General features: G+C 36.2%; 1 long non-coding RNA gene across 4 annotated transcripts; it reads left to right on the plus strand.

Moving 5' to 3' along the window:
• The first annotated feature begins 18,445 nt into the window (after positions 1 to 18,445).
• Positions 18,446 to 110,915, plus strand: LOC102959117. 4 transcript variants are annotated; one of them, XR_006222065.1, is made up of 6 exons: positions 18,446 to 18,752; positions 56,602 to 56,694; positions 56,797 to 56,912; positions 57,238 to 57,287; positions 78,104 to 78,291; positions 110,584 to 110,915. It is a non-coding gene; the product is annotated as an uncharacterized LOC102959117 (long non-coding RNA). The 4 variants fall into 4 exon arrangements; XR_006222064.1 differs by lacking the exon at positions 110,584 to 110,915 and having other exon boundaries at positions 18,453 to 18,752; positions 78,104 to 78,534; XR_001510772.2 differs by lacking the exons at positions 78,104 to 78,291; positions 110,584 to 110,915 and adding an exon at positions 61,503 to 66,001 and having other exon boundaries at positions 18,455 to 18,752.
• Positions 110,916 to 144,179: the final 33,264 nt, after the last annotated feature.

The raw sequence follows: 144,179 nt of genomic DNA on the forward strand, positions 1-144,179 counted from the left end.
CATAGACTGTTATATGTAATAGGAGATTTACCATATAGAAAGCCCCAGGCATAGTACCCAGCAAGAGGGCCTTTCAATTCTAGAAAATCCATTCCCTGACTAGCTTTTCCTCCCTCGGTTTTTACTTAACCCTGAGTTTTGCAGAGTTTTTAATACTGTAATTTCCCAAACTGTACTGAAATAGGTAGGACTCAGGATAGAGGACAGTAAGGCAGATAGCCTAGGGAGGTTGAGTAGGGAGGATTTAGCTATCTGTAGAGAAATATGGCTTTATGGAGTTTTTGAAAAGCGAATTACAGCATGTTGTTAACAATCATGAACACTTCTAAGAATACTGGTGATTTTATGTGTCAACGTGAACTTGAATGCGCTAAGGGATGCCCATATAGCTGGTAAACATTATTTCTGGGTGTGTCTGGGAGCGTGTTTCGTGAAAAGTTTAACATTTGAATCAGTAGACTTGGTGAAGATTACTCTTACCAATGTGGGTGGGCATCATCCAATCTATTTAGGGCCTGAATAGAACAAAAAGGCTGAGGAAGGATGATGTTCTCTCTCTGACCTGAAACATCCATCTTCTGCCCTTGAACATTGGAGTTCCTGGTTCCTGGGTCTTCTGTCTTACGCTGGATCTTATAACATTGGTTTCCCCTATTCTCAGGCCTTCAGACAATAACTGAATTATACCACTGGCTTTCAAGGTTTTCCAGCTTGCAAAAGGCAGATCAAGGAGTCCCTAGGGCTCCATCATCATAGATAATTCTTTTTTTAAGTCATTCAATCAACCTCTTACTATGGAAATAAATTTCAGCGACTTGGACTCTCGACCTTGATTCCTCTAAACAAAAGGCCCCATGACTTGATAGTATGATTTAACCATAGGAAGTGTATTGCACAAAAAGCTTTATGCAGTACAACATAGAGAACAAGCTCTAGTTAAGGCAATAATATAGGGAAGGATGGTGTGCATATACATTTGTCCAGAGAAGCTCCTTAACTTTAAAATTATGCGTTGGAACTAGAACATTTAAAAACTTCAAATAGACTCCAAATGAAAAATAATGACAGAAATTAATTAGAGCTGGAGAAAAACTAATATCGCTTACTCAAAAAGCATGTACTAAGAATGCAAGGGAACAGATAGTTTACACATTCAGACTATGTTTAATGAGGTTTCAAGAAAGCACTCTATTTAAAAATTGGTAGCCTGTTTTGGTTACATTGGCAGAGTGTCACTCTGGTGTCTTCTTTTTTAATCTGACTGCAGATCTAATTTTTGCTATGTCAAAGAGACCCTCAAGTGCTTTTTAAATCCTCTTCTAAAAATATTTCTTCATTTGGCTCTAAATGTACAGTTGACCCTTGAACAATGGGGTTTGAACAGCGCAGGTGCACTTACACCTGGATCTGTGTGTGTGTGTCTGTGTGTGTGTGTGTGTGTGTGTGTGTGTGTGTGTGTTTTATAAGTATGGCACTATCAGTGTGTTTTCCTTATAATTTTCTTAACATATTTTCTTTTTCATAGCTTACTTTATTGTAAGAATACACTCTACAATACATAGAATATACAAAGTTCGTGTTAATCAAGTGTAATGTTATTGGTAAGACTTCCAGTCAACAATAGTCTATTAGTAAAGTGTTTGGGGAGTCTGATTTAAACTCAGATTTTCAACTGTGTGGGCAGCTGGTGCTTGTAAGCCTCATGTTATTTAAGGGTCAACTGTATATACAATCAATCCAAAGTACACTGCATTTTAGTAAGAGATAAATTATAGTATGAGTATCTATTATTTTAAATCTACTATATTTACCAAATATTTTTGACTCATGTTTTCAGGCATCAATATTTATTAATACGAAATTTTATGTGTATACTACTGTTAAACTTTTACATTATGTTGTAATATGTTTGAGTATAATTTTAAGAACATAAGAAAAGATTAAGACAGGTGATGTACTCTGAGAAAGTTTTCTCATTTCATATAAAGGGGAACTTACGGAGGTCAAGCTTTTCCAACAACTTCCTCCTCTACATAGATAATGGCTTTGGGGCATCTGGGTGGCTCAGTCAGTTAAGCTTCCAACTCTTGGTTGCAGCTCAGGTCATGATTTCAAGGGTTCGTGAGTTTGAGCCCTGCATCAAGCTGTGTGCTGATAGCATGGAGCCTGTTCGGGATTCTCTCTCTCCCTCCCTCTGTGCCCCTCTCCTGATTGCTGTCTCTCTCTCTTTCAAAATAAATAAACTTAAATTTTTTTTAAATAAATAGATAATAGCTTTTCTGAAGTATAAGCTGAAGTATCAATTTTTTAAAATAGTTCAAAGCTGGTGAAAAGTAAGTTGTTATTTTCACAACCTCACCACACAGAATTTTATATTATACTCCATTACTTACCCATAATCATATAACATTAAAGAAGAGAAGAAAATGGACTAGCATCTTTTAAATATTTTAATTAAAACTTAGGAGGCTGGGGGCCTGGGTGGCTCAGTTGGTTGAGCGTCTGACTTCAGCTCAGGTCATGATCTCACAGTTTGTGAGTTTGAGCCCTGTGTTGGGCTCTTTGCTGTCAGTTCGGAGCCTGGAGCCTGTTTCAGATTCTGTGTCTCCCTCTCTCTCTGCCCCTTTCCAGCTCATGCTCTGTCTCTCAGGAATAAATAAATGTTAAAAAAAAATTAAAAAAAAAACCTTAGCAGGCTGATTTCTCATCAGAAGAATGAAGAATGTGAGTCAACGAGAGACTCTTAAAGACTTGCTGTTACTTCCTCCTCTATGTTCCCAGAGAATTATCTGTACTTTGTATCTAAACATCATGTACATCATACTAAAATTGTTTGTATACCTACCAATTTCTCTTAAGAGAATGCTAGGCCCTCAAAGAGAGAGACAATGTTATTATTTTTTAATACTTCTGGTGTACTTAACATGTTGAATGAATGAATGAATAACTCTACTTATGAAGGAGTATAAACATGATTTTGATAAATTACAGAAAAACTTATGACTATGATCCACAGTAAAAAAAAAACACAATTTTACATTAGGATGCAAAATAAAAATGTTTATCTTGCTATCTTTCTCTGGTTATCTATCTAAAACAAAAGAGTTGCCAATAAATACTCCTCCTTACTCTGGGCACCATTCTCCTATTTTCTATTCTAATCTATTTTATTTTTTAATAAAGTTTATTTATTTATCTTTGAAAGAGAGAGAGCATGCATGAGCATGGGAGGGGCAGAGAGGGACAGAGAGAATTCCAAGCAGGCTCTACATTATCAGTTCAGAAACTGACACAGGACTCAAACCCATAAACTGTGAGATCATGACCTGAGCTGAAACCAAGTGTGGGACGCTCAACCAACTGAGCCACCCATGCACACCTCATCTATTTCATTTTTTAAAGAGGATTGTCAATGAACTAAGTTGATTTTATAAACCAAGTGAGTCATGACCTGTAGTTTAAACAACAGATTTGTGGGGGAAGAGAAAAATAAAAGTATCAATTTATCCCTAATTTAACTTACATACAGGAAACTAATGGAAAACAGGTATATAGATGTTGGGCGTTTCATAAAATGTTCTGGAAATTCTGACAGAACATACAAGATACTTGAGCGTAAATTTCTGGAGAAGGCTTCAGAGAAGTTTAATTCCACTTGAGCCTTAGTATTTTAGAATTTACATGTAAAGAGAGAAGCTGAACATTCTAAGGTGTATAGTAGATGAGAACAAGAGCAGAGAAAGGAAGCAGAGAGCAAACAACTATAACCTGAGGAGATGTGACCACAACCATAAGGATCTTGACAGATGGTCTAAGAGAGATAAAATGGATTGAACACAGGACTGAGGACTCCATTAAGATTTCAAGCCATATACTTTCTATATTTACATATGTAAATTTAGTTTACATTTACAATGTAGCATCATTAAGCAACATATTTTTCCCTTTGGTGAAAAAGAATATATGCAGGGAACACAATTAGCCTTTTGAAAAAAAATTTTAAATACTTTTAAAAAGTTTATTTATTTAGAGAGAGAGAGTGCATGTGCATGAGTGGGAGAGAGGCAGAGAGAGACGGAGAAAGAAAATCTCAAGCAGGCTCCAAGCCGTCAGCCCAGAGCTTGATGCACGGCTCGATCCCATGAACAATAAGATCATGACCTGAACTGAAATCAAGAGTCAGACGCTTACCTGACTCAACCACCAGGTGCCCCTAGCCTATTTTTTTAATGTTTATTTGTTTTTTAGAGGGGGGTTGGGGCAGAGAGAGGGAGGGACAGAGGATCTGAGGCAGGCTCTGTGCTGACAGCAGGGACCCAATGTGGGGCTCAAACTCAGGAACCGTGAGGTCATGACCTGAGCTGAAGTTGGATGCTTAACCACCTGAGCCACCCAGGCGCCCCAGAATTAGCCAACTAAAGTGCCATGAGGAAGGTGATAAATATCAGGCTAGTTCAGAAACAGTTGTAAAAAAGGTGCTTGATGATTTCTGAAGCTGAACAATGAATGGAATTAACCCTTACTGGTGTGAGCCTGGCTCACTGGAGAAATGTTAGCAGCAATGACAGGCATGGAGACATTGGGAATAATAGTCTGTTTTAGTGGGCTGATTGGAGTGTTTTTGAGGTTCCCTCATAATTGTATATTTCAATATCCAATCTTCTTCTACACTGGAATGATTAATAGTTATTTTTAGCTAAAAGTTTTTAATCTCTTTGACAACTGGCAGTTTGTTCACCTCTGGCATGACATAACATCAAGATGTAATTTTAAAGCTAAGAATGATTTCTATTTGCATCCTTGGAACAAGGCTAAACTTCAGTGTCTAGGTAGTCTGTTAGCAAATAGGCAAATTAGATAAAAACCAGATTGCTCTGGATATGGCTCTCCCAATCTCATGGTTGACCATCATGGAGATTCAGCATATAATCCTAGGCTCAAACAAACAAACACCTTAGCTCCCCCAAAATAAAAGAACAAAATAATTCCAACAAAACCAACTATATCATGGAAATATTTAGAAAACTATACAAAACTGGACTGAAGTTACTTCTTTCCTTCACAGTAAAAAAAAATTACTGGCCTTGAGCATGATTTTCAAAGACCATTATTTTTCTATCCATTAGGTTTCAAGCTTCCTCTACAATACTGTCCTCGTCTCCCACCACTTCCACTTCTTTCTTTATTTAAGTCACTAAACCAAGAAAACACAAGAATTGCCTCTGATAGATACATTTGGCAAAAACTAAATCCAACAGATACAGAAATGTAACAGAGAGCACTGTTTTATTTTAATTCTTTAAACACTCAAGTCACACTCTTGTTGAGCCACAGAATATTCATTGGGTGCTATTTGCATGACTAGTTTTATAATTTGGGATCCATCCATTTGAACAAATCAGAAGTTTTATAAATAATACCTTTCTATGCTTGAGTCACTTTAAAACCGTGATTTTATGTGAAATGGCAATATCTATTTGGCTAATTTGGTTTTTTTTCTCAGAGTGAGAAGACAACCATGATGAAGGTAACAGTCAATACAATAGAATAAACATTAATATTTACAGGATTACTGTTATAGTGTGAATGGCAGTATCCTACACAGAGAAGAAATGCACATCTTACAACCTTAGAATGTGTTCAGGTGTTTGGGGTGTAGGACATATTATAACACTGCATAATTACAAAGTACCTTTCTTGATAGAATCTATTTCATATGTTCTCCTAGTTTCTTCGGTGTTGGTACAAAGATACATAACTCTATTTGTGAGGTGATGTATAACTCGGCAAATTCCTGCTAAGTCCATGTGAGTTGAAGAAAGGAGAACAAAAACTAAGTTAGCTGAGCAGATGTTTGCGTGTGAGAGGCCTCTGCTGTTCGTGACCTGCAGGACTAGTATAAAGAAGGATTTCAGACACCAGTGTATAGCGTTACAATAGGTTCTGTCCCATTGCAGGAGTTAATATTTCAAAATATCCTTATTGAACGTCAGCTGATGTTCTGTTAAGAGCCACCTTTTTTTTTTTCTAGGTCCTCTGAATATAATTGGGAATAATGACAATTATTAGGAATGCAGGAAAAACTGAGACACCAGTTATGGATGCTTAAAACATTGCAAGAACACATTTACTCCCTTCAGGTAAAACAAAATTGGAACTCAGAAGTGTTGTTACTTCCGTAATCCCATGTAGATTACGTAAGATTCCCATGTGGGGAATTTACGAATCCCATGTGGATTCATAAGAACATCTAACATAGTATTCTTCCCAGATGACAATAAATCCTATAAAGAACTAATTATTCCCAATCTAGTCACTCTCTCTGCAAGTTCTTTCCAGTAAGTTTAAAGGATAGAAAGGGAAAAGGTAGTGCTAACTATGACAGATTCCAAGACCATAACATCATGAAAGTGGTTTAATTTTAGATAAGAGTCTGAAAAATGCATTCGAATCATGACAAGAGAAATAATTCCAAGGCGCTCGAAATGTGATACTACCACTGATTGCTGAGAATGTAATTATTATAAAGACTCAACAGTGAGTCTGCACTAAAATGTGATTTAGATGATCTTCCCGCATGAGTAACACAAAAAGGAGAATAAAAAAACAACTTTGCTAAGACTCCTGGAGAAAATATTCAAATGAAGCAACAACAGCAGTGAAAAACCAAATAGCAAACAGGACAAATCACAAGAGGACATTTTTGAGTCCTTAGACATTTGGGAATTGAAAGCATATGAAAACAACAAAGTTAGCAGGGTTTGGGAAAGCCAGCAGTGATGAAATCCACATAAATCAGAGTTCAGTAGCACTCACAGCACTGGCTCTACATAAATTTGGGAAGTAGGTGGATTTTTGCTTTGGTAGCACCCAGTCATCTTTCAGTTCAACGTTTGGTGGTTGGCGTGTGTGGTAGGATTGAATTGGGTAAAGGAAGAAGGAGGATAGGGTGTGTTTTCTCAAATTCCTTCAAAATTTCCTGCTTTAGGCACCTCTTTTTTTTCTCTTTAATGCTTATTTATTCTTGAGAAAGAGAGAGAGACAGAGTGTGAGCAGGGAAGGGGCAGAGAGAGAGAGAGAGAGAGAGAGAGAATCTGAAGCCGGCTCCAGGCTCCAAGCTGTCAGCATGGAGCCTGAGGTGGGGCTCGAACTCACAAACCACAAGATCATGACCTGAGCTGAACGTTAGACGTTAGCTGACTGAACCACCCAGGTGTCCCAGGCACATTTCTTAACTACTGCTATCATTTTAAGTATCCATTTTATGTGCCTCAACCCAGAAGGCTGCCATCAGTTCAGCTTTTACTTCCAAGGACTTTTCACCATTCATCTCAACTAAATGCTCCTCCATATTTCTGTCTGAAATATGTCTGATACGCCCTGTGAGCAATAGGAACACATGCTAAAGCCTTCTTTTTGACTTAGCTGGAAGATCCTATCTTACACTATCTCTCTGAGTTTTAGTAAAATGGAACCGATATACCAACATTATAGTGATTGTGGTAAAGATTTAATAGAACTGCTTCTATAGCTGCTGGCACCCAGGAGTTTGGCACAAAGTTTGGGCTCGGGTGCCCTTCATCTTTCACATCATGCTCCTAAAGACTTGAAAGATAGTGTGTAGTAGTTCTAAAATATTATGTTTCTTTCTTTCTTTTTAAAATCCCGTCCATCTGATAACAGTACATTCTCATGAGTCACAGGTGTATTCACCATAAAAAGGATCCTCAAGGTTGAAGTAATTAATTTCAAAATCTGGTGGGCATATTTTATAAGCGGATCAAAAAAAGCCCTACAAGTGGTGTGGTACATCTGGGAGATAAACCTCTGCCCTGCAATTCCTAATGCCACTGCTTTTGGGGGAACGGCTTCTATTTGAAAACTTCCCTGGTACAGATAAAAACTTCCCTGTGGCCTAGACCATAGAGAGAGACTGAGGGGGATCAGGAGTCCCTTCTGCTCTGTAGTATTCAAGGCAGCACCAAAGAACACATGCAGTGTTAAGGGGGAAAGAAAAAGGAAAATCATTTTTGATGTCTGATCTGGAAACAATCATTCTTTTCTGAGATTTACCTGTCCATTTTCACAGAAATAAAAAAGAAGCCTATACATGAAGGCAGGATCTCAATAACCGAGTTTCTAGTAATAAGAAAGGAATTCTTTAGCTTTTAGTTGAATAAACAAAAGCTGGCTTTTCAAAAAACAATACCTGTATCTTGTTTTCTAAAATTTTCCTAGAAAATACAGCCTTTGCTTTTTTTTTGGGGGGGGGTGGTGTATATGGCTCCACGCAGAATTCAGGACCCGAACTCAAGACCTTAAGATCAAGACCTAAGCTGAGATCGAGAGTTGGACGCCCAAGTGACTGAGACACCCAGGTGCTCCAAAGCCTTTGCTTTTAAAAGGTGAACGATTTACGTGATTTGAAGAGAAACCAGACTACAGAAACTTTGCTTTAAAGAAATCTAGCATTACATGACTATAAAACCCATACATCTTTTATACACATGATATTTGTACCCTTTAGACTAAGATGTACATTAAATTACTATAAATTAAGATATAGACATCATTATGAAAAATATTGTTATTCAGAAAACAAAGTGCCATATATACAAAGAGGCTGAAATATTAAAATTGCAGATTTCTTCAATTTTTCCCTACAGGCACTGGTTTTTAAGAGATACACTACTCTATTATAATTAAAAAATACTTTATAATTTTAGAGAAGAGCTTAAATCTTCTCACTTTTGCAGATTTCTAATATATATAACTTATTAGTGGCATTTAGAGCATATGCCACTTTGGGGATCTAAAATGCTATAGCCAATGATAATGTGCTATTTGTCATAATAATGAAATCATGAAATCAAATCATTTTACAATTTAACAGGTGGCATTTCTGACATAGTTGTATGTCAGTGTATTTTTAATAAGTTTTATCTAATTGTCCACCAGTTTTGTGATTTAATATTATTTAAATGACTATTTTTCAACATAATTATTTTTTTGTCAGTCGATTTTTGTGCTTTGCATTTCTTTTCAGTTTGATACAGCGCTACAGCTAGGAGGCTAGATCAACACTCCATCCTGCTGTGGGCTGTGTCAGAGAAAGGACATAGGTAACTCATCTGGAGAGAGTATGCTCAGGTTCCTACATCCATAAAAATTGGTATAAGTCACTCCTCTTTTTATTTGGCACACATCATAAAGATAAAGAAGATAATTAAAAGAGACGGAACATATGAGAATAAATATATAAACCTGAGGCAGGACTATTCTCATGATGGTGATGATGATGAAGAAGAAGATGATGATGATGATGAAGAAGAAGGAGGAGGAGGAGGAGGAGGGGAGGAAGAAGAAGAGGAGGAAGAACAATGATTATATTCAAGCCTCAATAATCAACCCAAACTATCCAAGACCATTTCTTACATTTCATTCATAAGGAAACTTGGAAAGGGGAGAGGAATCACAAACTGGGCAGTTGGGAAAGTTGGAGAGCCTGAATCCTGCCACAGGTACTGTAGGGTGTGGTCACTTGAGACAGTCTTGTCTGGCAACTCCCTGGTGAGTGCATCATGGACTTGAGTCTTTCCCACCAGGCACGTTCCCTCTCATGTCTGGCAGGAGCAAAGGCCAGAAGCCTGATGAAACAAGCAACTTTTCTTCTCTGATCCCAGAAAATGTCCATTGTGTTTGGAATTGAGTATTGAACCCTCCTGTGGCACCTTATGAACGAGGCAAAAACTTGCAGCCTCTGGTTGCATCATCAGTGAGATGCCAAATGAAAAAGACAGACGCACTGGTTAGCCCCTGAAACAATGCTTTCTTTCTGAAGTGTTCTACATCATGGTGAGCAGTCAGGCTTTCTACTGCTTATACCATTTTAGTTAGACACATCTCCCTGTAGTATAAAATTGCCATTTAAAAGTAAGGATACAGAGAGATTGAAAGGGTACATGCACCCCAATGTATATAGCAGCATTATCAACAATAGCCAAACTATGGAGAGAACCTAAGTGTCCATTGACTGATGAATGAATAAAGATGTGGTAATATAAAGTGGAATATTACTCAGCAATCAAAAAGAATGAAATCTTGCCATTTGCAACGATGTGGATGGAGCTAGAGTGTATTATGCTAAGTGAAATAAGTCAGTCAGAGAAAGATACATACCGTATGATTCCTTTTTTTTAAATTAAAAAATATTTGTTTATTTTCAACAAAGAGGGAGAGAGTGGGGGAGGGTTAGAGAGAGAGGAAGACAGAGGATCCTGAAGCTGACGGCAGAGAGCCTGGTATGGGGCTCAAACTCCTGAGGCATGAGCCGAAACCAAGAGTTGGATACTCAACCGACTGAGCCACCCAGGTGTCCCTAAATATCATACGATTTCACTCATATGTGGAATTAAGGAAAGAAAAAAGATAAACATATGGGAAGGGAAAAAAAAGAGGGGGGGAAACAAACCCTAAGAGACTCTTAACAGTAGAGAACAAAGTGAGGGTTGAAGGAGGGGAGGTTGGTGGGAGATGGGCAAGATGGATGATGGGCATTTAAGAGGACACTTGCTGAGATGTGTACTGGGTTTATACATAAGTGATGAATCACTGGGTTCTACTTCAGGGACCAATATTGCACTGTACGTTAACTACATAAAAATTAAATAAAAAATTAGAGGGAAAAATATATAAATAGCATAAAAAATAAAAGTAACAGTGTTCGAGCATCTCTGTTTCCTTCCCTATAGTACCCCAGGCCCGTTGTCACTTGCACTTCCATTTATCAAGTTTTAACTTGAAAGTCTTCCCTGATGTCACCTTCCCAACCAGGATTTTCTCCTGATTATTTTTTCCTTTTATAGCTCTGTGTTTGTCCTTGGTAACACTTGTCGCAGTTATATTTTTTCATTTACATGCCAAATCAGTGATTAGTATCTGCCTTGCCTACTGGACTTCAAATTATAACAGATCAGGTATAATATTTTTTTACTAGGACTGTCATATTTAACATGCATGCAAGATAAAATAAAATAAAATAAAATAAAAATAAAAATAAAATAGATTACAGGACACCCAATTACATTGAAATTTAAGGTGAACAATAATATTTAGTATAAGTATGCTGCTGATCTAAAATTCAAATTTAACTGGAAATCCTGTATTTTGTCTGGAGACATTTTCTAGTTACAATTTGACCTTCAATGCCTACCATGGTGTTAGGACCATTGTAAGAGTTCAATTAAAATTTCTTGAATGGGTGTATGAAAGATTGCAGAAGGAAAAAAGTACCATAAAATCTGAGACAGTTGCTAATATAGGAGAAGGCTTACTTGTATACTTGTAATCCATTCTCCCCAGAAACTCTCTTAAAGTAATATTTCAAAAATGAGGAATAATCCATCAAGCTTATAGATAAAAGACTTTCACAGTTATTGATAAAAATGTCATACTAGAATTCTGTCCCTCTAAGTTTTGACCTGCTGAGCCCCCCTATATCAGAGGTAACAAAAGTCACATACACACCCTAGTATGAACTAAAAGCTGAATTTGAGGCAAAAAGTTTCTACTAATTTTTTTTTTTTGGCAAAATTGATTTATTATAGCAGATGAAACTAATATAGTAGACAGAGGTTGTGAACGATTCACTGAGATCAAGTACTACAGAAACAAGAAAGGAAACTGGCAAAGAGCCCTTACGAGGTCTTGGGTGAGCTTAGGTGAGCTAATTCCTGAACATTATAACTGTTTGACAGAATTGTTTCCTTTAAATTACAAAGCGGATCCCTGTCTGCTCAGATTTTTATGCTCATCTTTTCTTTCTTGAATTTCAGCAAATACTGAATGCCCGTGTAAGCAAGACAGTGTCTATAACAGATGAGAAGAATTTGTGTTACTGTATTGAATATGAAAACGTATATAGAAAGCATACTTAAGTGGAAATACATACATTCTTCATAAAAGCAAATTGCTACATTCCATAAATGTACCAAAGGCAAAGGTTGCAGAGTGCAGAAAGAATCAATTTGTGTGAATACAAGTTAAGACATGTACTGTGATAGAGTTCATTCCCTCTAATACATATTTAGTTTGGCTCCTTATCCTCCATGATTCATACAGCATTAGCCACTTCATTTGTTTGAATACTCTGTTTTAAAACATCACTAATAAAATAAGTTCTACTACAGGTTTAAACTGCTACTAATGTATGTAGGCACACTTCTGCTTTGCTGGGTTTTGACATGCTCCTCCTTATCACAATATTTTAGAAAAACACTTTGTGGCAGATTAAAGAAGAGCTACAAATTCCTTGCTATTACTTCCACATGAAGTGGAGTCTAATCCCCATCTCTTTGAATCTGGGCTTTAGTGATACACACACACACACACACACACACACACACACACTTTGGAGCAGAATGTGTAAGACTGAAGGTTTTGTTATTGTTGTTTGTCTTGAGTGATAGTGATAGAACTTGCTGGAAAAGCCATATCTTTTGATTTTGGTTTGTGAGATCTTTTACTAGAAATTCAAACACTTTGTTATTAATGGGACTCTAATGTTTCTCTTTTTAATTTGGTTTTGAGGAATTTGACCAATTATGTAAATATTCAAATTTATTGACATAAAGTTGTTTATAATATCCCTCTATTTTCTAAATTTTTTAAAATGTTTATTTATTTATTTTTGAGAGAGAGGGAGAGGGAGAGTGCATGAGCAGGGGAGGGGCAGAGAGAGAGGGAGACAGAGAATTCCAAGCAGGCTCCTGATGTCAGCGAAGAGTCCTATGAGGGGCTCCAACAAAAGAACCGTGAGGTCATGACCTGAGCTGAAATCGAGTCAGATGCTTAACCTACTGAGCCACCCAGGTGCTCCATTATATTTTTTATTTTTTTATTTTAGAGAGAGAGAGAGAGTGAACAGGGGAGAGGGACAGAGCGGGAGAGAGAGAGAGAGAGAGAGAGAGAGAGAGAGAGAGAGAGAGAGAGAGAATGTCTTAAGCAGGCTCCACGCTCAGTGTGTGGAGCCCGTCATAGGACTTGATCTCATGACCCTGGGATCATGACCTGAACCGAGATCAAGAGTTGGATGCTCAACTGAAGGAGCAACCCAGGCACCCCTCCCTCTATTTTCTGTTTAAGTTTTCGCATCTGTTATGCTCTCCAATATTTCTAATGGTAATTCTTTAAGCACCCTCATCTCTCCTCACCGCCCACTCCATCTTCCTCTCCTTCTTCATCAATCTTGTGATAGTTTTCTCAAAGAAATAGTAATGTATTTTAGCTTTGTTCTTTTTAGGTGTATTTGTATTTTATTTCCATTATTTCCTAATCTATTAATAAGGGGAGGGGTAGAATGGATATATCATGGTCAGCTAGCAGCATGTCACATTTCCACCTGAAAACTGCATCTATGTTCCATAGAGGGCTAAAGAAAAAAAAAAAGTAAATTTCAGAGAAGTACAACTTCAAAAGTGAAATTCTATGCAATACCCATTTCAAAATGATACATTTTGTAGTAAAGAATTTGGCCTTGCAGAAAGAGAGATCCAGCCTTATCCTTGGCTCCAGGGAGGTAATCTCCAAACTCTTGGAAATACCCTCAGTGATAGGAGTACCTCTGTTATTCATGGTAGGCCTTTGGAACCACATCTGCCAGTTTATGCTAGCGAGATGATGGGTGGATCCCTCTGACCATATCTGAGACTTTATGTTAATTATGATGACTTATGGCGGGCCTCAGCCCTGTGTTATCAGTCTGAGCTCTGAGAGTAAGGGCTGGAGACTCGCGTGCAGCTTTGTGGGCAATCATCCAGTTAGGCCCAAGTAATGAAACTTCAGTAAAAAGTCTAGGCACAGAAGTTAAGATGAGCTTCCTGGGTTGTCAAGCCTTCACAGGTACTGTCACACATTGATGCCAGGTAGAAAATGGAAGTCTTGGGTTTGGAACCCTCCCAGAATCTGCTCTGTGTTTTGCCTTGGCTGATTTTAACGTATCATTTCCTTGTAATAAACCATAAATGTATATATAATAGTTTTCAGAGACTTCTGTGAGTCCTTCTGGCAAATTACGGACATTGAGGATGGTCTTGTGAAACATCAATTTGGACTGCCAAGTCACATTGCATCAGACCAAGAAACACACTTCATAGCTTCTATGTCCAACAATGGGCAGAAAGCTTGTGTCCCCAGAGCAGTGGCTAGATATAGAATTAGAACGGGTAATAGGAATAGTTGTTGTTTAAAATGGGTAGATAAAAGCAAGAGTAGTTGGCTTCTGCACCTTCATGAGTGTGTTCTCACACTCAACATGAGGGGAGGCCAAGGAAGGATCTCTATCAGATAGATTCCCCTGCTTTTCTGAGTAATCTGAGAAGAAGGAAGTGGGGAAGTATTCTGGTATGACTGTATAATTCTTCCCATGGGGGGAGGATGCTGTTATGACTACACTGTTTCTTTTTTGCTCACATCACCTCAACTTTTTTCTTACCTAATGCAGTGGTCCTAGGACCAGGCCTGTGACTATTGGTGCCCGAAAAGCAGAGATAATCCTTAAACAAACAAAACTGTACCTATATCTTTAAACTTTTATGTCAGAATTCCTAAGGGCCTGATAGGTTGGATTATGCCTTTACCCCATCTGGCATAATTGGGGTTGGTGGGAAATGTAACACACGAGTTGCTTAGTGTCCGAGAGCCCACTAGCTATGTACTGCGTAATCCTACCCTGTATAATGGGAGTGCATTGCAGGGAATGCTTGCTGGACCAGTATTGCTACTGGCAATCTGGACCTGCTCAACAGCCAAACCTGCTGTCTCTTCCAAAGGTGAAAATGTTTGGGTAAAACTAGGCAGTTAATGAAGCTAGGGAAAATAGTAGCTGAGGCTATGGGAGGGCATAAATCGGTTTTATAAGGGGGGAAAATAAATACTACATTACTACTTTGAGGGAGGCTAAGAACAAGAGATGATATGGTGTCATTGCTCAATTACACCAGTGGGTGAAGGCCACGTCTGCTTTTGCAACCTGACAGCATTGACAGGAAACCTACAAAGCTGAGTGGCATCACTCTGGCAGCCATTTTGGTTAGACAATATGATGATGGACTGTACTGTTAATGACTGAGTGGGACTCTGGTGATGTGCCAGTATGTTTTGATTCTTATACGTTAAGAATCCTATATATAAGAATATTATACATTCTTGTATATTAAGAATATTATATCACATCTGCTGCCATAGTGTGATAGGGTATGACACTGGCCTTGTTGTTAAGGTTATAATGTTGATGTTGATGATCAATTTGGGAAAATGAATTAAAGCCTCCTCAAACCATAATACTGATGGAAAATGATTGGCTTAAGGAAGAACTGAATTTAGCCAATCATCAGATAATCTCTATGCTAAGTAACATTGCATAAGTTTACCCTAAAGTACACATAATGGTAAATCAAGGAGTAAAAATATAAATGTAATATATATAATGACTTTATAGAATGGATTAGTTTTTTCCTAAAAAAATTTTTAATGTTTATTTTTGAGAGAGAGACACAGAGTGTGAGTGCGGAAGGGGCAGAGAGAGAGAGAGAGAGAGAGAGAGAGAGAGAGAATCCAAATCAGACTCCAGGCTCTGAGATGCCAGCACAGAGCCCGATGTGGGGTTTGAACTCATGAACTGTGAGTTCATGACCTGAACCAAAGCTGGACACTTAACTGACCAAGCCACCCAGTCACCCTTAGAATGGATTAGTTTTTTCTTTAAACCTGTCCCTTCCCCATACTGGCTCCTCCAAATGTGAGGCACATTCATATGATAGTACTGTCTCTACCATATACAAGCTATACTAAATGTATTTGCAGGTGAATATGATTGCTTTGCTTTAAGACAGACTTGGCCAAAGGCCAGAGGTAGCCTTTATAGGATATCATTTGGTTTGGCCAAAGGAAAGCTCTGGCCTTTGTCCCTAGCCACTGGGAGGGACCTTCTAAACTTTTTGGATTTCTTAGATGATAGGAGTATCTTTGTTATTATGGACCACATCTGATACTTTATGCTATGGAGGTGACTCACGGTGGGCCCCTTGGGCCACATGGTATCAACCCAACTTCTGGGCAGTAGGGGACTAGGAACTGAGTGCGACTGCATGGGTAATCAATCAATCATGTCCACTTAATGAAGTCCCCACAAAGCTGTGGACACCAAAGCTTGGGTGAGCTTCCTGGTTGGCACTAGTGAGTGCATATTGTCGCATGTCAGGGCTGGAAGTGAAATGCATTCTGAAGACAACAGAAGCTTCACATTTGAAACTTTCCCAGGCTCTGTCCTATGCGTTATTGGCTGACTTTAATTTATTCTTTCCCTGTAATAAACCATAGGCACGTGTATATTAGCTCTGAGTCCTGTGAGTCTTTCTAATGAAATATCAAACCTGACAGTGATTTTGGAAATCCCCTCAAACTTGTAGTTGGTGCAGAGGTCCCAGAAACGTTTGGCAACTCAGAGGATTGTGCCCTCAAACCTCACATTTTAGCTACCTTTGGAAGTTGTAGGTATATTTAAAAGGGAGAAACTGGACCAAAGAAAATACTCTGTCTCCATATACCTCATTTAAAAATAACTGTAACTAGGGTGGGGAAGCCAAGGCACATCAAATTATTTTTAATAAATGCCACAAAACAAATAAGTCACACCAGATCCTTTACAAAGAAGAAGGTTTCTGTTATGCAGCACACTCAGGCAATGACTTCACTCCTCTATTTAAAGGAATTTACATGGTTTAAAAGACCCTCGTGGTGGAGCCCCCACTGCCTCCTCACCTGCAGAGGGTTGGTGGTACTGCCTTGCAGCCCTGAAACGAATTCCCCCAAATGTCACAGCCTCTCAAAATACAGGGCATGGATTTTCTTCTGCCTTGAATGCTTTCCATCAAACCTGCGCCTGATTTATTAGTGTTTATCCTTCAGACCTCGGCTTAATTTTCTTTTTCCAAAGGAAGTTTTGCCTGCTTGCCACAGAGTAATTTTATACCTGTATAGGAACATGCACTTCTCCTTCATAACATTTATGACAGTTGTGATAATTTGTGTCTGTGTCTCCCTTATTAGGCTGTAAGCTCCATGATAACAGGCTTACCTGTTTTGCCCACAGTTGCGGAGTGGTGGTTATGAGCCAGGTACTGTAAGGTGCAGTTATTTTACTCAATTCATACTATTCAATGAGTCAGATGGCTTCATTGTGGCCCCCATTTATAGAAAAAGAACGTTTGACATGAAGACCTAAGTGTCTTCATGTGTGGAGACTCTAAATGTGGGGAAACCATGGGGCACCTGGGTGGCTCAGTTGGTTAAGCATTCGACTTCAGCTCAGGTCATGATCTCGCAGTTCGTGAGTTTGAGCCCCCTGTTGGGCGCTATGCTGACATCTCAGAGCCTGGAGCCTGGAGCCTGCTTCAGATTCTGTGTCTCCCTCTTTCTCTGCCCCTCCTCCGCTAATGCTCTTTCTTTCTCTCAAAAATAAACATGAAAAAAATTAAAAAAAAAAAAAAAGTGGGAAACCAGGATTGGAATCCATGAATTTTGACTCTAGGCCCTATATTTTAAAAGCACCATATTACAGTAGATGGTTAATAATACTTGCTATATAAACAACAGAAATTAATAAAATATGCCTAGAATACTCTGTTATGCTTTACAAATACTACCATTTCCAAAAATTTAGATGATAGTCTCTCATACCATAATTGTATTTAACTTTTGTAATCAAGAGTATACTCCAAAATCTTACTGAGCTATAGAAATATTAGTGGGGGAATCACTTATTCCCAGTAAAAGCATCAGGAATACTTTTAATCATAGGAAATTTATTCATAGGAAATTGGTTCAATATTCTGAGTCATAGGAAATTGCAACTTGGAAGCTGTAAAAAAAATACAGTTCTGAAGCTTTGAAAAAAATAGCTCAGTATCAGTAATTTTATATAGCTCAATCCAATCAAAACTTTTTGTTGTTGTCAATAGAAATCCAAATAATATTTTTTTTCTCCCTAATTCAACAACACATGAGGCTGGCCTGGCATTTCCACAACGTGAAACAAGATGACGAGGTTTATGTCATCAGGAAATTTATTGCCTGGAAATACAAAGAAAACCCGCCCAAAGAAGTTTTGCAGACCAAGTATCTGAAAGGAAAGCACTGCCCCTTGTTCCTTTGTGCTTGCTGAGACAATTGAGATATTGTTATTGGATGCAGTTGCACGCTCCAAACCCTGGCACTTCTCTCTTCTCCAGCATCTCTGAAGAAATTTTAACAGAGCTTTAAACCTTGATCTCACTTCCTTAACCTATTTGTATTTCCCAGTGATGGAAAATAGTCAAAACAAACAACTATACAAGCACCGCCTCCAAAAACCATGATAACAAAAAACGGAAACAAACTGAAACCCTTTGACCGAAAAGGCAAAAGGCAAAGCAGAACAAAACAAAACCGAGATGCTTATCTATATGGTGCAGTCTACCTAAATTCAAAATCTGTTTCTTTTGTGGCTCATACGGATTCTTTGTTGAAGTACTTTCAGTGCAAAGCTGAACCAAACGAAAGTGGAGTAAATGCTCATGACCATTATTTCCCATGAAATTACTGCTGGCTTCAAAGCTTTTACCACCTCACCTTTCTGGAGAACTTGAGTTCTAATAGTGTCACATCGCAGGACCTCTCGTGCCGTTTCTGGAATCTGAAATTGACCTGGACATCTGGTAAGGCATTATTATGATTTTCTCTGTTTTGTGGAATGTTCTGAAGCTTTACCCTAACTATGAAGATACTTGTAGAGGGATGAAGCCCACGGATGTTTCCGGCCTTGCTTTTGAGTTCATGAAATGACCAAGATCTGGCAGCCATAGAGTTATAAGGCTTTTCTCATTTTCGTGCACTTTTGCAAATTCTTCAGTAGTTTGTTCATAGCATTCTGGGTGTAGTTCACAGCTCATACTTAGGGACCATATGACACCCTCCCTCCTTTAAAATTGCCTGCAAAGAGCATGGATTTGGGAGTGAGATAGATTAACATGACTTAATGCATAATATTATTCAAGACAGCATCATGAGGATTAGATGAAAATACTTCTACAAATTTTACTTTATTTGTTTAATTTTTAAAAATGTTTTCTATTTATTTTTGAAGAGGAGGGGTAGAGAGAGAAGGAGACACAGAATCTGAAGCAGGCTTCAGGCTCTGAGCTGTCAGCACACAGCCCAATGCAGGGCTCAAACTCACCAACTGCGAGATCGTGACCTGAGCCCAAGTTGGATGCTTCATCAACTGAGCCACCCAGGTGCCCTGCTTCTGTAACTTTTAAGTGCAAGGTTTTGAGGCCTAATTAGACATTCAATACGTGTTCATTTTCTTCCTCATCTCCGTTAGGTGTCCTCTACCCTCCACGATGGGCCACTGGTGTCTCTAGTTGCCGGCCGTGTAGAGTATCATCTTTTCTTTTCTCAGTACTTACATCTGGATTCTGTGCTCTGTTCCATAGGTGTAACAAAAACTCCCTGGCCTTTCTTCAGCTTTCTGTTTCTTGGGGAAATCTTCTGGAACCTTTCAAGTTTAGCTTGGTTTCAAGTGGCACCATTCTTAACCACTGGCACAACTGTTGGCATGTAGGGTTTCTTTAAAAAACCAGCTGCCAAGACCATGATTTTCTTCTATTTTGCCAAGAAACTTCATTAGTTTTATTTAGAACTGAGCCTCCCATGAAATGTGAAAATTACCCAAGAGAATGTGGAAGTTACCCAAGAAAAGAGGCTTGTGAAACTCTATTAAATTATACTTCAGATCCTTCATGAAGCAAGGTTAATCACTGGCCCCACAGTAAACTTCATCTTAGGGTGATATTATACAAGTCTTCTGGATAGTCCTTAGAGGATATGGGTGAGAAGTGACCAGTCTGGGTCTCCCTCTGATACATACCTACATACATCCAAAAAGTCTAGCAGCAGTCAAAAAAAATTTTTTTGCCTACTCATTAAATAAACATTTATATAATACCTACTACTATTGTTCAGCTCATGACAAACACTGAAGCTTCAATAATAAATATGGTTTAAATTTTTCTTTAATGTTTATTTATTTTTGAGACAGAGAGAGACAGAGAAGGGTAGGGACAGAGAGAGAGGGAGACACAGAATCTGAAGCAGGCTTCAGGCTCTGAGCTACAACTCGTGTCAGTACAGAGCCCAACACAGGGCTAGAATCCATGAACTGTGAGATCATGACCTGAGCCGAAGTCGGATGCTTAACCGACTGAGCCACCCAGGTGCCCTAAATATGGTTTAGATTAATAAATTTATTTCTTGTCTCAGACAAAAATAAACTAACAAATAACTCTCACCATATGAAGAGCAGTATTCTAATTATTGTGCATCATATCTCTGATAATATATAATACAACAAGCCTCTGAAGTGGGTGAGTACTATAATTATCTCCATTTTACAGATGAGGAAGCTGAGACAGAGAGGCTAAGCAACTGACTCTAGGTGACACAGCTAGTACGTGGAAGAGCCAGAATTTGAACCTTGGCTATCAGACAGTTTTTGTTTTTGTTTTTGTTTTTTTAAGTTTCATTTATTTAATTTGAGAGAGATAGAGAAAGCATGAACAGGGGAGGGGCAGTGAGAGGGAGAAAGAGAATTTCAAGCAGCCTCCATCTTGTCAGCACAGAGCCCGATGCGGGGCCCAAACTCAAGAACCTTGAGATCATGACCTGAGCAGAAATCGAGTTGGATGCTTACCTGACTGAGCCACCCAGGTGCCCGTTGCTATAGGACTGTTAATGTCCTGCCACATGGTCCCTTGGCTTACTTCTGAATTCATCTGTGGGAGAAGTAGTAAGTTTCCACATGCTCAGAGCTTCCCACCACAGGCCCCTGGTTTGTATACTTGTCAGCCTGAGAGCTTTCTCTGATTATTGTTTGGGGGCTTGCTCAGCGTTTGCAGGGTAAAGCTTAAAGGTGCCAGGTCTTTAATGCCTCCAGAGAAAACTCTCTGTGGGCGTTGGGTATGGTGGGTAAAATACCTTGTCCCTCATCTCTTGGAGACATGCTCCTTAAAGTTCTGAGACATGTTCCTTAAAGTTCCTCAGACGGTTTTGAATGGTATGGCGCTCCCAAGGCTCTCAGGGGTGACCTGCTCATTGGCATGTTTGATCTCTTTGATCTCTTTTTCCCCCTTTCTTTCTCCACTCCTTCATCTGTGCTTACTGGGATCACCTCTCAAAACAAGTACCTGCACCCAAACCTTCACCTCAAAATTTGCTTTTAAAGCCACCCAAACTGGGGCAGATACAACTCTCAACATAATATACTGCCTCTCTACAACCTCTGGTTCCTTAGTCTGCTTGGTCTCTGCTCAGAAAGGCCTGCCTTCACCATCTAAATTAAAATATTTATTTGTTAGGTTACAGGCTTAGCTGCCGAAACAAAGAGACCCAATACTGAGATTAAAAAAAAAATGAATTGCACTTATCTCTTGCATAGCATTCCAGAAATAGACAGGGAGTCACCTCCCCTTCCAAACATCTATATTCAGGAACATAGATTCCTTCCATTTGGACGCTCTACCATTCCCTAGAGTCCCTGTTCAGGCTGGTTCACATTTCCACCAAGAAGGGGAAAGGAAAGAAAGGTATCCTTTATTGTATGTATCTTAGAATCTGTACACATTGCTTCTCTTCACATTCCATTGGTTAAGACATTGTCAGATGGCCTAGCTACGAAGGAGGCTGAGGAATATAGTTTTACTCAGGTAGCCATGTTTCCTTGTATCATTCAGGAAAATGGATATTGAGGATAATTAAGAGGTTTTTTTTTTTAATTTTTTTTTTAACGTTTTATTTATTTTTGAGACAGAGAGAGACAGAGAATGAACGGGGGAGGGGCAGAGAGAGAGGGAGACACAGAATCGGAAGCAGGCTCCAGGCTCTGAGCCATCAGCCCAGAGCCTGACGCGGGGCTCGAACTCATGGACCGCGAGATCGTGACCTGAGCTGAAGTCCGGCGCTTAACTGACTGAGCCACCCAGGCGCCCCAGAGGATAATTAAGAGTTTTAAGCAAAAATAGCATCAACCCAAACAGCATTTATATATTCTTCTTCCTGCTTTATTTCTTCCCATCAGTTCACATATCACTATTTGATGACTGATATATTTCTCATATGTCTCCCCCACTAATGTATAAATGCCTTGAGGGAGAGGCTTTGTGAGTTTTGCCCACCTATAAATCCAGGCTCCAGCATGGTGCCAGAAGTCTGAAATCACTAGGGCTATACTACCTCTGAGGAATCAAGGAGACAACTTGTTTCTTCAGCTTTTGGTGGCTGACCTGGCTTTCTGGGCTTGTGACCACATCACTGTAGTTTCCAACTCTGTCTTCACATGACACCCTTTCTTTATATCTGTATCTTGCCCTCTTTTGTCTGCCTCAAATATCCCTCTGCCTTTTATCTGATAAGGAAACTTATCAGTGGATTTGGGCTCACCCAGTAACTCAGGATTATCTCAAGACCTTTAATTGAATCACGGTTGAAAAGGCCCTTTTTCTGAAAAAGGTAACATTCATAGTTTCTACAGTTTTTCTGTAAATATTTCCTTTTTGAACTAGGGTAGGGGGTCTGGGCGCGTGGTACATTTTGCAGCCTACCAGTCCCTTCTCTGGCCCCAAAGGTTCATATCCATCCCACATGGGAAATACAGCCACTCCATCCCAACATCCCCCAAAGACTCCACGTATGACAGCATCAACTCAAGTTCAAAATCTCATCTAGCTCTCATCAACCCCCTAATCCCAAATACCATCATCTAATCAGATACAAATAAGACTCTGGGGATCTACCCTAGAGCAGAATCTCTCTTCATTTCTGGACCTGTAAAACTAGAAAGTGAACTGTCTGCTTCTAAAATACAATGATGAAACAAGCATAGGGGAAAACAAACAAGCACAGATTCTGTAGACCAATAATGCATCTCTGTGTCAGATTAAATCTTGAGGCCACCTTGTTGTAGACCTTTGCTGGGGGAGGATGGCAGAGTTCCTCCAGGGAGAAATGTATATACATTTGGTGGTGGTAGGGTGGAGATCTTGAGACATTTAGTTAGGGAAAGAAGATGAAAGAGATGGAGTTATTGAAAAAAGTCCTGTAATTTTTCTATAAATTTCAATAGATAGCTGTATAGAAAAAAGTATTATTGTTTATTATTTTAGCCCATCCTGATAATTTTAATCTTTTTATCTATGCCTATCTATATTTATCTACCCTTCTGTCGATTGAAATTTATAGAAAAATTGAAAGTATGGTGCAAAGAACAATTTCATTTTTCCTGAAGCATTTGAGAGTAGGTGCCCAAATACGTGCCTCCATCACCCCTAATATTTTAGCATTTCCTACAAACCAGAATATTCTTCAATGTAACTTCAATACAAACAGAACCAAGAGATAGATTTTGACACATTACCACATCTAATCAGATTCCATTCAAATATTGTCAGCGGTTCCCACAAGGTCCTTACCTCACACTCAAACTTCCCAATTGTCCCAGTGATGCCTTAGTAGCAAACATGCTTTCATCTGTTCACATTTAGTTGCCATGCTTCTTCACATTCCTGGAACAGTTTGTTGGTCTTTCTTTACCTTTCATGGCACTTTTGTGGATGACGGGCTATTATGTTATAGACTAGATATAGAAAGATATGTTTATATTTTCTAGAATTTTATGTGAATAGAATTATACATTATGTATTCTTTTATTTTTTGCCTGTCTTCTTTCACTCACCATGATGATTTTGAGATTTAACTGCCTCTGTAATTCATTATTTTGGGCGGGGGGTACTAAATGCCTATAGTTGAAGGCATGATACCAATGAAAAAACTTAAGTAGATATTTTGGTATTTCTTTTTTTTTTTATTGTTGAGCTGTACTCTATTATATGGTTATACCACAATTTGTTTATCTACTCACCTTCTAGGGAATATTTGGGTTGTTTCCAGTTTTAGGCTATTACAAATAAGCTGCTGTGAAAATTTGTGTACACATCTTTGTATGAACATATGCTTTCATTTTTCTTGGGTAAATACCTAGGAGTGAAATGGCTTGGCCCTATTGACTTTTAAAAATGTGCTACCCATTTCCAAAAAACTATACCATTTTGCATTCCCACCAGAAGTGTGTAAGAGTTATGATTGCTTCACCACCTCACTGATACTTGAGTATGACCAGTATTTAAAGTTTTAGACATTGTAGTGAGTGTGCAGTATTATCTTTTTGTGGTTTTGATTTGCATCTCCTTAATGACTAATCATGTTGAGTATCTTTGCATGTACTCATTTGCCATCCATATATCTTCACTGGTGAAGCATCTGTTCACATTTTTTTTTTTTTCCATTTGGGATGTTTTATTCTTATTAAGTTGTAAGAATGCTGTATATATTCTAGACTCAAATTCTCTCCATAGTTTTGAAGGAAATTGCTTCTAAAGTCCAAATTTTTCAAAAACTTTAAATGATTACTACTCTGCTTTGCTTTGTATTTAATAAAACCTTCACTAAACTGAAGTTCACTCAGAGTTTACTCTATGTTTTCTTCTAGGAATTTGGTAGGTTTTGCTCCTACACATAAGTATATGGTCCATTATGATTGTTAAAAATATGATGTGAAGATTTAAAGTAAGAGTTGAGTTTATATATATATATATATATATATATATATATATATATATAGCAAAACTGTTTTAGCATCTTGACTGAAGAGGTTATACTTTCCACACTGAATTTTCTTGCATCATTGGTGAAAAACAATCAACCATGTATGTTTGCATCCATTTCTGGGCTCTTTATCTGTTCCATTGACTTCTACATCCATTTTTATGCCAAAAGCATAATTTTTCCTCAGTTGGGTAATAAATATCCTTCAATGTTACTACTTTGTTCTTTTGACATGTTTCCATCATTTGTTTTTTGAGCAATTCTTTAGTTTCTGGCACAAAAGGATATTCTGTGTTCATCTTGTATTGCCTTAAGACCTAAAATTGGCCTTTCCTCCAACAAGCCCTATTTCCTATCTGTGGCGAATGGTATTTAGAAGCCAAGATCTGAGTGGGAGTCATGGACATTCATGACTATTAAGAGTATCACTAGTCCCATACCACTTAGTGGACAAGCTAGAGTATATATATGCATGCATTTGAACACACATATGCACACATAATATACACGTATACACACGATACATATATTTACATCCATATTTCTCCATTTTTATCTACCTATTGAAGACCACTATTTCACACTGATGCCACCAATTCCAAAACAAGGTTAATTCTAATGTTTTTTCTTTCTATATTTGAACTGACTTCTGTTGCAATGCGGAAGCAGGATCCTCTTATCTTAAATATATTACTTATTTGATCAACCTCCCCTTATGCCATCACCATTGCCACCTTCCTTCTGCATAAATACCCTTCTTACCTTGTTAGGCCACTTGTGCCAGACTCTTCCCTATGTGAAATCCTGTTTTACATCCTGGGTTGTGATACTTTATGCTTGCCTGTTGTTGGGGAAGAATGCCCTCCTTACCGTGCTTGGACTCAGAACACTACTTTTCAGGGGACTCCCTTTCTTTCCTATCCCTGAAACCTGTGCAAATATTTACCTTCATCACCTACATTGAGTGGCTTTAAGATTGAACTGTTTTGGAAAGAAAAGGAAGAGAAGAAGAAGATGAGAAAGAAGAAAAATAAAAGAATGACTAGTGGGATTGGATAAAAAGTAATTACATTTTGTCTTTAAGTGAGTGATAATGCAGGGCGCCTGGGTGGCTCAGTTGGTTAAGCATCCAACTTCAGCTCAGTTCATGATCTCTTGGTTTGTGAGTTCAAGCCCCGCGTTGGGCTCTGTGCTGACAGCTCAGAGCCTGGAGCCTGCTTTGGGTTCTGTGTCTGCCCCTCTCCTGCTCATGCTCTGTCTCTCTCTGTCTCTCAAAAATAAATACATGTAAAAAAGAAATTAAGTGAGTGATAATGCAACTCTACTGTTGATTTTATAGGAAAGACACAAATCACGTGTAAATAACACATTGATAAATGGTACTTTTACTTACATTGTATCTTTAAATTTAATTGACCTTTATGGAAGTCAAAGCTGCTACAGCTGCCGTTTCACATATCCTCTCCCCTCTCCTGCTGGGGAAAAGACAAGGTGCATTCTTTAGTGTGATTCTACTTTTGAAACTCCAACTCAAGAGTAATGGTTGAGGAAATTTAGGAGTGATATCTGACATTCAATTTTAAGTGACTGTGTTTTTTTTTCTTGAATCTTTGACAAAATTCCACCTTTTGAGATGATTTGATCAATAAATGAGATGACCTGCTTCAAAGCTTGGTCAGGGGACATAGAGAAGATGAATAGTTAGAGAGGACAGGCTACTGGGAGGGGAGGAATTACTGAACTAGCAACAGCAACTTGTATACAGATGAATCCGTATACACAGTCAGTAGAAGAAAATACCTGAGGTCAGAAATGAGCTATGGAGGTTAATGTTAACACAAAGCGCTGTGAAATTAAATTTCATTAGTTACCGTGGCATATATGTAATTATTGAATTCCATGCAATTCAGTCAGTGATTCACATTTAATATTTCATTTCATATGATAAAAAGCCAATGAAGTAGTGAACTATATCCACTCTAGAGGGGAAAAAGCTTAGAGGTTTAAACAAAACAAAACAAAACAAAACAAAACAAAAAAGAAAACACTTACTTAAGATCACCAAATTGGTAGTTAAGAGAGATAGGGTTGAAACTTTATATCAGGAACTCTTTTTTTTTATGTTTATTTATTTTGAGAGAGAGAGCGTGAGTGGAAGAAGGGCAGAGAGAGATGAGGACAGAGGATCCCAAGCCAGCTCTGTGATGACAGCAGCTAGTCCGATGTGGGGCTCAAACTCATGAACCATGAGATCATGACCTGAGCTGAGTCGGATGCTCAACCAACCGACTGAGCCACCCAGGCGCCCCTAGATCAGTAACCATTAACAAATATGGCTACAGTCATTTTAATCTATATCATCTTTGCAGTCAGTTTTTTCAGTAGCAAGAAAAGGCCTTCAAGGCCTCAAATTGATGTTAGATAAACATTCATACCTACAACAAGTATTACTCACAGATGACATTCTGTCTGCTGCATTTGGTGCAGTATATAGAAAGCTGCAATGGTTCAGGAGGGCTTTCTGAAGGAGGTATCCTAAGAGAAAACTCAGATGAGTATTTACATTAATCAGATGAAGGATAGAGAAAGGGTGGAAAAAGAAACACTTGTACTGATATAGAAACAAAAGAGGACATTCTGGAAACTGGCAAGGTCACTAATCATTGTTTTATAGAGAACAACAAGTATGATCAAAGGTGAAGGCAGAAAGGTAGTTAGTGGATAGATTCTAAGTGCCAGCAGACACCAAGCTAATTATCTTTTCAGTTATGCGTTCTTATTGAACTCTTTTCAGCTGGGAAGTAAAGAAATCAGATTAGTTTTCTAAAGATCGATCTCAGTGGTGCGGAGAATGGATCCCAGTGCATTGGTGAGAAAGTAAGCATGAGATAGAATAATCAGATAAGTGATATTGAACAGATCCATTTGAGAAATAATAAAGGACTCGAGCAAAGGAGTAGCAGTGAGCAGAATATGTAGGTTATGGAATCCAGAAATATTTAGGCACTAGCATTTATAGGATTTGTTCAGTGTCAGGTGTCTATGCGTCGTGCCATTCAGATAGAGCCTTCCAGTACTCAGGTAGATGTATGGGTCTCAGCTTAGGACATGTATCTGACCTGGGAAACTAGATGTGGGAATGGTAAGTGGACAAGAGTGTCGCTGAAACCATGGGGCCAGACGCTATCACTTAGAGCAAAATGTACAATGGAGAAAATAGAAAGCCAAGGACAGAACCCTGGCAAGACAAAGGCACAGATACAAGAGGAGAAGGCCACAAAGGAGATGGAAAACTTGAAGCCAGAAGGATAGGAGGGCAGCCAGGAGATAGAATCATCGAAGAAAAAAAGAGGAAACTATTACATTTAAAGTCTTAAATAATTAGGGGCGCCCGGGTGGCTCAGTCGGTTGGGAGTCCGACTTCGGCTCAGGTCATGATCTCACGGTGCGTGGGTTTGAGTCCTGCATCAGGCTCTGTGCTGACAGCTCGGAGCCTGGAGCCTGCTTTGAATTCTGTGTCTCCCTCTCTCTCTGCCCTTCCCTACTCACACTCTGTCTCTCTGTGTCTCTCAAAAATAAATAAACATTGAAAAAAATTTTTAAAAAGTCTTAAATAATTAAATATAAGGAGGCATGTTATCAAACTGCACAAAATGGCATGTGTTGCAGACATTTAGTGATAGGCCAAGCATCATAAGAAGCAGTATTACTCATAGAAGCTTGCAAGGCATTATTTTTATGTACATAGATGTATGTAATATAGAGCTAATTTATGCTTCAGATGTGATATAGGCTGAAAATCTCTAATGTATTTAGATGGAACTTAGGTAAATTTCTGGATTTATGAATTCATCTATTCATTTATCTATTTGACCAATATTGATTGTGCACAGAGCACTGAGCTGGAATATTTGATAATCTCTTTCCTATGAAACCCTGAAAGAAATTCTGGTGGCATTTATTTCTTCTCCTAGAGTAGAGGTATCTCTTTGTCCCAGAGTAGATTGTGTTTTTTTTTTCTCTTTATTCAAAATTATTTTGAGAGTGGAGGGAGGGTCAGAGAGAGAGGGAGAGAGCATCCCAAGCAGGCTTTGTGCTGTCAGCGCTAAGCGCAACATGGGACTCCATCTCACAAACTGTGAGACCATGACCTGAGCCAAAATCAAGAGTTGGATGCCTAACTGACTGAGCCACCCAGGTGCCCCAGATTGTGATTTCTTAAGAACAGGTGCTATGACTCAACCGTCTGGAAAATGGAAATTAGAATGAAGTCTTGCACATAATAGAAGTACAGATAATATTTAGTGACGGGATGAAGCATGAGAGTGGGAATAGAGGATTTTGTGACTGATTATATCCATCAAGAAAATGTTCCTTGGCACTGCTGTCAGAGAGCATTTCTCACTAAATGGTCTGACTCAGAACAACTTTCCATACGCTGCTTTGGAGAGATGGTGTAAAGTAATGGATAAGGACTATGCTCCTGGGCAATATGGTAAATATGTATTACAACTTTGGTAAATGTGTATTACAACAAATATGTATTACATCCTTTCTTGTGTAATGAGATTGTGTTTGCTATTTATTTAAGATTGGTTCTTAACACTTGTATGACTACCGAGCTATTTTTAATTTCTCTCTAAAATTTCTTACAATTCTTGTTTCATTTTCCGTATGTTTTCCCCATGGCCCTGTGAAGGTTGGGGGGCATTGGGTCCATTCGGTCATTCTGGCTATCACTATGTCAACATAAATGTCGGTGTATGTCTCAAAGATGATGTGGTCTGTTCAGAATATGCTTTCGACCTTTATCCGATCCAACCAACAAAAATTTGTTGCCATTACTTTCTACCTAACTAATCCATTACACCAGTTTTGGCTACTTAAGTTATTCCTGGTTATATTCTAAAAACAGTATCTCATCTTGCCTTCCCACTCTTTAAGAATGTTAATATACTTTAAGCTATACTCTTTAGACTAAATTAGTCTGTGTTAAGATTTTATTTTTGATTTCCTTTGAATTACTATCCTTGACCTTTTAATTACTGTAATTACTCTTCTGAAGTTACAATAAATAATCTATATTATTTCAATATTTGGATATCAAGATCTGAATACCTAATTTCATGTAGTTTTCCAAGTGGCATAAGAAAATGCATTACTATTTGCAAAAGTCATAGAGATTTTAAAGCAAATTTTCTAAGTAGACTCTCTTAATATGTTAGTTGATAGAAAAGTATTTTTCTTTTTGAAGAAATTCTCTGTCATTTGTGAAGTCCTCTGTATTATATAGACTGTGGGTGAGACTTCTATTATATTAGGTTTCTTTTAGTTCCAAAAGGCCAGGCATACTTCTTTTGAATTTTACAAGAAATAACTAAGAAGAAGACATTTTTCTCCCTTTCATTTGCATTCACCCAACATCACAGATATGTATAACTGTAGCCACATATCATGTAATACATATAAGGCACCTTGCTGGGTATTGTGGGTGAAACTGGGGTGAATTGTTCACAGTTCCTGCCCTGCAGCCATGCACTTTAGTGTGGGAGACAGATCCTTTAAGAAGTATCTCTAATTCATAAAAGAAAAAGAAGCTGTTATAATGGAGATGCAATATATAATAGAGATATGCAAGAGTCCTAGACAGAGAGTTTTCAATATTGCCTGACTTCATGGTAGAGATGAGATCTGAGTTGGCCCAAATGAATGAAAAAGGAAGGACCTTCTAGGTAGTGATAAAGGCTTGAGCAAAGATATGGAGACAGAAAAGTAAACGTTGTTTAGAGAAACAATGATTAATCTCTTGTGTTTGGAACATGTGTTTAACATGTGTCTCAAGAATAGTTCAAGATGAGATGAATAAATTTGTGGAAAATTCAAATGCCTGGCTGTCAAGTTTTGACCCTGTTAGAAAGGGACACTCAGAACAATATTAAGGAAAGATGTAGTATTTCCTTTCTCTTTTCTCCACAGTATTTATAAATGAAATGATGGTAATATATTTTGATACATCTATTCATATGATGTTTCTTTTTAATATATTATCCTTTATATTGCTTTACTCTGCCTTGAGGAAGATTAGCATTACTACATCAGAGAATAAAACAAGAAAAGAGTGAGAGAACATCAGTACTAAGTTTTGCATTGCAAATTGTATTTTTTATTCTTAGCAAGACAACAGCCTTAAAATTTTAGTATTGCTGCAATATAAAGGGAATTTCAAAATCTCTATAGCTTCCACAGAGGGATCTGGAGCCAGAGGTCTGACTAGATCTTTTTCTCCTTCCCTGGTGTTTGGAATGGATTCTGTTTTGAGGCTAAGCCCTTCAGAAGAAGCAAGATGTGATGCAGAAAAGAAGGGGAAGTAGGGAGCCCAAGCTATAAGCTCTGTCAGACTGTGGAGAGAGGTGACAAAACCTATTGAGAGGATAAAAGAACATCTATGGCTAAGAGATATTTTCCTGAAAACATTGTGCTTTTGAACATCCTTCTTTGTAACCTCTGCCAACCTTAGAAAGTTCATTTATTTGTCTCCAAAAAGCATGAGGGAAGAGAGGGCATCTAGAAGCCTTAACTGAGAAAGACAGAATCAACCAGAAGAGATAGTTTAATAGGGAAGAAATGAGATATTATAGTTCAGGAATTGAAAAAAGTGTTTTGTTTTCTCATTTACCAAAGAGATGAAGATCTCAAAGGAAAATCAGATCAGTCATAGAAAACAAAATTACACTTGCTTTAAATATCTGAATGTTGTTATTGTTTTCCTATTTAACAAAGTGCTTCATCCATTTATGAATCATTATTTGTTTCTCTTAATTAAACCACGACAATTGTATAATAAAGGACTAAAACATTTCACACTGGTTTGCCAAGCCTTATAGCAACTTGGTTCTCTCACTTTCTGGCTGTATCACTGGTCAGAACAAGCAGTTCATGACCTAAGATGAAAGGTGTGTGGAGAGTCTTAGGTCCCCCAGGAGGAAGGTAGCAGAGAAGCTGATAGACAAGGAGGAGAATAGAGGAGGCTGAAAGTATCATGTCTGGAAAACAGGAGACTTATGATCCCATGACTCTGTAGTCCAGATTATCTGGACCTAGTGATCACCCTTCTAAGGCAGGTATTATTACTTTGGTGCACATAAGACCATATTAAATTTATTAACACTTTCTGGGATTAATTTTTTACTTAGTTGACTTTAGAAAACAAATTTATATGCACTTTTCCTCCCCCCCCCCCCACCATTGCCATTGATCCTTTGGTCCCTAAACTAACTGCTATATTATCTGGTAAGGTGTTAGATTTGGTAATATTATCTGATATTAACAGAAGTACCGTATTGTTTCAAGTTACTGCAGAAGACGAAGAAATGTGGATTTGGCATTTTGTGGTAATATTGTCTTGTTAAACAGAACATGCATGTAATAAAATAAAAAAAATTATATCTAGTTATAGAAAGCCTATGAATGGAAGAAGAAGGGAAGAAGAAGAGGTGGCATATGGTACCAAATGGAACTTGTGGGGATGGTGGAAATATTCTGTATCTTTCCCGTAATGGTGCACCCATTTGTCGAAACTCATTGAATTGTACACTTAAAGTGTATATAGTTTATTATATGTAAGTTATACTTCAATAAAGTTAATTTTTTAAAAATAAAATAATATAGTAAGCACAATAATTTTGCCAAGCAGTGCTTACCTAGGTTTGAATTCTTGCTGGGCCCCTCACAAACTGATTGACCACTCACAGGGGTAAATGATGACCCCTCTGAACCTGTTTCTTTATCAAGTAAGAATAGCAGAAATATCTATTCCCTAGGATCCATATTAAGAAAATGTGGTAATATATGTAAAGCACGTAGAAAAAAAAAAGCACATAGGAAGAGGTTCAGGAATGCGTATCTTTACCTATACTTGTATAACCTAGTGAGAGCTAATAAAAACATTTTCATTAATAGACCTGAATAATGCAATCTCAATTATAAGAGACAGCTCTTTTCTAAAACACCTAAAATAAAAAAGAAATATGTGTGCTATTATCCTAGTTTTTTTCTAATATAAAAGTATTCTTTCCCTATATTTCATTATTTCAGGATAAAATATATTCAGTTCTCCTGACAAAAACTGAGGGAAAAAAGGTTTTTAATATGCTTTTAGTAAGAAAGATAACTACAGTGTGCTCATAATGGTCATATAGCTTTCTTTTCATTGCTGGGGCTCTAAATTACACTACACCAATAATGTTATGCCAATAACAAAAACTATGAAGTTTGTTAGCTAATGTTTTTAAGAACCACTTCCTTTAAAAGTAAAAGATCTCAGTCTCTTGGCTCCGTAACCATTTTTGGAATGTTCTGGCTGAATTCTTTTAAATCAGCTTAATTTATGGCCCAAACTATCATGGTTACTTCAGTATGAAGTTAATTCATTTAAACACAGACTAGCTTCTGATTCTCTCTGAGATTTACATTGTAGCCAAAGATGGTATAAAATAGATTCACTCCCTCAGAATAAAATGATAAGAATTATTGCTCTTGGCCTCTCTATGACTGCTTCAGTCAACAAACGTGTTGGCCTTGTAAAATAATGACTAAAATGTTCACCATCTGAAAGCTAGGAAAGGAATGACTGTACCATAAAATATTTAAATGAAAGTTGCCCAGAGACTGAGGAAAACCAGAGAAAAAGAAACTCCCTTATTTCTTATTTGTTTGTTTGCAATTTACATCTCACTTCTGCTTCCTTATGAAAAGAATTGGAAGACAAGACGTGTAGTCTTGCACACTATAGTCACTTTAAAAGGTTTGGAAAGAAAAAAAGAAATGGAATTGGGGGGTATTCAATTACTCTAATATATGCTAAATGTCTTTAATTCGCTGTTACTGAACAATGGAAAGGAGCTCATCTTTGTTGCACTGTAGTGAAATGTGAACTATAATTGGGAACCCATTTAATTACCGTTTGTACTCCAGCATACTGTTTTGTACTATAGCCCATGAACTTAGTGTGAAGTTTACGATATAGTAGGTAAGAGTGCATGTTCTAGGGTCAGGCAAATCTGAGGTTGAACACCGGTTCTCCCATCCAGTGGACAAGTAGTATGGCCTCAATTCCTGCCTCTCCAACCTGATGATAATCATAACCATCTCATGAGTTTTTGAGAGGATTAAAGTCAAGAGTACATGGCAAAGACCCGTTTCTACACCTGGCATACTATAGGTTTGACCAATCATCCCTGGCACCTTACATACAAAGAGCTTCTGTGTCATGGGTAGTCATTACTATTGTAAATACTACCGAGAGCAAAATTTAAAATCTTTTCCTTTTGTTTCTTCTATGCAAGATGGATGGAGAAAACCTGAACATCATCTTTTTACACATTGCACCTTATTTCTGTTTTAACCAGCTCCACAGTCTTTTCTTGACCTTCTATACTTGAGTATATATGTCTTCGCTACTTGAATACATACTAGAACATATATATAAAACAGTTCTTTTTCTAAATGTTCCTTTTCTGAAGATGTGGCTATATTTTTCCAGGCTTCCCTGATAAATGTCTGCATTCTCTTTGGTAATGGATTACCCCAGGAACTTCTTGTCTCCCTGTTTTGCTGTGTTTTACCATCACCAGCTGTCAACTGGACAACTCCATATGTAGAATAACTGCATGTGAATACTGCATATTGAACACTAAATTCATTGTGTCTTTCCTCATCAGCCCTCCTTCCCTTGCATTCTTCCTTCCATATTCCTACTCCTAGTGGATGGCTTGACCAGACGCTTGGTTTTCTAATTATACATCTTGGAGGCTTTCTTGATGTCCCATTTTTCTATCTTGCCATATCTCACTGATCCAGTTCAATTCTCTATCCAGCTCAACACCCAATTTTTCTCTGATACTACCCTTTACACATTTTCCATCATATGACAAGATGATTCTTTCCTCCACATTTGTATTCATGTTGTTTTCTCCATCCAAATGTTCTCTGAACAAGCTACAGTTTCAAAGCCCAGTGACAATTTCAACCTTTCCATGAGGTCTTATTTCTTTGGCAAGCCATTTGGACTTTGTGCCATCAGCTCCCTTACTTTCTGATATAATAGCATCACGTATATGCTTTGTCTTCTTTGAGGAGATCAATGGAAGGCAGGTAGGCTGTGTGTCAGATGCCCCAGATTTCTTTGCCTTAACATATCAGTTTCCTTTTCTATAAAATGGAGTTAATGTAATACTAAGAAATCATTGATATAATTACATAAAATGATGTAACTAACAATTCTTTTACTGAAAATTGGCACCTACATAATAGTTACTTTCATTATGATTTTCAATTTCTATTTGCTATGGCCTAAACCAAAAGGAGTTACCTACATTGTTTGTTTAAAAATTGCTTGTTTATTGACTTTTTGGATCTGATATTTAAAAAGACATTTATTGCTTCATCTAATGAAGAATATTTAATGTTTCTGATGAAGGATACATCAAGTCATTTATAGGTTTATGATTTTTTGTAATAAACTTAGAAGTAACTTAGAAAATGACAACCTTGAATAAATGCCTGTGTTTACATGAAAATGAAATTAAGAGTAAAACCAAGCAAGAAGAGACTAAACCAGAACTTGGCATATAGTCCAGCCATATTGGCCAACTTCTATAATCTCTCGGGTTTCTTTGCCTCTGACTTTCCCTGCTTTGATCCCTGCAATGCCCAACCTGGAGATAAATCTTCTAAAAATACCATTCTCATCATGTTGCTTTCTTGCTTAGAAATCTTTAGCATCTCTCCATGACTTAATGAATCAAGACCCTAATTCTTTGTCAGAAATTCATGGTTCTACATAATCTGGGCCTAATTTATGTACCCAACTTCATCATCTATTATTCTAGCAGATGTGATCCATAAAATCTTTCTATCTTACATATTCAATAGTTTATGACCTAGGATCTGACACTTAACAATGCCTCTAGGGCCATCTAAATAATGTCTTCTTTGGGGTGGTTAGGTGGCTCAGTGGGTTAAGTGTCCAACTCTTGATTTCAGCTCAGCTCATGATCTCGTGGTTCATGAGACTGATCCCCACGTCAAGCTCTGCGGTGGCAGCATAGAGCCTGCTTAGGATTCTCTCTCTCCCTCTCTGCCCTTCCCCAGGTTGTGTGCACATACTTTCTTTCTCTCTAAAATAAATAAACATTTAAAATACATACATAAAGTTTTCTTTACTGAAAACTTCCTTAACTATAAGAATCCATATTATTAGTACCTGAATTAATCTCAAATCAAAAGACACTCATTGTTGCTTAGAAAGTGTCAAGCTCTATGACAGAAACTTTGAGGAGAATAAAGACAAATTAGTTACACTCTTTGACTTCAGTCTATTACTAAGTTCAATGAAACCCACAGAATGTGTTTCGAAAATAGAGGAAAGAAAATGTAAGGCACCTGGTGTGTGTGTGTGTGTGTGTGTGTGTGTGTGTGTGTGTGTGTGTTGGGAGTGTGCTCAGAAAATGTTTTCAACATGAGTTGATATTTAAACTGTGCTTGGAAGAAGAACTATCCTAAAGACACAATAAACAAAATGTCTAGGACCCATGATACTTCTAGGAGTCCATAGATAAAATACTTTAACTTATTTTAATATCATAAAATTTTAATATAACAGTAATGAATATATAATAACAAACTCAGCCAGGATTGTGCTTGTTTTTATACAAATAGAATAATTTTTAATATTTTGATGGTGGAAGGAGCCCCTGAAGACAAAGTGACTTGGGTTCTCAAAAGTTACGTTGTCACCGTGCCTAGAAGAATAGATGTGATATGAATGGGTGTAGATGGAAAGAGGAAAACATATGAGTAAAGGTCATGTTGTAGGAAAAAATAGGGTATATGTAGGAGATTCCTGCAAAAAGAGTGTTTAATTAAATATGACTAATGATGGCTAAGAGATATAGGACAATAGGTAAATACAGAATGTGGAATGGATCCATATTATGGAAGCCATTATTCATGGCAATTTTAAAGAGATTTGAACTTGTTGATGTTTATATAAAACGTTGTCGAATAGGGGAGTGACATGATAACAGTTTTCTATATCTAGTGCATTCATTCAACAAATATTTACTAAGCATCTAAGATGTGCTAGACATTTTGCTAAGTACTAGGCATACAGTAGTATAAGAGGGAGTCCCTGTCATTATGTAGCCAACATTCTAATGAATTCCAGAGACAATAAATACACAAATTATCAAATAAATAATAATTTCCCAAAGTGATAAGTGCTTTGAAGACAGTAGAGGAGGAGAACAAATAGAGTAAACACAGAATACTGTTGTAGTTGAGAGGATCAGGATTCTAAGCTGGAGGAACATAGCAAAGAAAAGACCAAGTTCAAATAACTGGTAGTTGACAAATCTATAATGAGGTTGTATGACTGGATTGAGTGTATCAGAGAATGAATTCAATCAGAGAATGAATGCGTGGAATGAGGTTGGGAAGGAAGTTTACATTTTTGCACTTGGTTATAAAACATTTTATGTCCTTGTGTCCCTATCATTTTTAATAGTTTTTTACATTTATTTTTAATTCATACTAACTTATTTCTTTTTTATTTATCTGTAAAATGGCATTTTGAATCATTTTTGGAATGCAATGGTGTGCCTAAAATTCTCTTCTATTCTCTGCAACATCTATCAGTGAGTTGAGATTACGAAAGGCATTCAATAAACATTTGTATGACTGGTTTGTTAGACAGCAGATATATTCAGATATCATATGAAATTCCACTTAAAGGAGCCAAGAATTCACTTTGGTCTTAGATAAAATAAATTGTCATTTAGTTTACAGAGTCCTATGAACGTCTAAAATAAAATAAGAAGTATCGCATGGTGCTTTAAGTAATATTGGCCTTCTTCTTTGATAAATTCCTTTAGTACTGTTACAAGAGCACATCAGGGTCCATTATTCAATTTGGAATCTTATTTATTGTCATGGTAAACCAAGAAAAATGCTATCTAAATTCAAATCTTAGAGATTATTTGTGGAAGTTCCAGCATATATGCATATAGTTTCCCTCAGTATCTCCAAAAAATTTTAGCAAAATTAAATGAAAGCAAAAATTCAATCTAAAAGAAAGATTCCATTAATTGATACAAGCTTTGGAAGATTCAAGAAGTTGTGTTCAGAGTAAACACCAATCTATATTTATGGAATAGTTAAGGAAAACAATATTACATAATTGTAAAATAAGGATGCAACAAGTCTCATAGATTTTGGTATATTCTGTATTCTATATATTCTGTGTTCTGTATATTCTGTATGCTATAATGTCTCTAGATAAAACAATTTACTAAGGACTGTAGCATAATATATTTGTCATAATCATTGATCTTAACTGCTACAACCTTTGGAGGGATTATTGGAATCTTACATTTTATTTCAATTTTTGTTAATAGAATTAGTCTCATCCCACTTGTAAATGAAAGGTTGATTATAGGGAGTTTATATTTGTGATGGGCTTGGCTTTTGAGAGTGGTGAATAAATATTAATAATATTGTATTTGGGTAACAATTTTCAAAGGATTAAACAAATGGGAATTAATCCCTCAATTAGTCTTCCTTCAATTAAAACTGATAACTCCCATTCTCCAAGACAGCAAAGTGAGTCAAAGAAACTTAATCCTTTGATTCTGTGTGAATTTCATCACTTTCCAAAGAAACATTAAGCTGTAGTTTAGAAGAATGGGGATTTTAAAGTACAAATAGATTTGTGACTCTTGAAGTTAGAGTGATTTATTATTAATTACCTTCCTCTTATCCTTAAGTGTACATCAAGGCATCACTCCTGTGCTAAAATCCAAAGAATGTTTATATTAGAGCTTCATTTATAATCAAGTTTTGTAGACTTAATTTGGGAATTTTATTACATAAATATGTATAGACCATTCAATTTAGCCACGTATTTTTGAGTATAATATCATAGATAGCAAGTTTAGAAAGGATTAATGTGCAAGGCAGAATTCTGTATGGGAAAACACTTTCTTAATTTTGTCCACTTGGGGCTTATATATGACCTTCTAGTCCAGGAATTTATATTGAAATATATATTTGCACGTATTCGGGTAATATGTGCACCTAGGGGTTTCATGGAAGGCTTAGGATTTTTTAGAAAATAATATGGTTTAGAATCACTGCACCCCATATTTTAGGAGAACAACATAGAATTTACAATAAACTCTAAAATCTATATGGTAGTATCTGATATGAATTTCTAATTCCTTCACACTTAGGATTAGTGGCCTGCTGGGGACCACCTATACCAGTACTGATAACAGAATGATCCTATCAGAGTGAGCTTTCCAGGTTTGGGTCCGTGATATCCTTTTCATAACACTTCTGTGATTTGTGCTGAGATAGCTTCCTGATGCTGCATAGCTAATTACAAATCATAACTTTTACTCTTATCTCGTTAACACTGAGTGTTGCTGAATGATTCTGCAGTTGTAACTTTTTAAAAATGTTTTTATCTCAAAACAATCTCAAACTTAAAAAATGTTAAGAATCATCCAAATAGCTGGCCAACAGGCACATGAAAAGATGTTCAACATCGCTCCTTATCAGGGAAATACAAATCAAAACCACACTCAGATATCACCTCACGCCAGTCAGAGTGGCCAAAATGAAGAAATCAGGAGACTATAGATGCTGGAGAGGATGTGGAGAAACGGGAACCCTCTTGCACTGTTGGTGGGAATGCAAATTGGTGCAGCCGCTCTGGAAAGCAGTGTGGAGGTTCCTCAGAAAATTAAAAATAGACCTACCCTATGACCCAGCAATAGCACTGCTAGGAATTTATCCAAGGGATACAGGAGTACTGATGCATAGGGGCACTTGTACCCCAATGTTTATAGCAGCACTCTCAACAATAGCCAAATTATGGAAAGAGCCTACATGTCCATCAACTGATGAATGGATAAAGAAATTGTGGTTTATATACACAATGGAATACTACGTGGCAATGAGAAAAATGAAATATGGCCTTTTGTAGCAACGTGGATGGAACTGGAGAGTGTGATGCTAAGTGAAATAAGCCATACAGAGAAAGACAGATACCATATGGTTTCACTCTTATGTGGATCCTGAGAAACGTAACAGAAACCCATGGGGGAGGGGAAGGAAAAAAAAAAAAAGAGGTTAGAGGGGGAGAGAGCCAAAGCATAAGAGACTCTTAAAAACTGAGAACAAACTGAGGGTTGATGGGGGGTGGGAGGGAGGGTAGGGTGGGTGATGGGTATTGAGGAGGGCACCTTTTGGGATGAGTGCTGGGTGTTGTATGGAAACCAATTTGACAGTAAATTTCATATATTAAAAAAATAAATTAATTAAAAAAAAAAAGAATCATCCAAATAGCATTTTCCTGGGCGATTTGAGCATGAGAGGCTAACACGATGCTCCATCATCCCTGCACACTTTACTATAGAACGAAGATAGTCTCTTATATAACCCTAAGACAACTACCCAGGAAATTTATATTGATACATTACTGCCATATAATCCTTGGATTCCACTCAAGTTTTTCAAATGGTCTCAATAATGTTCTCTGTAAGAAAAGGATCCAGTCCGGATAATCATGCATGCTATTTAGTTGTCATAATCCTTTAAAAACTTCAGTCTGGAATAGTTCTGTGGTCTTTCTGAGACTTTCACAACCATGACAATTTTGAAGATTATAGACATTATTTTCCAGAATTCTTTCAGTTGGATTTTCTCATGTTTCCCCATGATTAAATTTAGGTTTTCAACTTGAGCAGACATACCACAAAAGCGACTCTGCACTATTCTCTTTCATCCTGTTAGGTGACACATGGGTTTGTTCCGTTACTGATGATGTTAACTTTGATCACTTGTTTTTGGTGGTATCTTGCAGGCTTCTTACCATAAAGTTACTTTTTCCCCCTTTATAATTAAGTATTTTATTGGAGCAAGTATTTGAGGCTAGGTAAATATCTCATTTTTCGTTAAAACTTCAATTTATTCATTTTTTTAAATCAGTGTGGATTGATAGATTCTTGTTTTATTTAATAAGTTGCAGTCCAATATCCTCGTTATTTACTTTAATGTTAAACTTGTCCAAGACTTAGTCACTGGGTCTCCTTTGAAGGCACTTTTTTGTCCTTTGGACATTTCTCCATCATTTTTTGAGAATTTCTTTCTTTCTGACACATGATTGTCCAGGTTCATATTGCAATATTCCTGCCCAGTGATAGATTGAGTTACTTGTCCAAGGAGTTCTACTTTCCTTAAGTGGACAGTTGATATTTAGAAACTAAGATCTGGGTGCTAGGTGTTCTCATTACTATTGGAGGTTGCTGGTTCCAAGCTGCTCAGTGGAAAAAGATAGGAAATATATTTATATATGTTACATATACACACAAATATATTTTATTATTTTTACATATGCATATTTATTTAGGTGTGGGGGTAGAGATATATGTTTACATATAGATTTATACTTATATCCATATGTAGTTTATCTATCTAGAATACGAAGAGTTCACATTAATATCTCCACTTTAAATGCAACAACATAGAGTTCATTCTAGTTTTTGCCCCTTCCCTATTTGTAACTCCTTAGTCCAACATTGAGAAACTAGGCTCTTACTATCCTTAATATCATTTATTTTATCAATTACCCTTACGTATCTAATCATTGCCACACCTAACCTGGATGTCCAGCTAGAATATACTTGAGATAATTACAGCCTTAGCTGACATCTGCCTAAAACTACATATACGGCTGCAAGTGAGAACCACCCAGTTAGATCCAATAAACTCACAGAATCATGAGAGATAATAATACATTATTGTTTGAAACGACTAAATTGTGTTGTGGTTTCTCATGCAACCATAGATAATCAGAAAAATGAGATCAGCAGGACAGAAAAGAAGGACAGCAAGTACCAAAGCACCTAAGAAAATTACCTAACAGAAATTTGGAGGACGATAAACACTAGTATCTTCTCATTTTACATCACAGCTTTGCCTAGAAGTAGCCCTAATACTATCTAGAGGGCAATACGGACATATTCAACTACTTGAACTATCACGTTTACAAATGATTTCATAGGAATTGTGACTGCATGATCTACACAAAGCAAGATTCGTAAAGACAGATTAAAATAAGAAATGTAGAACTAGTTTTGTCTTCTTAATTCTCTAAGGTATCTTGAAAGGTCAATTAAATTGTACCTCATTGTTCTTATCTCGAAGGTCCTTTTTTAATCTGTGTATTTTGCCTTCCAAGGAGCTGCACTATAAGGTTACATAGAGAGTCTTAAAAAATCATGAATGAAGAAACCACACAGAAATTTAGTTTTCCCTCAAACATCTTTTAATCCCCATCTTGTTTTAACAGTAGAATCTATTCTACTGCAGCTTGCCTTCTCTTTGTGGCTTGGCCTGCTTCTATTCTTGGATGTTTGGAAGGCCAATATATTGCAAATTTATTGCCAAATGAAACTTTGAGCTTTGCAAAAGATACAGAATTCCATGGAGACCATGAGAAGGATATTAGAGAAATACTTAGATCTCATGTGAAGTCATTGGCAAATAAGCAATAAACAATGGGAGAAGAAAATGTTAACAAAAATAAGGATAGGCAGGGGTTTCAAAAGAGAATGATTGTTAAAAATCAAAGACTTAAGAGAGAGCTTTGCAAAGACTGATTAAGCATGTGTGTATTTGCAAGAATAATCCTCCTTATTATCATACTGAAAAAAAAACACATTTTGTGCAGATATGATATCATGCAATAGTACAAGTTTGTCAGTAAATTGCACCAAGAAGAAAACAATATTCTTTGTCTTTTCTAAATATTGAACCATGTTTGCAATTGTAAACTAAATTTAGTTAAGTATTAGATTATATTTAATCACATTTTTATAATTTTGGTTTTATTTTTCAAAATAAAGTTCCAATCACAATCTTTTCCTCTATTTTTACAAATGAAATTATAGTGTCAATTTAATGTTGATTCATTTCAAGTGCCTTTTCTCCCTATATTAAACATATTAATCATCCCCAGATGAGGAAGTAAAACTCCAGATGAGTAGCCTCCAGATTAGTAAGAAATAATTTTTTGGATAATGGTTTTCATTATCAGTTAAGGGAAGATATTTTCTTAAGTAACTCAGAGCTTGCAAGCAATGGGTAAATAGACTTTAATATAATAAGTTCAGGTATTAGTTTACATGAAACAAACAACACTAAGATAATGGAAAACTTCTCTCAGAAAAGGATATATTCAAAGGAAATTTTGTATTTGATTTTAGATATTTTAAGAGAATACTAAATACAGCACAAAATGTTAAATCCCACAGTCTTTCTACTCTCCTTTCATTCATCCAGGCATTTGGTTGAAAATAAGTGATTTCAAATGAATTTTAGGCACAGAATTCTTTTCCCTTTTCTTCCCTTTATCCCTTCCCTTTTCCCACATTCTTTCTACCTTAAATTCTTTTTCTCTGGAGCTTACAAGAAAGGCATATATGTAAAACATATACAAGTATACAGCTGTAGTTGAATAAAGGGTTCCAAACCCAAAGTCAATTTATCCAGTCTCCATGTACCCTCTTGCTGTGTTGGCATCTGGGATTCTTCCATGATTCCCTAAGAATTAAGCTAAAGATGACTTGAAGCCACTGGACTATCTTCAGTGTTCTATCAGTTTAGAATCCACAATTCTATCAGTCAGATGATTAATTATGGCACTATGTGGTCATATTTTACAGTGTCTGTATCATAGCGTTTGCCGTTCTTTTAGAAATTCCTTCCTGTGGTGGGAAATAATTGTCAGATTTGTACTACATGGCTCTTCAATGTTTGTTCTTATCAACTGAATGAAAAGAAACAAATGGCCTAAGAAAGGTCAATAAGGTTTAACTCCTAGGAATATGTTACATCGATCAAAGATGTTATTTTGATGTGGAATGGTTGATCGAATGAAGATACACAATCAGCTGTGTTGTAGATATTTTAGACCATTCCAAAAGCTGGAGAGAAGGAAGAAGGGAGAGGGAGAAAAGGAGAAAGGGAGAGGGAAAGGGAAAGTGGCGGAGGGTGGGGGGAAAGAGAGAGAGAGAGAGGAATAATACACAAATTCAGAGACAGGTAAAATTTTACTACTAACTAATTTCCTAATGGCTTTTGAGTTCCCGGTACCATTTCTTTATAGTCTTGAGTGCCTAGGACTCTGTGAAATTTTCTTTTATGTTTCATAGACATACACATATATAGATATAGATATTCCTTATTGAAATAAATTAAGTTTACTTGAAACCAAGGAAATTTTGATGGGCATACAGGCTTAAATTGGAAACAAGAGCCCCCCAGTAAGTAGTCTAAAGCATTTGTTATATATTTCAGTATATATAGAGAATACTTAAAATTGTTTATCTTTTGACTTATATATATTATACTTCCAAGGGTATTCCTTAAATGAATGAGCAGAGAATACAAATATTTTTGCACAATTTCACATAGCATTATTTATAACATCAAAACTGGAAGCAAGTTTAGCATCAAACGGTAGACTAGTAGCTAATAAAGAATGGAAGAGTCACGTAATGAGCAATTATGTAGCCATTTCAAATGTTTTCTAAGAACATTTAACATAGGCTGTCACATTATACAACCCTAGGAGGTGTGTCATAGTCTATGTAAATGATGTCCTTTAGGCTTTTGCAGTGTCCAGACGATACTCATATACACAATACATGGCATATTAATGATATATTAAACATTAAGCCAGGTTTGACATTATGTTACTGTCAAATAAAAAACGAAGTAACATTCACCCAAAACTCTTTGGTATAATCCCAAATATATAATTTATAGATTTAAATGAATATATATACTATTAATTTAGATAGATTATAGAGATATATGTCAAATTATTATAAATTATCTCTGGATGTCAGAATTATGAATGATTTTTTTTTAATTTTAACATTTTCTTTTTTTTCTATAATGAATTCATATTGTTGGAATCAGAAAAAAATGACAATTATAATTTTAATGCTGCTATCTGTTGGCCTGTTAAACATCAAACACTGGGTTTATGAATAACAAAATCTTCTACCATATACCACATCTAATGTGCTCAGGTATCACCTTCATGGCAATTCTGTGGCTATGCTTTACATTAACACTCAACTATTAATTTTATTTTATTATTCAATACTATCTGAGATATCCACTTATTTATGAATTGCTAAACTGGGCACTTTTCTCTAATAAGGATCTGACTAGACTTTTTTGCAAGTTCCTAAACTATAGGAAAGACAGAATTCTCCAGGATTTTCCAAATCAGTAATAGGCTTTGATTTCTCTACACTATAAATGGATTTAACCTCTAGATGTACTGGTTTTCCCATTTGCAAATTGATGATATATAAGCTTGCCTAAATGTCCTCTGGGGATATGATAAAGATTGGTGTAATTTAAACTAACAGGAAACATTAGATTTAACTATGGCATAAACAGGAAAACAAATTTGTGAAATGTTTTAATACCTTTATAGAAATGGACATATTAAAGAGGTCTGGGGACACTTGACAAAATATTGACAATAGTAAAGTCCCACTGTGGCGGAAAAAGTGACCTAGCTCACACATTGAATACGTGTATCTTCTACCCAACACAACATAACTTTCCAGTAAGTTTCAAAGAAGGACCACAAGCAACCTTAATGTGAGAACTGAACTCTGTGGGGCCAACCAGTCAGTTAGAACCTAATCCTAAGAAGCAAGTGGTCACAACTTGGGTCCACACCCAAGCACCATGCCAATATCAAAGGATGCATTCCTGTTGTCAGTGTGCTCTTTCACCTTAAAGGTACTAGTCAAAGAACTACTAACCATGTATTATGAAGCTCCAGTCCTGTGTGCCCACTCATGGTTTTAGTATTCTACATATATTATTCCTAATCTTCAGAAAACTCTTTAAGTAGATTTTCTTATCTCCATTATACAGAACAGGAAACAGAAGCACATAGATTTTAAGTGATTTGCCCAGGGTCATTCAGTTAGTTGGGGTTGACTCAGCATTCAAATTCAAGGGTGTGAAACACAAATTGTTCTTATACTTTGATGCTTCCTTCCTGTTACTGAGATTGTAAGTGTTGAGACCCTCAATGTTAATGAAAATATATGTCTTATCTAGAAGACAACTCATAGATGGCCAATAGCTTATTTCTGTTTGTGGATATGATATGATATGATATGATATGATATGATATGATGATACTATATAATACTGCTTTCTAATAGCTTCCAAGATTTATTATTTTTCAAGTGATTTGTATTATCTATTACCGTATAACAAGTTACTTTAAAATGTAGCAGCTTAAAACAGCAAACATTTATACTCTCATGGTGTCTGTGCATCAGAAATCCAAGCATGGCTTAGCTGGCTGCCTCTGGCTTAAAGTCTTTCATGACATTGCATCAAACTGTCAGCTTGAAGCTATGGTCTTATCTGAAGGCCTAATTGGTTTGGGGAATGAGGAGAAGATTTGCTTCCAATTTCACTTGTGTGGTCCCTCACCAGGTGGGCCTCAAGTCTCATCACTGGCTCCACCCAGATAAGTGTTCCAAAAGAGAGTAAGACAAAGCATCAAACACCAAAAATACAGTCTTTTGTAACTTAATCTCAGAAGTGAGATTCCATCTCTTCTGCTGTATTCACTTCATTAAAAGTGAATCAGTAAGTTCAGTTTATACTTAAGGAGAAGAGGTTGCATCTTATACTAGAAGATGAGGATCACTGGGGACTATCTTAAAAACTACCTATCACATGATCTAACACAATTGCCCAGACAATAGAAGATTATGATATCTACTTACAAGTTTTCTATAACTCCAGGATTGTTGTAGTCAGGACTCTAATATTAACTAACAGAATGCCAGTGTAATCTGGCTTAAGCAAATATAGGATATTTATCAGGTAATTCAAAAGTTATGTATGGGTCAAGCTTCTGACAGACTGCATTGAATGTTTAAATATTAGCAGGTACCTGTCTGTCTTGTCTCTTCTCTCTCTGGCCTTATTTTCTTCTGAGTGCCTTTATTTTCTGGCAGACTCACTCCACATTGTGTAAAGGTTAATTCTAGTGACCCTGGGGGGAACATGGTATATAGTGGCCACTATCTTTTTGCCGAGGCCAAACAAAGTTTTTCATTGGTTCTCTGAATAATTAGGACTATGGCATGTGCTATCCCTGGTGTGGGGTTGTGGCTACCCTCATATGAATCATATGAACAAAGTGTTTTAGGGAAATTTGGTTCTAAAAAGTAAAAGATTACAAGACTAAGGGGTCATTTTATGGGAAGACAAAAATTTTAAAAATATCTAAAGAAATAAAGAAAAATAATCACAATGTTATAGGCTGAATCATGACCCCTGCCCCCGCAAATTTATATGTTGAAATCCCAACACCCAAATGACTGTATTTAAAAATAGGGCCCTTATGGAGGTGATTAATGTAAAATGAGGTCATAAGCCTGGGACTTGAATCCCCTTGTCATCTACAAAAAATCCTGAAGTTGTCAGTATTGTAGTTGTTTCCTGGGTCTCCCATAACAAATTACTACAAACCAGGTGACTTAAAACAAGGGACCAGAAGTCTGAAGTCAAGTTGTTGGCAATGTTGTTACCTTCTAGAGTACTATACACAGACAGGTAATTACAAACAACCTGTTAAATTGGGCTGAATAGGAATTATAGGAAATTCCTTAATGGAAAAGAAAATATTTTTTCAATAAAATTTTCTACATAGAGTTCAAATGTAAGCCTCAAAGATTCCTTAATGTAGTGTAATTTGTAATAATATCATAAAAAATCTTTGTTAACTTTATTGAATTTTTATAAAACCTATCACATAAGAACAAAAAAAGTCTTTTAACAATTATAACTAAGTATATTAGTTTTCTAGAGCTACTGTAAGAAATTGCCATAAAGTACGTGGCTTAAAACAGTGGAAATCTATTCTTTCATGGTTCTAGAGGCTTGAAGTCTGAAATCTAGGTGTCAGCAGGTGCCTGTTCTCCCCAAAGGCTCTCTGGGAGAGTCTTTCTAGCGTTGCTTGCTGGCTAGTCTTGGCTTACAGATGTATCACTCCAATCTGTGCCTTTTTCATCACGTGTTTTCTGTATGTGTCAATATCCAAATTTCCCTTCTCTTATAGGGACAGCAGTAACTGGATTTAGGGTCCATCCTAATCCAGCATGAATTCATTTGAACTTGATTAATCTGCAAAGACCCTATTTCCAAATGAGATCACATGGACAGATACTGAGGTAGGAATTCAACATATCTTATTGAGGAATACAATTCAACCCGCAATACTAGGTCTTAAGATTCTTTAAATAAATTGCATTAGAAAGGAAAAGAACATTAGACTCCCTTATTTCACTTTATTGGTTTCTATGAATAAACAAGAATAATTTATAGGAGGAAAGTTAAAAATCATAATTTTGTTAGGACTCCCACTGTACTAATCTAGTATTTCATGAATAAATCTCACATTGTAATTGGTTTCTGATTAAAAATGTACTGTCTGCATAAACTATTAAAACTTACTTACCCACCTTCAAATTCATACTTACCAAATGATCTTTTCTTCAACTAGTGCATAGTCTGTAACTTTGGCATGGGAGTCACATGCTTAATATCACTCCACTGTGCTGAAGAGATCTGTTTAAACAAATCACAGAGCTGTGATACAGGACAGAACACCAAGGCAAAAACATTTCAGCTTCTTCTATTTAAAGTCATCATGGTATTTAAGAATGCAGGCAAACTACAGGTTGCTTCAAGTTTTAGATCATCATTCTCCCACAAACCTTCAAATCATGTTCTAGGTAAGAGCTCTGAAATTCCAGCGTTCACAGTGACGTTGCACCTGCATGTAGAATTCTCTACCTTCCCTGATTCGGCAGCTATTCTAGAATTGAGGATCCACATTTTGTTACTTTTCCTTCAGCAAGACCAACAGTCTCTGATAATATTTCTCCAGGTTCTGTAAATTTGGGCTAAATTTTCAACATGTTAAATTAAAATGTTTTTGTTTCTTCATTTAAAATATCCAGAGAAAATTTTACATTTTTTTGTGTGTAAAAATAGAGCAAGTAGGTGTTATGTAATGGGATGATTATTATCTTTCTTATATTCTCTTATTTGCCCCACTCTCATAGCCTGAGTACCCCCAGAAAAGAGTCTGAACCAAAATGTATATATTAATGCTCTTTGGTAGGGGTGAAACATTATGTGCAAGGGCAGTGAGAGTGAAGGAAAAAGGGAAATGAGGCAGGAGTGAGGAGGAGAAATTAATCCAGTTGTCTGTGATTTTACAAGAAAATTCAGTCAGTTATTATTTAGTCATATGGGATATCTCTGGACAAGCTTCATGTCTCTTAGGTGGGCGTGGGGTTTGGGGAAAAGAGTAATTCATCTGATGGTTCTACTATTTCTCACTGGTCACATCTGCTCCAGGGTCTATGAAGTCCCCACACTCCTGGGTTATATGATCTAGCTCTTCTACAGAACAACAGAGAAACCATACCCTTTACAGCTTTGACCCGGCCGGTGGTTTGGAGACAGTGGTCACTACCAGTTAGGGGGTTCTTGATCTATAGTGATGATGACAGCAGTTGGACTTTATCATCCCCAGAACTGTGTATTTCAAAGCTAGGGCTGCTCAGGTCAAGAACAAAGTCAGGAAGTTGAGGTCTGAAGAGTACACGTCAGTGCAGCCTATTGGGCAGTACATAACTGGGTCTACACACACCTGGGTTGATCTTTAAAGGTCATTTATTCCAAATGTGACTTTAAAAATATGAGGAGATATTTTCGTCTTTAGTTAAAATGGAGTAATAAAGACTGAATTTACCCTCCCATTGGAGACAATTCCCCCATAAGGCAAAGTATATAAAACAACAGTTTTCAAGACACACAGTGTCAGATGATGAAGGAGAGTGCAACCTGAGAAATAGGAAACAAAAAGGTGAGCCTAACAAATGCTTCCTTAAGACTTTCTGGGCTAAGGGGTGCCTAGGGTGGCTCAGCTGGTTAAAGCATTGGACTCTTAGTTTCAGCTCAGGTCATGATTTCAGGGTTCATGGGTTTAAACCCTGCATTGGGTTCTGTGCTGATTGCACAAAGCCTGCTTGGGATTCTCTCTCTTCCTCTCTGTCTCCTGTCCCCCCCACCACTTATGCTCTCTTTCTCTCTCTCAAAATAAATAAATAAACTTTAAAAAAAGTTTCTAGACTAAGAGAGCTCCAGTCGGAGCCTAGTGTATAGAGGACATGGAACTGTGTGTATAAACTGAGGTAGCTAGAATTTGCAGTGCAGAGTATCAGGAAGAAGAGAGCAAGAAAGAGAGAGAGAGAGAGAGAGAGAGAGAGAGAGAGAGAGAGAGAGAGAAAGAAAAAAAGAAAGCAAGCGAGCATGCTCCAGGAAGATACCCCTTGAGTATGCGACTGGATACTAACACATGCATGGAGACTACTCCAGGCTGAGGAAAGAACCATCTGATAGTTTTAGAAGTAACAATGCCTAGCACTCACACAGGATTTGGAGTAATGTTTGTTACCACCAGCTGAATTGGAAAACCTCATGATGAAATGGCACTGGGTAAACAAGAGACTTCCCTGAATCATGGGAATCTTTAGCCTTACCTAGAATTGCTCTGATTCTAACAAATATAAAATCAAGACCCAAAAAGAACAGGGGCACCTGGGTGGCTCAGTCGGTTGAGCGACCAACTTCGGCTCAGGTCATGATCTCATGGTTTGTGAGTTCGAGCCCCATCAGGCTCTGTGCTGACAGCTCAGAGCCTGGAGCCTGCTTCTGATTCTGTGTCTCCCTCTCTCTCTCTGCCCCTCCCCTGCTCATGTTCTGTCTCTCTCTGTCTCAGAAATAAATAAACATTAAAACAATTTTTAAAGAAAAAAAATTTAAAAAGACCCAAAAAGAACAAATTGCAAGTAACTTAAATGCATCATAGAACAAACCTCATGAATATTTGTATAAAAACAAAACGATCCAGAACTCAATAGAGTAAAATTCATGACTGGCAAAAACAAAAAACAAACAAAAACACCCCCCAAACCATTATACCCTTGCAAAGCAATAATAAAATATAAGCCACATTGAGGAGAAAAAAAAACCCAATAAATTGAAACTGGACTAGAACTAATAAAATGTTAAAACCAACAAATGAGGACATTGATACTGCTAGTACAACTATATTACATACGTTCAAAGAGTTGAGGAGAGGCATGGAAGATATAAATCCACCCAATTTGCTTCTAAACAGAAAAAGTTTGATGTGTGACATGAAAAAAAAAATCTGAATGCGATTAAGCAAGTTAGGAGACATTAAAAAGGAAATATTTTAGAATGGTTAAACTTGAAAATGTTGACCACACCAAATGTTGATAACAAAGTAGAGAAACTGGCTATCTCGTGAACTGCTTATGGGAATGTCCAATAATATAACTACTTTGAGAGATTGACAGTTTCTTAATCTGTTTAACATATGTGTGCAATATAATCTAGTCACTCCACTCCTTAGCATTTTCCCAAAGACAATGAAAGCCTACATCCCTACAAAGAATTGGGCACAAGTTCACATAATAGCTTTATTTGTAATATTCTACTAAAAAGACCAAAATGCCTATCAACAGGTTAATGGGTTGGCAAACTTTGGTATGCCCATGTAATGGATACTTGTCAGCAAGAAAAAGGAATGAACTATTGATATATGCTACAAAATGGATGAATATTAACATCGTTATACTGAGTGGTAGAATTGAGACAAGAAAGCATACATACAGTATGATTCCAGTTATATAAAATTCTAGAATATAAAAACTATAGTGACAGAAAGCCTATTAGTTGTTGCCTGGAGAAGGGGGAGGAGGGACAGAGAAGGTTGAGTGGGAATGACTGCAAGGATCCGTTGGTGGGTATTGATATACTCATGATCTTGATTGTGGTGATGGTTCACGGTAGGTACACATGAAAACTAATCAAATTGTATACTTTAAATATGTGCAGTATATTGTGTGGTGTTAAAAAAAAAAAGAGGAACCTGGAGAACAAAGGTTTCACAGGGAGTCATAGGTAGACCAATTAAAGTCGTATTTCCTTTTTCTATAATGCATTTCCTTTATTCTTAAAAGTATTTGAAAACAACATTGATTATTAGACATAGTGTCATGTGTAAATGCAATCCATAATAATTTACAGTTCTGTCCTACTTCTTCCAAAATCAAAGAAGCACAACTGCAACTGTTATTCACATGGATGTTGAAAGGCTGGGAGTCCACATGTTGATGGAGCCACCATAGCCATGGTTACAATATTGCTTATTGTGGACTCCATAACAACAAAGGATGTGCGATGAAAATTCACTAGTCTATACAGTAATATTCACTTCACACAGTGTTTGGAGTTTCTCATTTTATCTTAGAGCCACCTGCAAGCTCATTAAACACAGATATCTGGGACCCATTACCAGTTTCTGACTGAGTAGGTGTGGTAGGGGGCTGAAAATTTTACATCTCTACCAAATTTACAGATGATGCTGATGCAGTTGCTCGAGGGACCACACTTTAAGAATCACTAAGATAAATGCCCCAGACAAAAAGAAAAGGAATCCCTTCATGCAGTTGAATTTAATTATTCATTTGGGTTTGGATTTAAATATGTCCAGGTGGCAGAGAGCAAGCAAGCATCTGAGCAGCCCAGTGGAAATACCCCTGTCAGATGCTCATCCGTCCTTTCCTGTTTCCTGGATCCATTTAGCTCACCACAAACCTATTTTGTAGGTGTAGGAGTCACACACAGATCTTTCTACTTTTCAAATTTAAAATGTTTAATGGTAGTCAAAGGTAGCACCGTGTGCAGTTGAAGCCTCGCAGAACCAATGAAGATCATTGTCCACTTGTAAGTTCAACAAGGTGTTTAAACGCCTGTCCTATGTCACACTCTGTGTCAGGTACTTGATATTCAGTGGTGAGCAAGTTGGGCATGGTCTTTACCCCTTGGAAATTCCTGTCTGTTGGAAAAATTGTCATTACATCAATAATCATACAAATAAAAGAGCACAATTATGACAAATGTACAGAAGGAGAGCTGTAAATATTATTGACGATCAGTACAAAAATAATGTTCCTGTGAAGACAATGCATGTAATTCTATAGCTTGATTGGATCTGTATCTGCCTCCAATTCTAATGATAATTTCTGATATAGTTTGCACCGGACAATTCTAGTAGACAATTTTAAAGCGTATGGCACTCCACCTCCCATTTACACTTTCATTGCCTTTGGTTTTATCCCTGAATTTGTATCTTCTTTCTCTTGTAAGTTGATTTAACTTCTACCTTTTATTACTTTTATATTGTTAGAAGTTATGGTGTCAGTTTATTTAATGTTTATCTTTTCTTTGACTGATTTCATCTCAACCAAAATAGATCTCTTGTTTGTTATTGTACATTTGGAAGAGAATCAGATTTTCTGAGCTTCACTAAATTACTTCTTCTTTTACAAGACAAATGCTTCACAGGAGACCTTAATGTGAGTATTCAATAAATACTTTTCCTCCATTTCTCAATTTTTTCCCTTTATTCTTGCATGCACAGTAAGCTTGTGAAATTCATGAATGATAACTCTCAAAATTTTCTTGAAACCTGAAATTTAAGTATACCACAATGTTTGCATAAGCTTCTAGCTTTCACCTAAATGCCAGTATAGTTCCTCTTCTTATCATCTCACCTTTTAAACTTACATGAAGAGTTTTATGCAATGCAATTTTCACATTAAAAGGAAATTTTTAATTCCTTGTGAAGGTTACCGTGTAACTAATGATGAACAGAAAAAAATCAAAGTTGCCTCGAGAAGTAGGTGGGGAACAGTTGACCAAATTGGTGCTTTTTTTTTTCCTTTTCTCAGGTCTCAGGACATTTAGAACTTTACAGCATCAGAGCTGAGGGCCAAGCTCTCAGGGATCACAGCTTTGACAACATAATTGCCTGGGACATTCAAGGCTAGGCTCTATCACCAGCTGAGTGACTCACCAGCTCATGTAGAATACATGAGATTCAAATTTGTGACGGAGCAAAACTTCAAATAATTCCAAATTATGAATGCCAGGGTTGCTTGGGAATTGTTCATTCTGTCTTCCAGCATTTGTAAAATATTTATTCAACAAATTATAAGATCGTGGCCAGTGATGAATACCAAGCCTCTATACTTCATGTTCTATAATTATGCCAAGTTGTATAAAATCATAGACCTCAAGATCCTATGACATTATTTACAACTTGTTTCTTATTTCTCTGATAGCTGCAATACCATTTTAGATCCTTATCCCATTCATCCATTTAAGCATTTTTGACATCTACTATGATGTAAGCACTTTGCCTACTTCTTCATATGATAGGCTCTACTCACTTAAAAAGCCTGTAGTTTGGGTAGAAAGAAACACAAACAGACCATTACAATAAAATGTGAAGAGTACTGTATCACAGGGAAGCCCAGAAAAGAAGAGGAAGAAAGACACATCAAGTTTATGAGGTTTAATCCAGTAAGTTTTCCCATTGATTTCCCTCTCATTCTGAACATGGTTCATGAAATAACATCATAAACATGTCCAGAGTCAGCAAGTACCACCCAGCACCTGTGTTTTAGGCCCCATTGCAGCTTTCATTATTAGCAGATCTGACACTTGCCTGTTCTAGTAAGTTATTATGGTTTCTATCAGGACATAGAAAATAGATGTGAAAATAGATGTGATAGACTTGGAATAGAATTTAGTCATGGGAAAAATGTCTGTTTTAGGTTAAAATATCATATCAAATAAATAGTTGCTAGGTGACAACACAGTGTGATTCATATTCTGCAAATGATATAGCTGTAAAAAAATTAAAATTTAGTTTTTCTTTAAAGCATTTTCTCATATTGTCTAATGATGCTAGGTCGGGGACTTTTTAAAAAAATTTTTTAATGATTATTTTTGGCACAGAGAGAGACAGAGCATGAGTGAGGGAGGGTCAGAGAGAGAGGGAGACACAGAATCCAAAGCAGGCTCCAGGCTCTGAGCTGTCAGCACAGAACCCCACATGGGGATCAAACTCACAGACTGTGAGATCATGACCTGAGCCAAAGTCAGACGCTTAACCAACTGAGCCACCCAGGCACCCCTAGGTTGGGGACTTCTAATACTGTAGGACAAACATATTGACCATTAAATTTTTATTTCAGGAGGGAGTTACTGATACCCAAAGTCCCTGCTGAGACACGGTAGGGTTTTATGATGTGAGATTTGAGGTAGATTTTCCCACGACTTCCATTGTCTCAACTTACTCCAAAAAGGAAAAATAAAAACCTGTATTAAATGAAAGCCCAAAGAATTATTAGAATTGTATGGTTCCAAACAGGGCAAGAGAGTAATATAAGTAATGGGAACATATGTCAGTAGAAACTTACTTTCTCTTTTCCAAAGATAGTGTGCCCCTGTAGGGAGAGACTATCATTTGTTCTTTGGGCTGGCAATACTTAATTCTCTGTTCTGTACTTGGTAGGCACTCAATAAACATTCGGCAATGATTATAAAAATAATGAAGATGAAGTTATTTTAATTTTAAATTAAGTTAAATTCTAGGAAGGTTTTGTAATAAAAGTAAATTTAATATTTCTCCCAGCTCTATTCTTTGTTCTTTAGGACATTTCATAAGTATGTCTTGCCTGTTCAGAATGACACTATGCATTATTCTCAAAGGCATGAATTTTTTCAATCTCTGGAGTCATATTGATTTGGAATAAACATGTCCTTAAAATTCTAATTTAATGTTCTCAGAAAATTTTGCCATTATGGAAGTCACTTTCATATGTTCCTGTGAGAGTCAAGGGAGAGATTTGAATTTCTACTTGATTTCTTGCTTCTATTCAATTTCCTATCCAAGGTGTCAAATTTATCTCTCACTTGTGACTTTCATAGGAAGATATGAGGGCTCCAATGGCAGAAGGGAAAGGACTATATTTATAATTGTCAGTATTTTTATAGCAACAAGCTGCTGGATCAACAAAAGATAATACAGATTGAGCCATTTATATTCTTACAGCTATAATTTAATTTTACGTGGGAGAAATACGTAACTTTTCTTTTATGTTTACTTAGCTGTGTCTTGGAGCCCCTTTTTTGCCTTTGAATTGCCAGTTATCTTAATACTGTTTTTATCTTTTATTTTCTGTGAAAGCAGAAGAAAAAATTTTAAGTGTAATGACTATAAAAGGAAATGACACCTTATAAAAGGCATTGTTAAAATGAAGTACTAAATGTCAAGATTCTTAAAGCACAGGAGAAAATTTACATTAGTTTCTAATTATACTCTATCAGCAAATTAAAAAATACAGAGTCTAAAACTGGAATAAGTCTACAAATGAATCAAAATTGCATTTAAAATGTCTTTTCTTTACCAGATGATCAAAGTACCTATTTTTTTTTTTTTCTGTGTGAAATGCCACCTGTTCTATACAGCTTTCCTGATTGGTTGAAAATGAAATTGAAAATTCTGTGCTTTTTCACATCCACCTCAATCATATCTTTTCATTTTGCATTTTGTAGTTTCTCATAATTTCTCCTTTAATAATCAGTTTCTTATCCATCTAGATGTACATGTCCTGTGACAGTCTTTGAAGAAAATATATACGCTATTGTAGTAGAATGAATGCTGCTATTACATTAGATAATCACCCACTCTGCTTCTCTATTTTCCTTAAGAGTTCATGAAAACAAAAGGAAGACAAATCTCCTTATTGACCGAAAATTACACTAACAATTCAACAGACGAGCTTCAACAGATGATGAGCAAAGGTGAAATCATATAATTTTGATTAATCCTTCCATTTCAAAGCAAGTTTGACTAAATGTGTAGTCATATTGATCATAAAATCTGTTTTGTTTGATTATTTCCAGTTGCTAATTAATAAACTGTGGAGTTTAAAAAATAGAGGGGACTATAAATTAAAAATCGAGCTACATTCCTGACTTTGTACATGACCATGAGAATGTCAAGTCTCAACTATCCTCAGGTGAGTTATGAAGAAACAAGCCTCTAGAATTTTCTGAAGATTGAAAGCAATAATCCCTCCAACAGTTTTTTTTTAGAAAGTTAAAAGAGCATAAAATTGATATGCAAGCTAGATATAATGACTTTTTTCAAACTACTACATAGAGACACTGGTTAATTAAGCTATGTTTAATTGGAATTTGGTTATTACCATGAAGATGAGTATTATTTTTTTCATGTGTCACTAAGACCATATGTTTTCAATAAACTCTTTGAGACTCACCTTAACAGTTACCGCATGAGAACAAAGAAAAAAATAAGTTTCATTTCTGTATTTCTCTATTTAGAATTATTGAGGAGAAAGGCCAATGACCACATCAAAATATAGTTCTTTGAGGTAAGTACCTTAGCGTTGTCAGCACAACATGAAATATTTAAGATTTCTGCAACAGGAACTAAAATGGGCATTTTGTCACACAATACCAGATATGCCATTTCAGTTGGAATGCACAGAAGTGAAGCATGAAACACACCAGATAACCTTATGAAACTATAGTCTCATATCTAAGTTAAAATCATGCAAGAGTATCCATAAAACTTGTACTTCTAAAATTCTAGAAAAGGATTTATCTTGTTTTTTCATTATTTAAAAAAATTTTCTTTTATTTTTATATTTATTTATTTTTGAGAGACAGAGGGAGACAGAGCGTGAGCGGGGAAGGGGCAGAGAGAGAAGGAGACACAGAATCCGAAGCAGGCTCCAGGCTCCGAGTTGTTAGCACAGAGCCTGACACGGGGTTTGAACATGAACCATGAGATCATGACCTGAGCTGAAGTCGGATGCTCACCTGACTGAGCCAGCCAGGCACCTGTCTTGTTATTTATTTTTAATGTTTATTTATTTTGGAGAGAGAGGGGAGGGAGGGGCAGAGAGAGGATAATGTATGTCATTTTTAAGATTCCACTATAGGAATATGCATTCCCTATCCCACTACCCCACCATCTTTCTAGTATAGTATGCACACTACATTAGCAGGAACAAATATTCCTTCCTTTGGATCTTCTCTTCAACACTCTGGACATTTTAAAATAACGATTTGTCTTCTATAAGACAAGTCATCAACTAAAATATACAGATATAAATAATCTATTTATAGAGAGGCTAATTATATCAATCCAAATAGAACCAAAATTCCTTCATATTTGGACTTGTCCATTGGCAAATAAATGTAAGAAGCTGGCCAAAGTAGAATTTAATCCCAATGGGACTGCTATTTAAGGAAAACAAAACAAAAATTCTTAACTTTAACCAATTCTCTTCTATACTCCCCTCTGGGCACATAAATAATAAAAACAACTAATCCCATAGGGATAAATCCATGTCCCCTCCCCAACTTCTTCTTCCTCTTTAATTAGGGACAAAACAACTAAGTAGTACAGTTTGAATATAAACTTGCCAGTATTTCTAAAATGTTACATAAGAAAATTGTCACTAGTATATTAAGAAGAATTCTAACTTGGTACAACATAATCCACAGAGTAAGAAGTCAGGCCTAGAGGGAAAATGAAAGGTCAAAGAGTTGGTTCCAGAAAATCTTCCAACTCTAATGAAATAGTTTGTATTACACAAGGTCTCCAGTCAAAAGCTACTATAAAACCTCAGTCTAAAAATTTTCAGCTTATTTAGGCATTAGAGAGCAATTAAAGCAGCCATGATTAGAGGTACAGATTAAAAAGAGAATGGAAACACACTAAAGGGAACTATACTTGTTTAGCTGCTTTCTCCCATTGAAACATTTACTATTATTTGCCATTTCACAGCGGGACGCTCAGAGTTTAAGCAGAAAGTCTGTCTAGGGTGTTTGTCAAACTTGGGATGTGGTAAAAATATAATGGCTAAAAAGGTAGGTCAGACCCAAACGAACAAGATCTAGAGAAAATGACTTTGTAAGGCAGTGAGGACAACCTTTTTTGCTTGAGTCATTTGTCAAGCATTAACATTTCAAGGTGTAAGAGACTGAAGAACTAAGAAGGAAGCAGGTTAGAAGGCAAAAAAACAAAACAAAACAAAACAAAACAAAACAAAACAAAAACCTTTTAGCAGTCTCACAGCACCAAAAGAACACAAATTGGAAATTAGAATCTTCCAAGACAGAGAGGCAATGGTAAAACTCAAATTTTTCAGGAATATGGGCAAAGTAAAAATATTACAGCTTCTACAAAGCTTCAAACCAGTTCTCAAACTTTATTAATCCTAGCTTAGACTGAGAGAATCTGCCCTTATACTAACTACTCACTAGAATAATTAAATATTCTTTGATAAAGATAATGTCATATAGAGCTTCTTGTCTTGGCAGTCTTTTATATACAATGTTTAGAATTCAAAACAAATCTACAATAGTACCAAATGATCAAAAAACAAGAGAAGGAATAAGTACTAGAAACAGACCCACAGATGATCTAGATAGTGAAATGATAAAACAGAAATGTAAAAATAATTGTAATCAATAAAATAGATGACAAAATAGTTTCAAAAAACATAAGAATATATATATAACATATAACATATATATAACATATAACATATAGAATATATATAAATATAAATATAAATATAAAATATTCAAATGGTAGTTCCAGAACTGAAGGATACAATAACTGAAAAGAATATTTGTGGGTAAATTACCAGCATATTAGATATAAGAAAACAAAAATGTAGGTCAGAAAATAACCAGATTGAAAAACAAAGAGAAAAGAAGGTTGATCTAAAAAAGAAAAAAAGATTAGGAGACATAAGTAATATCGGAAATGGTAAAATGCATATGTAGAAGAAAAGAGAGAAGAGAGAACATGAGACTGAAGCAATAGTTGAAGAGACAATGGCAAAACATTTTCCAAGGTTGTAGAAAGATATCAAGATACAGTTTTTTTTTTCATTTTTTAATGTTTATTTATTTTTGAGAGAGAGAGAGAGCGAGCATGAGAAGGGGAGGGGCCACGAGAGAGGCAGACAGAATCCTAAGCAGACTCCAGGCTCTGAGCTGTCAGCACAGAGCCTGACATGGGGCTCGAACTCATCAACTGTGAGATCATCATCTGAGCTGAAGTCTGATGCTTAACTGACTGAGCCATCCAGGAGCCCCTCAAGACACAGTTTTACAAAGAACTGCTACTCTCCAAAATTATAAATACCCAAAACATCACATCTATACACAATTTAGTAAAACTGATGAAAAAAATAAAGGGAAAATAAAATCTTGAAAACAGCCAGTGTAAAGAAAAAAATCCCACATTATTTGACTTCTCCAACTAGCAGTAAAGGGCTCTTATTCTTACATTTTCTTACATTCTTACAGTGATATATTTCTCTAACTGAATTCATCCTAATGCCCCTTATCTTAGAAATTCAAAAAAATTCAAAAATAAATGTGTATAGCTTGGTAATTTGAATGACAAATAGTCACATTAAAAAAATCAGCTTGAGGACATTTAATCATTTCTCCTTTTCCAGCCTGAAATCTTTTCCCTTTATAATTTTATTTTGAAATTTAGGAGGTGACATTTGTTTCTTAATTGGAATTTTAACCTTGAGACCAACTCTTCAACTTGATTTACCATTTTCTCATGAGCTATCCTCCACTGACTCACTCAAAATACAAACTTCGAAGTTCTTAAATTCACAGTGACCATGAAATTTGAATCTTTGTCTTTTGGTCATAATACCATTATACAATATTTATAAGGATGTAGGAAAGAATTATTTTACATTTAGGAAGATAAAACTGTATTCTTTAAGTGGTAATTCTCTTATTTTCCTGTGTAATTCCCTGATGATGAGTGATGTTGAGCATCTTTTCATGTGTCTGTTAGCCATCTGGATGTCTTTGGAAAAGTCTATTCATGTTTTCTGTCCATTTCTTCACTGGATTACTGTGTTTTGGATGTTGAGTTTGGTTAGTTCTTTATAGATTTTGGATACTAATCCTTTGTCCAATATATCATTTGCAAATATCTTCCCCCATTCTGTTGTTGCCTTTTAGTTTTGTTGATTGTTTCCTTTGCTGTGCAGAAGATTTTTATTTTAATGAGGTCCCATAGTTCACTTTTGCTTTTATTTCAGAAAAATGAAACCTTGCTATTTGCAACAATGTGGATAGACTAGAGTGTATTATAATAAGTGAAATAAGTCAGAGAAAGACAAATATCATATAATTTCACTTATATGTGGAATTTAAGAAACACAACAGATAAACTTAGGGGAAGGGAAGGAAAGATAAGATAAAAACATAAGAGAGAGGCAAGCCATGAGAGACATAACAATAGAGAACAAACTGAGGGTTGCTAGAGGGGAAGTGGGAGGGGGGATGGGTTAAATGGGTGATGAGCACTAAGGAGGACACTTGGGATGAGCACTGGGTGTCATATGTAAGAAATGAATCACTGGGTTCTACTCCTAAAGCCAAGAAGACACTGTATGTTAATGAACTTGTATTTAAATTAAAAAAAAAAAATACACAGTAGCCCACCATGCTGGTTTCTATTTAAACCAAATTTGAAAGAAAAATCATCATTTCTTTTGGATTTATATTTTGTTCATTTTTCATTGGGACAGACTTTCATCTAAACAAGAAGAAACACGTGAACTACAATGGTCAATATGAGGAACAAAGACTGATGGAAGAGGAAGCAAAAAGGCAATGGAGGAAATAATTTAGGAAATTATGGTATAAAAAGTAGAAAAGAGAGGTAGAAAGGAATTATTCAAGAAAATATAAAAGGGAAAGAGTCAGTATTAGACATTCAGATTCAACAGATATTTTTGAACCTCTGTGGGCTTGCCTGTGTGCTGGGCTCTGAACAAAATGAAAAAGGCCTCTGCTTCCAAGGAACTTATATTGTAGTTTTTGTGTATCAGTTAAGATTAGGTGGTCTATATGAAAAAAAATGTGTGAAAAGATTTTAAAAGTCACATTGTTTTTCTTTAACCCAAAAGAAAACTGAACTTAACCCAGTGTCGGTTAAATTCTACCCTGAAGGCAATTCACTGTTCAAAACAGCTGCTGTGGCCCCAGCTTCCCCATCCATTACCAGACAGCAAGAAAGGGGAAGAGAAAATAAAGCAAAAGGGAAATATTATCCCTTAAGGAACCAACCATGCTAGGAGTCTCTTCCCAAAACTTTTAACTTCTAACTCATTAGTCAGGGCTTAGTCATGTTGAAACCTTTAGCATATATGGAAGAGAGGGAAATAAAATATTTTTGTTGGGCATATCGCTGCTCCAAATAATACTAGTTGTTTGCTCTTAAAGCAGAAAGGGAGAATGGATAGCATGTAGGGATCCAGTTGGCTCTGCCATGGATAGAAATGTGAACAATGTGATCTTTGATTATTATTTTATATTTATTTGCTTCTTATGGTCTTCAAACCATGGATATATTTATAATGATAAAAAAAATAGAGACTTATGTTGCTTGAGTCTATTTTCTCCTAGTTGGCCCTATCAGTTATTGTTCATCTAAATCTACTTTTCCTTTTTTCCATTCCCTAAGAGCTTACTTGTTTTTAGTGGAACTGGGAAAATTGTTTAAACTCCAACGTGACTCACAGAACTACTTGCAGATGTTGCCTTTGAACATTTGGAGACTAATGAGAGCTGCACACTAATCTCATTAGATTATTCACAAATAAAAACAATAATTTTATATTCTTAATAGTTTAAGATCCAGAGATTTGGCACAAGACACTGCCAATTCAACCCTATTTCCAGTTACTCATACTGAGGACATATCTAAATAAGTTCCAGAAGCACCTTAAAGTTTCAATCCCATTATAATTCCTGTGGCTAATTACTGGTGGCAGAAGGACTGAGTTTCTCTTTCACATATTAGTTTTGGAAAGTTAAACTCTGTTAGAGTACTAATAAGGAGTATGCTGATTGCTTCTCAGCTCCTACTTCCCTCCCTCACACTATTAGAAAATAAATGAATGGTTAAATCTTTCTCTGAATCAATCATGCAATTTCCTGAGCACAGGAGCTTTACAATTTGCAGTATGCTTTTACCTGTAGTATCTCACTTTATTCTCATACTTTCCCTGTAAAGCATAACAATTTGCAGTTATTACCCACATTGTACCGTATCTGAGGGTCTGAGGAGTGACCTGAATTGTTCAAGTCACTTGGCCTGTAAAATTTGAACTATGACCGATTAAAAAACATTTTTTCACTATAATTAATGTCCTTTTAATCTACCCACAAATTTTCAGTAAAATTATTTTCCTATGTTGCTGTTACCAATACAGAAGAAAAAACAAAAAAACAAAATTTTTCTATGTTGCTTCTGCATTCCCCTCTTTTATTACATTCATACACACTTTCACATCTCTCCCTTTTCTTCCCTTCCAGAGCAATTTGTTTTGTAGCTATCCCTTAATTAATGCCCGTTCTTCACCCATTGGTATAAAGGGCAGGAATGAAATATCAAAACTTGCTTTGTAATTGTAGATTCACTCCTGCTGCGAGGCTGAATGAAAGGAATAAAATTTCAATTAAGCAATTACGGAGGAGTGCCGCTGAAAGCCTCAGGGGTGCAACTGTTCCTCTCCATGATTTTTGCAGCCCTCATTGACCATATGTTGAATTTCCATTTTCCATGGTTTCCTCTCAGGCGGAAATCTCCACATATTGACATGTGTGTAATGGAGGAGCACCACGTGAGGCCCAGTTTTGTATTTATCCAAGCCCACTTGCTTCAATGTCTGTGACAAGAGTAGAATGGGTACCAGCAAGAGGCCGGACATTTTCGATGCCCTGTCAAAGCCTGGCTGTTCTTGGTCCTGTGATGATATGGAAATGGTTCCCTTCTTATTGTGCAAGCCAAGCTCACATGTGGATTAGCCCTTTGAACACCAAGTCCATTTCTTTGCTTTCATTGTTTAGTACTTGTAAGCCAGAACCTGCATAAAGAGTAGGCATTCCCGTTTCCAACCACGTAGACTGACTTCAGAAAGCCTAAGAGAGGCGAGCTCATAGAGTCACGTTGTCTCCAAGATACCAAAGAAGCCAAGTTTGATTGTGTTTTCCTGTCTTTCAACTCATAGACTTAAGGTTCCTGCGACTTGTGAGCACAAACTATCACTCTATAGATACTCAAGGCACTTGGAATCAGTCACCACATGTCTACCCACTGGAATTAATTTGGAGTAACAACATGTTCTGTGGATATTTCTTAGTTGCTTTTTTTTTCAGTGCCTTTGCTCTGAGATTATAAAGCACATATTTAAAAAATTCTAATAGTTCTAAATGTGAAAATAATGCTTTAATACTAATGTAATATACTAGTACTACTAATATGCTACATTTACATTACAATTCAAATTTGTCATGTCATTATTGTTTCTTTGCATTGCTGACCTTGATGTTAAGAAACAGAAACACGTGGAAGCAGTAGTGATCTTTTGTATCATTATTTTATGAAAGGGGATCTAGGATTCTGAAGCAGAAGTATTCAGGAGTTTGTTTTTAAATGTTAATACCATTGTCAATATACTCTAGAACTTAAAAAATGTTACAAAGAGTGCTGAAGAAAGAACTTTATTTTTTAAAAAACATGAAAAATAAAAAGGAATATTCATTGAATCTTCTCCAGTCCCTATCTCTAATACCTGAGCCTGCAGAAGTGAACACAGACCACACTATCCTTTGCAAACAGGGTTTCGAGGGCTCCCTGTAGGACCAAGCCCAGTGTCCTCACTGGTGCATTCCAAACTGTAATGGTCTGATCCATGCTTTGTGTAACTTCTCTATTTCCACTGTCTCACTTAAGTTCCAGTAATAACATTTTACTGAATTTTCCTGAATAGTTTTAAGCCTTTACATAATTTTCCTAAATTGCTTCAGCCTACAATGATCTTCCTTTCTTATGGATTGAATTGTGTTCCCCCCAAAAGATATGTTGAAGTTATAACCCCCAGTATCTCAGAATGTGACCTTATTTTGAAATAAGGTTAATGTAGATGTGATTAGTTAGGGTAGGTGGGCCACTAATACAGCATGACTTGTGTGCTTACTCATAAGACAATGGCCATATGAAGATTCAAACACACAGGGAGAAGTGATGTATCTGCAATGACTGCCAACCATCACCAAAAGCCAGGGGAGAGGCATGGAGCAGATTCTCCCTCATGAAAAAACCCTTAGAAAAAACCAACCCTATAGACACTTTGATTGTGGACTTCCAGCTTCCAGAAATGTGAGAGAATACATTTTTGGTGTTTTAAGCTACCCAACGTGTGGTGTTTTATTACAGCAGCCCTAGGAAATGACTATATTCTCCATTTCCAACTGCTATCGTCTGCCCATTCTATGGAGCACAGTTTAAACATAATCGCTATTCTCCCTCGTTCCTCCCTGAAGGAAGGCTATCAGAAATCTCTTACACCTACCTCATTTCCTCTCACCCTACCTTGTTACTCTAGCCATTTCTATGCAGTCAGCTGCCTACAGACACAACCTGACAGGACCTCATTCAATAACAGGGCATGTCTTTACTTTCTTCCCCTAACCTTCTCTGCTTCCACCAAGTGGGACTTCTCCGGGCTGCAGAAACTGCTCAGTCATACTAACACACACCAATCTGAAAGAGCAAAGGAGTTAATATACTGGAGGGCTGTGAGCCAGTAAACTAATACTCCTCTGTAATGTTCCTTGGATGGATGGTTCTGAGACACATTTTACCCAGTAGCTTGCAGGACTGAGCGGAACCGAGCCCACAGAAAACCAGCTCATCACTACAGCTTTAGATTGCCTTTGCCTTCATTTCTGTGTCATTTTTTTCAGTTCTCTACTTTTTGAGGTCACATTCTGAAATAATTCAGTGTCACAAAAGCTTTAGTCTTAAGTTCTGCTTTGGGGGTAGAAGGTAAGCAGGCTGAGACATTTTTCCACCATAGATTGACTTTGCACTGTAAATATTCATGTGGAAAACCCTGCTTTGCACTTGGTTATTTGTGAATGCATACGAATGTCCTGATTCATCAGGAGGCTCTGGCTGCTGTGGCTGTGAGGGATGTCTGTGGCCTTGCTTTATCTAATATAGGACCCAGGGCAAAGAAAAAAGTGAAAACAACAAACAACCACCAATAGCAGGTTCTAATACTATATATCTAAATATTTAAAGGTAACAATTCAACCTAATAAATTATCAAATAAAATAGGTACCCTCCTTCCACTTGACAAATACGTCTTCGTAATGACCTGGAAGGCCAGGTTAAATTCAGGAAACTTGGATTTTTTTCTGGTATGGGAGTCCCGTACCAGAGCACAGCAGGGAGAGAGGGAGCCAGCACTTGGCCTGAAGCCTGTCCAGCTTTTCTTTGTATCACACCCCAAATACCATCCCACTTTGTCCTGTACATGTGGACTCCCTATTCAACTCTACCGCCTTGGGTCTAGGGATTACACATAATGGTTCAGTCTGCCTTTGACGGGATAAAGCCTGGAAGAAAAGTCAGGACCACTGGACATGGAATTCCGAGATCCTGAGGATCTAGATCATGACCCACAAGGGGCTGTGTGATTTCAAGGTGGGCATATCACAAAGAATGGTCAAGAAGTTTGTTCAATAAGGAAGGTTTGTTTCATAAAGAATTATCTCCAAGCTAAAATGGGCAGTAACAAATCCCTGAAATCATGCTTGTGAACAAAAGCCATAAATAAAATAAATACAACCACACTTTACAACATAAAAAGATCTTTGAAAATAGGGCTTATTCTTATGTAAAGTTGATGAAAATCATAGAGTGCTTCAGGGAGCACTGAAAATCCTGCTCATTGTCCATTGACAATTCTAGTAATCCTTTCATTATCCTTGAGAATTCCAGAATTCCACATCAAAGAGAGAGTATGGTAATCCCAGAACCCCTGTGGTTTAACAGGTAAATACAGAGGGCAGCCCAAAGGCTTATCTCTTTCTCTGCCATCTTCTAACCCCATCCCAAACTTTGGTTATATCTCCTACATTGGCAAAATTAGCTGGATTAAATTTTCTGACTGAACAAGTTTAATGATGATGTTTCCCTCCAGCTAGTGTACTATGTTTTATTTTATTTTGTTTTGTTTTCCTATTTGTGTACTTATTTATTTGAATATCTTCTTTAAAAACCCTATCAAGTAGGGGCACCTGGGTGGCTCAGTCGGTTAAGCGTCCGACTTCGGCTCAGGTCACGATCTCGCACTCCGTGAGTTCGAGTCCCGCATCGGGCTCTGTGCTGACTGCTCAGAGCTTGGAGCCTGTTTCGGATTCTGTGTCTCCCTCTCTCTCTGACCCTCCCCTGTTCATGCTCTGTTTCTCTCTGTCTCAAAAATAAATAAACGTTAAAAAAAAAATTAAAAAAAAAACACCCTATCAAGTAATTTGAAAATAGCTATATGGATACAGTATTAAGCAACCCCATACACCTGTTTTCTTCTTTTGATAAATGGTATATAATAAACAAATTTTTAAAAAGGCTTTTGTCTTGCACTCAAAGGATGCACAATATAAAGCTATGCAAATTCAGATTCTTATTACATTATTTAGTACTGAGCAAACTTATTCATCAATTGTCTTGCACATGCTCTTTTCCAACAACTCATAGTATTTATAATTCATCCATATCAAATAGTGTTTACTAAATGCCTCTCTAGATAACACATTCACTGTATAATTCTTGGTGTATCTATTAAAGTGTTAGCTTTATTTTTTGGCATTTTATAGTGAGTGGAGGTATCATGGAATGTCTTAAGTAGGGTGTTTTTACCTTCATTTACCTCCCCCCATTCCTACCCCTGCCTTGATATTCTTATAGTTTCTAAATATTATGGAAGCATGAATAGCACCATGAAAATTTTCTATATGTATTGATGTATAATATACAGCCTAAAGGAAAAAATCACAGTGTGCACACTACACAGTAAAGACCACTTTCTCCATTCCAGCCAGACTGTACCCATAAGCCCCTCCCATATAGAGATTTCTGAATAATTTTGTTTCTAGATTAAACAAACTTAAAAAAAAACTTTTGACATTTATTTATTTTTGAGAGACAGAGAGACAGAGCACAAGCAGGGAGGGGCAAAGAGAGAGGGAGACACAGAATCCAAAAGCAGGCTCTAGACTCTTGAGCTGTCAGCACAAAATCTTATGTGGGGCTTGAACCCATGAACTACCTGAGCTAAAGTTGGATGCTTAACTGACTGAGCCACTCAGGTGCCCCACAAACTTTTTATTAAAATGGAATGGTACACTAAGATAACTTAAGAATTTTCCCAATACAGGAATGCTAGCAAACTATAACGAAAATTTTTTCAAATGTGTAGTTGAACACACGGAAAGAAAGTAAGATCCTCAGGTGCTAACTATATACAAAGTAGAGAAAACAAGAATTGTAAGTGAATGGGTGCTGTGGCTATGTGGTAGGAAACTGGGGCAGGTGACAAGCCCTTGGACTCGTGTGAGGAAGGGAACTGTACATGAAATCTTGACCTTAATCCAGAACATTAAAATAACTGTACCTTCAAACCAGAACACCCTTAGGCTCAGAGGGAGAATGCATGAAGACTTTCCTAATGATATTTGGCAGTGGGTGGCTTTAAAGTAGTTAATTTCCAATTCTCAGCTTCCTAAAATTGATCTTTTATAGAATATCTGAGATTTTTTAAAATGCTTATGCCTGAAGTGAATCCATCTGGCATATGCTGGTTCTCAGTGTACCTCTCTTTTCATAATCACCCTTTCCCAAATAATAAAAGACACATTTTATGTTTCCTCTAACAGTGACCTTACTAAGGGGCTTTGACCAAAAGTATAACGTTCTCCATGTCAAAGTGGCCATGGGAAGACTGATGATGGTGTTGGGCAAATGAGTATTTAATGACTGGTTAACTGATCTTTTCAGAAATCAGATAGTATCTAAATTGCTCTTAATTAAATTGAAGCAGGATCTACTTGGCATTTAGCTTAACATTAAAAATAAATATTGATGACAGTGTTTTCTGCCATATAACTCAGATTAAATTAGTTCAATTATATGTCAATGCTGCAACAATTCCCATCTACTTACTTATGTAAACATGAGTTTTCAGCATTTATAGCTATTCAACTTATAATTATGAATAAACCCAGTTTCATATTAGAAATACAAAACATTCATCAATGGATAAATTCATAAACTAATTTTAAAAAGACTTGCACATAGAGCAAGTGTGTGTAATAATTAACAATGTGTTATTTTGCTACTGGCTTCCAAAAAATAGCTGTAATAATAGCTCAAGTGATGAGAAAATAATAATACTAAGAGCCTTATGATTTCAAGAAATACAAAATGAAAATATAAATTTGTAATCTGATTTTGCCCTATGGAGATATGTTAGGGTAATCAATTAAAGATAAAGAATTCTGACTTCAATCCATTCTGAATCATTTTCTCTTCATTCCAAATCTTTTTACATGCTCTACTCTCTAATGGAATGTCTTATGTATGTATGTATGTATGTATGTATGTATGTATGTATGTATGTATTTATAGCTACCAACAATTTTTAAATTCCAAGTACAGGCTAGGAACATGTTCTGTTTGGCCAAATACCAGGTTCGGTAAACCTACATTTATGCTGCCAATGAGTTCCAATAGGACCCTTGGGCTATAATGTAGGGACTGAAAAGTGACAACTGAATGGACTGAAAAGTGACCACTGAAAAATAACAATGCATTTCAGAGTTTAAGTATGATTGCTTTAGTCAAAAAGTAGAATTTTACTAAAATTCAACTTTGCCTTTATCTAAATATCTAGCAATGCACATAATGGCACTGGCACATATATTTGGATTTGACCCTGAGTCACCGTAAAGGTACAATTGGTGATGTTCCTTACATAGACAAGTGTATAAATATTTCATTCCAATGACTAATGACTACATTCTATTATTTACTCTATAACATTTAAGTTCTACTCTTCCATACCTAATTGGCTAAAGAATGGCAAGATAACATGACTGATACTAAAGACGATAATGTAATGAGCTTGTAAAGAGCATCACAAAGTACTATACAATTTGTTCAATTTACCTTGCATAATTTAGATTTGTTCTAGTTTGTCAAAAAGTGACTTTCATGCATTTTTTTCCCTCTGTATGGTCTTTAGACTGGAATACAATGCATCAGATTACTACATTCATAAGGAAATTTTACATGTAACTCTCTGTAGTGAAAGAGTGTTGTCCTTAGTCAACTTTAGCCAAGTTTCCTGAAGCCTGTATCATGTATTAATATGAAATAAACAAAATATGCAATAAAGGCTAAGGAAATGTTGATGTTATCATGTATTCTATATGGAAATATACCTTGGCTGACATTTTAATGACATATAAAGATTTTTTAAAGATTTCTGAACTAGTTGTTTTGGCCTATATATACACAGCTTGCTCAGTTTCAGGACATTTTGACATGATAATATCTCATATCCTGTAACTGATATAGCAACTACCCAACTAGACGAGGTTTTCATGGGTTAAGCACAGTTAACTAACTTACATTTCTTTTTCCAACCTAATTAAGTCAAAGAGATAAAATTCCATGGGAAAAAAAAAACACAAAAGAGGCCAAGGAAAATTTTCCAATAATTCATCAGAGTTATTTACAACACAATTATACATAAAAACAGTTATTTAAAAATGAACCTGAAAAATGTTAAACTCCTGGTAAATTGGGAGGGAAAGATGTCAAATACTCCACAAGTGTAAATCTTATGATGTGAGTTCTTAAATCATTTTTGTTTACTCATTGGCAGCTCATGTTTTCTCCAAGGAAACTAATTAAAAACTAAGGAACAACTTGGGATGGCAATGTTTAAGAATGTTAGTGCTACTCAGCTTAAAAGTTCTAACTGGTATAAAAACAGAAGAAAATTGACCTATAATTTTTTTAATGTCAAATCCTATTAAGACAATATTAGTGACATAAAATTTTATATTGCCGTATTTTTATAATTATAAAAGTAAGCAAAAGTTAAAATCCAAATGCTAAGGAAATGAATAAAGTGAATAAAAGTCCTCCATATTCCCCCATTAGTTTCTGGCTATCCAGTCCTTCAGATTTTTTTCTATACATATTACTAATAGTGTTTTATTCTATTTTACAGAAAGATATCAGACAATACAGACTGCTCTCAAATTTGACATTTTTCATTTATCAGTGTATTGTGAACATTATTTCATGCTGCTAAGTTTAAGTCTATCTCATTATGTTTAATGGCTTCATGTTATTCCATTAAATGGGTCTATTATAGTGCTTCTCTACTGATGAAAATTTGAGTTCTTAGCTATCAAAACAATATAGAAATGTAGGTGTCTGGATGACTCAGTTCGTTGAGCATCTGATAGCTCTGGTCATGATCTCATGATTCCTGAGTTTGAGCCCCACATCAGACTCCATGGTGACGGTGTGGAGCCTGTTTGGGATTCTCTTTCTCTCCCTCTCTCTCTGCCCCGCCCCTGCTTGTGCTCGCTCTCTCTCTCTCTCAATAAATACATAAATGAGTACTTAAAAAACAATATAGAAATGTACATATGTTATCATACTTTGACACTTATTTCTGAAGGATAACTAGATGTGAAAATGTTATGTCAAGGATATGATCACTTTAAATTTAATAAATATTTCTAAAATATTATTGAATTAATGTTGTACTGACTATAATAACCAAAGCATTAAAATCTCCCTGTGTTTTATGTTTGTTTGGCAAGTTTCACATATGGAAATTGAGCACATAAATTTGTATAATCCCATACAATTTATATACAAAGAATATTATCACTAATTGGTAAACTCTCATGTTTTGATTTATATTTTGTCTTCCAAGCTTTATTTACATAACATTTTGCTTATTAGATTGTTCTTTTTTAATATTAACATATTAGTATTAATGTAGACAACATAGAAGTCTTTCACATTTATCTTTGTGTTCTAAGTACAAAATATAATGTTTGGCATATACTAGGTGTTCAATAAATTCTTATTGTATAAGTTAATGAAAATTATTTACCCTTACTTATGAATAAAGAAAACAAGGAAACACTAAATGTTTCCAAAAGAGGGTGAAGCCAGGTTTCTTGCTGGCCTACCATAATTACTTTTGTGAAATATATCTCTAAGGGTTTATGCTGTAGATTTTGTTTTTTGGTAGTTGAGAGGCATCTAGCCCATTAAAAGGCTACATCTTTGGCTGCTACCTTTCTGTTTCCTCTCCAACTCCTCTCTCCCTCCCCATGTATACAAGTACTACTGAACAAGCTGAAAATATGAAGTCATGCCAGGATTTGTTTAAAAAGCTAAACATTTCAGTGAAAGATCTTCCTGAAATAAGAAACTAAGGATAATTTTCATGAACCTCCAATAAAGATCTGATAATGTTATTCACGCTGCAATTTGAAAGTGAAGCAGGAGGAAAATCAGCCTCGCTCTGCCACTGCATAAATCATTCCCCTGGGAGTGAGAGAAGTGCTCAGAGAATGGGAAATGGGAAATTCGTGACTCTTCCTGACGAACGGTTTGGTCTAGAGTGAGCTGCAGTCGTGATTTTCCAATAACAGCCTCTCCCGAAACCAAGATAAATTCCAATTCAAAAATAATGCCTTTATTGTGTTCAAAATGGTTTGTTTTGTGTAAGACAGTTTATTAAACTGCTGAAATTTGTCATCTAAAACAGGGTTTTGTACAGATAGGACTTGGTAGGATCTTGCTACCGGGAACTGACATGAACTAGAATGCGGATCCCATAACTGATTCTAAGGGAGGAAGAAACTATTGATCTAAATCCTCTGGCAGGAAAATAACACGTTTTAATTGAAGAAAACAAATACAAGCATACTCCTAGAGACATTTCAACCCCCTGTTTCTTTCCTGCCATATGTATTTGATTATGGAATATGCTGTAAAGGTAAACTAAGAATCGATTAGCTTAGATGTCATCAGTGATAATCAATGGGCTTCCTAGCATTAGATAGCAGGTGGTGCAGAATGTGCAAACTGGGAAGCCTTCATGTTCCACCACAGCAGGGGTTCTCTCCGGCGAGTGTTTCCCTCACTCCACCATCCCCGTGTGTTTGGCAACCTCTGGACCAAATTTTGGTTGTCACAACTGGTTTGGGGTGAGGGAGCAGTTGCTACGGCATCTACTGTGCTGTTAAACATCCTATAATGCGCAGCACAGCCCCCATAACACATGATTATCCAACCCACATGTCAGCAGCACTGCTATTATGAAACCCTGTGCTAGGTAAATGGACAAAATTCCAGGTATGTCTTTGTAATATACTTTTGATTCAGAGTGAGATGATTAAGGAAAAGATAAAAATGGCTTCAGACATGTATTAAATTGCAGTTAAAATTACACCTTTAAGTTACTTTAAATCATATTTACAATGAATGGTGGATTAACGTTGACTAACATCGTTTAAATAATGCTATGAATGTAGGGTAACAATTCAGTAGGATCAATTTGCAGGGTTTTGAGTAAAATTTAGTACCTGCGTCTTACATAAATTAGGTAACTTTTTATTCAGACTTTACAGCAAACTTCCGGAAAGGGAGTTTTTTTACTATCCAGAATAGATACATAGATTCCTCTGAAAACTATGGATACCAAGAAGACTGGGCTCAGTTTCCCAGAAACTTTCTGTAGAATATGGTCCTAACTGGTTCTTTATTAGGTGTCCTGCCTTCAACTTTGGTGCTGTAGGTGAAATTAACATGGCTTCCCTGACCACAGCTGCCTGGATCAGAAAGAGGGGCATGTGCCATAGGCCTAGTCTCACCAAAATATCAAGGTGGCAGTTAACATAATAGATTTAGTGATAATACCTTTCTGCTCCATTTTGATGTAAAGTTTTTTTGTTTTTATTTTATTCCAGCAAACAGAATTATAATTTGGCTTTAATAATTTTGTAAGTTGGCTTCATACATTTTAGATGGACTATTATATTTCTTAATCTTAATTTGCTTTCCATTTTATCATGAGTTTTTACGCTTTTGTGTGGGCTATGCTGGAAAGAGAGTAGGGCAACTCTTCCTGAACAGCTTGGCAATAATTCTGCCTAACAGATGCCCCCCATGGGAGCAAGAGGCAACTCAGTCAAATGCTGTTTTGTAAGAAGGATAAACTCTAAGGTGAGCAAAAGGTTAAGTCTCTAAGGCCATCATATGCTATTCCTAAAGCTATTTGTGAATCCCAGGAATCCTGAGACTTCGGTCACTCTGGAGCCAATCAGACAAATCTACCTCACATTTCTGTGCATTCTTTCAATTTTCTTAATCACTGAAGATGCAGAACTTCTTCTTGTAACTCCAAGAGACTTCTTTTGTAGGAGCTGAATCTGCAGAACTGAATTTGAGAACTGGAACCCACACAAGTCCTTTGCTCTGTGTTCAGACCATACTGGGCCTAAATATTTTTCTGCACACATCCTAAAAATTCTGTGATTGAACACACTTTCCTAGTCATATGTAAACAGTACTAAGAATAAACAAAAACACTTAGCTAGTGCCTCCACAAAAACTTATCCCTCCTAGACAAGAGTACGGAACAACTAAGACAGTATACTAATCAGACCCTGAGCTTTCTCATCAAGACTTGCTTAAAGAATGTTCTCTCACCTTCACTTGCTATGTCCACCAATCCAAAGTCATTGTATCATAAACTTTGCCTGATTACAGCTGTTTTCTTACCTTTCAAGATTCAAATGATAATGATCCAACTGAGGCCCTAAAACCTTAGATTTCCTTTGACGTTCCCCTCTGAGACACTTTTAAGGCTCCGTCAAGGTAAAGTTCTCCCTTGCTGTAGCAGGGACCATATACTTAACTTTGCTTGGCCACCGTACTTTTCATGTTGTTAAGTCTCCAAGAAAGAAGAGAAGTTTATAAATACTTTCTTGAAGCTGGCATTTCATGGACACAAAAATCTCACAAAAACAATATATTTGACTGCACATGGAACCAGAAGAAGTCCTGGTATGTAATTATAAAAGCAAACATATTTTGACTCACCATTCTTTTAAATCTGATTTAGTGAGCATTATCCTTTCTCTCCCCCTGGATTACCAAGTGAAACTAAGTGCTATTTCTTTCTGACCATTCCTTCATGTCGCAAACCTTTAAAATATCCAGTCCTATAAAATGATCAAAACTTTGAGGTTGATTTTTCTTTCCCTTCCAGCCGGAGTTTCCTTTGGGATGATTACTTTCAGGAGGAAGAGAGGGCACTCAATTGTCTTTCCCTCCTTCTCACTTACCTCTTGTTCTATTTAGCATCTCTTAATCTAACACCATCAGAGTGGGTGGGGTTGGGAGGAGAGTAAAGTATGAAAGAAGAGGTAAGGCAAGTAGGATAACTCATGCTTGACAGATATCATCATGATTTTGGACAATGCAGGTATTTAAAGCCAACTTTTTTTTACATGTTGGGCACTTTTGTGTGTCTTCTGAAGATTTCTCTGTGGAGTGCCTTTTTCTAAAACTCCGGTGACATGGCAGTATCTTTCCTTTGTCAGGTCTACCTTCCCCACAGAGGATTTTCTTCTGGATGGACACCCCATATCCCTTTCCAGATGATATTTTTTACCCTAAAAGGCAACCCTTTGGGGGTGGATCACAAATAATTCCAGAATGACATTTCTACTTGGGATCCATATGTATAGTCACCATGGTTAACCTACATTTGACCTACTTTCAGAGAAAAAAGTAACTTCCCAGTTTCAGCCTTCATTCAAAGATCACTTGAGCTCTTTTAGGCATGAGCCACAAATCTAGGGGGACATGAATAAAGCTTCTAAGTAGTCCCTTCAAAACCTCCTTCATTATACTCATGGTGAGAATCAGACACTGTCCAAATCTTCCCTACTACAGGATTGAGATTCCTAGCATGTTGGTAATACTCTCACAATTTCTTTTCACAAAGCCTTCTCTTTAATATAAAATTTCAAACATTTCAGTTCTTAATAAAGGTGTAGGGCTTTAAGAGTTGTGTTGCCAGTTTAGGGATATTTTCATTGTAAATCTTGCATGAGGCATAACACCTACTTTGGAATGGAGGAATGTCTAGCACATTATATTTTATCTTGGTGCTTTGTCAAAATGTCAATTTTAACATTCTGTTAGATACTGAAAAAAATTTCAGAGTAGTTCTTCTTACATGTATTAATGCAATGGTAAATAAACTAATCCCAGATAGAATCCAGAGGCATATTAATTGAGTTATACTCCAGTCAATTGTATTTGATCTCAGCAATGCAAGGATGGCTAATATTTGGAAATCCGTTCATTTTTTCTTCATTTTATGTCATCAAAGATTGCAACTAAAAAAGCTTTTGTTAGAATTCAACTTTCTTCCTAGTACAAAATTTTAATTAACAAAGATGAACACTTTCTTAACATGGGAAAAATGTATTTCTGAGAAAGATGGATTGTGCTTAACTGTAAAATACTGAAAGCAGCTCTGTGAATATTACCAATAAATTTAATATTGATCTGTTAGAATGTTCAACTTAATTAGAAAAGAGAAGAGTGGGGACGCCTGGGTGGCTCAGTCGGTTAAGCGTCCGACTTTGGCTCAGGTCACGATCTTGCGGTCCGTGAGTTCGAGCCCCGTGTCAGGCTCTGGGCTGATGGCTCAGAGCCTGGAGCCTGTTTCCGATTCTGTGTGTCCCTCTCTCTCTGCCCCTCCCCCGTTCATGCTCTGTCTCTCTCTGTCTCAAAAATAAATAAACGTTAAAAAAAATTAAAAAAAAAAAGAGAAGAGTGGGGAAAAAAAGAGAAGAGTGGCATTAAAAGTGGAAAGGAGAAGATGAAATTATTTGCAGGAAGTTTGAATATATACCTAGAAACTCAAAGAGCAATACCTGAGAAAATATAAGATATAATAAAAAGAACTTAGTAAGATAGGTGAATTTAAGAAGAAATAGTTTTTCTTTATATGAAAAGGAAATAACCTATCCTGATGTCTTAGGCAGTTCAGGCTGCTATAACATAAGTGCCATAGACTAGGTGGCTGCTTACAGTTCTAGAGGCTGGAAGTCTAAGATCAGGGCACCAGCATGATCAGGTTCTGGTGAGAGCTCATTTCCAGGTTGTAGACAGAGGACTTCTCATTGTATCCTCACAGAGTGGAAAGCACTAATTCCATTCATGCAGGTCCTACCTCATGACTTAATTACCTTTCAAGGTCCCACCTCCTAATAACCACCACATTGAGGGTTTGGATTTCAATATTTTTCACCATGCAAACCGACACTGAATATATGTAATACAGCCGAATAGAATTTTTCTCTAAATGCCTCTTATCTAAAAGTATATTTAGCAATCTAATGTTTTAAACAGTGGTATCTTGACACATCAAAGGCATTGATTGACTAATTTCACAGTCAAAACTAATGCTAAAAAAGAAAACAAGATTTTTTCTCTACTAGATGCCTCTTTGATATTAAAAACTTTAGCATTCTTTCAAAGTTAAGTAAGAAACCTCTTTAATTGTTATGTCAGAGTTTTTTACTTCTACATATCATATCTTGAGCACCATTCCCTATTGCTTTCATATTAGATGTACATGTATAGTTTTAAAAACATTGTACAATATTTATCTACTTTATCCTTTTTGGTACTCCACTTGTACTGTGGAGGATAAGAATTATGTGGTTTCATCAGCTACAATGAAAAGCATAACATTTTAGCAGATTTCTAAGGAAAAAATAATTAAAGAATAGTATTAATTCTTGGCCTTTGTGAATTATAATACCAAGTAGACCCATGTGTATTAACTTCCTATGAGATGTTTATTGTGTTCCTATTAACATATCATTTTGGTAATCTTTAAATGCATTATTTATAAAAATATGTTTGTGGCTTTGATTTGGCTGCATAGTACCCAAACTAGCAAAACTTGAACATAATTATAAATGGGAATTCAAAGTAGTTTTTATTTATTCATCTGGAAAGTAAAATTGCATATATTAACAATAATGATTCAAGCTGATGTGATCTTCAGTTAAAGTTTTTCTGTATAATTAGAACTCATATTTTTGTATTTACTTCAAATATAGAGTACTTTTAATTCAGATAAAACTAGAAAACACATCACACTTAGTACACCCACATAATTTGTTTTTTTATTATACTCTTTTTAGTGCAAATTTCTGTGACATGGAACATGAGAAGAAAGTGCCTCGATCCTCAAAAGTTCTTTAAGAAAGTAAAAACTGCTTTTAATGAGGAAGCAAAATGGATTAAGAATCAAGTATTAAATGAATTCATGTGAGCAGGAGGACCTCTGATTCTGCACTGATCTCAATGTCTAAAGAGTGAACTTGGGCATGTAAGTACTGAGCCTAGCCGCAGCCTTGGACCTGGAAGCTCTGGAATATACAATATGAGGTCTTTCCTGTGTAATGTTTTGGAAGGAAAGACAGTCAGCTTCCCCAAAAAGTCCAGGGTATTAAAACATATCATTAAAATATGCAAACATTTATAAGTGTAGCTGTTAAAATTATTACTCCACTTACCTATACTTAAACTTGTTTTTCTAATAATTCCTTTGCTTTTTTCCACATCTTTTGCTTTTTTAAAGTTTATTTATTTGGGGGGGGGAGAGGCAGAGAGAGAGAGAGAGAGAGAGAGAGAGAGAGAGAATCCCAAGCAGGCTCTACACAATCCGTGTAGGGCCCAATAAGGGGCTTGAACTCAGAACCACGAGATCATGATCTTAGCTGAAATCAAGAGTTTTACCTACCCTCTCTACTTTGGGTTGTAAGATCTTTATGACAATCTTTCTGAACAGTCCCCTCTTTTAGTTATATTCATATATCTCAATTTAGAAATTGGACAGGCAGATTAAAGATCGGTGGATTAATTTTAATTTGCTTAAAAGAGGAGTTCGCATGTGTCCAGGTATTATTGGAGCATTCACATACCCATTTGATCAAACATTAATAATTAATGTTTCGGTACTTGCCTTATATATGTCAGGCATCATGCTAAATGCTATACACATTATGGTAAATATGATAGATGTGATTTCTACACTCATTGAGTTTTGGTCTTTTGAGACAGACTTATATTAAATATCTGTGCGTGTATATATATATATATATATATATATATGTATATATACATATACATACATGTATACATATATATGTATACATATGTATATGTATACATATATATGTATACATATACATATGTATACATATATATGTATACATGTATGTATATGTATATATACATATATATACATGTATGTATATGTATATGTATACATATATGTATACATATATATGTGTATATATATGTATATATACATATACATATGTGTATATATATATGTATATATACATATACATATATATATATATGTATATATACATATATATATATAAACTACAGAAGGAGACTCTTTTTGATGAGTCTAATAGGAAGATCCAATTCAGGGAATGTTGCTTTGTTGAAGTATCTTTTAGTTTAGAACTGAGGATAAGCAAGAGTTTGCCAAGCCAAGGATGTGGAGCTGAGCATGTCAAGCAAAAACAAAGGCTAAAAGAAAGAAAGAACATGGTGCCCATGAGGACCTAAAAGGCCAGGAACTGTGGTATAGTGAGCAGAGAGGGAGATTGCCTGGTGGTAGGACTAGAGGGAGTGGGGTTCAGATCATAAAGAACCCACAAGGCCAGGTTAAGGATTTCAGCTTCTATCCCGAGTTCAACAGGATGCCATTTACTGCTTAGGGTTTTGAGTAGAATACTAGCCATATTTTAGAAAAATTAGTTTGACTTCAATGTGAAAAACAATGAGTGAGAAGGAGCAGAAGCAAGGAATCCAGTTAGGGATTTGTTGTAATAGTCTGGATAACAATCCAAACTGACATATCTTAATGGGGGCAGGGCTTTGCAATCCCTGTGCCTAACACAATAAAAGACATTAAAATAATGGATTAAAGAATTAATAAAGGAATAAGTTTGTCTGGCCTGAAATTCTAATGAGCCATTTGCAAGAATTCACTGTGAATACCAAAGTCTAATAACTACATACATATCTTTGATGTCGATTAGGAGCTTAACTCATCATCATATAAACTTTTAGAATTCCTATGGATTACCATAGGAAGTTATTACCGTAAATCCCCAAAAGTAAGAGTTCCCCCCAAAATTTGTGTGTGTGTGTGTGTGCATGTATGTGTGTGAAAAGGCCTTCACTGCATAAATTTTTTTTCTATTCATCTCTTTTTATTTTATATGCACCAATTCAGATAAAAATTACATCTTGAAGAGACAAGAAAAAATATAATCATATAATATCCTAGAGAAGTGATTCTTAAATCTTCCTTTTTTCCCTCATTAATCATTTGATAAAATATGCCAAATCTTATACAAATTATATAGTTACAAACATTTGACAATTTTATTCATTATTTATGATCAATTAAATGGGTACAGCAATTCATTATTTGGTGAGTGAACAATTTTGTTGGTCTATCTTTAAAACACAAATTAAAATAATTCCTTTTGTGGTTTGAAATAGAGATAATGGTGTTGGAGAATAAATGTTACTGCTCTCGTGACTCTTAAAAGTACATGTTTTCCCAAAATTATTCTGGTCTCATTGTACACATACATAGCTAATGTAGAAAGGGGAAGAAGCACAGGATATAGCTTTCAATAGGTGTGTCATATCAGAAGTACTGACTTGTGGGAATAAGAAGAACTCTCCATGCGCAGGGCTTTACAGAGAAACGGCAGGTGGTAAACCCCTGGCAGGTAGAATTGGCTATAAATGGCATTTTGACTTCCGGGAAAATAACTTGGAGGTTGAGAGAAAAAAAAAATTTTTTTTTAGAAATTTTATAAAAACAATGAGGAATAAAGTCTCCCTAAACTATGATTCTTTCCCCCGCTAGCCATCTAAATCCCACTGGTTGAAAACCAGAGTCCTATCCAGCAATCATTCTTGGCTTTTTCCAAGGGAGGTGAAAACCTATCTTCACAAAAAAACTTGCTGCTTGTTTATAGCAGCTTTATTCATAACTGCCAAAACTTGGAAGCACCAAGATATCCTTCAGTAGGTGAATGGATAAGTGAACTATAGTTCATCCAGATAATATTATTCAGTGCTAAACTGAGATACACAATCAAGCCATGAAAAACCATGAAGGAAACTGAAATTAACATTACTAAGTGAAATAATTCACTCTGAAAAAGCTACCTATTATATGATTCTACCTATATGATATTCTGGAAAAGGCAAAACTACGTAGATGGCAAAAAGATCAGTGGTTGCCAGGAGGTATTGTGTCAGGAGGGATGCCTAGGAGGAGCCCAGAGGATTTTTAGGCACTGAAACTACTCTGTGTGGTACTAAGTATATATCATCATACATTTTTCCAAACCTACAGCACGTACAACATGAAGAGTGAAACCTAATGTAAACTATGGACATTGGGTGATTATGATGTGCCAATGTAGGTTCATCAATTGTACAAATGTACTACTCTGTGGGAGATGTTGATAATGGGAGAGGTCATGCATGTGTGGAGGCAGGGGGTATATGAGAAATTCCTGTACTTTCTGCCCAATTTGTGATAAACCTAAGAACTGCACTAAAAAAATAAAGTCTTGGGGCATGTGGGTGGCTCAGTCAATCAAGCATCAGACTTCAGCTCAGGTCATGATCTCACTATTCATGGGTTCAAGACCCATGTCGGGCTCCATGCTGACGACAGCTCAGAGCCTGGAGGCCACTTCAGATTCTGTGTCTCCCTCGCTCTCTGCCCCTGCCCCATTCACACACTCTCTCTTTCCTTCAAAAATAAACATTAAAAAATAAAAAAGTCTATAAAAATCCCCCACAAAATCCTGCAATATCATATGCTCATGATCCCCCTTGCCTTTAATATTCCTTCTCTATAATCCAGAGGATAAATGGTTTCAGGTAAGAACTAGATGCAATTCTCTTGTAATTAGGCCATATACACCAATACATTATTAGGTACCATTTTAAATTATTTGTTCCTTTAGGTGTCATTAGCTGCCCATTCTATTATGTTTATATATGAGAACAAATAGAATACAGTTAATTGTAATGTTTTGAGCAATTATAAATGGCTGTTGAAACCAGTTTCTCTTCTGTTTGCTATTCTAACACAAAATACTGCATTTTCCGGCAAAGGGATACTAAAATGTTAATAAAACAAAAATAGGTAATATCAAGATACATTAAAGTAATCTGGTAAATAATTGAGACCAGTGTTCATTCTAAAATAGCCTCTGAATTTTAATATCCTAGTTCTGGAGGAAAATTACATACTTGATATCAGTCATTTTGCTTCTTATTGTTTAAAATATAGATGATTAAGTTCAATATTTTGGGGGAATAGGATATAAAATTTTTATTTAGCAAGTTTTCATTCCATCTTGAGTTCTCTGAATCCCTTGATACAGAAATATGCATATTTGCTCATATCTAGATAAGAAGTATTATGAACATGGGGTACACTTAGGAAGGAAATATCATTCCCTTGAAAATCAGACATGGTGGCCATGCAGTCTTGGGAATGGGGTAAAGTAAATTAATTAACAAAATTTATGTTAACAATGAAAAGGATATCAATAGTTAGTTTAATCAGTTAATAATAATTAATATGAACTAAGTAGATGAAAAAAATGATCTTTGAAATATTAATTCTGATTCATCCTAGTAAAGTCTTTGATCGATTTAGGATAAGAATATCACTTCTGGGTAGGGGGAAGATGGCAGAGGAGTAGAAGGACCCTAGTCTTGTCCCAGACATACTAGATAACTATCAGATCATCCCAAGTACCCCATAAAATTGGCCTGAAGACTGGCAGAACAAACTCCACAACAAAAAGTAGAGAAGAGGCCACATCAAAGAAGGTATGAAGTACAGAGACATGGTCTGTGTGGCCACTGTGGCGGGGAGGGAGCCAAGGTCATGGAGAAGGGTGAGAGACAGACTAGCACACAGGGGAGCACACAGAGAAAAATAAATCTTCATAGCAATTGGCTTCAAAAGCAAGAGCGCCCGAATTTTGTGAGTTCTTGCAACCAGTGGGACATAAAACCTGAGTTTTGAAGGTCAGTGTGTTTGGCCCTGGGAGAGCTTGGAGGGCATTGAGGCTGCTCTTGGAGAAAAGACAGGAGGGCAAACAGCCGGTGGACATACAGCATGGAAATGATCTGAAGAGCACCAAGGTACACAGTGGGGAGGTTAGCTGCTCATCTCAGAGTATGTCCCAGAGAGGCAGTGCTTATGGAGAGGACCCTCCAGAACTAAGGACCTGGCAGGAAGCATTTCCCTCCTCTGCCCCTCAGCATAAACACAGAGTACCCTGTGGGAACCTGTGGGCACAGATACTCACTACCTAACTTGCTTACACTGGCCCTGCTCCGCCATCAGAACCACTCTTTCCAGTCACATTTGCCTTAGTCTCAGCCCCTTCCCCCAAAAGACTGCCCCAAACCCCTGCCAACACGGGAGTTTTGTGAGGTGTCGATTCTGGAGGCAGAGGACAGAGGTCTCATTTCACAAGCACACCAGAGCAGATCTACTTAAAATGCACCATATTCAGGCCAGGCCCCAAACACTCCCCACAAAAGAGAGACTGCAGATGACTGGCCTGAACTGCAAAGAGAACTGCAGGTGACTGGCCTGAATGATGAAGTTCTCAGCAGAGCACATACCGCACACATTGGAGATACTCAAAGAAGCACCAGACCCTGGGGAAAAGGGGACACTACACTACAGGGCACTATAGGAACTCTTCTTCATAAGCCTTTACCCTCAAGAACAGGAGACATAGCTGACTTTTCTAATGCAGAGAAACAGGCACAGAGTCTTAGACAAAATGAGAAAACAGAGAAATATGTCCCAAAGGAAAGAAGAGGGCAAGGCCATGGCTGGAGACCTAAGTGAAACAGATATAAGTAACATGCCTGATGGAGAATTTAAAACAATGATTATAAGGATACTCACTGGACTTGAGAAAAGAGGGGAGGACATCAGTGAGACCATAACACAGAGATAAGGAATAACATAGCAGAGATGAAGGGCTTAATAAAAGAAATAAAAAATATGCTTGATGGAATGAATAGCAGGCTGGAAAAAGCAGAGGAATGAATTAATGACTTAGAAGATAGAGTAATGGAAAGTAATTAAGGCAAACAAAAGAGAGAAAAAGAATTATGCAAAAGGACAATAGACTTAGGAAACTCAATAACTCCATCAAACATAATAACATTTGTATTACAGGCATCCCAGAAGAAGAAGAAGAGAGAAAAGGTGGCAGGGAACTTATTTGACAAAATAATAACTGTAAACTTCCCTAATCTGGAGAAGGAAATAGATATCCAGATCCAGGAGGCACAGAAAACCCTCAACAAAATCAACAAAAGCAAAATTTTATTATTCCAAAAATTATTCCAAAAAAATAGAAGAAGAAGGAAAACTTCCAAATTTATTTTATGAGGCCAGGATTACTCTGATACCAAAACCAGATAAAGACACCACACACACAAAAAGAGAACTACATGTCAATATCTTTGATGAACAAAGATGTAAAAAATCCTCAACAAAATACTAGCAGACTGAATCCAAAAACACATTGAAACAATTATTCACCATGATCAAGTGGGTTGCAAGAGTAGTTCAATATTCACAAATCAATCAATGTGATACATCACATTAATAAGAGAAAGGGATAAGAACCATATGATTATTTCAATAGATGCAGAAAAAAAACATTCGACAAAGTACAACATCCGTTCATGATAAAAACCCTCAACAAAGTAGGTTTAGAGGGGATATACCTCAATATAATAAAGGCCATATACGAAAAACCCACAGCTTACATCATACTCAGTGGGGAAAAATTGAGAGCCTTTCCCCCAGGGTCAGGAATAAGATGGGGATGTCTCCTGTCACCACTTTTATTCAACATACTACTGAATGTCCTGGCCACAGCAATCAGACAACAAAAATAAATAAAAGGCATCCAAATTAGTAAGGAAGAAATGAAACTTTCACTATTTGCAGACAACATGGTATTCTAGTTAGAAAACCTGAAAGACTCCACCCAAAAATTGCTACAACTGACAAATTCAGTAAAGTCACAGGATGCAATATCAATCTGTAGACATTTGTTGCATTTGTGTATACCAATAATGAAGCAGCAGAAAGAGAAAATAAGACAGTCCCATTTATAATTGTACCAAAAATAATAAGATACCTAAGGATAAACCTAACCAAAGAGGTAAAAGACCTATACTCTGAAAACTATAAGACAATGATGAAAGAAATTGAACAACACAAAGAAATAAAAAGACAGGGCACCTGGGTGGCTCAGTTGGTTAAGCATCTGACTTCACTCTGGTCATGATCTTATAGTTTGTGAATTCGAGCTGCACATCGGGCTCTGTGTTGACAGCTCGGAGCCTGGAGCCTGCTTCGGATTCTGTGATCTTCCTCTCTCTCAGCCCTTCACCTGGTCACACACACTTTCCCTCTCTCAAAAATAAATAAACATAACCCAGTGAAGAAATGGGCAGAAAACATGAATAGACACTTCTCTAAAGAAGACATCCAGATGGCCAACAGGCACATGAAAAGATGCTCAGCATTGTTCCTCATCAGGGAAATACAAATCAAAACCACACTCAGATATCACCTCATGCCAGTCAGAGTGGCCAAAATGAACAAATCAGGAGACTATAGATGCTGGCGAGGATGTGGAGAAACGGGAACCCTCTTGCACTGTTGCTGGGAATGCAAATTGGTGCAGCCACTCTGGAAAACAGTGTGGAGGTTCCTCAGAAAATTAAAAATAGACCTACCCTATGACCCAGCAATAGCACTGCTAGGAATTTACCCAAGGGATACGGGAGTATTGATGCATAGGGGCACTTGTACCCCAATGTTTATAGCAGCACTCTCAACAATAGCCAAATTATGGAAAGAGCCTAAATGTACATCAACTGATGAATGGATAAAAGAATTGTGGTTTATATACACAATGGAGTACTACGTGGCAATGAGAAAGAATGAAATATGGCCCTTTGTAGCAACGTGGATGGAACTGGAGAGTGTTATGCTAAGTGAAATAAGCCATACAGAGAAAGACAGATACCACATGGTTTCACTCTTATGTGGATCCTGAGAAACTTAACAGAAACCCATGGGGGAGAAGAAGGGGAAAAAAAAAGAGGTTAGAGTGGAAGAGAGCCAAAGCATAAGAGACTCTTAAAAACTGAGAACAAACTGAGGGTTGATGGGGGGTGGGAGGGAGGAGCAGGTAGGTGATGGGTATTGAGGAGGGCACCTTTTGGGATGAGTGCTGGGTGTTGTATGGAAACCAATTTGACAATAAACTTCATATATTGAAAAAAATAATAAAATAAACATTAAAAAAAATAAAAAAATTAAGAATTAAAGAAGAAATAAAAAGACATTTCATGTTCATGGATAGAAAGAACATGGATAGAAAGATAATATTAAAATGTCTATACTACCCAAAGCAATCTACACATTTAATGCAATCCCTATCAAAATACCACCGGCGTTTTTCACACAGCTAGAACAAGCAATCCTAAAATTTACATGGAACCACAAAAGAACCTGAATAGTCGAAGCAGTTTTGAAAAAGAAAAGCAAAACTGGAGGAATCACAATTCTGAACTTCAAGTTATGTTACAAATCAAATCAATGTATATTATAATCAAAACAGTATGGTACTGGCATAAAAATAGATACATTGATCAATGGAACAGAATAGAAAACTCGTAAATAAACCCACAATTTTATGGTCAATCTTTGACAAAGTAGGAAATAATATTGTATGGGAAAAAGATATTCAACAAGCGGTGCTTGGGAAAATTGGATAGCAATATGCAAAAGAATGACATTGGATCACTTTCTCATGTCATACACAAAAATACATTCAAAATGGATTAAAGACCTATATGTGAAACCTGAAACCATAAAAATCCTAGAAGAGAACATATGCAGTAAATTCTCTGACATTGGCCTAAGAAACATTTTTCTAGATATGTCTCCTGAGGCAAGGTAAACAAAGCAAAAATAAACTATTAGGATTATGTCAAAATAAAAAGCTTCTACACAGTGAAAGAAACAATCAACAAAACTAAAAGGCAACCTGTGTAAATAGGAGAAGGTATTTGCAAATGACATATCCAATAAACGATTAGTATACAAAATATAAAAAATATAGTGTATTAGTATACAAAATAAAGAACTTACAAAACTCAACACCCCAAAAATGAATAATTTAATTACAAATGGTGAGAAGACATGAACTGACATTTCTCCAAAGAAGACATACAGATGACCAACAGACACATGATAAAATGCTCCTCATCACTTACCATCAGTGAAATGCAAATCAAAAGTACAATGAGATATTACCTCACACCTGTGAGAATGACTAAAATCAACAACACAAGAAACATCAGGTGTTGGTGAGGATGTGGAGAAAAAGGAACACTTGGGTACTGTTGGTAGGAATGCAAAGTGGTGCAACCACTCTGGAAAACAGTATGGAGGTTCCTGAAAAAAGTTAAAAATAAAACTACCCTGTGATCTAGTAATCACACTGCTAGGTATTTACCCAAAGAATATAAAACAAAGGGATACATGCACCCCTATGTTTATAGCAGCAGTATTTACAGTAGCCAAGATATGGAAGAAGCCCACGCATTCATTGGTATATGAATGGATAAAGATGATATACTATATAGATACAATGGAATATTATTCAGCCATGAAAAGAATGAAATCTTGCCATTTGCAATGACATGGATGGAACTAGAGAGTATAATGCTTAGTGACGTAAGTCAGTCAGAGAAAGACAAATACATATGATTTCATTCATATGTGGAATTTAAGAAACAAAACAAATGAGCAAAGGCAAAATAGAGAAAGAGAAAGAGAGGGAAAGAGAAAGAGAGAGAGATCAAGAAAAAGACTCTTAAGTATGGAGAACAAAGTGATGGTTACCAGAGGGAAGGTGGGTCGGTGTATGGGTGAAATAGGTGATGGGGATTAAGGAGCGCAGTTGTCATGAAGAACACTAGGTGACTAAAATAAAAAAAAAAAAGAAAGAAAGAAATCAGTTCTATTGCTAACAGATGTGAAATGCTGGGAAAATTGTAAAGTCTCTGGGTTTTGAGTGACAATCTGTGAAGTATAGATGACATTGATTTTTTTAGTAAGAATTCATATTCCAGCAATATGCAAATTCCATAATTCCATTTTATTAATAAGTTGCAGAATGGTGTGTACCTCAGTAAGACTCAACATCAGAAAAAATAGTGCATTGAGAAATAACACAACAGACTATTATCAGAGTCGCCACCCTTCATCTATATGAAGAAGTATAAAGGAGATGTGGGAAAATGTGTTAAAGTTGAATATCATAATGGCAGGATTTTCGTCAACCTTTTCTGATTCCCAAAATGGACAAATTAGTGATCCCAGTAAAATGAAAGTGTTGACTCATTAACCCAAGATTCTGTCATAAGCCCACTGGCCTCAAACTGTTTCCTCCAAAGTACTGTCACACTTCTAGTTTCTCTTGGCTCAAAGCAGAGGTTCAATATACATTTATTGAATAAATAACCAACACACCACCTTCCCCTTAGCTTACTGGCACTTGGATCTTTAAAGGTGAAAAATATAAAAATTTTAAATATGACAAAATACACTATCTTAAAAAGCGCTTTATTTATTTATTTATTTATTTATTTATTTATTTATTTAGAGAGCACAAGTGGGAGAGGGGCAGAAGGAGAGAGAAAGAGAGAGAATCCCAAGCAGGCTCCACGCTCACCACAGAGCCTGACATGGGGCTCGATCTCACAACTGTGAGATCATGACATGAGCCAAAATCAAGTCAGACACTCAACTGACTAAAATATACTGGTATTTTTAACAGATTAGGTAAAATAAGTGACACGTGAAGTCTGCTTCTGAAAAATGATAAGGGAAGATCATATGATTTCAGAATGATAATTTGGGTGATGTTATGGAGGGCAGGGTTAGAGGAGCAGGCACAAAAAATGAAAGCTATTAGTGCACATATTAATTACTTCCACATTTTCTTCTAGTTAATTTTGAAAATTAGTTTATTAAAAAAAGAATAAATAACAGCTATCTATCTATCTATCTATCTATCTATCTATCTTTATATCCATATCTCTATCCATATCCATTCAGATCATTATAACTATTCATCAGGGTCCTAAAGAGATGCTTATATCAGATGCTGACCACTATGCCAGACTGGTGTGCACTGGACAAATAACAGTGATTCTTCTGGGATGATCCTTGATAGAATTTTGATAAATAGAGAGATTATTCATATCAAATGCATTTTCATTTTTTACCGGTCTTGGATGAAAAGGTCATCTCATTCCCCAGAGCTCTTTATCCTGCTAGGTGAATAAGGAATAGATGCTATGAATAATGGAGAATGAAAGCAGTTAGGAATATATCTATATATTATTAGTCACTCATTATGTATGAGCTACAACTGCATTTTCAAAATAATACGAATGCAATTAATAGACCCCAACAATGGGGAATTTGAATAAGAAACTGAAGTATCATGTGTCCAATGTTTGATAGCAAAATCAATCTAAGGGAATTATTTATTTTGGTAGTTGGTTTTGACAGCCTGAAAGATGTACCTTTTGTTCTTTTTTTGAAGTAAAATTTAAAATGTTCCCAAGTCTGGCCAACTAATCTGCTTTGGTGGAACAAATGTCAAGATGCCATTCTTTCCATTCCCTACAGTAATGTTGACTACATGAACTGATATGTGTATTAACAACTAGTCTTTCCTTAGAATCACAAACTACTCAATTCAGACAGCTGCTACCAAACCAAGGAGGCTGCAAGGCAGTTGCTCCTCCAGCAGGCCCAAATCCTCTGTGCACTTCTGATCAGATCCCATAGAGCATTTAATGCCAATTCCTAATGAGCGGGACGAGGAAGAAAGCAATGAAATCAGAAAAACAAGACGTCATCCACTCTGGGTTTTGTTCTCTCACATTCTCTGACCATTTATTGTAGTTTTGTTCTTAAGATTTAGTTTGCTTAATTGGGAATGACTTGCTTGCCAACATTATGCTCTATTCTCCAAAGGCTTGCCTTTAAGCTTGCTCTTAAGTACATGATGCCTGGGGTTGGAAGCCTGAGTGAAGAACAAACACTTTTGTCTTGGCTTGGTATTTTACTTACTGCTTTATATAGGCAATCTGACACCCAGAGTTAAGCCATAGCAAACCTTCACTTTAACACATGTTAATCTTCTCCTTTAACTCAACTGTAGAACTAAAAGCTCAGCCAATGAAATTACCACCTTTGGCAGTCATGTATGTGTAAGTGTTTGTGTATTTGAGAATGTTTATCTTAGGCTGGTTTTTACAGGCATTATAAATCATGACCATGGTTGTAAATTAACAAAAATAGTTTAGTACTTAGAGGACAGAATTTGTACACTATGTACCACAATTATGTAGAATTTTTGAAGAAACACAGGCTTCATTTAGTTGACCATATTGGGTGCCATTTGAGACTATGTCTCCCTCTGCTTTACATGCTTTCATTTGTGACACGAGTTTCTAACCAAAATTAATCTTTCCTTTCTCTTTTCTCCTATAGGCACTTTCTTGTACCTCTGGCATTTATAACCTGACTTACAATATTATTATTTGTTTCTTTGTCATTCTCAGCTCTACAGAGTAAACAGCTTGGTGTAAAGCATGCACACATAAACAGCTTGGTATAAAGCAGGCACAAATAAGAAAAACACAGTAATAATCTCAGCCATGCCATAGATCACATAAGAAGAACACAATAATTTTTAAGTTGAATAATTTGTCTAAGACATCCGATTTAAATAGATTTCTCATCATTTTAAAATTTGCATACTAAAAAAGAGCCCATTTAAAGTCTATAGTCAATATTAAAAAATTCTTATTTTTCATTCATGAATATTCATATATTCCTTCTCTGTACCAGACCCTAAGTGAAGTTCTAAAGGGGAAAATATAAAACACACTAAATTGTCCAAATGCTAATAAATAAAACAAATAAAAAACTGTAGGAAAACCATGAGGTGCTAAAAGTATTATACTGAGTTAAGGTCAGGTAGGTAAGATTAATTTCCTTGGTGATGTAAAGTGTTAAGACAGTCTTCTCAGAGAAGATGAAATTTGAACTGGGTCTTGAGGTAAATCCAGAAGGATAAGAAAGATTTTGCCAAATAAACAAGAGTATAGTTAACATTGATGTATACAAAAGTCCAGGAGAATGAGTAAATAAATATAATTTATGAGATTAAATAAGGTTGTCTATAAATAGTGATGGGATTCTCTGGATGAGGAGGGACCAGACATAAAACTGGACCATTTTAAATCTGTTCTATAGGTTTCAATGGCTTTTAAATAAAGATGTGATGTGGTCTAGCTTCATAGTCTAGTATGGACAAAGACTGGAGAAACAAACGATAAAGTCACAGATCCCAGAAAGGAGGCAGGAGATGAGGGAACATGAGAGGGTGGTGGCAAGAGGCCTGGAAAATATGCATCCATGAGATAGCTCAGTGTTAAAACTGACTGACTAGAAAATGATGGAATATAGACAGTTAGGACAAAGTCAAAGACAATTCAGCAATTTCTACCTTGAGATCTGGTGATCTCTTCCCCTTTCTTTCAGGAGATACGGCTGAGTTGGTAGTTGGTGGATAAAAATTAGTTTGGCACATGAATTTCACCTGCCAAGAGGGTGTTTGTATTAAAAATCTATTATTTATTCTAGCCAAGCAAATCTTATCTCTTATCTCCTGTTTCTGACACATGTCTCTTCTCACATCACATGGTTTTGAAGCAGACATCATCTATATAATGGACATTTTCCTGTGGCCAGAATGGACTTGTTAGGGTAATATGTTCCTAGGATGGGCCACTAAGAGTCTATGTTTCTACAGAACTGAGAAAGCAAAGTAGATCTCTTTCTGGATGATCTGAAACTGAGAATGTGTAAGCTTGGTGACCATTAGCTGTCACATTCCAACATGTGGGTTAAAGAGTACAAAATGCTGGTTGCCAGTGTGAGAGAAGGCATAAACAGACACTCAGAGTACAGATGAGAGAAAGAAATTTCCTGAGTTTCTCTGAGGACTCTGGCCTCTTGTGGAAGCCATAGCTTCCATCCTGTAGGCTCCTTGAAATTCCCCAGTAATCACTCCAGTAAGCCTCTCTTTCTTCCTTTGATTTTGCATAAGCTAGACAGAGTCCATGTCTGTTGTTATTTTGTTCTTTAAGCTAAAATAGTCTCATACTATGTTTGAATGATGTTCAATATACAAAGAAAAATATTCAGAAAACAATGTTAAGACTTACTTGTAGATTAGACACCATCATCATAGATTTGGGAGCTGAGGCTCTATGAGTAGATGAAAATGTCCAGAAAGAGCAAGTATGGTGAAATGAGAATAGGCCTAAGGACAAAACCTTTGTAACTACAAAATTTAATGGTAAACATAAAGAGGGAGAGGTTTAGCAGATACGAAGAGGATTAAGTATGAAGTAGTTTGACAAAAGCCATAGGAATTTCAAAGGAAAAGGGAATTTAAAATATGAAGTATGGATAACTCTGCTAAATATTACCCAGAGGCAAACAGGATGAGGACTAATAAAAAGTTACTGAATTAAGCAAAAGAATGATTATTGTTCACTTTTGTTAGATATAGACAGTTTTAATAAAATGAGAAGGATGTTGCCCCAAAACGGATAAATAATGAATGAGAGAAGGTTGCTTTTGCAAGATGTGTGGAAAAATGGAATAGAAACAGGCAGTAGTTAAAAGGAAAAAAGTGCATTCAATCCAACACATATTTGGTTTTTAGTATGTGCTAGGTACTAAACTAAGCTAAATGCTAAGATAAATTTTTTAAGCTTATGTATTTATTTTCAGAGAGAGAGTCCACAAACAGGCGAGGGGCAAAGAGAGGGAGAGAGAGAATCCCAAGTTCACTCAGCTCTTTCAGCTCAGAGTCTGACACAGGGCTCCATTGCACAAACTGTGAGATCATGACCGACCTGAGCCAAAGTCAAGAGTCAGATGCTTAACCGATCGAGATGCCCAGGAATCCCTAAATGCTAAGAGAGATATAGTTTCTGACTACAATTTATAGTTAAATTTCGATTATGAGCCCATAATTTAAAGGACTGGGAGAGGCAGAGTTAGCAAAAAAGGCTTTAATTCCTGAACAGTTACTAGGTCATGTTGTATTTGATGTCTAAAAAACATATCAATTTTGTATGCCTGTGCATGCACATGTATATGACAACACACATACAAAACACATAGAGACTGAGCTGAAACAACTAGCTTGCGGGGCACCTGGGTGGCTCAGTCAGTTAAGATCCGACTCTTGGTTTTGGCTCAGGTCAAGATCTTGAGGTTCATGAGGTCAAGCCCCACATCAGGCAATCAAGAGTGAATTTTTCTCTTACATGACAAAGAAAGGGTAGCCTTAAACATCTTCCTCTCAGACAAAGTGTGGCAATTGTGTTTGTAGAAAGAGAAAGTAACACTCAGTTGAATTATATTGATATCATTAGTTTTGTTTGTTTTGTTTACTTTTGGAACAGCCATGAGAACTATACCTCTCTCATTTGTTTTCTCCACATAAAGGTAATTATTTCTAAGTAGTACTACTAAACTTTCCACAAATGGAAGATTTTAATATTTTAAAGGGCACACCCCTAAGTATCTAGTTTTTCCAACAAAAGGATGCCAAGACTAAAATTCTTTAGAGGGGAGTCTCCTGTTTATGAATTACCCCTATTCTAGTCACAAATACTGAAGAATTACTCTTCACTGTCTACAATTTTATCCCCTAGCCAGGGCTTCTGACCTTAGCAACCTCAAGTACTCCTTCCCAAGAGCGTTTGAAATCTGCCAAAATCTTGTGATAGTTAATCAGCCTTGACACATTCTTATTCATATTTTTCTAAGATTATTTAACATTGTAGACATCTTGTTCCTTCTATTACTATATGGTAAAGAAAGGAAATCCAGCTGATGAGAATGGAGATGCACAACACATAAAAGCACTGGAATAGCAATACCACTTTGAATTAACTTGGTGTATTCATCGAGCCCATGTATTTTAGAGAGAGAAACTAGAGCAAGAAATACAGTCTATCTGGAAGATTGTGGCTGGTTCGCCCTTCCTTCCTTCCTTCCTTCCTTCCTTCCTTCCTTCCTTCCTTCCTTCCTTCCATCCATCCATCGTTCCTTCCATCCTTCCATCCTTCCTTCCTTCCTTCCTTCCTTCCTTCCTTCCATCCTTCCTTCCATCCTTCCTTCCTTCCTTCCTTCCTACCATCCTTCCTTCCTTCCTTCCTTCCTTCCTTCCTTCCTTCCTACCATCCTTCCTTCCTTCCTTCCTTCCTTCCTTCCTTCCCTCCCTCCTTCCTTCCTTCCTTCCTTCCTTCCTTTCCTTCCTTCCTTCCTTTCCTTCCTTCCTCCCTCCCTCTCTCTTTCTTTTTCTTTCCATGGACTGGATTTTGATTAGATCAACCCATTGTCTGGTTGTTTGCATTAGAATTTAAAAGCAGAATTGCCAAAAATCTCTCTAACTTAACTCTTGAATACATCTGCCTCAATTATTTTCCTTTGTTATAACCTTTCCCCAATTTGGTAACTTTCCTCTCAATCCATTCAGTTATTCCAGCTGCATATCTAGGCATAATCCTTAATTCGTTTCCTTGTGTCAAACCCAGTCATGCAGTATGTCACATTCTTATAATTCCCATCCCCAAAATATGCCTAGAATATATTTGCTCTAGCCTTGCTGCTAGTATGCTTGCTCAAGCCCCCTCTTCTTTGCCTGTAATTCTGCAGTTGCTCTCTTGCTGTCCCTTCTCAAGTTTACAGGTCATTCTCTATGCTACAGTGATCTTTAAAAATGAGAATCAGAACACATGACTGTCTTGTGTAAAACCTTCCTGGTTCTTAGAATGGCATCCCAACTCCTCATCATGGCCTGTTCTGCTCTATATGATGAGAGGTCTCTGACATGCCTGTACCACTCTTCTCTCTCACCACACTCCAGCCATATTGGCCAGTTTTGGGTTCCTCAATCCCTCCGGACTTGTTTGTACTTCAGGTTTTTTATACATGCAGTTCTCTCTGCTCAGAATATTCTTACTTAACATTATTGCAAAATCTTATCATAGCCATGAAAAACAATTTAGGTCAAATTAAAGAAAAGAGCTTTTAGAATATGTCACGTAAACCAAAAAATTCAAACATTGAAAATGTTAATGCACAAAAATGCAGACTGATTGGTCAGGAGTTATTAAAGGAAAATTAGGATTCTAGGGACACCGTATTGTTTCAGTTACTATAGCTGCCTAATAAACAGTCCTGACTTTAGTGACATAAACAAAAATTTTATTATGCTCATGGGTTCTGTGGAATTTTAAGAGTTCAGAAGGGATGGCTTGACTGTGCTCCATGTCTGAATTCTCAGCTGGGAGGTCTTGAGGGCTAGGGGAAGTGACTTGAGAGTAGGAGATTAGAATGGTCTGAAAGTTCACTTAGTTGTTTGATTGGTGTGTGGATGCTGGCTGTCAGTTGACATCTCAGTATGGCTGCCTGGCCTTCCTCACGGTATAGTAATTGCATTCTAAGAGTGAGGATCCCAGAAGAAACAAGCAAAGGGTGTATGGTCTTTTAAAAATATAGCCTCAGAAGTCACATAGCATTACTTCCACTGTTTTTACAGCCTGCCCAGATTAAAGGAAATAAACATAGACTTTACCTATTAGTGGGAAGAGTGTCAGAGCCACATGGTAAGAAGAGAATGTGGTATGGGAGAATTATTGTCATCATCTTCCAACATATTTTACCATGAATTATGGTGTCATGGACAGCAATGGAGCAGTTGGTTGCAAACAACTACAGGTGTCAATGTCAAAGATAGAACACTGGGTATAATGGATCATTAGTCTCACCCAAAGGAAATGTTTATGCTGCTGGATATTTTGTATCAGCTAGCTTTAAGTCACATCCCTTTAAAAAAAAAATGCTTCATTTCAATGGAACAGGATGATTTAATGTATCAAGGAGAGATTTCAGCAATGTAGTTTAAGGTATAATTTATTATATTTCTTACCAGATAATGCTGTGACACTTACAATAAACAAATAAAAGAGATTGCAAACCACCGTACGAAAGATCAAAAAAGGTAGGAGAAATCAAAAGGAAACTTTTTAAGAACTTTTCAGACTTGGCAATGCCTCACTTCTCTAGGCTATATTGTACTTTGATTTTTTTAATCACTCTGAGACAAAAAAAAAAAAAGTAGGACATCAAACCACAAAGACCCACAAGAGCATTTTCATCTACACCACATTCTCTATCAAATACAATGAAGAAACTGTTTAGAGATATTTCCCTCATTACTTTCAAATGCCTGCCTAAATATAAGGAACGTCAAACATGCATTCCTTTAAACTATCCTAACTGACCTTGGTTGATGATTAGAAGCTGAAAATAGAGGCAAATATTCAATAGGTGAGAAATTATTTTCTTTTGTTAAAATATTTTTTAAGGTCTATTTACTTTTGAGAGAGAGAGACAGAGTGTGAGTGGGCGAGGGGCAGAGAGAGGGGGACACAGAATCCAAAGGAGGCTTCAGGCTCTAAACTGACAGCACGGAGCCCAACACAGGCCTCAAACTCACAAACTTGGAGATCGTGACCTGAGCCAAAGTCGGAAGCTTAACCGACAGAGCCATCCAGGTGCCCGAGAGAAATCATTTTCTTAAAGGGTTATGTATATATTATATTCTATTTATTAAACACAAATTGAAAATAGGGTATTATGATGATATATAATATTTTTGGAAAAAGGAAGATTATATTTGTTGGCAAACTGGCACGGAGTGTGCACACACACATATACACACTATAGGAACAGACAGTGCCAAGGACATAACTTAAATCATTATTTTATTAACAGAATTTGAATTTGCAAAGCATGAAACCCTCCTGCTGTAGATAATTTTTTGACATGAGAAATTCAGGTTTGTACAACGGAAATGTATCTTTTGAACATATCTTTGACCGTTAGTTGGGTACTTACAATTCAGTCTTGAAAATGTTCAGAATTTGGCTCTTGCAAAAAAACCTGAAGTTAAAATACATTATCCAGTGTTTATGCCTTTGTGATAGTTTTCTCTGCAAATAATTCTTTTTATTGGATTGGCAATTTAGTAAAAGCCTATTTATCTCTCAAGATCTAGTGCAAATATTTTGTTCTGTGTTTTCATAACACTAACCTCTGTACAACACTCACCATATTCTACTGTATAAGTTGTGTTTCCTCACACCTCACTAGCCATAAGTATCAATGGGGTCACATGAATGATAACAATGAAAAAATGCCTCAGGTTTTGTCTCAATCTGCTCAAGTAGTAACTCAGTACCCTGGGACTTGCCTGTCAAACATTTTTTGTAGTACCCAGGGTTACTTCTGTGACTGGGGGCACTAAAATCTCATTCTACAAGTAACATCCACTGTTTCCCACCAGGCTAACTCTGGGTGCTGATGGGTCTACTGGAAACGTCCATCTTTGGTTGAGCATCATTGCTCTGATGCAGCTGCTCTAGACAATGCTGAAATGTATCATACTGAGCCTTCATGGTACCAAGGAGAGGGATGTACTATGCCTAAGTGGGAATAATTCACATCTCTGTCATCCTGTTTTATGCTTTGTCACTGAAGACATGAACAGCTCTGCTTGTGTTTCCATATCTCAATGGTTTCTCGTGACAATAACTCTCGTAGCCCCTCTTTCCACTGGATCAGGTTCCATTCCATGGGGGTTATCTTCATTTTCTGGTCTTTACATTCATGCAGATAGTAATCTCTACTCTCTTCATTTCTGCCAACAGGTAAGGTGAACATATGTCTGCATACAGTTGCTCTTCACTCTCACTTTTCATCCCATTCAGCTCTCCAACCAGGTCACAGATGTGGTGAGGATGATTGAGTCTCACTTGGGCCGCAGGTACAGAGCCAGCCACACTTCCTTACATTTTCAGCCTCAGAAGGTTGTCATCCTTTGAGGACATAAAACAAGATTCTTTCTACATTACATCAAGTCAGAATTAAAAACTAAATCTAAACCAGCTCACAGACCAATTCCTTAACTCTAAAGATAAGCAAATTATGGTATCTGTTAAAAAAATGTGAAGATTTTACTCTGCTTGCAAGCTAGCCAGTTAACCCACCACAGTATTATGGGAATGGGTAGAAGTCACAGACTCCGGGGGTCAGAAAAAAACAGTCCATTACTCACAACACAGCAAGAATAAACTTCACGTTTACATCAAACTACTTGTCCCATAGGGGCCAAGTTTTGTGTCACAGTTGAGAAGTCCCAAGCTGAAAGATTTCTACTATATTATAATGGGTTACAAAGCAATCTGCCCAAGTTTTACTCAGAGGAAAACATATTTATTATACTGGTGAGTAAACAAGCTTGCTCTCTGCTCTGGGAGAAGACTCGACCTCTAACTTCCAAGGCGACTCACTACACAAACATCCTTGGAAAGATAATCTTTTCAAAGCTCAGCAAAGGCTGTCAGTACCTTTGCTCACAAGATGCAGAAACTCAGGAGACGGCTCAGAATTGTCTCCAACCACATCATGAATTAAAGTGCCCTATTCAGTTAGTTTAATTTAGTTAGTAGATATCAAGGCCAAATATCAGGTCATTTGGCACATGACCCAGTAATTTCTCCAAATTTAACAGCAACTGAAAAGGAATACTATGGTATCAGTTTAGTTTCATTGATTAACATAGCGAAGGACAAGTGAGGCATATTTTATTTTATTTTTTTTTTTTAATTTTTTTTTCAACGTTTTTTATTTATTTTTGGGACAGAGAGAGACAGAGCATGAACGGGGGAGGGGCAGAGAGAGAGGGAGACACAGAATCGGAAACAGGCTCCAGGCTCCGAGCCATCAGCCCAGAGCCTGACGCGGGGCTCGAACTCACGGACCGCAAGATCGTGACCTGGCTGAAGTCGGACGCTTAACCGACTGCGCCACCCAGGCGCCCCGTGGCATATTTTAAAAGTTCTACTATTACTGTGGTTATCCACATTCTGTAATGAGTATTAAAATAACTGTATAAATTCTGAGCTCCTTTTCCAACTTCTACAGCCTCGATATGCTGACAAAATGTAAAACAAGCAAACAAAAAAACACAAACAGTTAACAGCAAAGATAGGTATTACCTCACTCCTATGTATGTAGCTAGGGCATAAACAAGATCTGCCTTTAAATCTTCAAATCAGCATATACTGGAATTTATAGATTTTTTTAATCAGAGATTTTCACACCCAAACCACAATATTTCTAAGTCCTGAAGCCTGAGGGCCTTAGCTCTCTTTCTCTGCAGCCATATTTTAGAAATTGTCAGAACAAAACACAAACTCATTAATTGAGGAGGTCATATTTTATGAACTAATGTCTGGAAAAAACTGCACCAAAGTTAAACAGCTAATGTTACTGTGAACAACGCACTCTTTTCAGGGGTGTTATCCAAATTGCTATTGGGTGTAGCCTCAGTATTTTATTGTATGATGATGAAAAATTATTGACACGGTCACTAAGAGGTCTTCATGTAGTGTTAACTCATTATGTCCCAATGTGAAGAACTATTTTGTGATCGCTCACACTGTAATTCTCACCTGTCCCTTAAATTATATCCTTCCAGATACTTTTCAGAGTCACTCTATGTGTGAAATCCAAACAATGAATAAGAAAACAAGTACAAGTTCATAGATACCCACAGATGTAGTGGAAAGGACTCTGGACTAAGAATAAGGAATTTAGGGGGTCAGTTTCCACTTCACAAAGCATGATAAGCAAAAACAAAACTTATCCACTTTTCCTATATGAATTGTACCTAATTTTAACTAAAGTGTTGATGAATGCTAGGAGTTAATGAGCATGTTAATTGACACCATAGGATACAATCAACAAAATCTGGAGTGTAGGATGCTCTACAGAATGTAGATAACTTGCTGTTTTTTTTAATCAACAAATGATTTGCCAGGTGAGAGAAAGAGAGAAGAGATTAAGAGATTTGTAAAATGTTAACTTATTGCATTGTATGATCCTCATTTGGATCTCAAAAAATTAAACTAAAAATTAAAATTTAATGAGTCTCTTGGAAATTTTGATAGAGTTAACAAATTACTGTCATTTTAAGATATTATAAAATTGTGGTTAGATTTTAAAGAATCCTTGTTTTAGAAATACAGACTGAAATGTTTACATATAAAATGTCATCTGGAATTTGTTTCAAAATAATACACCTACCACCAACTGCCCAATTAATTACAAATGTCTCAGGCTCCCTTCTACTTTTTGTATCCATTGATTCTGGGAGGCAGGGAATGAGGGAACCCAAGTTCTTTTACACCTGTGGCTTCCTTAATGAATCATTGTATCTTCTGCATTCAGTGACAACTAACTTAGAAACTTTTACATTATAAGTGGAACAAAACTTAGTATTTATTTTTTTTTATTTTTATTTATTTTTTGAGAGAGAGAGACAGAGCAGGAGCAGGGGAAGGGAATAGAGGGAGGAAGACACAGAATCGGAAGCAGCTTCCAGGCACTGAGCTGTCAGCACAGAGCCAGACGTGGGGCTCGAACTCAGGAATCAAGAGATCACGACCTGAGCCAAAGTCAGATGCTCAACCGGCTAAGCCACCCTGGTGTCCCACATTTTAGTATTTATTAATAGAATCATACCAAACTCTAAATGAAGGGTATATGAATGAAGCTTTCTGTATTCTACAGAAAATTACCAACAACATATGCATATTAAAATAAACTAAATACCTGTTGGGATGAGCACTGGGTGTTGTATGGAAACCAATTTGACAATAATTTCATATTAAAAAAATAAAATAAATAGGGCAATTTTGCTATTGAAATATTGTGAATTTATGAAATGGTTGTCTCCTGCCTAAATTTTTATTGAATTACATTAATGTTGATCCAAGGACATAATTGAAACATAACTGCCTTTCCAGACCATATATCAGGCCCATGCTAACATAAGCAATCTACATACCTATGAAACAGAGCAACCAAGACTCTGTAAGGGAGCACTAACAGATCTCTATACCTATAGAGTCCTTCAGGGTGATCTATAAGACATTGTAGAGCAAAATACACAGGTGATACAAATTTTACTTTTGGCAATAGTTGGGAGTCATTTTTGAGTTGTTATTACCAACATTTGGTGGTTTCACTTTGCCTAATTTTTGACCCCTAAAGAACATAATGAATTAGAGGAACACAAGGTAATCAACACTGTAGGAAAAAATAATCAACATTAAAAATGTATTAAATTTTTAGCAATCCCTATCAAAATAACTCCAGCATTCTTCACAGAGCTAGAACAAACAATTCTAAAATTTGCATGGAACCAGAAAAGACCCCGAATAGCCCAAGTAATGTTGAAAAAGAAAACCAAAGTTGAAGGCATCAAAATTCCAGACTTCAAGCTGTATTACAAAGCTATAGTCATCAAGACAGTATGGTACTGGCACAAAAACAGACACATAGAACAATAGAACACAACAGAGAATCCAGAAATGGATCCACAAATATATGGCCAACTAATCTTTGACAAAGCAGGAAAGAATATCCAATGGAAAAAAGACAGTCTCTTCAGCAAATGGTGTTGAGAAAACTGGATAGTGGCATGCAGAAGAATGAAACTGGACCACTTTCTTACACTATACAAAAAAAAATCAAAATGGAATAAAGACTTAAATTTGAGATATAAGACCATCAAAATCCTAGAGAAGAAAACGGGCAAAACCTCTTTAACCTCAGCTGCAGCAATTTCTGACTTGGCATGTGTCCAGAGAAAAGGGAAACAAAAGCAAAAATGAACTAAATGAACTACTGGGATCTCATCAAGATAAAAAGCTTCTGCACAGTGAAGGAAATAATCATCAAAACTAAAAGGCAACCGATGGAATGGGAGAAGATATTTGCAAATGGCATATCAGATAAAGGGTTAGTATTCAAAATCTATAAAGAATTGTCAAACTCAACACCCAGAAAAGAAATAATCCAGTGAAGAAATGGATAAAAAACATGAATAGGCACTTTTCCAAAGAAGCCATCCATGTGGCCAACCAACACATGAAAAGAACATTACTCATCATCAGGGAAATACAAGTCAAGACCACAATAAGATACCACCTCACACCTGTCAGAATGGCTAACATTAACAACTCAGGCAACAATAGATGTAGGCAAGGATGCAGATATTGTACTGTTGGTAAACTGGTGCAGCCACCCTGGAAAACAGTATGGAGGTTCCTCAAAAAATTAAAAATATAACTACCCTATGATCCAGCAATTGTACTACTATGTATTTATCCAAAGGATACAAAAATGCTGATTCAAAGGGGGCACATACACCTCAATGTTTATAGCAGCACTATCAACAATAGCCAAAGTATGGAAAGAACCCAGATGTCCTTCAATTGATGATGGATAAAGAATAGATGGTATATGTATACAATGGAATATTACTTGGCGATCGAAAAGAATGAAATCTTACCATTTGCATCAACATAGATGGAACTAGAATGTATTATGCTAAGCAAAATAAGTCAGTCAGAGAAAGAAAAATATTACATGATTTCACTCATATGTGGAATTTAAGAAACCAAACAGATGAACATAGGGGAAGGGAAGGAAAAATAAGGTAAATACAGAGAGAGAGACAAACCATAGGAGACTCTTAAATACAGAGAAAAAACTGAGGGTTTACTGGTGGGTTGTTGGGTGGGGAGATGAATTAAATGGGTCATGGGCATTAAGGGGGGCACTTGTTGGAATGACCACTGGGTGTTATATGTAAGTGATGCATCACTAAATTCTATTCCTGAAGTCATTATAACACTATATGTTAACTAACTTGGATTTAATTTAAAAAATTTTTTTATTTGAAAAAAAACTATTGAATTTTTAAATAAAAAACAAAGGTAATAACTCTTCTAAAATAGTTAAAATTCCTCTTGTTTATAGCAAATATAAAGAAGATAAATGGGAGATCCCTATTATGCTCAAATTGAGGGTAGTGTAACCATTTTCTTAAATTAACTTTGAATTAGAAAAGAGTTATTCTCAGGAATAGTCTGAGCTCTTCCATGACAGAAGACTGAAAAATCTATAGACTGTGTTCATGTTTCTCAGAGCTCTATCAGGTATATTATTCAGACCAAGGTCAAAATGTAACAGGATAATGCTTGATATTACTGGCTTCTGATTACCCCAGAGAAATCAGAAGTGATTATTCACCTCAAATGGAGGATTTCCTTTTGTAAATGAGTCAGGAGAAAACAATTACTCATTTTGATTGTTTCAGCTGGTGATCTGGACATGGAAAACCTTCTATCTGGATTGAACAATTAAGAGATAAAAAATAAATTGATCTTTTGCATGAATTCTGAGTGTCCCCAAGTGTTTGACTTAAGTTAATTTGGGGTCTGATTATAATAATAGCAAGTAAAGGTCCTGCTGCTTAGTGTACACAAAAGTCAGTTATTAAAAATCATATGGTATACATATTGGGTAACATATAATTTACTACCCAAACTGGGACACACTTGAGAAGGAAACTGGGGGCTATTCATAATTTTGTTGTGACTGTCCCAGGAAAACCCTGATATATGATCACCTTTGTATATGCAATTATCCCAAATGCATCTACTAAATGTTGAGATAAATACATCGTACAAAGTTTTACCCATGTTAGAATGTATTTTCTTTAAATAGAAACGAAAATAAAACGCACTTAGAGTCAATATTGTATCCCACTTGATGTAACTGGAGAATATTTTTTATGCCGAGTGCTATAATTTAGGGAACAAAATTAGATTTTTTGATATATATTACCTAATAAAATCTCATTAATAGAAGTGATCATCAGAGGTAGTAATGGATTGGTCAGATAGGCTAAAAAATGAGGTTACCTGCCAAAAATAATTTTACTCCTTAAATTGATTTCTCTCTTCTTTAATTGCTTTTGCATCTATTACCAGTGCTGTACAATTTAACACTGGCATGATAAGATCCAGCTTACTCATTTTACAGATGGGCAAGTCACTTAGCTTCCCCCCAGAATTGTAGAATGTAGACTGGACTGGAAGCCAGGCAGTTCTTTTCCACCATGAAAACTGCCTGTCTCATGGTACTCTATCATCAGATGGCAGTCTTCTGCACACTGTACTCTAACTGTACCTAAAGTGGGGCTTCCTATACCTAGTTTGTGCTCCACTTATATGCAGAGCTCAGCGCCTCTCTGAGTCCCTCTAAAGAATGAGAAAAGTTATGTATTTCATTGAGGGTTTCACAGGGGAGACAAATGAAAAGTTTAATAATGGATACTGCCCGCAAACAAATTAGGACTCCTCTATTAGACATGTCTTGTAGTAGACATTTTTGGAACTAACATCTCATTCTGAATATGTGGAAATTCTTAGTTCCCAACCCCCTTAGGTAGGCTGGGATCATGTGACTAGTTTCAATCAAGGCACTGTGATAGAAGTGAATGAAGTGTGTTGGGGCACCTGGGTGGTTCAGTTGGTTATGCGACCAACTTAGGCTCAGGTCATGACTTCATGGTTTGTGCGTTTAAGCCCCACATTGGGCTCTGTGCTGATAGCTCAGAGCCTAGAGCCTGCTTTGGATTCTGTGTCTCCCTCTCCCTCTGCCCCTCCCCGATTTGTTCTCTGTCTCTCTGTCTCTCTCTCCCTCAAAAATAAACATTAAAAATCTTTTTGAAAAAGAAGTGAAATGTGTTTATTGCAGATATGAGACCTTAGACTCTCTCTCTTCCCCAGGTATAGCAATCATGAGAAAACCTTTGGTTTTGAGAGTAGAGACAAAAGTTTGAAGTGGCCTATATTGCCAAGTGTCCACTTAAAAGGCAAGTGACCTGAGTAGCTGCTCAGACCCCTGGGATGAGATGTGGAAAAGTTTTTCATTGTGTTAGGACAAGTAAGGCACTGAGCCTGTGAGGGTTGTATGCTGCCTCAACCTAACCTAGTTCAACCCTCCAAGGACTTGTCTCTGCTCCAGACCTTCCTCTGCCACATCACTACCAGGATCTTGTTTTTCTGTTCTTTCTTCACAGAGGCCAATAGCTCCAAGATTCTTTCTTTTAGGTATCTTCCTTAGCAACTTACATTTCTTTTTCCTTTATGGGCAGTGCAATTTTCCTCTAACCATCACTAAGCTTATCTAAACAAAAGGGACCTCCAGTTTCTTTCTGAGAGTGGAATTTCTCTCTCTCTCTCTCTCTCTCTCTCTCTCTCTCTCTCTGTGTATAAGCAATATAGCATTCTGTAAGATGATTTGGTGATTATCTTTTCCTGAATCAGGTGGCAAGTCTCTTGAGGATGAGAGTTCCTAAGTGAGAGTCTATGGATAAGCTTCAAGTTCTAACCCTTGAAATGACATTTTTTTTGTTTCTTAGGCATATGTCACACTTTTAGTTTTCATCAGATTTTCAAAGGGGTCCTTTAAGTGAAAAAAAAAATTAGGAGCCACTGGTATATGAGCAACATAAGTTTGAAAATAAGAAAGAACTTAAAATGGTCCTAGTTTCAGCCCTGATACTAATTGTGATAAAGGTTCTTACCACTGTCCTGGATTTAGCATGGTCAGAAGAACTGGTTACTCACTCTAGCTAATTCACAAGACTCTGAGGTATATAAGCCAGAATATAATTAATTTAATCAGAACTATATTTATAAGGTACATAGGATAATTTCAGGACAGGGCATTGTCCTACTCGCTTCTTCTTTCCACTTAAGCTAATTGTAAAGACAGATTATTAATTTTTTTTCCCTAAGGAATCTGTCTTTGCAAGAGATATTGCTGTCAGAGGACTACAGTTCACTTGGCTTGGAAGATACCATCTCAGGCTGGTCAACACTAATTCTAGGAGACTTAGTGTATAGTGTATAGTCAGACTTTGAAAGGCCTGAATACCATTCTATTATTTCAAGATAATCTCTGCTTAGATCTCATGAGCAGACTTAAAATTCATCATTTAATGCTCAGACATTTGCTTAGGCATTTATGAGGCTGCATGCTGTGGGATAAGGTGAGAGAAATGAGAATGAGAAGCAGTCCTGCTTGAGAAGTTTGCCCAATATCTTGACACCAAGGAAATCTGCTTGATTTCTTTTGTGAAACTTATCCAATTTGGCTTCCTCTCATTTTTCTTTAGAATTCATCTTCTTTGGTATATACCCTTGATAGTATATGACCTTGGAATACACAATGAGTAGCCACATCTATTGCTACTTTTAAACAATAGTCATTGAACTTTGGTAAATGTACTGGAAATCATGTATCTTTTTACAGGAAATTGAGATCATATGAATACTATGGATATCTTTAATATGAGCCAATATCAAGATATTTTTAATTATTGTCACAATTCAAGAGATTATTTTTTTTCATACAATTTTGAGCAAGAACATTACTTCTAAGCCTCAGAGTCCTCATCTATGAAATGGGGATAATAATAACAATAATCTCCAAAGTTGTTGATAGTAGGTCATTGGCTTTATAATTCCTTCAGTCCTCTCTTTCCAAATCTTTGTAAAACAGGAGACTAGAGCAACTGTCAGGTTAAATTAGATTAGATTAGATTAGATTAGATTAGATTAGGTAGATTAGAGCAAGTATTAGTTTTATTTCTCCAATTTTATAACTGGTATTCTTAATCAGCAGAATAAAGGATTTTGCAGATGGTATAGTGTTGATCTTCATTTATCAGTATTTATAAGTTTTAATTCAGTATATATTACTGAAGAGTAAAAACCATTTCCCTTAATTTATATTTAAATTGCTAGATTTTTACTTCTTTATGATTTGGGCATTTGCTATGATAATGGGATAAAGTGAAGATTATTGAAACCTTTTCCTGATCCTCTGAAGTTCATAATTCTATTTTAGGTTTTCTCTGAAAACAGTTCAAGGCTAAGAACAAAAGACTTTAGATTCCAGTACAAAAGTTTGCTAAAACACAGCAGTGCTTCTAAGCCAACTATACTAAAAGGAAAAGATACCAGAAAGAGAGAGAGAGAGCACACATTTAGGGGTGAACAGAGCTCAAGAACACATAACTATTCATTCCTTCCTTTCTCCTTCACAAGTGGAGTATGGGTAATGGATAAATCATTTCTCTGCTTTCTATACAGTTATGGTCAGGATCTCTTCTACCACTACATCTGGATTAATGACTTTTTTTTTTTTAATCTGAAAGCTGCTTAGCCCAGAGCTAGACTTTAGTGTTAAACTTACAGGTTACAGGGGCGCCTGGGTGGCTCAGTCGGTTAGGCGACCGACTTCAGCTCAGGTCATGATCTCACAGTCCATGAGTTCAAGGTCCGCGTCAGGCTCTGTGCTGATAGCTCAGAGCCTGGAGCCTACTTCAGATTCTGTGTCTCCCTCTCTCTCTGACCCTCCCTCATTCATGCTCTGTCTCTCTCTGTCTCAAAAGTAAATAAACATTAAAAAAAATTAAAAAAAAAAGTTACAGGTTACAGAGAAGTAGGGTAGAGAAGAGATAACAAAGTTTCTGAAGTCAATCTATAGGGTCATGGATTGAAGCAACATGGATCTATGAGATCCTATGGATAGAGTGCCCAAGGCAGCAGAGGCTTTAGCTATCTTGCAGGTACCACAAAATAGCTGTCCACAGGAACAGCGAGAATAACCCAGGAGTAAGAGTCTATGGGGTGGACCATCGACTGGGGAGTGAGGGAGAGGAAGAGGCTTGCAGTATCAGAAAAAGCATCAGTGCAAACTCTGAAAAACAAGCAAATACAAAGGGCTCATAAAAGGACTAGGATTTGGGCATTGGTCACACTGTGGCATCCAAGGTCAGCTGTAATGATCAAAAGAGGGCTGAAACTCTTGCTACTGATAGGGATGTGCTGGACATAACATAAATTTCTTCCTTATCACCTCCAGCTTATCACCAGCAAAGATGTGGGTACAGAGAATAAAAATTAATATGATTAAGCATGCAAAATGAAGTTTAGATTTTAATAATCTATTTGTACTTGAAGTTACTGAACTGACTGTATCAGAACAGTCTGAAAATCCACTAGTTAGCAAAGTTAATTTCTCTCACCACCCATGCCCGCTATATCTAACTCTTAGAATTGAGGGCTCATCAAAACATTATTATTAGTTATTTGAGATAGACGAGATCTTTCCGTCAAACCTCTAATACTTTTAAAAGTTTCACTTTCTTGAATATAAATTCAATTTTCTATGTAACATTAACTTTAATGTCAACTTACCAAATATTGCTTTACCTAGTACATATTTTCTGAAAGAGCTTGGTGTTAAAAATATTTTTGGGTTAAAAGAAATCGTGAGTAATATTTTATAGAGTCAGGGACTATTTGGAAATTTGTTATTCAGCTCCTTGTTGGACAGCTAGGTCTCTGTCATCCTCCAACTCCTTGCTGCAACTAGGAAGTCAAGTAGACAGTATGGCACAGTGGTTAAGAGTACAGTTTCAGGAGCCAGACTGTCTGAAATTGAGCTGGTCTCAATAACTTCTTAACTTTGGGAACTTGGGCAAGTAATTTACCCTATCTGTGCATCACTTTCTTCGTTTATAAAACAACACTCACCTGATTAGGTTGTTATGATAAATATGTGAGCTAACATAGGCCACATCCTGAAGTCACTGGAACTTAGCAATGTTAGCTGCTTTTTATTATGACTATTAGTAACATTATTATCCTACAGGCACTTATGTGATATGAAGATCTGATTGACATTTTAAGTCATGTCAACATTTAATTCTCTCTCATGTAAAAGTCATATTTTTCTCCAGTCTCTCAGTTTATCATATGAGAGGAAATCATCTGCTGCAATATCCTCAACTAATTGTTCCGCAAATATGAGCTGTTAATAACCAAAGAGGGCTATAAGACACAGAGACTGACATCAGACTTCTCTTTCTAACTTTTGTTTCTCTTATTTCTTCTGCCATAGTGAACCAGTCTTTCTGGTGGTGATGAATCATCAAAGTTAAAGTTAATTTAATTGAAGTTGTTTGTCACAGTTAGAATTCCTTAGGTTTTCGTCTCTATGACAAATTTCCTTTTGGTATTTTGGTATTTTACAGCTCCCTATTTGCTTAAACTATTTTTCCTTGTGTGACAGATAATTTCTGTGTCGACTTGACCAGATCAAGGGATGCCCAGATAAGTGGTAAAACATGATTTCTGGATGTGTCTGTGAAGGTGTTTCAGGAAGAGATTAACATTTGAATTGACAGTTTGAGTAAAGGGAATTGACCTCCTCAATGCGGGATTGTCTGAATAGAACAAAAAGGCAGAGGAAGGGAGGATATGTTCTGTCTCTGTGAGTCTGTGTCTGTGTCTGTGTCTGTCTGTCTGTCTCTCTCCTGACTGTTGGAACTGGGACAATCTTCTGCCCATGGCACTCCTGGTTCTCAGGCCTTCAGACTTGAACAGGAATCTACACTATCAGCTCTCCAGCTTTCAGCCCTTCAAATTGCAACACTGGATTTCCTGGGTCTCCAGATTGCAAAGGGCAGATTGTGGGACTTCTTAGCCTCTATAATTGCATTAGCCAATACCTTGAAATAAATCTCCCTCTCTCTCTCTCTCTCTCTCTCTCTCTCTCTCTCTCTCTCTCTTTCTAGATATCTCTATCATCTATTATCTATCATCTATCTATCTATATCTTTTTTTTAATGTTTATTTATTTTTGAGAGAGAGACAGAGTGTGAGCAGGGAAGGGGCAGAGAGAGAGGGAGACACAGAATGTGAAGCAGGCTCCAGGTTCTGCACAGAGCCCGACATGGCTCGAACTCATGAACCACGAGATCATGACCTGGGCCGAAGTCAGACACTTAACCAACTGAGCCACCCAGGTACCCTTCATCTACGTCTGTCTGTCTGTCTGTCTGTCTATCTATCTATCTATCTATCTATCATCTATCTATCAATCATCTGTCATCTATCTCTAGAAATAGAGAGTTCTGTTTCTCTGGAGAACCCTAAGACACCAGTTTTTCTCCTCACAAATTATAGCATAAATTGTAATTCCCAGATGTCACATTTGTCATTTTTATAATTTCTCTGCTTAATCTCTAGGACACTGCTTCCCAAATTTTAATGTGCATATGAATCCATCTTGAAATCTTATTAAAATGAAGATTCTTAGTAATTCTGCATTTGTAACAAGTTTGCAGGTGATGCTGATGGTCTAAGGAACATACTTTAAAAATCATTATTCTGAAGAAGTAATAATAGTAAATAATAACAATAATAACAATTGCCAATACATTTCCTAGCCCTCTTCTATGTGCTTAGGCATCTTGACTTACTTAATCCTCTAACAATCCTATGAGGTTTGTAACATTCTACTTCTGCTGTTTTACAGATGAGGAAACTGAAGCACAAAGAGGTTTACCAATGTGTCCAAGGACATGTAATTGAGTGCAAAGCAAGGAGGTTTTGAACCTAATGAGTCTGGGTTTGGAACTCTGCACACTTAACCACTGAACTCCTGTGATGTAAAAACTGATCATCAGCTTCTTTGTATATATCATGATAAAATGTTCTGGATCTGCTAAACTGTTCACAGTTACTCAATCATTTCTTTTTATTTGGGACCTGTGTAGGAAAGTGAAGAGGCAATGGTGTCAAACTGCCCAAAACACTAGCTGCTGGTCTGAATTGAGATGGACTGTGAGTGTAAAATACACACTAGGTTTAGAAGAAATAGGGAAAAAATAAAGTATTTCAACAATTTTTTTTATAATGACTGCATGTGAAACAATAATGTTTTGGATATGTTGGATTAAATAAAACATATTTCATTTTATTTTTTATTTTTTTTTCAAAAATTTTTAACATTTATTTATTTTTGAGAGACAGAGTGTGAGTGGGGCAAGGGCAGAGAGAGAAGGAAACACAGAATCCGAAGCAGCCTCCTGGCTCTGAGCTGTCATTACAGAGCCCGACCCGGGCCTCGAACTCACAAACCATGAGAACTGAGCCGAAGTTGGTGCTTAGCCAACTGAGCCACCCAGGCACCCCTCATTTTATTTTTTTAAGTTTTTTTTTTTGAGAGAGAGAGAGGGAGAAAGAGAGAAAATGGGGAGGAGAAGAGAGAGAGGAAGAAAGAGAATCTCAGGCAGGCTCCATGCTCATTGCAGAGCCTGACGTGGGGCTCAGTCTCACAACTATGAGATCACGACCTGAGCCAAACTCAAGAGTCAGATGGTTAACCAACTGAGCCACCCAGGCACCCCAAATAAAACATATTGTAAAATGTATTTTCACCTATTTCTTTTTACTTTTTCAAAATGAAGCCAGGAGAATATTTAAAATTCTATTTCTGACTTAGATTATATTTCTACTGGATGACACTTGGGTGGAACTTCCAATACAGGTAGTTGAGCATAGCCCTTCTCCACCATTCATTCAACGGTGAAACGCAAAGCTTCTGTTACATCAGGAAACAAGGCATATGTCAAGCTCAGGGAACATAGGTGGTCAGGGGTGAGACCTGAGGGCAACCAGATGGCTAACCATGGGGGCTAACCATGTCTGCCTACCTGCAGCCTAAACAGTAGTCCTTGTGACGGTGTTCACAATGGGTTTTCTTGAACACTTTATTACTAAACAAATGACTGAGTTAGTGTGTCTGATTTTAATGTGAAAAATTCTTGATTCTGGCCACAGAGTGAATTATGTGTTCTTCCAGGATTTTAGTTTTGACCCACAAAATGAGTGAGTGTAACTTCAAGATTCCTTCAAGATTTAAAATGGTATAATTGTTTGCTGATAAACACAGGAAAATCAAAACTCTAGAACAGGTGATATGCTTTAAATTCCATGCAGCCAGGGCAGGGGGAAAGCCATCTAGCTCCTAAATACATGAACGAGCAGAAGAGGCAAACATTTTATACTGGTAACTTCATGAGCTGTAAATCTGTGGCAACCAGGTTTAGTTTTCTTTGCTTTCCACTTTTGAGAGTATGTTCAGAGAGCCTTAGTAGTATATCATGTCCCCCTTTAATTGCTAGAGTTATAAAACTCAAAAAAAGTAATGAAAAGATTTGTTTTATGCTTTAAATAAGTCACCAAAAGACAGTCTAATGGGTCATAAATCAAAGGTTCTAAGCTACCTTTACTTTTCTTGTGACTTCTGAACCATACGTGGAGGTGGAGAATAGTTGAACTGAGGCTTATTCTTTCCTTTTTGAAGTTCAAAGTTAATCTTGTTTATTTAAAAAATTCCCATCTCAGAATTTTAAAAATGTTTGTTTTTCAAGAGTGACATCATGGGACATGTGATTTTTAATAAATTGTCTCATATAACATAACAGATATTTATATCCAATCTTTGGAGAGTGATAGCTTTGGTCAATATAATTACTGGCTTAAAGCTTTATTCCGGCCTGATCAAATACATCAGCACATTTTTAATCTCTTTGGGGTTTATGAGAATATTAACTTGTTTCTTTAAATGTTTTTGAAAACTATTTATAATAATACATCCTAAAATCTTTGGAGTAATTTGTTCAGTTACTAATTAAGTGTTCTCTGGCAGAAGAGTAGATAATAAAACCTCAGAAAAAGAATGTCCTGGAAGGTATTCTTCCTTGGGTCCCCATTAATTTCAGGTTTTAGTTCTATGCTAATTTGCACATATGTCTGTAATTCTTAAGTCCTTACCTTAATAATGGCAGGTCATTTTAATATCAGCTCATTAAATAGAGTATGAGAAAAGCAAAGGCAAATAAGTTTTTGGATAACTTTTAAAACCTTGAACTTATTTTAAATATCAACCTGACATTTTGTACTTTAGGGTTTGGCCTCAAATACAATTTAAACCAGATGGCAAAAGGGCACATTAGATTATGATGAATTCTTAGCAAATCTTAGTGAAGCACCCAAGATATAATATGATATAGTTACCAAACCATTTTATCATATATTCAATTTAGTTGAATATTTTAAAAAGCCAGTTGGTAGTTTCAACAAATTTAACATGGTAATAATTTATCTGTTAAATTTTTTGAAATAGAGAGTCAACTCTTAAAACATATTTAATAATATTAAATAGTTTGGAAATAGGCTTAACTTTTTTCTGCAAGGAGTTTAATTGCGGTGGACTTTTCCACTGAATCATTCATGTTCAGACTATCATGCCTCTCTTTTAAGTTAACTACTTTGGCATTAATTTCTTTGCTTACTTAAAAAGAGAGGACCAGTTTATTTCTAAAGTATTTTTGTTTGTTTTCCTTAAAAGAGCAGCAAACTTTCATTTTTAAAAGGGATCCACTAAGTGGAAACGATCTCATCAGAATAAGTGCAAACCTTTTAGGAAGAATAATCATGGCACCAAAGTTATTACAGTAATAATTTATTCAGAAAGCAGCACTTGTGTTTGAAGATGGCTACAAATGGGAATGGAAATAACAGAGAAAGAACAACGCATATTTTGAGGATGAGATGCCATTTCCTTTTGTAAGGATTTGTCATGCCATAGGCATTATTTCTTTACACAATCAAGTTAAATTTCTTTATGTGTGGTGGTCTGCCCTCTCCTGGGCCAGAATAATATACAAAAGATCCATTTGACTTGTAAAAAGGGAAATTCAGCTCCAAACAACTAAAGTATCTTTTAAGTTAACATAGTATTGAAATCTTAATACATATTTATTAATGTAATAACTTCTCACGGACTATATCCTAGTTCAAATATTTGAGAAGTTCTTAAGGTGTGGTTGTTCCACTAATTTCCATCTTATCTCCCTTTACCCCTTCTCTCTATTACAAAATAAACACAGCTTGCCACTTGACATTTTCCTTGACCTCTCTTTTTAAAGTATTTTAGAATCAACTCACAGGGAATGAACAGAATTCCCCCTCTTTGCCTACAGATTTTTCCATTAGAATTTTTACTCTAAACATAATTACAAATTTGTTAAAGTAGAAAAAGAGAATAAAAATAAACAAACCATTAAATATTACCTACAATTTCTTTCATAATAACCACTATTAATATTTGGGAGACTAATCCTCCAGACATTTATGATGTACGGTTATATATGTAATACACTAACCTAAAAAAGGGAGATACAGAATACATACTTTTGAAACCTTTTTTATTTTTTAACTGAATACATGAAGAAAAGATTTGTGTTTGGCATTTGAAACTTTTTATATTGCTATTTAATCATTGTAGAGTTCTGTGTCTCTTTTGCTCAATTATATAGTAATCTCCTTTGGGAGAATGGCTGTGCTGAATTAACTTGGTATTTCTATTGTTAAGCAGAGCATTATATACAAAACTATATACTCAATATTTTGGAACGGTCTCCTGACAATGAGTTGCTTTGGAAAGTATGCCCAGAGCAAAAACGGAAAACAAGTAGACTCCATCCTCTCAGTATATTATTAAGATAAACCAAGCAAAATGAACCTCAGCAGTGGATAATATCAGGATTTCAGTTACAACCACAATTAGAGTAAGTGATATTGTGTATACAAAGTCATTTGATAGATATGATAAAATAAGTATTTGAAATTAAATAGGTGACTTCAAGGAAATTTTATTGCTATAGCTTATTTACGGTTCTTTTGTGATTTTCTGTTTCATTCTCGACAGTTTTGAGGTTATAGAAAATGTCTCCTGAGATGTCTTCTCAGCCCATGAGACCTCTTTGGTGTGACTTAGGAGAGATCTCCTTACTGGTATAAAAGTTAGATCCCAAATTGCATTACTTAAATACACTGAAAGATTTTTATCTTCCAAGTAACAGTACTGTATAGTTTGGGAAGTTTGGCAAGATAGCTCAGCTCCACCTAGTCACTTAGAAATCCAGGCTGCAGAAATTCTGCCAACTTAACAATATGGCTTCCAAGGTCTCTCTGTTCCAGTCAGCCCTAAATGGGGGGTGGTGGCGGTAAATGAGTTTTATAAGAACCTATGCCTGGAAATGGCACATGCCATTTTCAGTCACATTCTATAACAAAAACTCTATCATTTTGCCATACTTAGCTATAAAATAGACTAAGATATGTAGTCTGTGTTCCAAGAAGAAAATGTAGATTTTGGTGAGCTACTTGCTAGTACCTCTAGTGAGTCTTTGCTGTACCTCTTTTATGAGAATTGCCTCTGTCTTTCCAGGGATGAGATGCCCTTTCCCATTATATTAGTAACATATAACCTTCCTCCCCACCTTCATTGATTTATTAATGGTGAATACCTGACATGTCACCAATGGGGCCAATCAAATTTAGATTCTCCTTCCAGAGAATTAGAAAGTGAGATTCAGAGGCCTTTTCTGTGTGTCCTTAGAACTAAAGCCATTAAACTTGTGAGGTCCCAGGAAGAAGAGGGGGGGGAGTAGAGGATGGGATGAGAACAAAGCAAAAGAATGCAAAAAAGACAAAAGACATACACTGGATTTCTGATGATGTTCCTGTTGCTATCTTAATCCCTTCCAAAAGTCTGACTGGCTACTCTGCCTAATTCATGAGATGAACTTATATCCTGTTCATTAATTCTTATTTTTTAAGTTGACTCAAGTTGATTTCTGTTACTTTAAACCAGATTTTCAACTAACATGTTGGTGAGAAATTTCTACTGAATAGGAAAGAATTAGACAAGATCAGTTTTTAATCCTATTCTCACACCTGTTAAGTGTCTGCCTTTTCAGAAGTGATAACTAACTGAGCTTTCCCCCATCTGCAAAATGTGAACAATAATTCACACTCTTCAGTTCCCTTACAGGCTATTAACAAATAAAGCACAGAATACAGTGACAGACATACTGTGTATGCTCAGTAATTGATAGTTCTGGTAATGATAAAAAGGATGATGATGATAATATTTACAGATATCAAACAACACTTGTCTGGTATATTTATTTCAGAGGAACCAGTGGCTAACAGCTATTCATGAGTCCATGAGGTTGTGTTTTCTCAGATTTCCAAGTAAGACAAAAACCAAGTGAAATGTGGTACATCTAATTAAGGAAGCTGAAACTTTGTGCCAACTTTTGTAAGCTGTCTATAGCTAAAAATCTCCTAAAGACAAGAAAACATTTTAGAAAAACTCATCCTAACTCAAATAGTGCCAATCATATAACGGGGAAAGTATTTTATTTTCTCAGAATATTTTGGCCAATGTTTTCGATTCACTTTCCAGAACATGATTATATCTATAACTCTACAATGTTACAGTTGCCCTAAAAAAATAGGCAACTAAAAGATTTGAAAATGTATCTGTCATTTCTAAGAAATGTAAAAATGGCAGGTACAATTTAAATGTGTCTTAATCTAACTCCACCTAATCAACTCACTGAATTAACCGTCACTCTCCATGGCAGATGCAGTTGAAGTATATTTAATTTAATTCCACTTAACCAAGTCACTGAATTAACCATCATTCTTCATTCTTACTATATTACACATGGATAGATGCCTACATAATCTTGTATGATCACAGCTACTGGCCTATTCCCTAATACATGCATAAAATAAATGCTTTTGAGTAAGGAACATTAAATGGTTGTGATGTAATTGAAAATTCCAGAAGAGTTCGGCACTCAGATGCTTAAAACACACATAGACACACACACAGAAACACACACAGACAAACACACACTTTAAATAGACCAAGCAGGAAAATGTCAATGCAGCTGTATGAGTATGGTTTCTGCAATAAGATGGCTAAATTTTAATCAACCAAGCAATATTCAAAATGAAATTCCTTAGTCATGAGTCAATTGGGATGGATATATATATATATATATATATATATATATATATATATATATATATGTATATATGTATATATACACACATATATATATGTCTATGTGTACATATACATATATATATGTATATACATATATGTGTACATATACATATATATATATGTATATATAATGCCTATCTCATTCAATCATGTTAACTGAGAGGGGACTTAGGACTTACTATTCTGTTAGTTGATGTTTTCTGTATTGGATTCTTTCTCAGTTTCTCAGTTCATAGAATATCTATTGATAATACTTAGACTCCTGAGGAAATTGTGCTCATTTTTTTTCCTTCTGTCTCAGACCATGCTAATGGAAGAAGAACTACCAACTGCTCCAGGAATGCTGTGGTGTATTTAAATATCAGAGAAATGAAGTGCAGTTGCGTAAGCATGCATCTTACTCAGGACTCTTAAATTACAGATGGGAGTCTGAAAAAGCACATATATAAAAAATGAGGCAAATAGCCATAGATATCCTGAACCTATGTACTTACAGTTTCAGGAAAGGAACAATAGTAATGATAAACTTGATTAAAGAAAAAAAGTAAGTGGCTCAGTCTGCTGAGCATCCGATTTCGGCTTAAGTCATCATCTCACGGCTCATGGGTTCAGGTCCTGCATTCAGCTCACTGCTGTCAGCCTGTCAGCACAGAGCCCCCTTGGATCCTCTGTTCCCCTCTCTCTCAGTCCCTCCCCCATTCATTTTCTCTCTCTCAAAAAATAAAGGAAAGAGTAAGTAATGCTGAAAGTGCAAATTCCTAATACCCCAAGTTAGAAGGCTTTCCCAATGTTGATGTATAATCCAGAGGCAATATTTTATCTCATTAAAATGCTTCTCAACAATAACAACAACAAAGTAAGAAGACCAAAAACAGAAAAATAATATTGCCAATTCATATCACAGACCATGAGCTAAAATATAGATCAATTTGAAAATGACCAAAATCCAACAGAAAGGGAACAAAGAGTATAAACACAAATATGAACATAAAATTTGCATAAGAGCTATGAATGCTCCTTAAACATATATAAAGACTTCATCTTTACTTAAAATATGAGAATAGCAAATTAAACCAAAACTGATATGCCATTTTTTTATCTCTAAAGACTGGCCAACGTCAGTTTGGTAACAAATATTCTTGTTAGAGTGAAGAGAAACAGGTAATTTAATACATATAATGTTATACAACCTCTAAGGAGAACAATTTGTCAATATATATTACAGTGTTAATGCATATAATCCTTTGCACCTGTAATTCCAAAACTTTTTACTTGTATACTCCTATTCTGTGAAATGACTTTTATAGCCTTGTTTTCATAAACATTGGAAATAAAGACTGTGTGGCTACATAGATGATGTTACATGCATACAACTGAATTCCATTTGGCCAGATAAAAAGTGATTGTCCTCTTCCTTAGCCAAGAAAACCCTCCCACTATAAAACAACTAAACATCATGCATTAAAATTAAAACATTTCATATACTTGGCTAAGTTTGCAATTAAATAAGGAAATGCCTTAGATGTCAAAATGAAACTAAAGCACAAATTGAGAGCCAAGTAGGTGCTCAAATTCAAAGGTAAGTAGGTGCTAAAACTAGTGGTTGCCTAAAGAACTTACTATTCCTTGACTTCAGTGTTAACAGCCATGTAAAACAGGAAAAAAGGTGAGACTGGTGCATTGTGGGAAGCTGAATCAGAGATTCCCACTCATAAAAATGGGACACCAAATGACTACAACCATAATAAAAATGTTGTGTAGGGGATGGAAAGACCATGTAAACACGGTAAACATGGCTGTATTGACCATGGTTGTGAATACAAGAATAAAATATTACCTGTTAGAAAATTGGTTCACAGGTCAACTCCCACTCAATTGTGTGCCCCAAGTTCTAACTACCAGTAACATCTAAAAGACCTCAAGCAAAGAATTTATTTGAATGTAGCTCTGGGTTGATATTGTACCTTGGCAATGAGAAGAGAAAAAGAGGGGAGGGTACATCCTCTCAAGATACAAGAAATAAGGAAGTTGGATATATTCCAAAAATTAAAAAAAAAGATTAATAAATTACAGAAGAAAAAAATGTGATCATTTCTCTGATCATCTCAATGTAGAAAAAACATTAAACAACATTTAAAATCAATTTATGTTAAAATTTTTAGAAAACTAGGTACAAAAGAAGATTTGAAAAATCTGATATGAGGTACCTACTCAAATGTATAGCAATCTCAATTTTATGGTACAGCATTAAAAGCATTCCCTTTAAAATCAGGAATAAGGAAAAGATGCCTACTTTGTCATTTATATTCTGCATATATTTTGGTGTTCCAGCTAGTAAAGTAAGATAAACAAAAGAGTAAATTATTTAGAAAGAAAGAAAAAAAAACTAACATTTTTTATAGATAACATGACCGTCAACAAAGAAAATCAATATAATCTAATAAATCACTTGCATTAATGAGAAAATTTGAAGAGGTTACTTTAAAAAGTATCAATATACAACTGTCAATTGTCATCCTGAATACCAGGTATTTAATTTTTAAAAGAATAGAATTTTGGGGTGCCTGGGTGGCTCAGTCGGTTGAGCGTCCGACTTCAGCTCAGGTCACGATCTCACACTCCGTGAGTTCGAGCCCCACGTCGGGCTATGGGCCGATGGCTCAGAGCCTGGAGCCTGCTTCCGATTCTGTGTCTCCCTCTCTCTCTGCCCCTCCCCCGTTCATGCTCTGTCTCTCTCTGTCTCAAAAATAAATAAGCGTTAAAAAAATTAAAAAAAAAATAAAAGAATAGAATTTAAAATAGAAAAAAAATCCCTACAAAACCCTAATGAACAAAACTGTGCAAATGAAAATTTATGGAGAAATTCAACAATTTTTTAAAGGCAACAAAACCTAAATAATTCAAACCTTAGAAGGTAAGTAGGTGCTAAAACTAGTGGTTGCCTAAAGAACTTACTATTCCTTGACCTCAGTGTTAACAGCCATGTAAGAGGAAAAAAGGTGAGACTGGTGCATTGTGGGAAGTTGATATATCATGTTCATGTATGGATTACTTAATATTGTAAAAGTATCAGTTTAATTTATGGAAGTGAAAAAGTCCAAAGATAGCTATAACACACTGTCAGAAGAATATAGTGGGAGGCTTTACCTTAATGGATGTCAGCATGTTTTATATCAAGCAGTAAAACTAAGACATGCAAGAAATAGGCTACTGAAATGGAAAGCAAACACCCAAGCAGACTTACACAATATAGACACTTGATTTATAAAAGAAGTACATGGAAAATAATTGGGGATCAAATGGACTTTTAAGTAAATAACTCATACAATTAAGTATACAAATGGAAAAGAATGAAATTTGATCCCTACCTCAAGCCATAAACAAAAACCAATTCTGGATGGAATGTGAAAGCCAATTTTGTATGCTAGTTTAAGACAATTACTTTATGACCTCATGATAAATAAGGATTTTAAAAAATAAAACACTAAAGTATAACTAAATATAAATAAAAATACTGACAACTTTTACTACATTGAAATAAAAAACTTCTATATATCAAAAAGAAATCATGATGAAAATGAAGAAATAAATGATTGAGTGGGAGAAGATATTTACAACACATCTAACTGCAAAGAAATCAAATCTAAACTATTCAAATAGTTCCGAAATTAGTCATTAAAATGATAATTCAAAATGGCATTTCATAAGAGAAAATACAAAAATCCATAAAAATAATTTTTAAAAGTCATGCTAAAAAGGAATATAAAAACGGAAACTACAGTGATATGTCATTACATACCTACCAGATTGGTTGGGAAAACAACAAACAACAACAACAGACTGAATCAAGAAGTAGTAAAGATTTGGAGCAGTAGAAACTGTTGCAGACTGCTGTAGAATTATAATTTTGATACAACCATTTTTGAAAATAATTTGACATCATCTAAATGAGTTGAACATAGACATATGCTATGAACTGGCAATTCTGCTCCTGATATATTTGAGGTCATCTCTTTTTTTCTGTGTTTCAGGAAATACAAGAATATTCATAGAGGACTGAAATAGCTAAAACTAGAAATAACCAAAATGTCCAAACAGAATGGAATGGAAAAATGAATTGTTCTATGTTTCTTTTGTGGAATCCTATACAGCATTAAATAGGAATGAACTGGAATTACATGTAAAAATGTTTACAAGGCAAGATGGCATGTTTCCATTTATATAAGAGTTGTGCATAGACACAACTAAGCTCTACTGACTACAAATATATATATGAGTGATAACAAACAATAGCAAGAAGACTATTAACATAAAAAATCAGGACAATGGTTACCTCTGGGAAGATGAATAAAGAAATACTGGGAATGGACATGAAGAACCTTCTGAAATGTTGGAAATGTTTTGAATCTTACCTGAATTATAGTTATACAAGAGTCTGCTTTATAATTACTCTTTAAATTGTGCCTACACATTTTATACTCTCTTCTGTGATTATATCAAATGAACACATATTTCTGATATGAAAACACATATTTTCCCATGAAAAGATTACTAAGCTAATTTTTAATAATAGAAAAAAAATAAATGAGATGCAATTTTATAGTCACAGATTTGCAAAGACTAAGAAGTATGGTAATGGCAGTGTAAATCCATATGAGCACTTTGGGAAACAATTCAGTATTATCTTATAAATTTGATGGTGCTCGTACCCCTGACTCAACAGTTCCACTATTAGATACCTCATATGCAGGAGACATACCCAAGAAAGTTAATAGCATATTATGTATAAGAGCAAAAAATTGGAAACAATTCATACATCTTATAATAGATGCATGAATAATCCTATGTGGACTCCTCTGTAATGATGAAAATTAATGACCTATCATTATGTGCATTAACACAGATGAGTCACACACTTGATGTAAAAAGTATGTTGTAGAAAAATATATCCAGTATTATTGTATTACTGCTCAAATACATGCAATATGAAAATAAGAAATCATAAATATATATGTATATATAATGCATATTTTATATTATAAATTATAATTTATATAAATATATATACATATAAATCTCAGATAAAACATTAAAGAGTCAAATATAAAGCTGAATTAAAAAAAAACCTGGATGATGAGAGAGAAGGAAATTTGATTGGAGCGTTATACACAATGGGCTTCAGGTTTATTGGTAATGTTCTATATTAAGCCATGAGGTAGCTAAATGAGTAGCTATTTTATTATTATTCTATATATCTTTCATATGCATATACTATATACACACACATGCATTAATGACTTATGTATGCATGACACAATCCTTAGTTTAAAAGAGTTATGGGGAAGGAAAAAATAATGAGGTGATATTTTTTATATTGAAATGGAAAATGATTTAAAAAATTAAGTGGATATGTGTATAAGATGCTATGATTAGTATGAACAAAAGGGAAAAAATGAGAATAAACACATGTTTTCCTTATTTGTGTATGAATATCTTTAGAAAGTTACACAGGAAACTGACACTGGGTTGCTACACAGAGGAACTAGGTATTTGGATGACACTTAAGTGACAGGGATAATTTTTATTGATAATGCCCTTCTGTAACTTTAAACTCTTGCATGAAGCAAATACATTGTAATTATTGAAATAATTACAATTAAAAAATTTTAAATAAATGATAGTATCCTACTCACTCTTTTTTAAATTAAAAGTGTGTCCTATGATATATCTAAATGGGTGGGAAAGAAGAATCTGATTTATATCCTACTAACAAAAAACTAAAGCATTCCATCCCTGGCCTTCTTGCCTACAGGGCATGGCACAAGGAATGGGCATACTCTTCTGTTGCCACACAAAAAAGGAGGAATAGGGGAAAGCATGCTGTGATTATTATTTTTATAAATTGCAAATCATAAGCGTGCAATAGTAGAATGGGACAAAATTCAGTTAATGTCAAGCCAGAAAACCATAACAAATGTGAAATTTTCACAGACATTCTCATTAACAACATTTATGCCAGTCACATACATTGGTTTCCACAGAGACCAACCAAAATTTCCAACTGTTACTGGCTTTAAAATCTAACTTTCTAACAAAAACTGGCTTATTATATCACTGCAAAGCCCAAGTTTGAGCAACACAGAATAGCAACAGCAAAGAACAAACAATGTGAGCCAAAGTAAATCCATTTATTTATGATGTGGCTTAATCCATTTTTCGAGGGTCATATTTTATAGCACCACCCATGATTCTGGAATTTTCCTTCAATTAAAAACTGGTAAATTTGCTAAATATATCATTTAGGTCTCTGAAATTGACAAAGCCTTCATTTCAAGAAAGTGATTATTCTGTAATTTAACATTTAACTAGTAATTTAAAAAACGCTTCTAAGTAGGGGTGCCTGGGTGATTCAGTTGGTTAAGCGACTGACTCTTGATTTAGGCTCAGGTCATGATCATGTGGTTTCTAAGTTTGAGCCCCACATAGGGCTATGTGCTGAAGGTGCAGAGCCTTCTTGGGATTCTCTCTCTCTCTCTTCCTCTTTCTCTCTCTGTTCCTCCCCTGCTTGTGCTTGCTCTCTCTCAAAATAAATAAATAAACTTTAAAACATTTTTTAAAATGCTTTCAGGTGAGACAGAGCCAATTTATTATTATTTTGTTTGTTCTTCAAGTTTCTGTATTGCCATGAAGTTTGTCACTTTAAACTTTCTAAGTAGTGTCTAAAAAAAGGTACTGAAGTTACCAATATTGATATATTATACAAGTTAACCAACAGTTGTGTATCTACTATATGTAAAACGCTCTACCAAAAGGTAAAAAACCTAGATGGCTGGGACAATTGGGTGGCTCAGTCAATTGAGCCTCCCATTCTTGATTTCAGCTCAGGTCATGATCCCCGTGTCAGGCTCCGTGCTTAGCATACTTAAGAATTTTTTCTCGCTCTCTCTCTCCCTCTGCCTCTCTCCCCCACTCGCATTCTCTCTCAAAAGATAAATAAAATAAAATAAAGACATAGATGGAAAAATAATAGACATAGATGGAAAAATGTACTGTGACTGGATGATGAAAGATGGGCAAGGTATATAAATTATTTGTGGTGATATGTGTGCAGCATTTGGGTTTATAGAGAAATCTGCTATTACTTGGAGCTATTTGAATTGCACAAAACTTAGAGGCAGAAGGAATACTTTGTATGAATCTTGGATGATGAGAATGACTTTTATAAGGAGGATGAAAACAAGGAAGGGACTTCCAAAAGGACAGAAGAGCATGAGCTAGCTAAGATTGGTAGTACAAAAGTAGTGACATATTTGGAAAACCAGAAACTATGCCTCAGATTAAACAGCCAGTTGTAAGATCTCAGAGAAAGAAAATAAATTGAGAGTAGAGGCCGGTGGAAGATATGCTAAGTCATTTACATTGTGTTGTTAATCTGTTCATGGGGAACCTTTACATGTTTTTGAAAATGGTTACTTAAATTTGAAACATATTTTCTATCATAGAAGAAATATTTGGCTACAGTATATTGGCAAACAGATCTTTTTCTCTCTCCCTCTCTCTCTTTTTTCCAGAGACAGAGTGAGAGAGCAAGCAGGGGAAAGGGCAGAGGGAGAGGGAGAGAATCCCAAGCAGGCTCAGCACGGAGCTCTATGGTGGAGCTTGATACCATGGCCCTAGGATCATGACCTGAGCCCAAATCAAGAGTTGAAGGCTCAACTGACTGAGCCACCCAGGAGCCCCAAAACTTTTTAAAAAATTGTGATGAAATACACTTAATATAAAATTTACCATCTTAACCATTTTTAAGTGTGGCATTGCTGTGCAATCATCACCAGTATCCACCCACAGAACTCTTTTCATCTTGCAAAATGGAACTCTGTACTCATGAAATAAAAATTCCTCATTCTCCCCTCCCCAGATCTTTTTTTCCCCTTAAATATAAAATAACAGGTATGTAAGAGGCAAAAAAAAATGTCTATGGGTGGTGAGAAAGATACAGAACTTAATGAATGAGTGTACTGTAAATGTCTATCATCTATCTATGTATCTATGTGTGTGCAAATATCTATCATATATATGTGTAAGGATATGTGTGTGTGTGTGTGTGTGTGTGTGTGTGTGTGTGTGTGTATTTCTGTAGATATCAGAAAATAAAGAGGCTAAGGAGGGAATATGACTGAAATGATCAAGAAGAGGATATATTTCATTAGGAAGAAACCTTTGAGGTTTGCCATCATGAGCCTTGACCAGTAATATTGACCACTGAACATCAACCATAATGGCTTTGGACGCAAAACTATCATTTAGGCAGAACACAAAAGGGTTGTACTAGATGATATAGTAATAGGGAATACAACCACTTTTATGGGTCACCTGGGTGACATATTAACATTGCCAAGACCTAGGGGCAAAGAATGTAGTATTCATTTATGGTCCCACAGACAACCTCCTGGCCAGTAGCACTTTCATGGTGCCACTGCCTAACAGGGGCCTCAGATGGCTGAGGAACTGATGCAAGTATCCAGTTACCATATTTTAACAAGCTTCTGTGGAAACAAGGAAACAGGAAATTTCAGATGAGCCAAGAGTCTTTGTTGAGCACGCCCAATGTATTCAGCCTGGTTCTAGATTTTACAGATTACAATTAAGTTTTTACAATGATGTATAGTTAGGAAAGACAAAGTTTTACATGTTATAGGAACATGTAGTTGTATATAACCACAATATTATGATATTTCCACATCTTATGGTATTGCCATGGGAAAACACACATTTGTTTTCATGAGTTTACTGTAAAATCAGCTGTCATATAGGCCTTAATTTAAAGATAATTAGCTTTTTTGGTAATTGGAAACATGAGGAAGAATACTGTAAAATACCCCAAAGTAAACAAACCCAGTTGGCAAAATAAATTAGTTTTGATTTACATGAGATTTTATATGCTTAGAGATTTTGGTTTGAAAGAAACAAATTTTTGAATCCTAAAATAATTTTAGTTCATTTTATTTCTTAATGTTTACCTAATTTTGACTTGACTTTATTGCTTTTTATTGCTATCATCAACTTCCCCATGTCTTAAAAAAAGTTGCATTTTCATATCTTTATGGTCATTAGACTTTTTAAAAGAAGAATTCAGGGGCACCTGGGTGGCTCAGTCAGTAAAGCATCCAACTTCTGCTGAGGTCATGATCTAGTGGTTGTTGAGTTCAAGCCCCACATCGAGCTCAGAGCCTAGAGTCTGCTTCAGATTCTCTCTCTCTCTCTGTCATGCCCCCACTCACACTCTGCCTCTTTCTCAAAAATAAACAAACATTAAGGAAAATAATTAAAAAATAAATAAAAGAATTCAATTCTACTTGGTAGAAGATGTGTTGGTGATCTGCAAATTATGTTGCAATAACTTCCTTTTGTGAAAAATTTAATAATGAAAATCATTTTCATTGGATTGGAAAAATCATGGTTTTTGGCCACAGTATTGGCCATTATATTTTCTTGAACCTGAGGATAACATTTCTGTGTGACCAAATAATCCCTACACTGGATTCACTTTACAAAGTCTTGAATCAACCAGTTAGGAGAATAAGCTGAGGAAAAGTCAGCAGAGTGTGGAAAATTCTGCCAAAGTTTTGGGATTGTTGTTTTTAACACCACAGGATCAAGAGGAAAAGAACTCTGGGCTCTCTGCTTGTTACTCAAATTAAGATTTCCAAGCCCATGTTCTTATAATTATTTTATATATTTTAGTTACATTTTGCTTATTATATTTATCAGAAGCAGAGACAACTTTATGCTAGTACCGCCGAAGTTTGTTTGTTTTTAATTTTTTTTAATGTTCATTTATTTTTGAGAGAGACAGAGACAGAGTAAAAGTGGGGGAGGGGCAGAGAGAGAGAGGGAGACACAATATCTGAAGCAGGTTCCAGGCTCTGAGCTGTCAGCACAGAGCCCAATGTGGGGCTCGAACTCGTGAGCCATGAGATCATGACCTGAGCCAAAGTTGGATGCTCAATGGACTGAGCCACCCAGGCGCCCCACCCTGAAGTTTTTGATTAAAGTTTGATGACACTCCTTGTTAAAAAAATGTCCATGGCTAATCACGGACTTTAGGGCAATGTTTCTATACTTTGTTGTTGTTTGGCAGTGTTGGTGTAAGAAGATTATGGTCCTTTTCAGAAAATGAATATGACAGGCACTTTTCCTAGATAAGTCAACATATGTATATATTCACAATCATATGCCATTTCAAGGGGTCCATACACTCCCGGAACTATATCCATGTACCTCTAATTTAGAACCTAAATCTTGAAGCACCAAATCTGAACTTTCTAAACTTAATTCTCTACAACTAGATCATCTCCAACTCTGTCACAATCTCTTCTCCCACTATTTCATAAAAGTAAGCTGCTTATGATTTCCTATCAAGTCAATATGATTTCCTTCCTATCTTCCAAACAGGTCATACTGAAAACTACCTATACTCTACTACTGCCATTCTCACCTGGATCATGGAGAACAACTGTGTTCTTCTCCTTATATTTCCAGTTCTAAAAAATCAAAGTTTAAAATAAGTAAGTCTCTCCTAGAAAAAAAAAAATCATATCAGCCCACAGGGAATTCTCACTTCTCTGCAATTTTAATTTGTGACACAGTGAATGTTGTTGAATATACTATAGTAGCTCTTAAACTAGCAACATTTTCCTGAGAGTGTAGTGGATACCCTTAAGAAGATTGAGAACTCCTGTAGCATAGGGTTATATTCACACTTGGATTCTTTCAAGTACCAACTATCCAATGAAGAAAGATCCTGTTGGGGAAATGCTATTGACTTTATTGTAAAGTGGTCTCTTGACACTATTGCTATGGCAACATTCTATCCAAGTGTCGCCCTAGCAATTGACTTGCTTTACCTTAGGGTATTTAAATCCCATACCTAATTTCCCTTTCCTCTTTCCTAGAAAGCAGGGAGCCAAATCTGTGGCTAGCAGTATAGGACTTCATGACACGTTATCATTTTGTTTTACTACATTTCATTTTCATTTTATGCAAATTTTATTACAGTATTTATCTTCTGATAATATATCACATTTTTTGAAGCCATCTAAATATCCTTCTTGGAAAACAGCAGAAAAATACACAATAAATAAAATAAATTATTTGTTTCTTACACTGTGCAATGGCAATGCTTAAAGAGAAAGACTGATTACTAAAGAGCAGGTGAAAAAGGAAGAATAGAAAGGAAGGAAGGAAGAATGTTGGCAGGGAAGGAAGGAAGGAAGGAAGGAAGGAAGGAAGGAAGGAAGGAAGGAAAGACAGAAGGAAGGAAGGAAGGAAAGACAGAAGGAAGGAAGGAAGGAAGGAAAGACAGAAGGAAGGAAGGAAAAAAGGAATAAAGACATCCATAGATCAGAATATTAGTTTCACTAACTTCTAAAGGAATACTTTTTCCTTTAAGGTTATAATAATTTGAGTTAAAATAGAAATTCTCCATCTCAAGCACTCTCTATTCCTCATTCCTGTTTTATTTGTCTCCATGAAACTTGTACTTGGCATATCTCTATTTACCCATTGTCTGTATCTTCCTACTGGAACATCGGTTCCATGAAGGTAAAAATTTGTTTTATTCCTTATAGAGCCCCACAACCTTCCCCTAATTAGATACTCCAAAGATACTGAATGAGTAATAATAATAAATCACAATAATATCATATAGATACAGAGTAGAAATAGACTCACTAAATCTGTGTCTTTCACTTCTACATTTTCCAAAACCAGTTTTGGATTTGGCCCAATTATAATATCTTCCAACTTAATTTTCTTCTTGTATTTCCCTCATGATGATTTAGGATTGATGAACTATAAGATACAATGTCAAGTACTTTTCCAAATTCTATTAATAAAGACTTTTAAAGTGTTTATTAATCAATTAGAATCCATGGGGCAAAGGGTGGTTTCTGAAAAACGTTCATGTTCTCTTCCATGACCCTTCTGAAAGGGCCTTTATTTCTAGTCCAAGAATTTCTCTCTTTTTTTCCCACTTTTTAAAGATTACAAAGCTTCATACATGCATACCTGCAAACAAATTGATAAGACAGATCTTAATAGCTTTATTCTGTGACAATTTTGAGTAACATTTCTTGATTTGAAAGACATTAGCAATGTCTCTAAGGGTAATGAGAGTCTCTTAGATTATGAAGTCAAGTAAGAGTAGATGTGGATCAATTGTTTGATGATGATTTTATGAAGGCGAACAGTTGTGTTCTAAAGTTAGGATAGGAACAATTTATATCTGTAATTCCTTATCGTTACAGATAGACTTTCACCATTTACATATATTTACATGTATAAAACTTTCACCATTTACCTATATTATCTTTACATGGATAAGACTTTCACCATTTACCCATGTTATCTTTACATGGATAGTTCATTCCCCCTGCAGCTTTATATAATAACAGCCTGATTCAGTTATGTTTTCTACATATTCTTCAAAAATTTCATTGTTTTGAGCTAATTTTCATAGCAGAAAATAAATGAGTTCTTTCAGGACAATCAAAGACATATGATGTAGGCCATATTTACTCTCTAAAAATCCATTTATATCCATTTATATCAGCATTCTTCCTCATTTACTATGTGCTAGGCTCTAGTTTGGGTCTGGAGGTGAACAAGGCTTTACAAAGTTTAATCTAGTGGGAAAAATAGACACACATATATCTCTATAGCTAAAATGATGAGGTGGCAGTGAGTACAGTGTGGAACACAGAGGAAAGAGTGACAAATATCAGCAATTTATGAAATAGGGGAGTTGGACAGAGAAAGAACTTGCAAGGTCATAAAGAAGGTTTGGAGCACAAGAAATCATACTGTGTTGGGTATAAAATGCAGCTAGAAATATATGTTGTAGTTAGAATATGAAGGGCCCTACTTTCCAGGTTAAGTTGTGTGCAATTTTCCTTTTGGATAAGGAGAGTCTCATGGTCATAGTAAGTAAATGTCAAGAAAATGGTCCTAACTCCTGAGACTATGTGCTTATTTGAGAATGTTTAGCTTCATAAAAGGATCTGAAATACCAGAGGAACAAGAATTACATATCTTAAACAATTTTTGTATAAAAATTGATAAAAGGAGCAAATTACATACAAAATTCAATTAATTGGGGCACCTGGTTGGCTCAGTCAGTTAAGCATCCAACTTTGTTTGGCTCAGGTCATGATCTCGTGGTCCATGAGTTCGAGCCCTGTGTTGGGCTCTGTGCCGACAGCTACAAGCCTGGAGCCTGCTTCAGATTCTGTTTCTCCCTCTCTCTCTGCCCCTTCACAACTTCCACTCTATCTCTCTCTCTCTCAAAAATAAATGCACATTAAAAAAATTCCCTTAATCATTCAACAAATTCATTTTACACAAGAGAATACAATGTAAATTGAGTTTCCCTCCTACTTAGACCCCAATCCTTTTTTTCAGAGATAACTACTAGCAGAATTTTATGATTTCTCCCCCAAATCATAAAATACATAAAATCATATGCAACCTCTAGGATTGTGTCATGAGGCTCTCCATGACGCTTAAAACAAACAAAATTGGCTAAACTATAAAAAAGAATTAGAGCCTCTAAAAAAGCCTTTAAAGTCATAGGATAAGTAAAGAAACATTTATTTAAGACAATTATTAAAATTAGATTAAAACAGAGAGAGTCTGTGGCATTTGAGATACATCCTTTCCCTCCTTCTTTCCCATCTCAACTCAGCATGAGGCAAGTTCCCCTCCTAGCAGGTGTGGTCTAGCACAAGCTCCCAGTCAAGGGCTACTGTGATTGACAGCTTTAGGAAGGGGAAGGCCACCAGTATTTCTTATCCTCTCCAAAATGAGAGAGGCTAAAGTCCTGGTGAGTGTGTCTAAGAGGTGAGGGTTTCCTTTTTTTTCACTCAGTCCCTACCAGTAGGAAGAAGCTGTTCCCCAGGCTGAGAATACTGGAAAGTGACAAAGGTCCAGATAGATGTCTTAATAAAACAACATGACTCAGATTTGTTTATGTTTTATATGGCCCAAAAGAATTAAGCCTTGCTACCCTACAATCCATTTTGTCTCTTTGATATGTTTCTTCAAATCTGTTTCAGACTTTGCTATATAGCTGTGTTTCTACTTGATTCCCAAATTCTGAGAAAAACCTCACTTTTGATCTACATATTGGCTATTTTCAATAATTTTGAAATTATTTTTCTTGTGTCCATGTTTAATCCATCCTGAAGCAAAGAGTACAGATTTCACAGGTTAACTTCTATAAAATTGGCTAATATTGCTGCCTAATGCTAGTTGAGCTACTCTTGGTTTACTGATTAATAATTCTTCTCATTATCCAAGTTAAGGTTTGGATCCTGAATGATGGTAAATTTACTAAGACCAGTGTGATCTTGAAGGTCCTTATGAAGGTGGTTAGTCCTTCTTTCCCAAGTTATACTTATTTATTTTACTATGTATAATTAAAATAAGTTATTGATTCCTATACAACTTAAATTAGTTGAAAATTCCAATGCCATGAAGACTTTATCTCAGGCTACTATGATAATTCTCAGATATGTTATTACCACACTTGTAGTATAGTCTTGTAATCTTCATAATATAAGAACTTTTCAGAATATTGGTAATTACAAATAATGCCCTGATTTTCCAAAAGGATGTTCTGAAAGTTGACCTTAGACTATTTTAATGTGTAAGTCCAGAAAAATTCTAGATAGGATTTTGGAAATAAATGTTATCTAAAGCCCCAAACACTCATCAAAACAAAATATATCTGATGCAGACGTAGTAAATTAAGAAGTGTTAAAATGGGGTATAACAAGAGCCATCGCCAAGAAGACAACACAATGACTAGTTATTTGATCAATCAGGGGTAGAGGATAATAAAATAATTAGGAGAAAGAAAATGATAGATATCAGCTTTTATGATATTAAGCAATTGGTCCATGGGTTGTCCACCTTAATCCCAAAAGGAGCAGTATAAAAGAAGCTGAGATTCGAGGAATCTGCTGATAGGGTATTAAGTGAGAATTACTATTATAATTATAAATTGTAAGCCTCTTACATGCCAATCTGGAGTGGCCTCAGAAAACTTAGGTTATATCAAAAGTTTCTTAAAAGGTCAACATAATATAAAATTGAAGAGACAAAGAAAGGGGAAAAAAAGCCCTAAATTTATGTACACATGCAAACTGCATAAAGACAAACCAGGGGGACATGGACTTACCTCTCTAGAGAAGAGGAGGAGGAGGAACAAGACGAGGTCATCTAGTCCCCCAAATGCCACTGAAAGTGGAGTTAGTATTCACAGAATTGTAGACCTAGAATCTGAGTCTAGGATTGTAACTATCACACGCTACTTTGGGCAAGAACCCTGTGGGAAAGGTTACATGAGATTGTAAGTGATGTGATTTCAAAAGACACCAAGACTGCTGTATGTGTAGAGAAGCGGAGTAAACCAAGTGGTGGAAACTTGAGGACCATTTTGCAGGAGAAACAGCAGAGAGATCAATAATACTTCATCTTGAAATGAGACAGTTTTTAATTAACTATGAATTTAAGATATTTAAAGACTTTTCCCCACAGGAGAACTATTGACTTTTGTAATATAAATTTAAAACAAAACATAAATACTGCCATCCAGAAGATCTGCAAAATGAAGGCTATTTAAGTGTAAGACACTGAATTATTTCCATTTTGCAGGGGGGCGAGAGAGATACTGAGCAATTTCTAGTCCAAGAAGCAGAAGCAGCATCTGGAGCAGCGCACAGGCTATGCATCTTTCAGCCTCTGCTTTCTACCAATTTGTAATGCAACAATGGAGCTAAATCACTTCCTCATATAAACTAAATCACTAGACTTAAAATTATTGAAATATCACCAGATGAATTAAAATTTACTTACTTTCCAAATGAAGCATTCAAAATGCACAAGCAAAGCTAATGTTTCCTTCTCTTTCAAGGTTTTACCTATACCTCTCCTACAGCAATTATCACAATCTCCTAATTAATCTCTTGCCTCTGAAAATAATGATTCTTATCTTTTCCATATTGCCAAACTTTTATCACAGGAAGTAAAATAAAATATTTTAAAAATAAATTTGCAAAGTTACTTATAAAAGTTGAAAATACTGGATACTGTTAAATGAGCAAATGTTTTTGTTAACACCCCTTGTGTGCCTTCATTGAAGCTTGCTATTGAGACTTTATAAAAAAAATTTAAAGTTAAGCTTAGACTCTGAGCTTATTAAAAGTATGATTTCTTATTCATATCTGCATTCCCAGTTTCTCTTACCCTTTCAAGTACATATAAAAGAATTGGTGCACAAAAATGGTATAAAATACACAACCCGATTATTAAAATTATCTGATATAACTACTGCTAATAACAACTAAAATTTAAAAAATAATCATCAACATTTCTTAAGGTCTTTTTATAGTTAGTTCCCTGTGGTAAATACTTAAAATACACTTATTTTATTTAATCCTCACAGCAAAACTATGAAAAACATATTATTACATATTGTGTGTGTCCCTTATAAGGACATTTGTTATTGGATTTAGGGCTTATCCATATAATCCATCCAAGATCCATAAGTTATTTACATTAACAGAGACTCTTTTTCCAAATAAGGTCATATTTTGCAGGCTTTGGGTGTCAGGAAGTAGACATATCTTTTTGGGGTCGTCGTTCAATTCACAACACTGTTTTAACAAGTATAAACTGAATAGCTTAAGACAGAAATTTATGGTCTTACATAAATACATATGGTTCTGTATGTCAGAAAGTCTGATACTAGTCTCATTGGGTTACAATCAAGATGTTGGCAGGACTATGTTTCTTTCTGGAGATTCTATGAGGGAATCTGCTTCCTTGCCATTTCCAACTTCTAGAAGCTGCCCACATTTCTTGTATTATAGTCTTCATCTTCTAACTAACGCCAGCAATGCTGCACTTATCTGACCCTTTTTCTGTCATTACATCGGACTCTAACAGCTAGGGAACGTTTTCTACTTTTAAGGACTCCTAATAAGATCGGACCCACTGGGGTAACCCAGGATAATTTTCTCATCTCAAGGACCTTAACCACATCTGCAAAATTCCTTTTACCATGAAGGTAAATTATTAAGAGGTTTCAGAGGTTATGACATGGACATCTTTAAGGGGCCTCCTATACAATGCCTAGGACCTGGTATTGCTTTAGAACCATGTTTGAAGACATATTTGAAGATCAGTGATACTACTGCCCTCACAGGAGCTCAAGATAGCATCTTTATCAATAGAAGCCAGGAGACAAGCCTGGGACAACCAGAAAGGTGCTCTTAGTCCCTGCTCTACTGGTAAGCTCTGCTCACTGCTGTTTCTAAGTTCCAGACCAGGCCACAATAGTTCTTTAAGGTGCCATGATGGCAGAAAATTTTTCCACAGGATCATGATTACCCACAACAAATTTACTCTGTACCACCAGTATTATGGTTCTATAAATACACTAATATAAATATTTACCTTAGGGGTAATATGGCCACCAGGATGGGTGAATTCAGACAGACTCTTGGTGTCCCCTAACTCATAGACCCTAAGCCACCTATTGTCCTTCAACTTGGTTTGTTGTCAGGGCAAAACAACAGGTCCCATTTTTTTCATAGAAGTGGCATTCCCTGGTGAAGGTCTTTGGTGAATTTCATCCTAGTCTAACTGAACAGCTTTTAAAAGCTGGATTTATGGTAGATCATATGAAGCCAATTCCCTTTCAAAAATTTATTTTAATAATTTAGCCAGAATCGATTTCTGCTGCATGAAACATAGAAAGCTAATACAGAAAGTTTTTCAGTCTGTTCAACATGTTACACTTTATCATATAGAAAGCTTAGTCTTTCAGTGTGATGTTACTTCTTTCAGATGCTTTCATTTTGCCCCCAATGTTGAAATATTTTAATTATAATATTGCTATTTTCGTCAAGTGCATGACCTAATATGCCATTTCTCTTTGATATCTAGTTATTATCTGACCTAACTAGACCAAAAACAGAAAAACAAGATATATTTACTTTAAAGAATGTGAATAAATAGATGGTCTATAGCGATCTTAAGAGAGACGTCATGGTCTATTACAACGACCTTCAATTTGATTAACCTCTCTGTGCATCAATCTCTAATTTTTTTGTGACAAATAAGGGATATGAAATCAAATATTGTATGTAAAAACATGCATTATACTTCTGATTTAGCAGATGACTGTTAAATGTCTAATTGTTGATATAACATAGATTTCAATGAAATTTTCATTTTCTATAATTGTAAACAGTTGTAAATATGAAAGAATATTTTGAAAGAGGTGAAAATCTTATGCAAAAATCTATCTGGTTCAGAATGTTTACTGTATGTAGTTGGGATTTTATGAAGGACAAGCATAAAGCCATTCTAAGATCCAAGTCAGGATGGATCATTACTGGTATAGTATATAAAAACAACTCCTTTACTCTTTAAAAACATTTCTGTTTTGGAAAAAAGAAACTATAAGTTCAAGGGCTGCCTAGTGAAACAAAAGAGCTCAGTTCTTAATTTTTTACACCATTGCTTTTCTTAATCCATAAAGAGCACCTCTTGCATTGACCTGGAAGAGTAGAGCCAAGCCCATGTGATGCAAATCTTAAACATTTATAATGATTAGTTCCAGATTTGGGCTTTGAGGTCTTTATCACTCAGAGTCCAAAGAGGAAAACTGAAACCTCTCTAAGAACTTAAACCAGAGGAGATTTGGTTACACAAGTGATGAGGTAGCTAAGAAGTTGAGTATATAAAGGCAACCCAGAGGTTAGAAATAGGAGGAAGCTATTATCAACCTACCATGCAAAAGGTAAACAACCATATGTGGGAAACAAAAGAAAAAGAAAAAATCAAACTAGACCCTTACCTCATACTATATGTAAAAATTAACTTGAAATAGATGCTACACCCAAATGTAAAAGCTAATGCTGTAAAACTTCTAGAGGATAACAGGAAAAATATTGAATGGAGGAGGCATTATGATATTCTAGGGGCTGAAGTCACTGGAGGAAGCAAGAAAATATATCAGCCCTGTCTACTGTGAACTACTGCCTTAGAGAGAGAACTGGCTGGAGTTCTACACCAAGGCAGAGAAAGCGAACAGAGAGAGACAAAGAGAAGAGAAAGAGAAACACAGCAAAGCCGAGAAAGAGAAAGAAAGAAAAAGAAACACCATCCAAAGCAGAGAAAGAGGAAGGTGAAAGGGAAAAAGAGAGAAAGAAAATAGAGAGAAAGAAAGGAACACCACCCAAGCAGAGACAGAGAAAATTACCTTGACTTCCTTCTCCCACCCTTTCTTCTCCTGCAAGGGCCTTATACTAGCTAAATCCAAACAAAAGTCAGCTGAGTAAATGCAGTCTGCAAGGATCAGCCACTGTGAAAAAACAGAGGAGAACAGACAAAAAAGGAAAGGGGAAAAAAACCCCAAAAAACAAAAAAACAAAGGATCTGAATGTTATGAAACCCAGAACTGACCTAGGCCTAGAGGGGTTTTATCTGGTTTCAGAATGGACCCAGTTCTTACAAAACATTCAATACAATGGAAAAGGAAGTAAAGGTATCAAGGGTATTCCTAAAACTTCAATAAGCATGATACCTTTCTCTGTCTGACCCTTTGTATCAACTCCATCATGAAATCCTATTCATTTTATTCTCCACTGTTGCCTTTCTAAACCTTTATTATTTCAATAGCTTCTTAAATAAGCTCCCCATATTTTAAATTGTGAAAAACGTGATGGAGCTCATCAGACAAAAATTCGTTACAAAGTGTGTCACTACTCACTCATCATTTAACTCCTCCATGCCTTCTTGTGACTCCTGGAATAAAGATCCCTATCTATAACTTATTTTTTTTTAAGTTTATTCATTTATTTCGAGAGAGACAGAGACAGTGTGAGCAGGGGAAGGGACAGAAAGAGAGAGAGAATCCCAAGCAGGCTGAATACCTCCAGCAGAGCCTGATTTGGGACTCGACCTATGAATTATGAGATCATGACCTGACCTGAAACCAAGAGTTGAACGCTTAACCAACCGAGCCACCCAGGCACCCCTATAACTTCACTTACATGGCCCTTTGTGGCCTGGCCTCTGTTTGCCCCCCCAGGTTCACTTTTGGCTGCTCTCCTTCTCACATTCTGGAACGTTTTAGTTAAAAGAAGTGTGGGGCACCTGGGTGGTTAAGTTAAGGATCCTACTTTGGCTCAGGTCATGATCTCAATGTTCTCCAGTTCAAGCCCTTCATGAGGCTCTGTGCTGACAGCTCAGAGCTTGGAGGCTGTTTCAGATTCTGTGTCTCCCTTTCTGTCTCTGCCGCTCCCCCACTCATGCTCTGTCTCTCTCTCAAAAGAAATAAATATTATTTTTTTTTAAAGAGACGTACTATTCTCCCTTTTTTTAGATGATCATCACATATGATATTCCCTCTACTTGGAATTCCATTTACCCAATTAACCTTTTTTTTTTTTTTAATAAGTACTTCCTAACTCCTGGTTATGTCTTTTTAAAGCACTGTGTACTTTTCCTCATAATTAGTTACTGCATATTATAATTAGATGTTTAAAATGGGAGCAGTATGGGTGCCTGGGTTGCTCAGTTGGTTAAGCATCAAACTTCAGGGGCACCTGGGTGGCTCAGTCAGTTGAGCGACTGACTTCGGCTCAGGGCATGATCTCATGCTTCATGAGTTTGAGCCCCACATCAGGCTCTTTGAGGACAGCTTGGAGCCTGGAGCCTGCTTCAGATTCTGTGTCTCCCTCTCTCTCTTCCCCTCCCTGGCTCATTCTGTCTCTCTCTCAAAAACAGATAAATATTAAGCATCAAACTTCAGCTTAGGTCATGATCTCACAGTTTGTGGGTTCATGGGTTTGAGCCCCATGTTGGGCTCTGTGCTGACAGCTCAGAGCCTGGGGCCTGCTTCAGATTCTGTTTCCCTCTCTCTGTCTGCCTCTCCACTGCTCACTCTTTGTCTCTATCTCTCCCCAAAATAAATAAATACACATCTAATTTTTTTAAAATAAAATGAGGGCAGTAATTCATCAATGCCTATTTTACCCCAGAGGTCCAAGGGAATTTCTCTTTCGTACTACCAATGTCTTTTCCTGGATTTCCTTTCCTGTGCAAGTCTTTGTCAAAGTTTACCTCACTGAAGTCACTTTGAGGAGTTCCAACTGTCTCCAGCTAGGACCTTGACTGGTACATACTTTTCTAGTTTTGCAAAGCAGTGTGTTTCTTCTTTGGTATGTGCACTAAATTCCCAGAGCGTGAATCAGGGACTAGAATAGAAAATCTAGACATATATCCATGCATACACAGCCAAATGGTTTTTGACAAAAGTGCCTAAACAATTCAATGTGGGAAAGGATAGTCTTTTCAATAAAAGATGCTGAGAAGTTAAACAACTTGTGTGAAAAAAGAAAAAAGTCAAACTAGACCCTTACCTCATACTGTATATAAAAATTAACTTGAAATAGATGCTACGCCAAAATGTAAAAGCTACAACTATAAAACTTCTAGAGAAAAACATAGGGAAAATATTAGTCACTTTGGGTTTGAGAAAGATTTCTTAAATGTGACAGAAAATATATGAACTATAAAAGGAAAGTTAATTGGACCTTATCAGAATTAAAATCTTTGCTCTTCAAAATACACTCTTGAGAAAAAGAAAATGTACACCATGAACTGGGAGAAAATATTTGCAAAACTAAGAACTGAAAGCACTTATATCTAGAATATGTAACTCTCTGTGCTAAACATTTGAATAGACATTTCTCTTAGTAAATATATGGGTAACAAATAATCACATAAAGATACCTTCAACTAATTCATCATTAGGGAAATGCAAATTAATGAAGGTCCACCATACTCAAAAAAAAATGGCTGAAATTTAAAAGACTGAGCATGCAAAGTCTTGAAGAGTATTGGGAGCAACTTAAAATCTCATACACTGCTGATAGGAATGTACCACTTTGGAAACAGTTTGACAATTCCATAAAATGTTATACATACATTCACCACACTATCTTAAACATTGTTCTAGGTATTAAACCAAGGTAACTGAAAGCATGTGTCCATAAAATCCCTGCATTCAAATGTTCATGACAGTTATGTTTGTATACTACAAGTCTGGAAGCAATTCAAATGTCCATCAAAAGATGAATGAGAAAAAAGTTGTTTATATTACAATGGAATACTGTTCACTAATAAAAAAGAGTCAACTATTGATACATACAACATGTCTAAATCATGAAATAAGTATACTGAATGAAAGAAGCAAGACTAAAAAGACGATATACTAAGTAATTTTACATATACAAAATTCTACAAAATGCATGCCCATCTATAATGGCAGAAAACAGATCAGTGACAACACAGAATGGGGTGAAGGAGGGTTGATGGGAGGGAAGAAGAGATTAAAAAGGAGCATGAAGAAATTTTAGGAGGTGACAAATATGTTCATTAACTTGGCTATGATGATGTTTTCGTGTGTGTATATATTTTCCAAAATCCATCAAATCTTACACTTGAAATACGTACAGTTTATGTATGTAATCATATCTTAATAAAGCTATGAAAGAGTTTTACACTTAAAAAATCTTAACCATTTGAGATAATTTTATACCAACACATAGAAACATGTTTTCTTTAAAAACCATTGCTTTGTAATTCAGTGGATGAATATATCATAATTTATTTAAATAACTGCCCTTTGATGTATATTGTAATTGCTTCTAATCTTTTGGTGTAAATAACATTCTGGTAATAAAGAAAACTGTATATAAATTATTTAACATGTGTATAAGAATATCATAGGACAGACCCACAGAAGTGGACTTATGAGATCAAAGATTATATACATACATAATTATTTGTCACACTGACCTCCATAAGGTTTGAACCAATTTACTCTCCCATAGCTTTTTATTTCTCAGTTAGTTACATTATACCTCAATTTCCTTCTTTCATACCTGACAGCCTCCCCACATTTCTGAAAATGCATCCCTTCCATCAATTTGTCCTCTTAATTCTGTGACTAAAGTATCTCCCAAATTCCAGTGGTCATGCTTTAATTAAGACTTTTGTTAAGATACTCAGACTTTTGTAATAGAGTCTTAATTAGTCATTCTGGCACCTCTTTTTCCTATCCATCTTTTACCACCTGGCTCAAATCATAGACTGGCCACACCACTGCTCTGATGAACTCCCTCTGTGTTTCCCCATTAACCATAGAACCCATATATAAATATGTACAGCTTTATACAATCTGAAGTCAGCTAGTCAGTTACATTTCTTCCTCCAACAGGATTTCTACCACCCAGATATGTTGCTTTTAACCTACACCAAAATGGTTCTCTCTGCCAAAAATGGCCACTGTGTCACCCTCCTCTGTCTTCAACATGCATTTCTCTTTATGAGGATGCCTCCTCCCACTCCTTTTCTCTGACTAGGAAGTTCCTATTCTTCAAGAGAAATTATTTGTGGCTTCAGTGATATTTGACTAGTCTTCTTGAAGTTGCCCTTCACACTATTCCTTCAAATAATCTCTCTCTCTCTCTCTTTCTCTCTCTGTCTCTCTCTCTCTCTGTCTCTGTCTCTCTCTCTCTCTCTCTCTCTCTCTCACACACACACACACACACACACACACACACACACACACACACACACACAAAGAGGAAGAAAAGAAGGAAAGGAAAGGAAAGGGGCAAGTATCAACTCTGAAAAAAAGAAGAGGCTTGGAGGTAATCCTATTCACTGAAAGATTCATAATGCTGAGTTGAGAAATCACTGTTCCTGATCAATAAAACCTTGGTTCACTGCATTAGAAAAACCACATCATCCTTCTAAGACACAGCTATCAGAAAACCAATGGGTAAAAGATAGTGAGGGATTTAGTGGCAAAAAGAAGCTTCCTAGTTGGCATACATGCTGGGGAGTGTGGTTTTGCACTTACTAAATTTTACTTAAAGTGTTGGAAAACTGAGATTTAAGAGTAAAATTTATGTCAGTTTACTTGCAATCTATGCATACTCATTAGACTCTGGAAACTGGGCCTTTTGTTTAACTGTAATTATGTGAATTTGTTTTAATCACCATTTATACAGAGTATTTAGATCTAAGAGGAAAACCACAGTGTTTTGAGCAAGTACTGGGCCTTCATAGGTCTCTGTTCTCTGATGAGTAAGTAGAAAAATAATTAACAATGCTCCTATTGAGGAAAAAAACTACAGATAAAAGTAAACAAAAATCATAAATGACATTCAGAAAAAAAGATACCACTCAGATTTATTTACTATATATACCAGAATATATTTCAGATGTTTTAAAAGAAAAAAAAATTCAGGGGCACCTGGGTGGTTAAGTTGGTTGAGCGACCGACTTCGGCTTGGGTCATGATCTCACAGTCTGTGAGTTTGGGCCCTGCGTCGGGCTCTGTGCTGACAGGTGGGAGCCTGGAGCCTGCTTCGGATTCTGTGTCTCCCTCTCTCTCTGCCCCTCCCCCACTCGTGGTCTGTCTCTCTCTGTCTCAGAAATAAATAAACATTAAAAAAAATTAAAAAAAAAAAAAAGAAGAAATTTCAGGATAAAAAGAAAACAAATTGAGCTCTTTCAAGGAAATTAAAACTTTAAAGTAGAATTAAAATCCATGGTGTTGGCAGTAGAGGAGAGAAGTAACCTAGCAAATGGGACAAATCTGAAAGAGTTTAAAAAAAAAACAACCTAAAATTTATTCAGGAAAAAAATTTCTGAAGATGAAAAATATTTGTCTTTTTAAACAAAAGGGTATATATGGGCCAAGACCAATTAATTAGGAAAGTTATAGCTAGATAAATCCTAGCAAACATTTGAATTACATAGATACAAAGGAAAACAAAAAGAATTAGGACAAAGTTTTGAGAAGGAAGCACTGAGACCACACCCCAAAATTTTGTTTCCAGTTACAGGTCTGTTCATATACAAATGGAACAATTCTCATTATCAGGTAACCCATAACCAAAAATAAAATAAAAAATATGCATTCTAATTTCATTAATACTTATTCTGAATCTCTTGGCTGGCTCAAAAAAAAAAAAAAAAAGATTTTTCCCCCCTATAAAAGGAGTTATCATTCCTAGAAAAGAATTAGAGAAAGTACTATTTTCAAATACATTATGTCTGCTAAACAGAATTAATAAATATTCTTCAAATTAAACACATTCTGTGAATTGGGAAACTAAAAAATATTAAAATTTAATTTCCTTTATATTGTGTCTACCTAATTTATGCATCATTTTTTTATATTACAACAAAAAACCAACAACTAGGAATTATAAAAATAAACTCTAACTAGAAGGGAGGAAGGGAAGAAGAAAGAAAGTCAGCATTTTGTCATCAGATATAAAGAGACAAATCATATTTCTAAATGGTACACTGTCAAGTAAATAGTTGAAAGATATCAGATAAAGAATTATGAGTAAAAAAACTTATAGTATAGTAACTATGTAATTTTAAAATGATTTTAGGAAGAGGAACAACTTCCTAACACGAAAGCAATTATAGAAGAAGGCAACTCTGGGGGCCATTAGCAGCCAACATTCTTGGGTAGAAGAATCTGTGCCTAAGTCCTGAAGGGAGGATTGAGACAGAACACTATCATATCCACTACAAATATTGACAGAGCTCTAGTTTACTGTACATGAAAATCTAATTCAAAAAAAATTTGTAACTTGGCCAACAGAAGAGTGATGAGAACCCAAATAAGAGACTTCCTGCCCAATGGTGTGCTTTAGATAGTATTTCCTGGTGATTAATGACTTTTCCCCTCATGTCACCAATATCAAGTATTAAAGACACTTATTATTAAAATATCTTAAGATTTCTTCTTGCTAAAGATTAAAATAATAATGGAGAAATTTTAAAGGTAGTTAATGGTTCTACATTCTATTTTTAAAAGACGTTACTTATGGGATAACTGGGTGGCTCAGTCGGTTAAGTCTCAACTCTTGATTTCAGAGCTGGTCATGATCTCACACTCATGAGATGGAGCCCCACATCGACTAGGCACTGAGCATGGAGACTGCTTGGGATTCTGTCCCTCTCTCTCCCTCTGCACCTCCCTAACTTGTGGTCTCTCTCTCTCAAAAAAATTAAAATTAGAAAACCATTTTTTAAAAAGTGGTTAATTATAGTTATTGATCAACCATCAATTTATATGTTAATTTGATTCTTGGAATAACTCTGACTGTATTATAAGTTGTGGCTTTACAGCAAGAATTTCCATATGTTTATTATTAATGTAAAATAGATATCATTCAATAAATCAACAGAACCTAAAAGATATTCAAATTTTATCTAATTTATGTTTAGAATGATTAGTTTCAATGAAAACTAAAACACAAATGTATTTGTATATAATAAAAACATAAAGGAATTCATATTGACATACAAGATTTAATGAAGAACAATGTGTTTTTGAGAAATTCAACAATTTCTAAAAGGATGATGATATATATTTTTTTTCATTAGGGAAAGTATTATAATTTCTTCATTACAGAAAGTCTCTAATTTCCTTAGAGAAAGTATATAATATAATAGAGAAAGTAATACAGATAAAGTACAAAATTTTCCCAAAGAAGTATTTCTCTGAGACCCAGAAATATTATTTCAAAACAAAATTAAAAATGAAAGGAGATATGGTAACAATGGTAGGAGTAAGGGGTCATGCGAAACCTCTCACAGACAACAAAGTTGCGTAAAGAATCCTGGGAAGATGGCGGCGTAGGAGGACGCTGGGCTCACCTCGCCTCCTGCTGATCACTTAGATTCCACCTACACCTGCCTAAATAACCCAGAAAACCGCCAGAAGACTGGCAAAACTGGAGTCTCCGGAGCCAAGCGCAGACGAGAGGCCCACAGAAGAGGGTAGGAAGGGCGGAGAGGCGGTGCACGCTCCATGGGCTGGCAGGAGGGAGCCAGGGCGGAGGGGCGGCCCGCGGCTAAGCAGAGACCCTGAGTCTGGCTTGCAAAAGCGGAGGGGCCGGATGGAGTGTGTTCTGACAGCAAGCGGGACTTGACATCTGGAAGGTTATAAGCTAACAGCTCTGCTCAGAGAACAGGAGGGCTAGAGGGCAACGGGAGGGAGAGTTGTTGAGCCCCGGAAGACA

This window comes from Panthera tigris, chromosome C2 (genome assembly GCF_018350195.1).
Source record: "Panthera tigris isolate Pti1 chromosome C2, P.tigris_Pti1_mat1.1, whole genome shotgun sequence".
In the NCBI taxonomy this organism is placed as follows: Eukaryota; Metazoa; Chordata; class Mammalia; order Carnivora; family Felidae; genus Panthera; species Panthera tigris.